At 31.2% G+C, this 136,799-nt stretch overlaps 2 protein-coding genes across 2 annotated transcripts; both read right to left on the reverse strand.

Annotated features, from left to right (window-relative positions):
* Positions 1 to 6,765: 6,765 nt before the first annotated feature.
* Positions 6,766 to 26,813, reverse strand: LOC145325412 (uncharacterized). Its single transcript, XM_080168401.1, has 11 exons — positions 26,662 to 26,813; positions 19,352 to 19,454; positions 10,620 to 10,687; positions 10,391 to 10,449; positions 9,940 to 10,006; positions 9,289 to 9,628; positions 9,027 to 9,095; positions 8,681 to 8,781; positions 8,174 to 8,408; positions 7,748 to 7,865; positions 6,766 to 7,336 (listed from the first exon to the last, which is right to left on the reverse strand). Exons 2-11 carry the CDS (start codon positions 19,445 to 19,447, stop codon positions 7,104 to 7,106), a joined length of 1,386 nt encoding a protein of 461 aa, XP_080024527.1. The 5' UTR covers positions 19,448 to 19,454; positions 26,662 to 26,813; the 3' UTR covers positions 6,766 to 7,103.
* A 23,210-nt stretch (positions 26,814 to 50,023) lies between these two features.
* On the reverse strand, positions 50,024 to 120,115 carry LOC145325996 (glutamate receptor ionotropic, kainate 2-like). The gene is made up of 38 exons (XM_080169057.1): positions 119,984 to 120,115; positions 118,817 to 118,874; positions 117,891 to 118,000; positions 112,761 to 112,830; positions 111,410 to 111,451; positions 110,878 to 110,950; positions 110,148 to 110,231; positions 109,010 to 109,083; positions 108,291 to 108,356; positions 107,403 to 107,478; positions 106,348 to 106,451; positions 103,900 to 103,960; positions 101,831 to 101,857; positions 101,052 to 101,123; positions 99,077 to 99,157; positions 98,519 to 98,623; positions 98,132 to 98,245; positions 87,483 to 87,547; positions 83,573 to 83,613; positions 82,821 to 82,921; positions 82,101 to 82,192; positions 81,363 to 81,494; positions 80,224 to 80,361; positions 76,926 to 77,044; positions 76,367 to 76,446; positions 71,484 to 71,555; positions 69,172 to 69,259; positions 62,284 to 62,355; positions 57,348 to 57,463; positions 56,713 to 56,788; positions 55,612 to 55,696; positions 55,142 to 55,241; positions 54,170 to 54,263; positions 53,661 to 53,762; positions 52,550 to 52,596; positions 51,827 to 51,901; positions 50,970 to 51,052; positions 50,024 to 50,500 (listed from the first exon to the last, which is right to left on the reverse strand). Exons 1-38 carry the CDS (start codon positions 120,060 to 120,062, stop codon positions 50,389 to 50,391), a joined length of 3,186 nt encoding a protein of 1,061 aa, XP_080025183.1. The 5' UTR covers positions 120,063 to 120,115; the 3' UTR covers positions 50,024 to 50,388.
* Between the last annotated feature and the right edge of the window lie 16,684 nt (positions 120,116 to 136,799).

A 136,799-nucleotide genomic window follows, 5' to 3' on the forward strand; every position in this document is an offset into this window, starting at 1 on the left:
TTCACATAACTTAATTTCTATTTATCTTATTTAATCTTGTTTTTTTTAGGCCAATATTTTCCCTAATAAATGTACCAATAAATGTATTTTTAGAATTGTAAAGCATGCTTTGAAGGTACCCCTATTAAATATTTCAATAAACTAAAATAAGAAGTATAAGTAATGTTAATCCTAGTCCTTTTACTCTTAGGAAGGTTGAACTAACGCTACCAAAAATTAATAACAACAAAATTTTGCTACTGACAAAAATACCCTTTCAAAATTTAACAGTTAGTCATCACTTCATTTTATTTTATTGTGAATTATAAAGAAAAATCACAAAACCTTTTTATTTTTATAAACGCAAGAGTAACAATATTGTAAGATTTTTTTCCAAAATGACTTTGAAACCGATTAATACCCGCTGGATTAGAACTTGTTCTCATCCAAACTAAAAAATCATGTATAGCATTGTATTATCATAAAATTGATACCAGTTTTGTTAGACCTAAGACAGCGCAAAATGGCACAAAAAATGACGTCACAAGGAAAAAATAACCAATGAGAGGCGAGTATAAATTTTACCATTGGTCAATTAAAATGTATACTGTCTTATCATTGGACAACATTATTTTATGACGTCATTTTTTTTGGTGTCATTTTGCACCGTCTTTATGAGGGGCCGAATCTCATATTTTTTCATTCTAATATCCGCGGAAAGCTGTTCAACATCTGTAAATAGATAATCCATAATATAATTTGTAATACTCAAATGTTTTGTAAATACACACTTTTAGTAAAAATATAATTACTTAAAGTACATGATTAAAGTTGAAAAAAAATAGTTTAAGATGTCAAGATTTCTAAGATAATTGTAAAGATAAAAAAAGGACAACAACATCCATAATTGCGAAGTTAGGATAAACAAACAAATAAGTGTCAGAATTAAAGCAGAATATTAATGTTTTACTCTAAATAAATTGTATTTAATTTTGATGTTAAATTGATTAATCAGGACATACTTACATTTTATGGCTTGATTATAACTATGTACCTTATTGTTCTATGAATCATTATTCCCAAAATAGATAGATTTTTATATATAAAAAGTTAACAAATGAACATGTTTGATCTATCTGTTAAACGTTCAGAGGTGCGAACAGACCAACGCTAATTTTAGAAATGCTTCACTTTTAAGAAGTAGGACTTAAAAGATTGCGTAATAACAACAAGTGAATGTGCCCCTTATGAATTTAAAGCTTATAAGTAGAAAAAAGAAAAAAAGCTCAAGAATATAACAGTAAAAAGTACCTATCCCTACACCCTATTTCGTCCTGCCACAGCTTAAAAGCAAAAAAAGAATTAATTTAACGGGAGATTGGAGGGGTTCAGATGCTCCAAAAGCGATTAGAGGTACACTGCTTTAAAGAATGTAATTATGAAAAATTGTTAAGTATGCAGTGCGCATAAATGGGCTAGTCTCTTATTTTTCCCATAGGGATAAATATCCTCAAAATATTTTTTTAATAACAATGTTTGGTAAAGAGTTTTGACCACTCATTCTGGATATCTGTGCAGCAGTTCGCGAGATCTTTAGAACATACAGACAAATACTGTTACTTTTATATTGTGAAGTATTGTCAATACCCCTGTTTTTATTATTCACGGAATTTTGTTTGTCTGTGTTGTCACTTTATTCTCAATGTTAGACTTACAGTGTGTTTCAATGGCATTTTTAAAATCTTAAATATGCATACCGTTAGACTTTTTTTAAAATATAAGTACTATTTTTGTGCTATTTGTAGTTTAGGAGCTACGCAGAAAAATGTGAGAAAAAGGTTGAAAAGTTTTAAGGTGGAACATTTTAACCACGTACCTCCTATACTATATGTAGCACAGGAATGGTTCTTATAGAGCTTACTACTATTCTAACGGTATGCATAACGTTTTTCTACTATTAACAAAAGCCGCGCAATTCGAATTTTAAAATGTGCTCATTTTTTTCACAACCTGTAAATCCAAAAATCGTCAAAATTAAGACCTTAGGTTGGATAGACAGGTTTTTAATGCATAATTTATTTTAAAAATCATTTTCAAATATTTAAATTTTCCAAATTTATAAATAATTTTATATTATTGTTATATTTTCTACTAGCGGCTACGCCCCTAGAGGCCTCAAGTGGCACTTGAGGAGGAGAGAGTCAAATTTTATAACCCAAATTTTATTTTAAATTTTTAAAGAAAAAGTAAAAAAAAATTTATTTTTTGAGGGGGGGATTTTTTATTTTTTGGGGGGGTTGAGGGTGTCCCACCCCCCAAAAAAAATAGTTATAAACCTTCCCGGGACCTATGAAAAGCTACCCTGTTAAGGAGAACCCGATCGGTTCAGTGGTTAGCGAGATCCTTCGGTACAGACACACAGATACACAGACACACAGACATCCTGTTACTCTAGCATAAGGATGCATAATTAGGATTTTTAAAAAGACATTTCTCTTGAAACACCCTGTAGTTTTTATTTATTTAGATTAGGCTTTTTACTATTATAGTTTATTTTATTAATTTTCTGTAAAGATTCTCTATAAACTAGAATATCTCTCCGCTTGTCTATCTATACAAAATGCTTTGGGTTGTAAGTAATCTTTAAACTTTTTTTCTGTAGGAATTCAAAGACAAGTTCGAACATGTTCGTCCGTCCATTGGCAAAGTAAATTGATAATTAATATTTAATATTCTTTACGAGTCTTTATTTTAGTTAAAGTTGATTATTGTTTTAAACTTAAAATTATTCCAAGTTTATATTTATTATGCTACAAATAAGTTAATAAATGTAGGTTTGACTTCAGGAAAGAGTTTGATAACTTGTGTTGTAGGTAAATCGCCCGTATAAAATAGGGACGAACCCCAAACTGTCCCACTATGAGAAAGACGATTCCAGTGACGTCATATACGTTTTGGGAAAGAAAAAGGGAAAGGGGGAAGAAAATCTCTTCAAAAGAGATGGGAGAAAATGTGAAGATATTTTCTTCCCCCCTTCCCTAAACGTATATGACGTCACTGGAATCGTCTTTTTCAAAGTGGGAAAGTTTGGGGTTCGTCGAAATAGGTATAAAGGATACGATATCAACAGGATTGCAATATCAGAGAGTGGTATTAGAAAAAAACTTTTGTTTAATCCTTCAAGTAAGAATAGGGATACTCACACTTTTCTCATACTTATGGGGTACCCAGGGTTTTATTCATCTTGATAAATAAAAACGGGTCCTAAAATATTCTATTTTGGGTTCCCGGACAAACGCAGGAGTCCCAAACGTCGGAGTGGACAAAAGCAGGAGTGTTAAAATATTAATTTAACTAAGTACTTAACTAAGAGATTAGGTTAGGTTAGGTATTAGTACAAATAAGCCCCCCGCAGGTGTTAGGCATTTAAAAAACCTTTAAGATGGGCTAAAATAGGTTAGGTTAGGTTAAGTGTTCATTCCAACTTTTGTCCACTCCGACGTTTGGAACTCCTGCGTTTGTCCTAGGACCCTTTTTCGATCTTTCAAATTCACTGGTTATTCTATAAACATTTATAAACTTCTATAAACCTCTAATTCATAAAGTTATAGTTTGGTAATGGGTATAGAGAAATCTTAAAAGTTATGCTTGGCAAAGACATCGATTTTATTATTGTAAATTGTACTTAATTAAGATACCTTTTTCTAATTCCATCATGAGCCATTCCTGAGGTATGTGGTATATTCAACCTTCATTCATACACTATAAAACTTTTCTTTTTCATAATAGATATAGTATACTAACATAGATTTTTCCAACAAATTACCTAAACTTTTAGAAAGACGTTCCCCCATTCGTTTATCAATATCAAATGTTTATTGGTTGGCACAAACTAACACTTTCTAAACCATACTACAAATGAATTTTATCTACAGGAGAGGTGATTTTGTTTATCACAATTTGGGATGTACATAAATATAATATCCCTGGGTTGTTTCGCAGATTCCAACTTTGTATTTTAGATAGGTGTAGAATCCAGGAATTGAGAATAATTTGTATTGGTTAAACATTTAGTCATAATAGCATAGAATCAAATCATCAAAATTAAATTCAATTAAAGTACCCAAATTTTTGAGCTAACGAATAAGATATCGTGGTTATAAAACTTTGGGTACCAGTGAAACTTACAGCCCAATGCTCCCTTCCTCTCTGGGTAGAATGATTTAGGATCTCAATATGTATATCAAATCTATTATGAATGTCCATTAAAACAGGACAGAGAAGTTTGAGTGATATTGTATTGAGGAGCCAGGAAATAGTTACAGCGTCTACACTAGCCTTTTTACATATAAACTATATGCGTTATAGAAACAAGGATGATAACATACACAACATATCAAGTGAGTAGACAAACAAATATAACGAAATAAAGCGTGTTCAAATATGAACAAAAATTCTGTATTTACATATCCCAAACATACTTAAAATACACAATGCCTCAAATGGACATATTTACATTTTATGAGTTAATAATGTTGGTGATTCCTTTATAATACAGCTAATGATTATTGGAATCAATATACCAAACATAATGTGAACGGGATGTTTAATGTTTATCCTTTTAATAAAGGGTGTCTATGTGTGTACAGAAGGATTTCTCTATCTGCTCATCTGATATGGTTCTCCTTTACATTAAAGCTTACTTTAGGTCCTTTCGGGGTTGTTGCCGCTAGTATCATATAAAATATTGTTTCTTTAGGAAAATCAAAATCATGATGTTTAAAATGGAATTACGGACTTTCTGGTAATGATTATAAAATTGTGTCACTTGTTAGAATATATCTAACTCTAACAGGAATTATCATTCGGAGTTTAAAATCGATTGGACAATTATAACTTGCCTAAAATATCTGTTAAAGCTATCCATTACAGAAGCACGGACGGACAGACCCTAGTTAAAGGAAAGCTTCGCTTTAAAAAGTATAATGAAAGAGAAGCATATATTCATAAATAAATACTGTATATTGCTATTACAATTCTAAAGTTAAAATCTAAATAAGTCAGGGAGGGTGGGGGGGGGGGGGATATTAAACTGTATTCATACTTTGTCAATACAAAGGCAACAGATCCAAACTTTTCCACCTATAATATTAATCTACATATAGGGTTATTTTGTCTATCATAAATGGGAGGGAGAAAATTAGTTATTGACCTTTTATCTTATCCCTTAAGCCCTAAAAGTATATTGAAAGAAAATTAAATTTTAAGAGATTTTAACTACCGTGTATAATAGAGAGCATAGAATTAAATGATGTTAAAATCAAGTATTCAATTTTAATACTAGCGAAGTCTGGCTGATATAGAGTCTTAAAATAATATCAAGGTTTATTAACAAAGATAATAAAATTATAGCATGTAGTTGAACCAATATGGGATTGTGAGAGAGTGGACATATGGACTATTTATTACACTGCTCCCAAAGTCTTATAACGTTTTCTTATTTGTTGGTTGGTTCATTTAGTTGAGTGTCCAAAATTTGCAACCGCTAATTGTAATCTACAGACTGGTTACTGTTGTGTATCATCATGGGGAATATATATGAATTTGTTCGTCATTGTCTAATCCCCCTTTAAATCCCTGTGATTGTGCCTGTTATGACAGTTATATGTGGATTAGGTTAGGTTAAGTTTTCTTGAAATCAAGTCAGTTTATTTAAATTGAAAAGCTGTGTAAAAAATTTCTAAGAACAGTTTAATATTGGATGAAAAATTCACAAAAAAGCTACCTGACTCTTTATCTAAAGTGTTCTCTGCTGTGAGTTGAAATGCGCAAATGAATTCATTTGTATCGTAAAGAATCAAATTTATTGCTCTGCCTTATACAAAGTTGATGTAAGCAAGTAGAAGTTTTTAGCTGAGTAGATAGATCTAAATTAGGATGCCTCTCAAACTAATGGATAAAGCATATACGTGGATATTATGACAGGGGAAGACTTGTCGTCAATTTGCTAACATGAAACTCATTTATTGGCCAGTTCATTCATCTATTAGGAGGTTAGGGTTATAGGGGTAGGGTGGGGAGTAACGTATTTAGCCCCCTGTAATTTTCACTTTATTTGAGAAAATAAAAATCTGGTGTAACAACCAAATAATGAAAAATCCATTCTTATAGTTCACAAGAAATTAAATTACAATAAGGATTAGGGCTGTGATGTAATATCCAAAATTGTTTTATCCACTTATTATCAGGACATGGAGCTCGTAGTTAAAACATTTCTAGTCTTCCTGTTGTCGTACTCCTTCCAGATTGTCACCCATCAGACTAATTTAAGGTGGTGTAGACTGTAGACCATACAAACCCTCATAGCAGAAACAGAACAAAAATGCTTTTGTACTGTTTTGTTTATAATAAATTTTAAGTCCCTAGCATTTAGTGACTCTATTGAAGGAATTTGGAAGGGTAGAAAAGTAGCCTAAAACACTACCCATTCCATACTTTTAAAAAAATAAAATAGCCTTAAACCTTCTTAGGACCTATAGGTATCTTTACTGTAAAGGCTCAGCGTTTAGTGAATTCCTTTGCTGCAAACAAAAAAAAGCTTACTACTTTTAGAATAGGATTTAACATATATGACAAAAATCTACATTTAACATTTACTTCGTTTTCATTGGATAAACTTTGCAATTTTAGAGCACAAATCGGTGATAATTGTAATATGCTTTTAGCAAATTCAAACTTTAACTTTAACACCAAATAAAGAATATTAAGGAGCAAAAAAACAACGAAAAAATGATAATTTTATTAGTATACTGTTTGGTATATATAAATAACTTGTAAGTTTACAATCAATAAAAAAAGAATTTAAGTTTTTTTTTATTTCAAAGCTTGGTAAAAAGAGATTTTATAAATTCATAAATTACAGATGGCCAGATATATAGTAAATATCAAAAGATCTGGAAAATGTATATTCTTCCTTAAAATTAAATTTTTTTAGAGTATTTTTATGCATTAAGAATTAAAATTTCAGTGGCCCATCCATATCCCTTCCTCTTCCTGTCCTTTAGTATTCAACTGATTCTAATATTCTATTTCTATACATAATTGAAAAAAATGGAATAATATGTTTATTGTGTGGTAACTCTACACCAAGGTGGCGGGTTCGATGACCAGGCCGTAGGGGAGGGTGACCTTACTCTACACCAGGGTGGGGGTGTGGCATAGAGACGGGCCCGGGAGGGGGAGCCATTCCTACACCAGGGCAGTGGGGATGATGAGGTTGTGGGGGTGGATTGCGGAGGTGCGGGAGAGATAGCTCCCCTACGCGGTGCCGATACAGTTTCGCCGTTGCTTCCATTTCCTAAAATAAAAAGATTTATAACTATTAATTATTAAACAGAAAGATTTTAATGCTGTCCATAGATCAAGGAGTAAAATTTCTTAAAATGAAGGAGAACTGGTTTTAATTCAGCGGATAATAATTTGATTCGAGGCCATGTTGGAGAAATACTTCTAAAAATTTCCTGGAAATATTTCCTTTAACTATTAACTATCTACCAATTAAGTGTTTCAAAACTTAAAAATGCTGTAATTTTTGGAAAGTAAAAAAATATTCGGATCATGGAAAGAAAACGAAGTGGCGGCTTTCGTCATATTTTCACAGTAGCTTTTCTCCTATTTCTAGCCCCTACTGAGGGGCTCTAACCCGACGAAACCCTCTACTTCGTTTTCTTTCCATGATTCAATTATTCCAGTTTCTTCATAGGTATACCTGTATTTTCCTGTTTTCTTGACCATGGAGGCAGGGATGATGATCTTGACTGTGCCTTGATTGTTATGCGTTTCATCATTCTTCTTCCGTTTCCATTCACTTGCACACCATTACCAACCTATTCAAAGATAATATTGTATATATATACTGCTGCATTGTCAGGCGAGTAATTTTAATACCAATCTAATTACCATACATAGAATGAGGACTAGTTGAAAATGGTTAAACAACAAATTTTTTGGTTCTTTGTAATGTAGAAAAACTAAGGGGTAATCTTTTTTAGGTAAAAAATTCCCTTACAAAAAGCAATGTCAAGCGGTGCCAATATTTTAACTTATAAATTCAATAATTTATGTAGTAAAAGAAACTTATTGACACCTTTACCTACAAGAAAGAAATAATAAGTACTAATTTATTACTCCTTACCTCCATATTATTATTGGCAGTAGAATTTGAGTATCCATTTGCAAATGGCGGATTATCCACAGATGTCGTCGTTACTAGTGGCGGTTTAGACCTAGATTTGTTAGACGGAGTCTCTATGAGGACAGGATAAGGTAGGGCAGCGTTGTGCTCCACTGTGGGGGTCATCTGACGACGACTTTGGCTTCTACTACGATCCTCAGATGCTTGGTGGTACCAGGAGTCACGAGATTGGTTCCTGAAACATTTTTTTATTTCTAATTTTGTATTTTGAATTAAACAGACATCAAAATCAAGAGAAATTACTATGTACTTAACAACTTGAACTGAATTATATTTTTGAAATTACCTAATATCAGCTATTTTTTTAAAATGGTTTGTGCGGATTATCACCTGGAATCAGCTGATTAATTTCTAAAAGATTACTAAAAAGTTTGGCGGGCTTTTTTACCTGGAATCATCTGATTTACTTTAAAAGTTGGCAAAGTTAGTGATGAAAACTTTTCTAACCTGGAATCAGCAGATTGGTTTCTAAGTACTGGCTGAACCGGTTTTGTTGGCTTTTGGTTATGACTGTGCTGTGTAGCTCGCTGTACTTGATTGTGATTTGTCTAAAATTAGAAATTACAACACAAATGAAATACATGATGTATATCGAACAAGATAAATTTGTTAATAAAAACATTACCAAACTATAAACTTTTAGTTCTCTAATATGATTTTTTTTTTCTTTTAAAATCTTACAACAAGTGTCTCTAGTCAAAATAAACCGAATGAGAAAAAGGCACGAAACTTGTATAAAAACTTTGATTAAACATCATATATATTCTAACAAAAATGCTGATATTTTTATTACCTTTTGGTTATGGTGTACGGAATGGCTTCTAGAAGTAGCAGCTTCTCTGTGACTCTCTTGAACCTTATGTCCTTACAACCAAGGATAAAGAATAAGCAAATAGCTCAAAACAAATAAGCCCTAACTTTTTTTCAGTTTGTAGTAATTGCAGGGACAGAATTCAACTATGCTTTATGAAACCTTCAAGTAACATGGAATTTATCTCATAACGAATATAACATAATTTTCTATTTAGAGCTGATTTACTAATTCCATAATCCTTTCCTTCAAATCCTCTATGCTGATGTTTACTATATCCATTGTGCTGCTGCAACGGTTTTGGCGGAAAATTGTTATTTTGCTGCATAGGTTTTGGCGGGAAATTATTATTTGGCGGCAAAGGTTTTGGCGGGAAATTGTTATTCTGCTGTAACGGTTTTGGCGGGAAGTTATTATTACTATTCAAATAATTCATTTTTGCTGTGTGACCGTTTATTTGCGGTTGGGCGTGTTGATGTATCACAGGTTGTTGTTGATGCTGTAGCCATGGCGGTGCAACATTTCCAGTTTCATCCAGTTGATAGTTGTGGCTGGGGTTTGAGTGCCCATTGGTTTGTGCAACTCTAAATTTATAGAATTTAACATTTTATACTGTTTTGTATTCTATCACCTTTACGTGTAATTTAAAGGGAAAACAACAATATGCTTTAAACCTATAAGACCAAACCATATTTACTGGCGTCCTGTGCATTTCAATTTCTAACTAGATAATAGAAAATGTATTTCTCATGTAAATTAGATTCAGAAGCTCTTTAAAGTGCTAATAAAAAGGGAAATAAAATTAAATACTTAATCCAAAAAATCCTGAAGAACGTCATTCGGGATACTTTACCTAAAAGTATAGGCACTATAAAGAGCTTTAGTCCAAAGATACCTTTGATTATTATCAGGTTGGGGAGGAGGAACACTTTGCTGTACACATTGATTCCAGTATCTCAAAGCTAGCAAAATCCATTATATTTAAAGTTTTCAAATACATCACATTTTTTTGACACTATAATGAGCTTCATTATTAAAAAATTAGATACGAACAATTGGAATTTAATCTAAGCACTGAACCAATTAGGTTGTTTTTCTTAGGGAATAAAACTACTTATCCTGTTGTGGTTTTAAGCTATATTTCAGAGGAGGTAGGGGCGGGGGGTGACTTACAGTGTAATATTGTACCTTGCCTTCTAAAGGAACTAAGTTAGTGATTTATTAATTATCCTTGATTTGAATCTTTCAATGTCTGTTCATATGTTTATCAAACTTTTTACGACCATCTGTTATCAAAGGAAGTAGGGAGAGGGATACTTTCTCAATTGTGTTATAAGGGATTTTGCCTATAGGGTTCGTTGCCTTCTTCACTGCTTCTAAGTCTACTTTGGTTGGAGACTTATCCCTAAAATGTAAAAAATATATAAATAAAAAATATATAAAATTAGGGTAAGTAGTTTTTTTTAAGCAAAATACTTATTTAAAATTGCTTTATGAAAGTAAATTAGTACAGGTACTTCATTTTTTCATGAATCCTTGAACACTCAAGCTGACGAAACAATAATGAATTATTACCTTTTAATAATAGTAATTTTTGGCTGTCTACTTCTTGACCGATCCTGTTGAAGAAAAGGACTGATTTCCTGAAGAAAAAAAATATTCTATTACTAGTATTTAGGAGCTATAAAAGAAGAAGATATGATGACAGAGTTTGGGTTTAACATACTTATTTGATAAGTCTAAAATGTGAGTGTGTGACTTTAGATGTACTCAGAGGTGTAATAAACTCGGTTGCTTAAATTACATTAATGTATGTTAATCGGAATACGGCTAGCAAAGTATGGAAATTCTTGGGATGTCCTAGCACATACTTTTACTCTATTTCATTTCCTCTTAATATTTAGTTTTAAATATAAGCCTCATGCTTGTTTATTTATGTCCTAAGTTTGGACCAAAAATTTTCATTTTATTTTTCTCCATGTTTATTATTTTTTAACTTTCAGTTTTAGGTTTGTTTTGCATAAAATTATAATTTCAAACAGCTTCGCTACTATGTTACATCAACACCCTTGTTTATAGAGTAGCTTTGTCCCCTAACAAAGAAGGAGTATCTACTTTCCAGTCTAAGATCTAAGTGTAAAAATAGTTTTCTAGCAATTTTTCATAGAATTTAAAATGTCAACGATGTGCAAAATGAAAATATGATAAGGACGGGTAATGTGTTTGAGTATTAGACTCCTAATTTTTCTTTAAAAGATAACAACAAGAAAGATTACATCCAAAAGAGATCCATAATTTATCATGTTAAAAAAAGTACGTTATTTTAGTGCTTTCTATTAAAGTACCAAACATGAACAGAATTCTCCCCCCCCCCCTTCCTCTTATTATGGAATAAATTGCCTTTTTCCCTTTTTCATGGATTACACCTTTAAGATGCCCTAGTCAAATAGGGCTACCACGAACACACAAAAATTTTACCTGACAAAAAAACAACAATAAAAGTAATTTTTAATTGTATATTGGATGGACTTAAGCCCTAATTTTAGAATAGTTGTGTTACAAAAAATCAAATAGGACATCTGAACTTCTCACGTATCATACCTACAGAATAAATGGATAAGAAAACGAAGCATATAAAAATTTATCTCAAAGTTTGGGGATGGTCCCTTCCTCATTTTTTCCTTTATTTTTTAAAATCCCTTTATTTAGCGTGGGGGTGGGGAGGTGGGGTATTGCACCCTCCCTTATTCCTTTATTTCATAGAAAGCAGATTCTTTGCAAACATTTTACAGGCCAAAACAATGTTTTTGCACATTTTTTACACAGGGGTACAATGGATAACAATATTTATTTAGCACTAAACTCTTTCAATAGCAGCTGTATAAAACAATAATCAATAATTTTTATACTTTAACAGGCTATAGCTTAACCTGATTCACCTATAGAGGACGTGGTACACACTACAAGAGCCTTTTTGATAGCACGACTTTTGTCTGGAAGTCCTTACTGCTTTTAGTAATGAATTACGCGTGTTTTTGGCGGAGGCATTCTCCCCAATCAAAATAAATTTTTGTCACGCACATGACATAGCAGCAGTAAGAACCATTTTCAACGTTTTTAATTATGACTCAGAGTTGGCATTGACAACAAAACAAAACATTTTAGTATAAGTCATCAGGGAGTAAGGGAGGGGACAATGGGCAGTTAATTCAATTTTATAGTTGTGACCCTTAAAGGTTGAAAACCCAGATATTTCCAGATAAAACAAGTATTTCCAATATAGCAACCTTTAGTAGAAACTTTTGACTTTTTGAATTGTTTTTAATTCGAAATGCACCATCCTTAAACTGATGCTTTACTACGAGTCTTTGATTCTAGAGATCAAAACCCTTGTTTACAAATCATTTCCATAATTGTTATTATTTAAACTTCGGAAAATTAAGGAAACATACCATTTTACTTTTACAACATCTTTTACCCAAATTTTTTTATTGTATTTATTAAAAAGCTCAGACATGAAAAAGCCTTTAAATAATTATATTACAAAACTTACTAAAACAATTACCTTCCTACAGAACTTTTAACTCAAGTTATTTCATTTAACGAAATAAAAATGAGATACCTTGCGTCAAAATTTCATACTACATAAATAAAATAGTTGAGAACATAAGTACATCTTAATTTTAAAGATCTTAAGGTTTAAGTAACATATCTTAGGATAACTGGTAGCTGCGCCTCTAGCATCCAGGACAGAAAAATGAAATAACACCATCTTGAGATTTTAATGATAAACAAACCTTGAACAACTCAGGACTTCGTGAATTTTCCCTAAAATTTTGAAATCGATCGGATCATTAATTACAGAAATATTAAGCTAAAGACAAAAAACTTTTGCCTTTACATTAAATCAATAAGAAACATCGGGTAACATGTCTAAAGTAACGAAAAGAGCTAACCGTTACAGACGTACAAATGTGCGGGACCTAATTATAGGAAGGCTTTGCTCATAATAACTAATAATCTTAATATAATTTCTTTCTACAACGCACTAATCGGAATGAATTAACATTAAACAAGAATTAGATATAAAAAATGTAATGATTCAATTTACAAAATAATTTTCAAAATCAAAATATTCTGTCTGCTTGTTATTGTTTATCTTTTTGTTGACGCGCTAGTTTGCCGCGAGATTATGCATGATTTTGCGTGACGTCCTTCATAATTGGTCCCCAAGATTGGTTAGAAACTGCTAAATTCTTGCATGTTCCCTTTAAGCCAGTCCCCAAAGTCTGAGACTCCTAAAAATTGAATATTCGATCCATTGTCCCCTCCCTTACTCCCTGATAAGTCATATCTTTCTTTTCGTGATTTTGCATTTGTAGTGAATATGCAATTTTATATCTTTTAGATTTCTAAATAAACTGTCTGTCCCTAGAGACAGGAAAACGAAATCTTAAAAATTATTAGTATAACACAGCAGACTAAAATTCCGTAGGGTTGATTATCTCATGGGTTTACTTTACTTTGACGTTTGGAAAGAAAGTAACTTTAGATAATCAAAATAGTTCCTACTGCTGCTTTGTCAGACGCCCCCAATAATAATAGTTGTCTGTATATGGTTAAATTAGATAGATAATATGTATTTTAACATGAGCATACAAAAAATAACATTATTACACATATTGAAATAATTTTATGCATAGTTTGGTACTCTCATAGCCTGATTGGCCGTTGCAAAAGCTTTACGATTAAGAGCCTATCTACACAGTCAGACATATTATTATTTATACTTTTTTGTCCGTGTAGATTCTGTTAAAATTTGTTAGCCTAATTTAATATGACCAGTATTAAGGAGAAATATGAAATTTAAATTGTTTTCCTTAGAAATAGTTGCAAGATGCGAAGCTTTTCTATGTGTACGGATTTTCCTTATGTACAATGTATAGCTTTAATCCTTAATTTTGACATAAAATAAGCAGTATTTATTTTAAGTTTTGCATTTAGATTCTTGAGAAAGAGATTTTGATGACTAATACCTCATTCCTAAAAGTTTAATGATACAGAAAAATATAAATAAATATAAATTTGTCATCTAATATAAGGAAACCCCAACATTTGAATTTAACTTGGAAATCTAAAAATGTAAATGATTTTTCATGACTCAAATTTTGCTTCCTAATTTGTGTGGGCTAATTTTAGAGAGTTTGACATTAGAACAGTGTTTGATGTTTATTTTCTAAACTTGGAAAAAAATGTAAGGTACATTATACTCTGGAGCGGCTGGAAAGGATTGTTCAGTAAGACCCCTAATTTTTTGTAGTAAAGCTACCTTCCCTAATTCTAGGGCGGTCTCATTTTTAATCCAGTTGCAAATAATTCCCAGTCATTGGAGGGTTCAAAATCGTACAACCTCTTAAAAGCGAATCTTAGAAAACTGGCACATAGACATGATTAAAAAAGCATTTTTATCCATGTATGTAAAATTTCCTTGACTAACAAAATGCTATGAAGTAGATGTTACTTGGTCAAGAAAAACTCTTATCTCCCGTAGTTTATAGAAGGACGAAACTTTAGAATTATAGTGTGGCTATGCTACAAAAAGTGTACAAAAACAAAAGTCTAATTATAAAAAAAATGCGTTTAAATCTAGAGCACTGACGTCTAATTGATCTGATCTTATTCTAAACAACAGACAAAAAGGCAAAACATTTCATTCTGAAAAGTTCAGATGTTTCATTACATTTATTTTTATTTCCTCATTTCTGCAGCAAAGCTATTATGTAAATAGTGTCCGACCGTACGTCACTCAGTCAGAAATTTACTACAACAGATTTTTTTTGTCAATCAAAATGGCTTTAAGGTTCATGGGGTATTTAACAATATTTCAGATTCAGTAATTTATTTACATTGGCTGATAAAAACATTTAATTTAATCTCTAGATTTGTTTATCTTAAATAAAAACATCTTCTTTCACTTTTGATAACTGTTTTTTGGTTCATGTAACCTTTTATGCTGTTCTAATTAGAAATATAATTTTTCTTGTCTCTGTGTATTTTATTGTCTTTTAAACTTTTTTTAAACTTTAGACTTTATTTACTAAGTATATTTGCGATTACTTTTATTTAATGAAATCTTCCAATTTTTAACATTTACAAAATGGCCTGCTTTATTGCATCAAGATCCATGACAGATCTATATAGGAAATAAACGTCTATAGACGAGCTCGAGTCTTCCAATGGTAAAGTGTTTAAAACTCATAGTGCTCCAATAATCCATTATAAACTCTCATTGACCAAAGCGATAAGACCTTTATTCTATTTGTTTATGGAATGAATTAAGTTTTTTACTTCATGTAGATGTTTGAATTACATTGAAGTATTTAATCCTTATTTCATAAATAAAAATATACGTTCATAATAGAGTAAATCTAAGAAAACTCTATTTTAAAAGAATTCGATTGTGGCGACACTTCCTTTGTGTTAAAATATTAAAACAAAAATTTTAATCATATTAACCCTTTGGTGATGGTAATGTGAAAAAAATATAATTGAAAAATCTTTTTAAAATCATTTAAATTAATAAATATTTACTTCTTTCTTTTAGATAGTAATGGCGGGGGAGGAAAATTGATTTATTGAGAAATAGATAAATAGATATGTACTTATAGAAAACTAGCCAATAGCGATATAGTTATATTGAGCCAACTCTAGTTTATAATATGATCATCAGTTTAGCGGTGAATCATCCTATAATGTAAAGTAATAAGGTTTTTTTGTCCTGCCCCACTTATTTGTTTTTGGGTTGTAGGGGGTGTTCCTCCTCCCAAGAAAATAGCTTAAACCCACTACAGGACCAATAGCTATATTTCCCTGAAGAGTAGAGCCCAATCGGTTTAGTGGTTACCGAGATTCAGACGGACAGACAATTCTAAATATTTCTTACCCTGGTAGTTGTATTTCCTCCCTGTATAACTATATATAGTATCCTACATATTTCTTACCCTGGTAGTTGTATTTCCTCCCTGTATAACTATATATAGTATCCTACATATTTCTTACCCTGGTAGTTGTATTTCCTCTCTGTATAACTATATATAGTATCCTACATATTTCTTACCCTGGTAGTTGTATTTCCTCTCTGTATAACTATATATAGTATCCTACATATTTCTTACCCTGGTAGTTGTATTTCCTCCCTGTATAACTATATATAGTATCCTACATATTTCTTACCCTAGTAGTTGTATTTCCTCTCTGTATAACTATATATAGTATCCTACATATTTCTTACCCTGGTAGTTGTATTTCCTCTCTGTATAACTATATATAGTATCCTACATATTTCTTACCCTGGTAGTTGTATTTCCTCTCTGTATAACTATATATAGTATCCTACATATTTCTTACCCTAGTAGTTGTATTTCCTCTCTGTATAACTATATATAGTATCCTACATATTTCTTACCCTGGTAGTTGTATTTCCTCCCTGTATAACTATATATAGTATCCTACATATTTCTTACCCTGGTAGTTGTATTTCCTCCCTGTATAACTATATATAGTATCCTACATATTTCTTACCCTGGTAGTTGTATTTCCTCCCTGTATAACTATATATAGTATCCTACATATTTCTTACCCTGGTAGTTGTATTTCCTCCCTGTATAACTATATATAGTATCCTACATATTTCTTACCCTGGTAGTTGTATTTCCTCTCTGTATAACTATATATAGTATCCTACATATTTCTTACCCTGGTAGTTGTATTTCCTCCCTGTATAACTATATATAGTATCCTACATATTTCTTACCCTAGTAGTTGTATTTCCTCTCTGTATAACTATATATAGTATCCTACATATATCTTACCCTGGTAGTTGTATTTCCTCCCTGTATAACTATATATAGTATCCTACATATTTCTTACCCTGGTAGTTGTATTTCCTCTCTGTATAACTATATATAGTATCCTACATATTTCTTACCCTGGTAGTTGTATTTCCTCCCTGTATAACTATATATAGTATCCTACATATTTCTTACCCTAGTAGTTGTATTTCCTCTCTGTATAACTATATATAGTATCCTACATATTTCTTACCCTAGTAGTTGTATTTCCTCTCTGTATAACTATATATAGTATCCTACATATTTCTTACCCTCGTAGTTGTATTTCCTCCCTGTATAACTATATATAGTATCCTACATATTTCTTACCCTAGTAGTTGTATTTCCTCTCTGTATAACTATATATAGTATCCTACATATTTCTTACCCTGGTAGTTGTATTTCCTCTCTGTATAACTATATATAGTATCCTACATATTTCTTACCCTGGTAGTTGTATTTCCTCCCTGTATAACTATATATAGTATCCTACATATTTCTTACCCTGGTAGTTGTATTTCCTCTCTGTATAACTATATATAGTATCCTACATATTTCTTACCCTAGTAGTTGTATTTCCTCCCTGTATAACTATATATAGTATCCTACATATTTCTTACCCTGGTAGTTGTATTTCCTCTCTGTATAACTATATATAGTATCCTACATATTTCTTACCCTGGTAGTTGTATTTCCTCTCTGTATAACTATATATAGTATCCTACATATTTCTTACCCTGGTAGTTGTATTTCCTCCCTGTATAACTATATATAGTATCCTACATATTTCTTACCCTGGTAGTTGTATTTCCTCTCTGTATAACTATATATAGTATCCTACATATTTCTTACCCTGGTAGTTGTATTTCCTCTCTGTATAACTATATATAGTATCCTACATATTTCTTACCCTGGTAGTTGTATTTCCTCCCTGTATAACTATATATAGTATCCTACATATTTCTTACCCTAGTAGTTGTATTTCCTCTCTGTATAACTATATATAGTATCCTACATATTTCTTACCCTGGTAGTTGTATTTCCTCTCTGTATAACTATATATAGTATCCTACATATTTCTTACCCTGGTAGTTGTATTTCCTCTCTGTATAACTATATATAGTATCCTACATATTTCTTACCCTAGTAGTTGTATTTCCTCTCTGTATAACTATATATAGTATCCTACATATTTCTTACCCTGGTAGTTGTATTTCCTCCCTGTATAACTATATATAGTATCCTACATATTTCTTACCCTGGTAGTTGTATTTCCTCCCTGTATAACTATATATAGTATCCTACATATTTCTTACCCTGGTAGTTGTATTTCCTCCCTGTATAACTATATGTAGTATCCTACATATTTCTTACCCTGGTAGTTGTATTTCCTCCCTGTATAACTATATATAGTATCCTACATATTTCTTACCCTGGTAGTTGTATTTCCTCTCTGTATAACTATATATAGTATCCTACATATTTCTTACCCTGGTAGTTGTATTTCCTCCCTGTATAACTATATATAGTATCCTACATATTTCTTACCCTAGTAGTTGTATTTCCTCTCTGTATAACTATATATAGTATCCTACATATATCTTACCCTGGTAGTTGTATTTCCTCCCTGTATAACTATATATAGTATCCTACATATTTCTTACCCTGGTAGTTGTATTTCCTCTCTGTATAACTATATATAGTATCCTACATATTTCTTACCCTGGTAGTTGTATTTCCTCCCTGTATAACTATATATAGTATCCTACATATTTCTTACCCTAGTAGTTGTATTTCCTCTCTGTATAACTATATATAGTATCCTACATATTTCTTACCCTAGTAGTTGTATTTCCTCTCTGTATAACTATATATAGTATCCTACATATTTCTTACCCTCGTAGTTGTATTTCCTCCCTGTATAACTATATATAGTATCCTACATATTTCTTACCCTAGTAGTTGTATTTCCTCTCTGTATAACTATATATAGTATCCTACATATTTCTTACCCTGGTAGTTGTATTTCCTCTCTGTATAACTATATATAGTATCCTACATATTTCTTACCCTGGTAGTTGTATTTCCTCCCTGTATAACTATATATAGTATCCTACATATTTCTTACCCTGGTAGTTGTATTTCCTCTCTGTATAACTATATATAGTATCCTACATATTTCTTACCCTAGTAGTTGTATTTCCTCCCTGTATAACTATATATAGTATCCTACATATTTCTTACCCTGGTAGTTGTATTTCCTCTCTGTATAACTATATATAGTATCCTACATATTTCTTACCCTAGTAGTTGTATTTCCTCCCTGTATAACTATATATAGTATCCTACATATTTCTTACCCTGGTAGTTGTATTTCCTCTCTGTATAACTATATATAGTATCCTACATATTTCTTACCCTGGTAGTTGTATTTCCTCCCTGTATAACGACTGTGTCCCTCCGTATTTGTTTGGCCATAATTAGCTCTTGTTTTCGTTCTTCGTCCAACTGCATCTTTCACCTATAATGGAAAATAAAAAATATTTAACTAGTTTTTGTAGCAAATAATGATATTTAATTTAAGATGCAATTTTCCTGTATGTAAAGACATTAGCAAGCAAGCCTTCTCTTATGATTTCACTTGCTTACTATTTAAAAGTTTAATTTTTCCAACCACAATATAATCTTTAATGCTTTGCAAGTTTTAACATAACTAAACTGTCCTTTTCAAAGCTAAGATTTTCTATAATTAGGGTCGACACGTCTGTGCGATCGACGATTTTGTATTATGTAATTTTCCTATTCATCTGCTTTTAGATACTGATTCCTTTAACAACAGGTACAATGTTATAAGCGAAGCATATCAAGTCCTAAAAAATGTAAGTATGTCGTTAAAAAGTATCCTGTAATTTAGAATTTTAGCAACAAATTTTTAACAATTTTGCTCAGACTCTGACTTATATTTTACATACATTTATATTACCGCTCATCCTAACGGTTCCTTCGCTTTAATGATTGCTGTCATCCTTGTTTATAAATAAAAGCTGTGTCTGAAAAATATTTTCATAGACATTGATGAAAGATTATTGTTGATTTAAAGTTAAAATATATATGGGATATGGGACATGTATAAAGTAAAGCAAGGACAATTATGAACAAAAGTAGTGCAGCAATATAACAATTTAAGACAGTATAACAAATATAAACAGAAAATCTAAAATATTATTTTAGTTAAGATAAGATAAATGTAAATATATTAGGACTGGTATATTGTAAATAAATTAGCGGCTACGCTGCTAGCATCTAGAGGCTTTGTATTCGAGGGAAAAAAACTTGAAACTATCCCAAGACTTAAATCTGAAAACAAAATAGCTTAAATCCATAACAGAACCTATGTAAATTAAAGAACCAAATCGGTTCAGTACTTATTAAGATCTTAGGCTTCAGACAGAAAAGCCATAATACTACTTAATGTGTTAGGATGAATTTAAAATCTATAAGTGAGCAAAAAGCGCATCCTAAATTTACTTGGGCGAAGTAACATACAGACAAACCCTGGTTATAGGGTAGCTTAGTGGTGATTCGAAATATTTTTCCATGCACAAAACACGCCTTGGACCTTTAAAGAATAAATAGCAATCCGTCACTTATGTTATGCATTTAAAGACATACAATTGACATATTATTATTTTTAAGGAACATAGCATCCCTACAATTTCAATGTTAAATAAACTCTTTAAATAATCTCACAAATTTACAATATTTTATTTATAACTTGCGGCTACGTCACAAGAAGCCTCTAGGGACTCTTATGGTAGGCTGGGGAAGTCATTTCAAGATTAAAAATTTTGGAGGGATTTTTTTCTTGGAGCGATTTATCATGGGACCGATACATATCGGTTCATTGGTTCACGAGATCCTTCACTACAGATAAAAAAGCTTACTACTCTATATATATAATACTTTGTATAGGATATTTTGTATCCTCCCCAAGAATGGGTAAGATGGAAATTATATCTATGAGGGAGGAGGGAAAGTTAAACCTTCCCTTTCAAATTAGCACTCAATCTGCTTAGGACCAAAAAAACACTTTCATGAAAAAATTTAAACAGATTAATCCAGCTATTATAGAGATCTTACAGTGAAAATGCACACAAAAACTTATCAGAATATTAATTTTTTTTAAGGTATTTATGCAACTTTTAATGTGTATGTCTTTTTTATGTATCTTGACCACACAATACAAAAAAAAATTTTATGCGTAGTTTAAATTCAAGATTTTTATAATCACTTGTATTACAATTTCTATGCACTTTAGTTAATGTTGAATTTTTTACATGAATATGATTTTAATTTTTAATGAACAAAGCAATTTACAATTTAACAGTTTCTTTAAATTGATTTTTTTTGCAAAGCACAAAATTCCTTGGTGGACAAACGGGCAAAGTGAGTTCTAGAGCAGATCCTCAGTTGTTCTTAATCAAAGAAATAAAGAGAAAACATTCGATGAATCAAAGAAAATCATGAAACCCTTATACAAATATAAGTTTCTATATCTGTTGAAGCCTCACTGACATACCAAGGAATAGATTATAGAATAACTACGATTTATAAGGAAAAAGTGAGACCTTTTCAAATCAAGATCAACAGACCAAATAATTTAGTATTTTCGTATAAGGGAATTTTTAAATGTTTAAAATAGTTATTTATCTCATCGTATTATAGACAATTTTCCGCGGATAGTAAAACGATAAATTATAAGATTAATTCCACTTTTGTTAGACCCGAGGGGCCAAAGGCCTAGACTAACAAAAATGGTATTAATATTATAATTTTTCTCATTTTACTATTTGTAGAAAATTGTCTATAATACAAGACAATACATGATTTTTCAGTATTGCTGAGAACCGGATCTAATCCAGCTGATATTAATCGGTTTTGAAGCCATACTGGAAAGATAGATTATTTTACATAAGATTCATCAATGTCCAAAATGATGTTGTATAATTTTCAAAAGACTTTTCCTTATCATATTCAGTTGGGAACGTAAAACTAAGTTTCATCACCAACAAACATAATTTTGTGTAACGGTTTCCTTTTTACAATTCTTTCTGCTTCGAGTAGTTTTCTGCATGGGTTACTGTAAATTCTGTTTTTTTAAAGCTTCCATGTAAGAGACTTGCTCATACAGTACAAACTGTCACACAGAGTTAAAGAAGAGACTTGGCTTAATTGACCAAACAATTACAACAGTAATATACCCAATTTAACTTTCCTATCTGTTTCTATAGTGCAATATTTCTGCCTCACATTTTAACTGTATGAGAGGTAAAACATTTTCTGACTCTTCCCTTATGGAACTTTAAATGAATTTTTTTTCTTCCAACAATACTGGCGGCCACAGGAACCCTTCAAAATCCTAGTAAATCCAGGCATATTTTTAAGGTGCCTAAAAAAACTAAATTACACATTTAATGCCCTATTTTAATCCAAACGCTTAGTAACAAAAAAATAAGGTCACTAGCCACTTTTGAACCTCAGAAAGGTATACCTATAACATAGCTCTTGGAGATACCTGTCTTGGTAGTTCCTATTTTGCCATAACTGTTCTAAACAGCTTCTGAAGTAAAACTTGGTCTCACTGTCCCAACTAGAACTGCTTGAAAAGATGTTTTTCAAAATTGTTTTCAGCTTACAGTGACATGACGATGATAAGCTATGACAATTTTTAGGAGCGACGCTACTTTACAAGTTATTGTAGTCGGCCTGTTGGTCACTAATTTTGTTTGTAATATACCTAAAAGCCATAAAATTTAATTTTATCTATCATTAATTTCCTTATTAAAACGCCTTCAATTTTTTTAGCCGTAAATAGACGAATTATTTTCTATTAACTAGTTATTTGTTCAAAAGGCTACGCTAATATTTGAAGTAGTTGTTCCTCTTTTTCGGGTCAAAAAAGTCGTTTCTCATGTCGTTCTAAACACAATTCTTTTTGATTTTTGACTTGTACTTTTATTTTAAAATATTTGCTAGAGTATCTTTCAATAAGTTTCTTTTAATAATATTAATATCGTACAAAAAAATACAATTTTGTCCACAGGTTGTGAAGATAGATATTATTAAGGTAGAAAACTCATTAAAGAACGAATTATAAAATTTGAAAAACTAAACAGTATCTTTCCATTGATGTGCATGATAGATGCGTCTATGCCCATAATAACATATAAGGGCAATATATTTGAAGGAACAGAGGGTGAAAGATAGCCTATTATATAACTATCCAAATAATTTCGCCTTAATCATCCCGGGACCTATGTAAAGCTATCATATAATCTAAAGCTTAATCGGTTTATTTGTGCGCGAGATCTTAAGGGAAAACAAAAAAAAACTATATTGAACAAAACTGTCTGTAATTAACGAGGCAGAAAAGAAAATTTATATTCTTTGTGTTGTTCAATTAAATATATCATCTTTTTTGTTAGCCATATTCTCATTCTCAAAGATATACATGCTTTGATTAAAGAATAGCTTCGCTTCTTAAATAATAGGCCAGAATGTTCCAACGAAACTTGTCTGAATTTAGATTTTAATCTTAATTGTCGAGATTTGCGCTAATAATGTCTAAATGAGCACATTATAAGGATAAGGTGTATAGCATTTTTTTTTATTTTCTCGCAGAATCTAAATCAGATGAATCTAACGGGATCTGAAGGGATATGTAAATGAACGATAAAATGATTGATACCATAAATTATGAAAGTAAAAATTACCCCTCATGGATATTATAAAATTTATTGTAAATAAAGAGTCCCAGATTTCTCGAGGTATTCAAAGAAGAAGGGGAGAATTAGAAAAATAGCCTTAAGCCCTTCCAAGACTTGAAGCACCAATTGCTTTAAACACACCCATGGCCTATGTGAGATTGTCTACATTGAGAACATATTTGCTTTAGTGGTAAGAGATATCATAAAAATCTAAAACCTTAAAATTTTATTTTAAAGTACAATATGAGAAGAAATTAGAAAAATATAATTTTTTGAAAAGGTCATTAATCTACCCAGAGCAACAGCATTGATAAAAACCGAAAAAAATCGCGTAAAGAAATTATACTCTAACACTGTTAAAAATATTTTTTTTTTTTAGCATCAGATGATACTCTATATTCTTCACATTAATGTATAGTATCAATCCGTACGTAGTAGGAAAAAAACCTCATTACGATACAAGGAAGTTTTCAATGCTGTATTAAGTATTAGGTAATGTTCTCTGAAGTAACACGTAGTACTAAATAATGTATTTGTCTGTATAGTATTGTCTAATACGCTCTTGGGAATATAATTCAATACGGTAGAAGTAATTTTTCATTGCCCTCCTTCGCAATTGTTGTTACCCTCTATCATAATTTTTGATACTTTGTAGGGAATGAAACTGTTTTACTTTGTATGAAAGATCAGTTTATAATATATGATTATTATATGTACATATACATTTTGTTATATCAACAAACATACCAAGCAGAGCCATAAAACATTAATTTAAATGTAAATTTAGTAAAAAAATTACTTTAAAGATGTTTAGGACTAAACATTATCCTTAAAAATAAAAACTATGGTCAGTCATAATTACAAAAAACAAAACTATAAATCTGAGCATAATTAGTAACATTTCATCTTTGTCTAAAACGACCAAGCATTGAAACACTTCCATGAGAGGTGTGCACGAATGGTGCCTGTTTCAATTATTCTTTACAGTACAGATTCGTACCCTTGAACGAATGAATAGTTACTATTTTAATAAACCATTCTCTTGCGTATTGTCTGATACGCTACAGCGTATGAAATAGTACTAAATCAAGAAACATTTCTACAGCGTATTTTCCGATACCCTACAACGTATAAAATATTACTATTTTTATAAACTTTTCTACAGCGTATTCTATAGTACCCTAGAGCGTAACAATCGATACTAAAAAAATGTATGGGTTCTGTATAGGAATAATTATTGTGTTATATAGTATTACATAGTGTTATATATTAATTATATAGTTGTAGGGTACTTACGGGTCCAATACTCTCCAGAGTATCAATTGATACTAAATAAAAAATTTATTTTTAACAGTGCACTTCAATTTGATCCCAGACTACCCAATATTTCTAATATCTTGTTTAGGTTTTGGAAAGTCATGATACAGAACCCACACATCAAAATAACCTTTCCAGAACCACCAACGATTTGCTGGACCAAACCAAAAAATCTATATCTTATTAGTTGTAGGAAAAACAGTGAATCCTGTGCAGTTAGGAGACCTCTGTATGTGGGCCAAACAAGTAGAATGATCTCCAGCCGTTTTAACGAGCACAGCCACACAGTCAAAACTGGATCAACTACAGTTGGAAGTCATTTCAAGGCCCAAGGACACAATCTACAGGATTTAGAATGCATCCCAATAGAGAAAATAGGAAGCACAGACCCCTGGATATGCTTAGCTAAGTAAAAACTTTTGATTAGGTCTTTTGATTCTGCTCTCAATAAAATTGTGTAATTTGCTTCACCCAACAAACATTTAATCATCAATTAAACAAAAAAACCTTTTTTAAACAAGACCCATCTTTTCAACAAATTTCTTTTTCAACACATAACATTTGTTTGCAGTTTCAAAGATCTACTAAAAAAACCTTATCATTTAGTTTGTAAAAAATATTTTATTACTGAACACTTCTTTAAACCCAAATTAACTGTGTGCATTTGCAAATTTTTATAAAAAAAAACCTTTTAAAACACAGTTAACATTTGAAAGGATTAAGCTTCTTTGATAATTAGGTTATCCTTAAACACAAATCAATTTTTTGCATCATCAAATTATACTTCCTAAAAACTCAAATGAGTCAACATTTTTCACCATGTAGTTTTCATTTCATGTTTCATCAAAAAAATGTACACATTTTTTCACTTTTTTGGTTATTTCAAAAGAACATCAAGTCTTCCTCCATCCTAAAACCCAAACAAAGCAGGAAGTCATAAAGATTAACATTTTTCCCATCTCAAGAATAACTCCACCCATTTTTTTAACAGATTTCAAAATCCAAATCTCCACCCAAGCACAACCAAGGATTTAACAACTAGATTTTAAGGTTAATATAATTAAAGCACTAAAACAGTTTAAATCAATGGTTAAGTGTCCAATCACATAGAAGAATAGATCCTTCTACATGAACAGTGACACAAAAACTAGCTTCTCTTAAACATACATTATCATTTGACAACTTGCTGAATCAGAAGTGTTCCCATATTTCCACAAAAACTATGCCCCGCCCCATAACTCAAACAAGGCCAAATATTATTCCCTACTCCTCCTTTTTAAAAAACTATGGTTTTAATCTTTTTTTTTCAAACTTTTTCAGTTATCATCTGTATTTTATGGTGATACCTAAGATTCAAAATAATTTGTGACATTGTTTTATATAAATGTATGTTTAATATCTTTGATCATATTTGCTGTTATCTAATGTCTCATACCTATATTTTTTTAGACAAAATGAATTGAAAATGATTGCTAAAATCGAAATATATCTTCATGTCTTAGAATAGTGTATTTTTTTAAAATAGGTTGAAAAACATACTAACTTTAAAATAAAAATATAATTAGTTTACTACAGCTGCGAATCCCAGTACATAAGAACATGATTATCCTTGTTTTTCTCTTAATTATGATAAACAAAACTTACCTTTTAATTTTTTTTTCTTTAATCACAAAATAACAAAATTCTTTATCTAACTGCTAAAATAATAATGTCCATATAATTTACTCTTTATTTCTCCATGTATTCTCAAACAGCTGTGTATGTGTATTTATGATTGTCCTGACCGCTTGGGTAGCTAGGTGGCAACTAATGGAAAAATAAGGCGGTCTATATAGCTTACAGGCAAGTGCGAGGACAGAGAATAATAATAATCATAAAAGAGAGTAAAATAGGACAGATTAAGATCTTATTTGTTGGGAAATAGGAATACATTTCACATACATTAAAAACACAAATCGATTAAAATTTTTTAGATTTAAAATTAAATGTTTTTAAATCAATCCGTTTCTTGGACTTAAGTTGACTTCTTTATATACTACAAAAAAATATTAGAGATATTATAATTAGAGGAGTAATTTCATATTTCATATTTCAGTAAATAATTTCTATGATATATTTATGAATAACGACTGCTTCTCATTTTTCTATGGCACATTTAAATTGGAGGGTATAAAGTCACTTCACTTCATTTTTTTTTTGGGGGGGGGGGGACCTAAGCTATCCTCCATAAAAAAGATCTGTATGAAACGTCTCTGGAAAAGAGAACAATTTCGGTCAATTGTTTAATGAGATCCTACGACATAAACAGACAGACGGCCGTACGGCTAAGTTTGAACATTCTAACCTAATTTTCCACCAACCTTCAACACTAAGTTTTGAAAAGGGATGCTATAGAATTTTTACGCGGTTTTCCAAAAAGCCTTCCAGAATTGGGTTTTATTTCATGAATAATGTTAATGATCTATATATAAATAACTCTAATAAGCTACAAATACAATACAATACAAAAAATTCAGCTTTTTGACACACTTTAAAAAGAATTTACAGTTTTTTAATTCTGGCAAACTTTGAAAATAAATCCAAAATAATATAATTAGAATGCAAAGCTAACAAGAACGACAACACCCACGAGAGCTTTATGTTCAACAATTCAGAAAAAAATTCAAATATAAAAAAATCAGTGCTGTAATTTGGTCATCCTTATAATAAAGTAATAAAAGGATGTTTGTCTGTGTGTCTGTAAAGAAGGATCTGGCTAACCACTGAAAAGATCGCGTTCTCCTGAACAGGGTAGCTTCTCATAGGTCCCGGCAAGGTTTATAACTATTTTGGGAAAGGGTACCACCACCCTCAAAAAGAAATCGCCCCTATAATTTTTTTTTTAAATCTTATATTATATAAAATGTGTTTTATTATTCAACTCACCCCTCCTCAAGTGCCCTTAGAGTCCTCTAGGGGCGTAGCCGCTAGTATTGAAATAAACAAATACAGCTGTGTCCATAGCATCTTTGGGGTAGGAAAGGAAAGAAAGATTAAAGTCTAAAACCATTCTGGAACCTATATTAAGCTTTCCTAAAAAAACTCCATCCGATAAGAATGTTAAGCTACAGACCATTATCCTTATAATAAAGTAACAGGATGTCTGTCTGTTTGTCTGTCTATATATGTGTGTCTGTACCGAAGGATCTCGCTAACTGCTGAACCGATCGGGTTCTCCTTTACAGGGTAGCTTCTCATAGGTCCTGGGAAGGTTTATAACTATTTTGGGGGAGGGTACCACCACCCTCCTAAGAGAAATCGCCCCTAGACAAAAATACCCCATCAAAAAAATTAATTTTATTTTTTAACTAAAAAATGAAAGGAGGGGGCGTTAGCCCCTATCTCCCCCCCCCCCAAAAAAAAAAAAAAATTCAAAATCAAGGGGCGTAGCCGCTAGTATTTATATAATGGACTATGTAAATTTGGCTAAAGATATATGGTACACTGTAGACGTGTATATAGACTTACGGATACTCCATGAATATAGAAAAGCTTTACAATTTAAAAATGTATGTAGAGGGATAATCTGATAATGTTTTATGTTTTACATCAAACAAAAAAGAGTAATATCTGTTTCATTACAAATTATAAATTCAATATTATAAAATTATTAGGACTTTCACACATAGTACCCTGTTGTGCACTGACACCCCTTGGCTATTAGTCTGACAGTCATGCTACAAAAACATATACATGTGCATGGATGATATGAAGTTGTGGAATGGGGTATTCCTATCCAGTTTTTTGAATAAATGATGAGCTATCGCTCCATCATTTATTCCCTCGGGCAAAAAATATTCATTCCTAAACAAAAAACTGGATAGGAATATCATTCTCATTTAAACAAAAACTCATTTTTATGCTAAAATGTAGTTTAATTTTGGTTTTTAATTTTCATTTATTTCTCCGAAGTATTAATTTTTTCTTGAGGTAATTATGCTTTCTTTTAGTAATTAATAAAAATTCTAAAATCTTCCAAAAAAAATTTAAAATTTTCAAAAATAAAATTCAACAAATCTTCTAAAAATATTTTCTCAGATTTTCATATAAATATGACTGTATAGACATGGGAACTTCAGTCATGCGAGGCTTGTGGTGCAGAACTGAGATTCTGTTCACCGGTTGCTATGCTCGGGGAAAAAAATGACCAACTCGGGGAAAAAAATGATACCAGGGAAAAAAATGATACCTCAGGGAAAAAAATGACTACCTTGGGGAAATAATTGACTACCTCAGGGAGAAAAAAAGAATATTTACATCCAATATTTAAAGGGTCGTTTATGTGAGAATGTTAATTTTATAACCAGTTACAATGCTTTCGGAATGCCATATTTAAAAGAATAAGCAAATTTGTATTTGTGCTTTTTAAATAATATTTTATATGTTTCATTTTTACGCAATATTTTGTACATTTATTAAACAAAGGATATGATTTTTTTTAAAATATCTAAATAGATTTTCCTGCCGACTATTTGACAATTTCAATTTTCAATAGATGACAAATAGCTTATGCATTTTTTATGAATTTTTGTCAACACTATAATATATTCACATATTTTTAAACGAAGAATGCATACGTGTTAGCTTTTAATTGTTGTTTGATTTATGCTTTTTGAAAAGTTTGGCAATTTTCCTAAAAAAGGACCTTGTCAAGCCCAGAAACCCCTTCCTCCCCTTTTAAAAAGAAAATAAGGGTGTGGGGGTTAGGTTTATGTTCATGTTAGGTTAGGTTATATTGGGTACTATGTAGCCCCGCAGGGTTAGGAAACTGCAGAAATAGGCCCTGTCGGGATAGCACCACCGCAGAAAAAAAATGGGCAGGGGTTCAGTGCTCGATAGGCATTTGGAGGGAAAGAATTAAAAAAATACTTTGAACATAGATCAAAACTAACCAACATGTTATTAAATTTAATGCATTTTGTATTTATTTCAAAAATTTAAACATCCGTTCACGAGGACTGTATGAAAATTTTACTGAACAGCTTGTAACGGGACATATTAATCATGGTCATAACGTAGTTTTGCTCAGGGAAATAAAAGGATAAGATAGTGACTGGTAAATTGAAGAACATCCCTAATGATGAAGCACTAAATTACTTCTTCTGTAGATTACAATTAGTGGTTGAAACGTTTGGATACTTAACTTAATGAAACAACCAATCAAATTCAATAAAAGTCTCCAAAATTGTAAAGCCAACTAATAAGAGAATTATATCATAAAATTTTGGGGACTAATGTAATAAACAGCCCAACATTCCCTTCCTCTCTGAGTTTAGCTTCTGAACTGCCTAGAAATCCATTAATAATTTACAAATATAGATTTAAGATGAACAAAAAGTGTTGGGCGAGTGTTAGTCTTAATAATTTGTTTCAAACATTTTTGAAAGCGAAGCTTTTCTATAATTAGGGTCGGTCCGTCCGGACGTCCGTACGTCCGTAACTGATAGCTTTTCTCGTTAATTTAGACATGTTAGAATTGTCCTATCGATTTCATGGTGATTCCTTTAGTAGTTAGGTACGATTTAGAAAGCGTAGCAACTCTATAATATTACCAAAATGTCCGTACATCCATTTTAAACATGTTGATTTTTTTACTTTTTTAAATAGCTTTTTTCGTTAATTTAGGCATGTTATAATTGTCCTATCGATTTCAAATTTTGCATGGTGATTCCTGTAATAGTTAGGTACGATTTAGAAAGCGTAGTAACTCTATAATCATTACCAAAATGTCCGTACGTCCATTTTAAACATGTTGATTTTTTTACTTTTTTAAATAGCTTTTTAAACATGTTATAATTGTCCTATCGATTTCAAATTTTGCATGGTGATTCCTGTAATAGTTAAGTACGAGTTAGAAAGCGTAGCAACTCTATAATCATTACCAGAATGTCCGTACGTCCATTTTAAACATGTTGATTTTTTTACATTTTTAACAACAAATTTTTATGTGACCTAATTATCCGATTGGTTTGATTTTTGGTATACTGATTCCTAGGACAACAAAGTACAATATTAAAAGCGAAGCAACTCTATAATCAAGTCCTAAAAATGTACAGGGTGGGGCAAATAAGACCGGACAAACTTTAAACGGCCATAGCGCCAAAACTACTTGACCAATCAGGACGTTTAACCACACTATAAAAAGCTTAGGTAATGACCTTTTAGCACCAAAAAATCTTAAGACGAAGATGGATGTGTACAACGAGCTGGCCGCGCATATGTTCAAAAAGGCAGATTCCAAATGCGCCGGTGCACATTGGGGCAAATCAACCAAAAAGGGGATTTAATTATTTAGTACCCTTAAAATTAATCTCACAAAAATTTTTTGTAGGTAATTTAACAACAAACAAATTTGCTTTTATGTTTTTTTCTGTCATTTGAAAGGAACATGGAGATAAGGTCTATCCATCTATCTATCCATTTATCTATCCATCTATCTATCCATCTATCTATCCATCTATCTATCCATCTATCTATCCATCTATCTATCCATCTATCTATCCATCTATCTATCCATCTATCTATCCATCTATCTATCCATCTATCTATCCATCTATCTATCCATCTATCTATCCATCTATCTATCCATCTATCTATCCATCTATCTATCCATCTATCTATCCATCTATCTATCCATCTATCTATCCATCTCTCTATCCATCTATATATCGATCCATCTATCTATCCATCAACTATTCATCTCTTTATCCATCAACTATCAATTTATCCATCCATCAATCTATCCCTCTATCTATCCATCCATCTATCCATCTGTCTATCCATTTACTTATCCATCTATCTATCCATATATCTAGTAATCTACCTATCCATCTATCTATCCATCTATCTATCCATCAACTATCTTGAATTTTGTGTTTAAAATGTCTAATTAGGGGTTTTGGTTATCAGAGCAATGTGAGAATTTTTTAGTAGCGCAGCTACCCTATCACTAGCTTTTTGGGCCCTTTAAAGTTTTTTTCTGTCATTTGAAAGGAACATGGAGATAAAGGTCATTTTATGAAGGTAGATAGAGAATTACCAGATTAACCCCTCCCGAAAATAGCCCCCCCCTTACCCTATCCATCTATCTATCCATCAATCTATCCATCTATCTATCCATCTATCTATCCATCTATCTATCCATCTATCTATCCATCTATCTATCCATCTATCTATCCATCTATCTATCTATCCATCTATCTATCCATCTGTCTATCCATCTATATATCGATCCATCTATCTATCCATCAACTATTCATCTCTTTATCCATCAACTATCAATTTATCCATCCATCAATCTATCCCTCTATCTACCCATCCATCTATCTATCTGTCTATCCATTTACTTATCCATCTATCTATCCATATATCTATTCATCTACCTATTATTATGAAGGTAGATAGAAAATTACCAGATTAACCCCTCCCGAAAATAGTCCCCCCTTACCCTATCCATCTATCTTTCCATCTATCTATCCATTTTTCTATTTATCAATCTATCCATCTATCTATCCATATATCTATCCATCTGTCTATCCATTTATCTATCCATCTATCTATCCATCTATCTATCCATCTATCTATCCATCTATCTATCCATCTATCTATCCATCTATCTATCCATCTATCTATCCATCTATCTATCCATCTATCTATCCATCTATCTATCCATCTATCTATCCATCTATCTATCCATCTATCTATCCATCTATCTATCCATCTATCTATCCATCTATCTATCCATCTATCTATCCATCTCTCTATCCATCTATATATCGATCCATCTATCTATCCATCAACTATTCATCTCTTTATCCATCAACTATCAATTTATCCATCCATCAATCTATCCCTCTATCTATCCATCCATCTATCCATCTGTCTATCCATTTACTTATCCATCTATCTATCCATATATCTAGTAATCTACCTATCCATCTATCTATCCATCTATCTATCCATCAACTATCTTGAATTTTGTGTTTAAAATGTCTAATTAGGGGTTTTGGTTATCAGAGCAATATGAGAATTTTTTAGTAGCGCAGCTACCCTATCACTAGCTTTTTGGGCCCTTTAAAGTGTAACTAGGTTAATTGTAGTCCGATTTTAGTGTTCAAAGTGTCAAATTTGGGGTCATGGAATTCATTTCAGTAGGAGGGGAGGGGATGGTGTAAATGGGGGTGGATGGGGATCCTTATTTTAGCAAGCTACAAGTTTCACTTTATTTTTATGTTTAATAAATCCATTATAAATGTGGGCATGATTAACATAAATTTTTTTAACTAATATCTATTTTTATAATGATATTATGATTCTTGTTTACTGTTTATATGTATACTAGCGGCTTCGCCCCTAGCCTCTAAGGGATTTGCCCCAAGAGGTAATTGAACAAGGATGACAACATCCATGAAAGAAGCGAAGCTCTGAAATGGAAGGACAAACGAACATTAACACTTGTGAAGGGTCAGAACTGAATATTAATGCATGTCTATACAAAATTGTAATTAAAACTGATTAAATACATGTTACTGTTTAAGTACATACTGACGTTTTTAGGACTTGATTATAGAGATGCTTCGCTTATAACAATAGACGTTATTGAAATAGGAATCAGTATTAAAAAAATCAGATGAATAGGATATTTTTAACATTCAAAACCATTATTTGTTGTCAAAAAAGTAAAAATCAGCTTGTTATAAATGGATGTACGGACTTTCTGGTAACGATTATAGAGTTGCTGTGCTTTCTAAGTCGTACCTAACTGTTGTAGAAATCAGCATGAAAAGTTTGAGATCGATAGGACAATTCTAGCCTGTTTAAGTTAAGTAAAAAAGCTAACTGTACCAGACGTACGGACGGACCGACCCTAATTATAGAAATATGAAAAAATTGAGGGGGATTTTTATTTTTGAAAAAGATCTTTAAACAACCACAGGACCAGTAGATATATTCCCTGAAGAGTAGAATTCAATCAGTTTAGTGGTTAGCGAGATCTTAAGGGATGGGCGGACAGACAAACAGACATCAAGCTACCTGTACCAGACGTACGGACGGACCGACCCTAATTATAGAAATATGAAAAAATTGAGGGGGATTTTTATTTTTGAAAAAGATCTTTAAACAACCACAGGACCAGTAGATATATTCCCTGAAGAGTAGAATTCAATCAGTTTAGTGGTTAGCGAGATCTTAAGGGATGGGCGGACAGACAAACAGACATCAAGCTACTTTGTATTATATATTAACACCTAGGGATCTAAGGAACAAAACAATAACCGATTAATATGTACACATCCCCAATATTGATACATATTTAATAAATACATATTTAATAAATTATATTACAAAATTATTTGTCTGTAGATGACAATTAGTGGTTGAAAAGTTTTGACACTCATCAACAACACTTAATGAGCCAACCAATAAAAAATCAATTAAATTTCCTGAAGTTCTTATGCTAACGAATATAAAAACGTTATTATAAAACTTTGAAGTTTGGGGACTAGTGTAATTAACAGTCCCCTCCCTTTCTAAATAAAACTGCTGACTTTAAACATGAATACCCTGTAACTACATAATTTAAAAACAAAGCATTACCAATAGACAGACAGATAGACTACTTGCTAATTCAAATTTAGAATGATTATAAGAACCTCACGTTATTTGCATATTAACTTTACCTTTTCGCAGTGAGGTAGGGAACATTGGGCTGTTTATAACACTAGTCCCCAAAGTTTTACAGTTGTGTGTTCAAACGTTTTAACTACTAACTTTAATCTACAAAAGGGGTAATTTTGTGTATTATCATTGGGGATGTACAACAATTTATTGACCTTTGTCCCCTTTAGATCCCTGATATTTGTAATAATCTATAGAAACGATTATTTAGTTACATTAAAACATCAAACATAAAGAGGTTTAGATTTAGGTTTAGCCCCCCCTCCCCTCTTCATCATTTAGTGCAATAGAACTTGAAAATATTTATTATTAACTTTAATTCTAAGTCAGAATAAATATTTCCCAATATGTCTATGTTTCTGTGTCTTTTATTTATTTGAATTATATCTTAAGTTTTGACTTTAAAAGCGCATTTAAACGCCTTTTCTTACAAGCTTTTCGTGCACCCACGTTCAGAAAACGGGCTAAAAACCCCTACGGGGGCGCGGGGGGGTAAATGAGACCAGTACAGGCGATTATGATATGTCTTTGGGTAATCAAATATCGTATTTTTAGTCGGTGGCAACCAGTGAAAACATGTTTCCTCATACTGTCTTCTTAAATGTTGATTAAAAAACAAACAAATAAAAACTAAAATCTTGACTTCAACTAGAATTATTTAAGACTAATTTCTTCAATTTGTGTTTTTTTCTTTTATACTGTCAAAATATATGTAATGCATGACTCATCAGAAGTTATTTTGTCTAATTACGTTAATTCTAAGAGATTTTATAATACTTTTAAAATAGTTGGTGAAACACAAAAAGTATGCCTTTTTCTGTAAGAAAATTTTTGCATTTCTTGACTTCCATGCATTAGAATGCTTACTTAAAAAGCGTATTTTTACGATTCCTTTGAAATCTGATGTACATTGGGTATGATAATACTCATAGAATGTTTAAAACTTGATTTGGGGGTGGTGAATTGTTGCCCCTTGTTGCCCCTATGTGCGGTGGTTTAAACTGGATTCTCGACTAGGGCCCACTAAATCTGACCTCAGTCCATCTGTAGGTGAGGTAGAGTTATGTAACTTGCTGGGGATACTGTTAGATGCATAAGTAAGACACTAGAAAAGACTAGAGCTCTCTATCTGAAATGGCTTGGCCGTAGCTTTCCAGCAAAGTGAAACGGGGCAGATTTTGAGATGTAAAAAACGTCAAAAACCGTGAAAATTCATGAAAATTTCTCGGTTCTTGACTTCAGGGACCCATATTGAACTTAAAAACTCATTTTAGACTATGGGTTGCGCTGACAACCCAAGCTGAAACTTCATGCCATTTCTTAAAAGGTAAAGAACGTTGTTATAGCTCAACTGTGATCCAAATAAGAGCCTCCGTGTATAAGGGTAGCTTGAAAGTTGGGCGAATTTGGATCCTGCGGTTACTCACGTTTCTAAGGAAATGTGGCCTCCCAGCAGCTCGATCTCAATTCAATGGACTTTTGGGCCTAGGGCTACTTTGAAGCATGCACCAATAGACGTGCCCATACCACAAAGACCTCCCTCATTGCCACTATCAAGGAGAACTACGCCAGCTTGGACAGGTACATTTTGACCTGGACCTGCCGGCGGTTGAGGAGACGGGTAGAGGCGGTGATTAAGGCTGGCAGCGATTTTATTGAATAATATAATAGTCATATACCTATTTTGCTTGCCAGTTTTTAAAATTCAATAAAATCTTTAAAATTGACGATTTTATGTTCATTTGTTTAGAAGTTAGAATTTGTCCGGTCTTATTTGCCCCACCCTGTAAGTATGTCCATAATCATTATCCTGTATCAAGCAGTTTTTCAACAAATTTACTTACAATTTTGCTTTGACTCTTATACATTCGCATTCTGATTATTCAGTTCTGACATTATACAAGTCTTAATGTCCGTTTGTCCTTCCATTTCAGAGCTTCGCTTTTATGGATGTTGTCATCCTTGTTAACACAAAAAAAATAAAGCTATTAATTGACTTGCTTTGTGCAGTGCAACATTTACTAGAATAAAGCGTAATATATGTAACAGTTAAAATAACTTACAAGTAACTATAGAAAAAAATGAAAAATTTAATTAGCAAAATGTTTACAATATTAAAGATTTATATTGTAAAGCAACCAGCAAAATTTTTACAATAAGAACTATTAAGGGTAAAAACCTACCTGATGAGAAATTTTACCCTGTGAGTACAAATTTGAAATCCAAATCTTCAGTGGAGTTCAAAGCAACACACACAGGAAATTTTTATGGGATCAAAAGGGGGGAAGGAGGCCTTGAAAATTTCAAATAAAAGGAGGGTACCAAACGCCAATTTCCCCTTTTAAAATAAAATATTGCACGTCCTTGTAGGGAAGCCACACTTTGTCAAACACATTTAGGTTTTGGCGTACCTAAAATAAAACATATTGCTTTCGATAAGTTAAATGATGATATATCTAAATTCTGAATAATCTCAGAGTAGGTCTAACTTCTCTAGGTTCTGAGTGTGTATTTGCATTTATCTTATAAATAAAGGTACACTATAATATTTTAGTTTGTATACAACAAAATATTATTAAGGACAATTTCTGTATAGCCGTCATTTTTATAGATCAACAGTTTTTTTCAATAAATTGATTGCTTCGACCAATTTGACACTATAAGATATGATTGATTTTATGGGCATTCTCTATTTAAATTAATTTCGAAATTAAAGAATGGGGGTTTCTGTTTTTGCAACCAACTGTTATTTTTTACATAATTTATTGCAGATAGTCTAAAAAAGCTGCCTACCGGCATGCTTTGGAAACTTTTGTTTTGATGTAAAAATGCTTTCATTTCACATCTATTTTGATTGAGAATAAAGTTAATTGGGCTTAATTGAACAAACAAGGTATAAAAGGTATAAAAAATCTTAACAAAATTTAAATAATTTTAAATATGAATAGTCTTGTTTCATATTTCATATTTTTCGCAAATCAAGAATAAATTATTCTTTTTATTTTCTCTTAAAAATCAAAAAGGTTTTTTATCATTGTTTTTATATTAATAATCAATAAAAGTGAAAGAGTTGGAGTGTCCCTTGTAGGCTTGCCCCCAAACAAAAGCACTTCCGGCAAAAACAAAATTTACGTCACACAGAAACATTTAAACAAAGTTTTCAAATATTTTAAGTTTGGAGTTAATCTAGAATGTAATTTGGATTTTAATATACTATGTTGAATTTGCCCCTTGCCTCTATTTCTTTGTTTTAGATTGGGGCTTGATAATTCACCGCTATCGCCATCATTTTATTTCTCAAAACTATCTTTTGGGGAGAGATTAACACCATATAACAAAGCCTAAAACCTACTCAGGGTCCATGTAAATAAGCAATTGTTAACCTGTTAGACCTCTGGTTTCTGAGATCTTAAAAGACATACACGTAAATACAACTACTGTCATTTTTATGAAGATTAGATTAAAGACAAAAAAAGATAAATTTTGAAATTTTTAAGTAAGATTGTCCTAAACTTAGCTACTTTAAGGGAATACCTTGATTATTTTTCAACTTTTACATGTTTTTTATCTGTTGCCATAATGAAAATGCTTTCCATTTGTGAGTATGAGTATCTCCGCCTTTGAGTCATTAAAAACAAGGCAGTGTCCATAATTTCAGAAGCAAGGCTGCTCTTCTTGTGTAGATTGTAGGTATGTTAGAAGGTATTGTACTTGTGTTGGTACAAACACAAAAGCATCTCTGTAAAATTTTGAGAAAGCCCAATCTGTCCCGATTTTGTATCACTTTTAAAGTGCGATTCCAGTTACGTCATATACGTTTCGGGAAAGAAAAAGGGAAAGGGGGGAAGAAAATCTCTTCAAAAGAGATGGGAGAAAAGGGAAGAGATTTTCTTCCCCCCTTCCCTTTTTATATGACGTCACAAGAATCGCACTTTTCAAAAGTGATACAAAATCGGGACAGATTGGGCTTTCTCTAAAATTTTCATTAAATCAAGAAAATCAAACATTAAAAATTAGTTGAATAAGATTGAGAAGAAAAATATTTATATGTGGGTAACTGTTCTGATAATAAAACAAACACCAATGAAATAACGTAGTGAACTATCTTTTATATATATGTGTATATGATATAAGCACAGCTACTGAAAGCGTGTTCGTGTTACTCTGTTAGAATGTGTTTAAATATAAAGAGAAAAGAAAAAAGTTTTATTCATTTTGTGATGGCTATTGTGATAGTGATTGAATAGCTGCGCACTAATAACTAATTATCTTAGTTCATATCCTATAAAATGTCATAAACACCTAGACGACCCTGGGAAATTAGATTATTAACCTATATTTGTATTTAACTGTCCTTGTTTCGAGTTTTGTTGTAGATAAATACTTGCTAATGATCCTTTACATTTTAATTAAAAACACTATATGTATAACAATATTAAGTATTTTTTTCAGCTGTTGTTAAAAAGGTTGGTTTCCTAAACTGACAATTTAAAATTCGACTGCTGCTGTTCGACATTGGGGGGTATTTTTTTAATTTTCGGAGTTAGGTCGCTGCGATTGGTGTCTTCAGTTGTTATAAAAATATTACAAGCTGATTGCTAAGGAAATCGCGCGTTATTTTTCTTTTTTACAATAATTTCTTTACTGGTTTTTTTCAATCAAAATTATCTTTCCAACTTTGCTCTTGCATTAAGAAAAGCAGAGCTTGGCAGCCGCCCATCATCCGCGTGTAAGCTTTAGCAAATCGTCTTTTTATTATTTCAAACAGCTGGTATCTAAACCTGTTCTTTATCAGACAATCTATAGACAATTAGACAACCATTTCGAGTTTGAGTTTAAGGCTTATGCGCGGCTGAGGCGTGGCTGCCGAGCATTGGAGAAAAGTATTATTTCCCTAATAACTGAACTGACCGGGCGGCTAAGTCAAGCATATTGCCCTCTCTCTTTACCCCTTTCACGTGAATTTGTATCTTTCCCCAAATAATCCCCATTTGACCCATCCCATCCACGCCTTTCTAATAAATAGGATTTTTAAAACTAGATGAGTTTTCTGACATGCATGTTAAGTTCAAATAATCAAAATTGATTAGAAGCACTGCTGTTTTTTAACTACAGTATGAACTTATGTTGTCTCCTACTATATAATAATCGTATATAATCTTGTAATTGTATTTAAATTTACAGTCCATTGCTCTCTTGGTTCCCTACCTTATTTATATGATCTAAAGTGTCTTTAACTTTTTAGTGCTGTCCTAGTTATGGACAGAATCATTGTAGTTAACTGTCTTTTCTCATTTTATATCTAACTGACATAAATTATTGTAATACATTATTATCAAACCATAATAAGATGTTTCATAATTCTCAGTTTTAATTCCTTATAATTTTACTTTATTAAAAACTAGCGGATACGCCCCTAGAGGCCTCTAGGGACACGTAAGATGGTTTCTTTTCAATTATTTTAAAATCAGCTATTTACAAAAAAAAAATATTATTTTTGTCGATAGATGGTATTAGTTATGATTTTAGCTAATTGCAAAAATGTCCGCAGGGCAGCGTTTTTTTTATTTAATTTATTGTTGTTGATTTCTCTGGGGAGGGTGGTGGTACCCTTCTACAAAATAGTTGTAACCCTTCCCGTATAAAGGAGAACCTGATCGATTCATCGGTTAGCGAGATCCTTCAGTACAAACAGACAAACATCCTGTTACTATATTATAAGGCTGAAATAAGACATTAAAATAACGTGGCAATTATTTAGTTTAGGTCTATGACATCACTGGCAGACAAACACATCGAAAGACAGTAAGACAATACGTGATGAGTAACTGTGTTACTAAAATTAGCCTTAAAAATTCTATGACACATAAAACTACAGGCATAAACAGAATTGCCCTAATTTTGACACCTAACGCTGTTCCTTCTAAATTATATTACAAATTATTACATAAGAATATCTACATACTTTAACCTACTGTTATGATGTTATATTACAGTTTCAGAGGCAGCTTTTTATACTTGTCTTTTTGTACAGAAAGTAATGTTTGTTTATATGCTAAATCTTTTTGCTTTAAAGTCACAAAAACAAATGACAAATACCTAGGCATTTCAATAACATAATGTTTATCGTAATGTGCAGTGAAAGAGGCCGGATGTAATTTGGTCTTTTAAGAACCGCCAGACCGATTGGGATCTCTATTTCAGAAAAGCCTTATATTGGTACAGTATTTTTTCCTCACCCCTTTTTAAAACTAAAATGGTATTTTTCTCCGAAGCACCTTTCTCACTTATATGTTTGACATAAAGCATTTTATATGACAAGTCTAATTTTTTATTCTACATTTACTGAATATGTCTGAAGATTTTCTGCAATATAAATGTTTAAAGTTTATTATTGTTGCTATGATCAGCCTGCTGTTGCTTCGCTTCTTATGGACAAAATTGATCTTTTTGGTAGCAAAGATACTCTATAATTTACTTTGTCTGTCCGTATACAGTATAGAGCATCCAGTGTACAACTTACTAGCAAGTAGCGAATCTACCCTATAATTCACTTTGTTCTACCGTATACAGTATACAACTTGCTTTGTCCGTCATTCTGTTGGTCATTCTACCATAGAAAATTGCATATTGATATATAAAGGTTTCGTATTAGTTGATATATTGTTCTATTACTCACTTTGTCAGTTTGTACATCATGAATTTTTTAGCTTCGCTACTTTTATATGTTGTCATCCTTGTTAATCTATAGACTAATAACACGCGTCGTTGAATTTAAATATCTTTCTTGGTATGTAATGTTCAGGATTAATGGATATTTTTCATTAAAGATCGAATTTTTTTTATCTTTAATAACATTTTTACTGATAACTTCTCCATATTTCGCTGACGCTTTTCAAGATGGATGGTTGAAATATTTTTGGGAGGATTCCGTATATAAATAAGCACGCAGTTTACAATTTACTTTGTCAGTCAGACTCTCAGCCATGCTACAGAAATATAAAAAATCCTATGAATACTATTTGTATTTTGATTAAATTCTATTTCTTTATAAAATCACTAGCGGCTTTGCCCCTAGAGGCCTCTAGGGGCACTTGCGGAGAGGAGAGTCGAATTTTATAACCCAATTTATTATTTTAGATTTTAAAAGAGAAATTAAAAAAAAAATTGGGGGGGGGGATTTTTTGTCTAGGGGCGATTTCTCTTGGGAGGGTGGTGGTGCCCTCCCCCAAAATAGTTTTAAACCTTCACGGGACCTATGAGAAGCTACCCTGTTAAGGAGAACCCGATCGGTTCAGCGGTTAGCGAGATCCTTCGGTACAAACACACAGACACACAAACAAACAAACATCCTGTTACTTTATTATAAGGATTACTGTCTACTTTAAGTCTTGTTTTCTTCTTAAACGGTTCAGTGGTTAGCGAGATCTTACCGGCCGAACTACTTTTTAGTAGTATTTACGTTTTCTTTTTGATATTATATTTATTGATTTTCACTTATCCCTGGTTTAATCAGACTAATCATCAGGTCATTTCAGGGATTTATGGACGGGACATTTCCCACAAAATATCTTACGTCGGAAATTCTACAATTGCACATTGTTGGCTGGTATATTTGATAAGTTTATCCAATTAAATTAGAATGGTACCTCTCTTTTTTTACTAGTAATTTTAACTCGATTTTAATATTAATGTTACGCCCGTGTCTTTTTTATAAGCCCAACTAACACTAGCGGCTGTGCCCTTAGCATCTAGGGGCTCTATATTCGAAATTACAAAGAAGGGTAGAAAAATAGCCTAAAACCACACCTAGACTTATAAACAAAAAATGAAATGGCCTATAACCATCCCGGGACCTATAGAAAGCTTTTCTGTAAAGTAGGACCACATCGGTTCAGCGGTTAGCGATATCCTTTGCGACGAAAAAAAAACTTACTTCTTTATATATAAGGATACACTAGCAAAACTTATGGACATAATAGTTCTTGTTTGTAATTAAGCTGTTCTATATTTGATGTGGAGAGTCGAATTTGATAATCCAATTTATTATTTTAGATTAAAGAAATTTTTTTTTTTTTTTTGGGGGGGGGAGTGGTGCTCCCCACTATTTTTAATTTTAGTTTAAAATTGTTTTTTTTTTAAATAAATTTTTTTTCTAGGAGCCATTTATCTTGGAAAGTGGTGGTACCCTCCCCCAAAATAGTTATAAACCTTCCCGGGACCTATGAGAAGCTACCCTGTTAAGGAGAACCCCGATCAGTTCAGCGGTTACCGAGATCCAAATAAACAGACACACAGACAAAGATCCTTTTACTTTATTATAAGGGTATCAGTACGTTCGTCCTTTAGTGTAATAAATAGTCAATGGGCTTTAACGAACAAAAAACTTCCTAAAGTCAAAGGTTCTACGTCTAAAGATAACGAAATTCTCACTAAATTACTATTACACTACTTGTGGACAATATTATCCTTGTTGTATGTATAATTAATGAAAGGATAAAAATCTGCAACTGAGCTTCATGTAATTTATTATGTATTTCATGTCTTTTTTCTCAGAGATAATAGGGAAAAGTATAGTATTAATTATGTATTTTATTATCTTTAGCAGGGATGTAAAAGGAAGAGGAATTTTAACCGAAATAAGAGTAATTTTGCATTTTATGTATTGAAAAAATTTGGGAGGAAAGTTTTTATTTTGTCTTCCCTCCCCAAAATAGATATATAATCTACCTAAGACTTTAAAACCTAAGCTTTAAAGAAAACTTTATCAGTATACAAATATTACAAGCCCCTCATTAATCTAAAGAGGATGATATTTGTTTAATTTTAATCATTTGGAACTAAAGCTGCAAAAAGTGCGAATAAATCCAAAAATTTAAAATGTACATAATTTTTTTTTAACAATTGCTATCATCTTCCTCCTTGATTATAATTCAATGGTTTCAAATTTTCAGTCTCCTAATTTAATTCTCGCCTCAGTAGCAGTCAGCTACTAACATAAAAATATTAAAGAGCCTCTGCTGACCCCTCATCTATTTATATCCGCAGAATTATAACCGGTTCTCAGCTATACTAACATCTTATTAAAGATAAATTTCGACGAATTTTTAAATAAAAATCACGAAATTAAAAACGAGTTTTGTTAGCCCTGGTTTCGGACTCTGGGGTCTAACTAAACTGGTTTAAATATTATTTAAATTTCAATATCGGCGGAAAGATGTCTGTAATACAATGTAATAAGTAACTTTCACATAGCCTAAACCTTTTTTCCTGTCATTATGTGTACAACAACAACAGGGCAAAAATGCAACATGATAAATTTTCACAACATTTTTTTCTTTAAATGGCTATCTACTCGTAATCAAGTAATTCATAGTAATCTTCTAGATAAAAAAAATCATATACTGTAAAAGTACGTCCAAGCATTTCTGGGGGGTAAAACGCCTACAACTCTACAGCTTAAACATCTATGATACTAAGGGTTTTTTAACTGACCAATGAAAAATTAAAAAATTTATTGGATAAGACAAAAATAAGTGATGCGCGCGAAAACACAGCTTTTAAAAAGCAATTCTCTTTAAAGTATCCTCCTTTTAGCTGACATGCTTTTAAAAATAAAAAAAATATGAACAATTACGGGTACATACCAACAATTATAAAGACAAACGAGCATATCCTAGTTATTGTATATCTTTACCTCTAAAAAGAACAAAACTTTCTTAAAGCTTATAGGTCAAAGTAAATTTCATTTATCCTGATAAATGAATCTTATGTTAACGCCGCGGGTGCTTTCGCACAAGATTGTTATATACGATCATGCTAACAAATTTAGTGAATCTAGAAATAGATTTATTCATTTCTATGGTTTTAATGGGTTATTTTGTCGTTATCAGGATGAAAGGTCAATTGATAAATTGAAATACTTTTAATTTGAGTACCAGTTCTACAATAAGGTACAAGAACAGTATATACAAATACATAATTTATCTAACAAAAATCACACAAACACACATACACACACAACCACTTGAACAAACCGACAAATGCACCCAGGGAGTATGGGAGACAATGGGCTGTCTATAACATTAGTTCACTAAGATTTATATTAACGTTTCTATTTTTTGCCATAAGAACTTTGGGGACCCTGAAATGCACCACATATTTCCTACACAAAATTCTTTGCTCTTTTTATAAGAGATCAGCGGATATAAAAGCTAATTTTGTATAAGATAAATGAAAATTATTTATCAAAATATTTGTAGCACAGCTACTTTATAACTAAAAAATGTCCCCATATTTTCCCACCAACTCATCTGTCCGTCTAATTCGTCCATTCATCTCGTCTGTCTAATATTTGTTTGTTCTTTGATAGATTTTGAAAATGTAGAAACATAAATATTAGAAGAACTCTCAAAATAAGTTAAGATATGGTAGGCATGTAAATAAATGTACAAGTATAGATATAAAACTCATAAAACTACCTGGCCCGAGTGGTGAGGACCCTTTTCGTCTGCTTTCTGCTCTTCTGTAGCGAATTGGCTGTTTTAATATTTCCGACGCTATTGGCTGATATTGATAGACCCAATTGAAAGTCAGTACAGGGTCCCCAACCCTCTCTCTTTTTTTACTTTAATTGTATATCATGGCTCCGCTATTAATAAAGTAATTTATCCTTGATTCCTCCTATTAATGTTTTCCTTGTTCCTGCAAAGTAACAAATTATGTTAAATTCCAGCGATAAACTCTTTATTTAACTTGCCCCCATTTCTTTAATTGTGCTATCAATTCCACATATTGTTAGTATATCTTTAAAGTGTTTTACATTTTTAAGACTGCAACCAAAACTAATGACGTTGAAATTTATACCTAATGCTGCTATGTCAAATGCTTGACATTAACAACAACAGAACAGATCTATAGTACATATAACTACCTCCCTTCCTTTTTCATTGACCTTTTTTGTGTGCTACCAAATGTTTCTCTGCTCCTTGGCTGTGTTAATATTAACGACACCTTTGGTTGGTTTTCAATGACCCAAATGAGAGTCGACACAAGGACAATGCGATGGGGAGATACAGTTATCTAACCCGGGCCCTTCCCCCTCTAGTGTTTTATTCTAATAGTAAGATTATGAAAAATATCCAAAGTCTAAAAAATACACACAACTCTTTTTCATGCTCAGTTAGTACTTCCATACAAAAGTCGGGCAATCAAACAGTTGATTTCAGCAATATTTATGATGTAATAAAGGTCTATTTCATATCCACCGTTGCTAGAGGCATTAATAATCATTCTATAATATAAATTAATTAGGAGTTTCATGTTTGATAGACGGTTGAATTTCTTAAGGGACACCCTCTACAACCTCATCTGCAATGAAGAGCGATTATGGTAATTTTGTACAACCTGTAAATCCTGTATAAATAACAGTTTATGTTGACTAAATTCAAGATATCTTATTTTGCAACATAGTTATATTTTTTGTCGTTTCGATCTATTACGGCAATGATAAAATACTTATAATATAACTGCACACACACAGACATTAAAATTACACCTTTTATCCAGAAAATACTTAAATACATGTTTTTTTACATTAAACATATAATTAAGAAGTAAGAAATGTTTATATGTGTGTGTTGTATGTCTACAAAGATCTCGAAACGAATGAACAAACTTCAGAAAATTCTCAAGAAAAACATCAAGGCCGGTTTTATGCTATTTTGCGGAGAGTTATGAGCAAATTAATATAAAGCATGGTCCCTTTCGTGGCAACGCACCTTAAGGGGCGATTCTTCTTATTTTTCACAGTAGCTTTTCTCCTATTTCTAGCCCCTGCAGGGGGCTCTAACCCTGCGGGGCCGATTGCCTAATCCTGTGGGGCAATCACCTAACCCAATGTAACCTAACCATTCCTAAAATAACCTATAAAAAGCCATTTTAAAAAACGACGAATTGCGTTGCCACGAAAGGGACTATTCCCAAAGCATGCTATTTAATTTATCAAAGATTATAAACATTCAGCCAATAATGTTTTCTTAATTCAAGACGTCACAGTTAAAGATTTATTTAAATGAATATTTACTTTTTTGTACAACAGAAATATGTAAAGTTATCCTTGTAATTATTTACTGTGTGTCAAGCGTTACTTTAATTTTTTGTTGAAATTATAACAAGGATCCGGAAAAAAATGAACTTTATTGCAGTTTCATAAAAAAATACTAAACTAAAAAATCACGAAACCTTGTACGATTTAGCAAATTAGCAAATCTTAATGAAACTTTGTGGGGATAAGTAAATTGTGAACTTATTTAATCCTTAAAAATATCTGCCGTCTATCTCAGATAGGAGTTAAGAAAATCATGAAAACCTAAAAATCTAGGAATCGAACTAACACCCCAACCAATAAGCAAATTTCGATAAAACTTAATAAAAGTATGCAGAATATGAAAGTATTTAATCCCTAAAAATTTCAGCCGTCTATGTTGAATAGGAGTTTAAAAAACCATGAAAACTTTAAAATGTAGGAATCGATCTAGCACCCCAACCAACTGATGAATCTTAATGTAACTTAGTGAAAATTTGAAGACTGTTGACATAATTAATCAGTGAAATTCCAGCTCTCTATCTTTCATAAGCCGAGAAAATCACGTTTCTCCATTTCTGTCTCAAACAGACAGACGGACGGATAGACATTTCGAATTATAGAGTAGCTTTGCTACTAAAAACAGCTTTACCCGTAGCCTCTAGTGTCTTTACTATTAAAGCTGGTACTTATCCCACCAAATTATTTTTGATTAAAAAAAATATGGGTGTGTTTTCCTTGGGGGACTGAAGTTATCGCACCCTTGCCCCCAAAACCAACTTGTTTAAATTATTCATGCAAGATATTTTTTATCACCAGGGGAGCCACTTGTAATTGTCTGGTAGTGTAACTTTATCATATAAGTCAGGGTTCATTCCCCTCCCCCCCCCCTCCCTCCGACGGTTAGGACAAGGGGGGGGGGGTAGAGTGTTAAGGGTTAATCGAAGGCACTATCTTGAATTTTAAAAAAAGTAAAATTATCGTGTAATCACACAGGGGCGTCCAAGCTTTTTATTTTGGGGGGGGTAAAAATTTTTTAGGGGGGGGGTAATTTGTGTTTGGGAATATAAATATTGAGATAGGATGAGGGGGTTATGTACACACACCCCACCCAAAGGCGTGTTAGGTTAGAAAAAAAAACCCGCAGAAATGGTTTACACAGGATGTACTGGGACCTCATGGTGGTTTCAGAACATGCTTTCCCTAAATTGAATTAGTAGCTTCCCATAGTAGAAAATTTTAAAATTACTTTTAGTGATCAAATTTTACTTTTATTTTTAGACTACCTTCACCTAACCTGCTCTATTGTCTTATTTTGTCTTTCATGTTTATCATGCAAATTCGCTCACATTACAGTTGAAATTACAGATATTGGAGATATAAAGGTCTCTAACATTTTTCTAGCTCTAATACTTTTTGAGATATCTTATTTCAAAGTTTTGCTGTAAAATCATCTTTTACACAGCAAAAAGTTGAAGTATAATATTAGTTATTTAGAGAAAATTACAAGTATCTTCATCTAAATCTCTCTAATATTGCTCCAAATTGACCAAATTGGACAGTTAAGGTGCCTAAAACTATCTACATTCAATGGAAAATCCAAATACATACTTTTTAAGACTATATAAGCCAATAGGAGCATACTGAAGTGATTTTTAAAAATGCTAACAGAAAAAATATTTCCTGTTTTTTTTAAATAAATTGAAATATAATCGACTTAGCAGGGATTTTAAGGTAAGTTATTGTGTATAAAGTTGGCACTTTGTAATTAGAAAGCCAATAAAACACAATCATCTGATATTTTGAACATATCTTAAGAAAAATAGAGATAATCATAGGAAATAAACCAAAAAATGGTTAGAATTTTAAGCATTTCCAAGCAGTTTACAAATGTAATCTACTAATTCTAGTAATTTTTTCTAAGAATTGTTTATTGGCCTTTTAAATTTTTTATAACCTTATGACACAAAATTAGTTTTTGCCACCTTAACTAAGAAAACATAGTAATCAAAAGACTTTCATAAATGATCTCACATATAATAAAAGATTCAATTTATTCTTAGGCCACATTTTTTTTTGTTAATATACACTATTAGGTACTTTAAACTAGTACTGTGATTTAAAAAAATAATAAATCATAATTAATTATGAGTTTCTTGTACCTTAAAACACCTTTTACATTATAAAAAATAACTTAAAACTGATTTTTAATTAAAATTAAATTACATTTGTTTCTTTGATATTACATTTTAGCGTTCTCTTGTTGACTTATAAAGTCTCAAAAAGTGTGGATTTGGATTGTCCATTGAATGTAGATAGTTTTAGGCACCTTAACTGTCCAATTTGGTCAATTTGGAGCAATATTAGAGAGATTTACATGGAGATACTTGTAATTTACTCTAAAATAACTAATTTTATATTTCAACTTTTTGCTGTGTAAAAGATGATTTTACAGCATTACTTTGAAATAAGATATCTCAAAAAGTATTAGAGCTAGAAAAATGTTAGAGACCTTTTTAGAAAGCTCCAATATCTGTCATTTCAACTGTAATGTGAGCGAATTTGCATGATAAAAATGAAAGGCAAAATAAGACAATAAAGCAGGTTAGGTGAAGGTAGTCTAAAAATAAAAGTAAAATTTGATCACCAAAAGTAATTTTAAAATTTTCTACTATGGGAAGCTACTAACTCAATTTAGGGAAAGCATGTTCTGAAACTACCATGAGGTCCCAGTACATCCTGTGTAAACCGTTTCTGCGGGGGGTTTTTTCTAACCTAACACTCCTTTGGGTGGGGTGTGTACAGAATCGGAAACTACAGAATTCAGCTGACCTCAGAAATGTCTGAAAACTATAAACATCCGGGATCTCAGGGATAAGACACTGGCCGACAAAATTACCCCTTCTATAGAATACAATTAGTGGTTAAAACGTTTGGACACTTAACTTATTGAAGCAACCAATAAAAATTCAATAAAATTACCCCAATTTGTCAAGCTAACGAATAAGAAACGCTATTATAAAACATTGGGGACAAGTGTAATAAACTATTAAACAGCTTAATGTCCGCTTTTTCCCTCATAAACACACACATTAAACTGTTTTAGCAAATAAGCTATGACTTTGATTTAAACTTTTTTTTATTTTCAATAAAAAAAACACCAAACCTTTCAAATAAAAATACTCCAAATTCGTAGTAGATAAATTTTATTCATAAATTTATTGTATATCTATTAGGTATAATGACTATAAATGGCAGCATTTTTTAACATACCAAACATTATTTTAAAATTACATAGGACCAATACAAATCGTCCGTGATACTACCGTGATCTCAGTATGTGGGATGATTAAAAATAAATTTTCTGTATTAAAATAATGCAAAGCAACAATAAATATAATTTTCAAATGATTGCAAAAAACTTAATATTTATAATAATCTTAGATATTTTTTTTAATAACATATTATAACATTTGAAGTTTTAGATCACTTAAAGATATAAATTTAAACCCACTGTATTTGATGATTTTAATCACTAAAAAGTGCTTTCTTTTTATATTTTATTATCATTAGAAACCATTATGTCCATAAGTGCCATGAAGGTCGCAGTACGACCTGGAGGTCAAAGGTTCGTGGCTCTCTGAGGTGTGCACCTTTCCCAGATCAAAGTGGCTGCTCACCCTAAAAAGGGGAAAAATTATAAAAATATTACAAAAGTTGAAGCTCTTTATAGTGTCTATTAAAAAGGGGATAATTTTTAAAACTTTTGGCGGAAGGATGTCATCATATTAGAATAGTACATTATTTTAATATGACGTCATACATAATTTTTCGGCCAAAAGTTTTTCATAGGTAAAATAAAGAGCTTCCAAAAGTTTTGAAAATTTCATGTTTGTATGGACAAATATAATTTACAGTCCAGTCTTTTCTTCCTTTTTCTTCTTTTTGATAAGTTGATAATAGTTATATATCGCATCGTATTATAGACAGCTTACCGCGGATAAAAAAATGCCGAAGGCACGGGATAACAAAACTGATTATGATTGATTATATTTGTAGAAAACTGGACATAATAAGATGGCTGAGAACCGGTTCTAATCCAGCGGATATCAATCTGTTTGGAAGCCATACAATTAAATTAAAATTGTACCTGTTGTGTTTTCTACAATTTGATTCTTTTGGTTCCCTCAATGAAGGTTTACTAAGTCTGTAGGAATCACTATCTGAACTGTCCTAAAAAATAAAATTTGGTTCAGAAAAACTAAAAACAGTTAATAATTTTAGGAAGATAAAGGTTTTGGAATTTTTGTTGGGGTTGGGGGAGGGGGCGGTCACCTAACCTCCACCTACTTAACCCTTCCTTTATAAACATTAATTATAAATAAAATATAACTTATAAATCCTTTTGTGTTTATAAAATATATTCTTTTTTATGACTTGTTTAGGTGTGAAAGTTATAAAACAATAAAAAAAGTACATTCATATAACAATATCGAAAACATTTCTATAGAATAGAAAAAAGTGTCAATTCCAATGAAAAAAGTACATCTTAAGTTATATAAAAGCATCAATACTTTGGTGACATAAACTTAAAACTCTTTTGTTTGTCTTCATTTCAGTAGCGCAGCTACTCTATACCCAGGGTATATCTGCCATATCGTAGAGCATACAAAAATAATAATGTGAAAAATTAAGTCAATTCAATAGATAAATTTAAAGCCTTCTCCAAAGCTTGAATACTAATTGCTATGCAATTTATATTTAATATATAAAAGTATTGCATTTGTTAAAAGATTTCATTCTATTCACCCAAAAAATGAAATAACTCGCCAAACAGAAAATAAACACATATATATTTTTTAATATTCCTAAAACGAGGGACAGCGAAAAGTGGAGAAGTGGGAAAGGAAACCCCTAAAAAAGAGATGGATAATAGACGTATATTTATGACGTCACACATGACATTTTGCGCTGTCCCCTATAACGAGAATGATGTAAAATACTTACATAATGAACATCTTGACAGGATTGATAATTTCTCAGATTTTTACCATTCATTGGTCCATATGGATCATCTTGTCCCTGTTAAATGTAAAAAAAAATTCACTGCAAGACAAATATAAATGCTGTCCATTTGTTAGTTAATATGCTTTTATGAGAACACGGCTTATTTTTTATTGGAGGAATAGTTACTGGCATTGTCATATTTTTTTTATAACTGCACTGATCATTGTAAAGTAATTAGTATATGTACAATTAACAAACTGCATTACTCTAAAACACAGAAAAGTAGCTCCTCACCGGAAATAAGTGAGAAAATACAAAATATAGTGGTATAATCTCAATAAGTGACGAGTGCACCACAACCCATCCCCCTCCACCAATTCCCTCTCCCTCCCATTTAACTTTTAAAGGTTCTTCTAAAAAACTTAACTTATCCTCTAATAAATATTTATCGTATTATAGACAGATTTCCAAGGATATTTATTCCATGATCTTATTTTAGTATTCGTGGAAAATTGTCTATAATACGATGCTATAAATGATTTTTTAGTATTGCTGAGAACCGGTTAACATTAATCGGTTTCGACGCCATACTGGAAAAGTATTAAAATACGTTTACAAAAAAAAATAAATGCCTATGGTCCGATTTAGTTGTTAGGAAATTGAGCACAATTCTACAATGAATAAACGTTGCAGACAACTTAATTAGGTTAATAATGTTTTTACCTGGATATTTTGATTTGTGTAGTCGGCTAATCGATCATTCCCAGACCCTGCAATCATTAAAAATAAACATGATTATCATTACTTGTAATATTAAGCAAGACTCGGCAATAGCTGGTTTTTTTTGGGGGGGGTGGTTAGAAGCTGCAACCTCTCTTTCAGTTTTGCTAATAAGCCGAAACTATATCTTTTTATTCAGCTTAATAAGCCGCCAAATTTAAATATGTTTTAACTAAAGACGGTAGAACTGTAAAATTTAAACCATAGGCTAGTAGAGCAAAGCTTTCTGTCTACATATATAATACATCCATTCTGATTAAGCTAATAATTACTGCTAGACTTATTGTAATCTGTTTTTCACGGAGAAAAACCAAAATTTCCGGCGGGTAGGGCGGGGGGGGGGTAAATACTGAATTGCCCATCTAGAAATATTTTCATACTTTACTACAGAACATCAAAGTTTAAAAACAGATTGCAGTAAGGAAAGAACATTTTTTATTTATAATGAAATATAATTTATAAATTATTACAGAAGATGATTAAAGTCTCTCAACAGATAATTACGCGCGTCATACGCTAAAATAACCAATGAGAGGACAGTAAAAATTTTACCATTGGTCAATTACAGTGTATACTGGCCTCGCATTGGCTATTCTATTGAATGACGTCATAATCTGTCAAAGGACTTTAATCAATTTCATTATTACAAATGGTAATCTATAATACAAAGTTGCTTGATGTCTGTCTGTCTGTCTGTCTGTCTGTCTGTCTGTCTGTCCGTCCGTCTGAAGCTTAAGATCTCGGTAACCACTGAACCAATTGGATTCTACTCTTTAGGGTATATACCTATCGGTCCTGTGGTGGTTTTAAGCTATTTTCTTGGGGGGTGGGACACCCCCAACCCCCCTAAAATTGAAAATTCTCCCCCTCCCATTTTTTTTGCAGAAGATTTCCTTGGTCCTTTTTTTGCAGAAGATTTCTTTGGTCCTTTTTTTCTTCTGAAGATTTCCCTGGTCCTTTTACGAATTTCACCTTAATTTTTTTATCACATCTTGGGGCAAAGCCCCTAGAGGCTAGGGGCGAAGCCGTTAGTAATATTATATGTATATCTTACCTATAGGACTTCTACGTTTAAGAACAGATTGTAGAACTGGAAGAACAGGTTTGCTCTCTGATAGATTATTTGATACTAGCTTCTTCCCAAACTTCTGTTGACCTATATACATTTATCATTAATTATTTTCGTTTATATGATAGAATTGTCTCATATAGGTTTAAATTTCTTATAATTCTCAATTAATTGAATAACTTTATACGAAAAAAAATGTATTCAGTTGTTAATACTTTGTTTATAATTAAGGATCATGGAAAGTAAACGAAGTAGCGGTTTTTTACGTATTTTCACAGTGCCTTTTGATAGGTTATTTTAGGTTAGGTTAGGTGATTGTTGATGATAGCCCTGTAGGGACTAGAAATAGGAGAAAAACTACTGTGAAAATACGACGAAATATGCGTCTTTGTTTTCTTCCAATGATCAAAAACATCTTTTTTTGTTGTTTCTGCACTAAATTGATTATAAGAATTTTTTTTAAATCCTAATAATTAAAAAAACAGAAAACTTACTTAGATTATCTAGTGCAGTTATTTGACTGGATACAGTTTGGACCTGGTGTTCTTTAGCTTTTCTGTCAGTCACTTCGGGCCAACCCTCGCTATTCTATAACAAAAATATTATCCTTAGGACCATTCAATTATAATCAAATAAACAAGGATGATGATATACTTAATAGCGAATTTCTAAAATCAGACTTTAGGACAAACAAACATCAACATTGTAAAGTGTAAGAACTTAAAAAGTATAATATAGATTTATAATTTTAAACATATATATATGTATAAAAATATGTTGCGAAATTGACAAAATACAGGATCAGTTATCATGCAAATATAAAGAACACTTGTATAAAGTCTAAATTAATATAAATAGATATCCGTTACGGATAGTCGGACACCCGGACAGACGGTAAGACGTACCGAGCCTATTTATAGAAAGCTTCGCTTTTAGAAATAAGATATCATAGAAAGATGTAGATAAAGAAAATAAATTCAATAGGAAGTACAATTAAATGGAATATTTTTTTTAAATTCTAAAACAGTGGTATTCAAAGAAAAAACATCCTTACATACGTATTATTTCTAGTTTACTTCAGTCAATTACTTATATTTTCTTAAACTTACAAATATTCTGTTTTTAAAAGCGAAACTTTTCTATAATTAGGGACGGTCCGTCCGTACGTCCGTCACAGAGAGTTAGCTCTTTTAGTTAATTTAAACAGGTAACAATTGTCCTATCGATTGTTATAAGCGAAGCATCTCTATAAACAAGTCCCAAAAATGTAAGTATGTCCTTAAACAGTATCATCTATTAATGCAGTTTTGCAACAACTTTTCTTAAAATATTGGTTGTACTGATGCATTAATATTCTGCTAATTCAGTTCTTTTAATCTACAAGTGTTAATGTTTGTTTGTCCTTCCATTTCAGAGCTTCGCTTTTATGGATGTTGTCATCCTTGTTTAGATAGATATCTAGATACCTCGTGATTGCAGGATCCATTAGAGTTAGCCTCTGGCCTGATACCGGTTATCTTGAACATGTTTGAGTTTGTGTGGGACAGGGCATGGTACACTAGTGAACTAACAACAAATTTTATTTTTAAAACAATTTTTAATTTCTAATCTTAAGCTGTTATCAAATCAACATAATCATTGTCATAAAGCAATTATTAGAAGCTGAGGCTACTCTATAAATAGGGTTGGTCCGTCTGACTGACCAAGAAAGTTAACAAAAATTGGATTTACTCAGGGGCTATTAAAGGTAGAGATCTAATTGTTCTTATGTAATTCTCATTTACTATAAAGAATGTTTGATCATTTTATAACATTAGAATCCCGTCTGCTGCTCGACTGCTTTTTAGCTCTTTTAATTTTTTCGCTTTTAACATTTTTTAACTGGTTTTGATATTGGTCAGGGGAATCTTAACAATGCGTTAAAAAAGTAAAATTCCTGTGTTTGACATTGACTTTTGACTCCAATCGTCCAGACTTCCAGCAAAATTCCAGAACAGATATAAAACAGGCAATACCCATACCTAAACATCAAATATTTTTGTATATTTCCATAACAATGATAAAAAAAAGCCTATCTATAGGTTTCTTTTATAGTTTGAAGAAGGTTACCTCCACCCTCCAAAGAGAAATCGCCCCAGAAAAATATTTAAGGTAATGGGTCAACTCTTACCCCCCCCCCCCAAAGACACACACACACACACCGCTGGATATTAATTCCGCTTGAACAATGAAAAAATTAAATTTATTAAAATAGCAGAGCATCTGTCTCTATCTAAGTATCGGAATGCAATAAAAGAAAGAAAAATTTGGCCAATTTGAGACAAATTTTAATATTACTAACATCAAACAAAACGTTCAACATTTTCTTCAAATGAAAAACCAAATCTATTGAAGACAGATTTAGATTTAAAAAAAAAAGAAAAATGAATAAATTCCAAATATGAGCGTGCGGAAGGTGAGTGTAAAGGGATGGCAACACCCCAATGAAAACTGAAATTGTAAAGACTTCCTTACAGTCTTTTTTACTCATACAAATATTGCACCCCCCAAAAAAACCTGTGCACGCCACTGATTCTAACCAGTTTGTACAGAGGAAACATCTATTTCGAAGCGATTTTAAAAATATTTATGTCTTGCATCAAATTGAACCGTTGAAAAGTAGATGTATGCTATCAAACACTATACTTTAGTCAAACTGCTCGTAATTAAAAGAAAATTTATTTAACTTTTTAAACACTAATTAAAAAATTACGAAACTTAAATTGAAGGTTAAACTTTATTTCATTTAAAGGTCATTTCATTATCCTAAAGTATGTATGAAAGATACTTTTCATAGGAACCAGGACAGTTTTATGCTATTTTTCTGCAATTTAACAATTTAAATACAGAGCCTCTTTATGCTAGGGACGCAACTGCTAGTCATTACTAATTCTGATATAACAAATAGCGTATCTGTTAAATTATAGTACAAAACTTATTTTTTTATATGAAATTTTTTATTTGAATAAAGAAAAATCCGTAGATTTAATGATAATACCTGCTATTAAAACAACAAAAACTCCGCCCACACTGTCCAAACTTAACTCGTTGGCAGAGGCTTTCTTGTTCTTTATCTAAAATTATAAAAGTATTTTTAAGTTTATAAAAAAATGTTATATAGTAATTTTGAACCAACAAATTGTTTTGATTGACTGGCGAAATTACACTATTATTTTTAGCTTCTTATAATTGTAAAATATAATTATTGACTAATCAGTAATCGCAGAACAAGTAAAGAATTTAATCCGGCGCTTTCACACAATGTAACTTTTTAAGCTCTGATACCTCACAATCCTTATTTTTTAAATAGGTTGAAAATCTAGGAGGGATGTGTAGTTTTTCGTTTGTTTGTTTAAAAATTTAGGTTAGGTTAAGTTAGATTTTATTGGGTACTGGGTAAAAACGCAGGGTTAGGACCCCCCCCCCCCCTGCAGGGATTAGCCATGGACGAAAAATTATGGAAAGGGGGGGTTATAAGTGCTTAACAGGCATTCTTTGTGACAGTTATTCTTAAACCAACCAACCAATGAGAACAAGAGTAATAATGTACCAACCAATAAACTGACAAAACTATATACATAATGAAGGTTAAACACACAGACACGATAGCGTAGCTACTAAAAAAATACTCACGTCACACTTTCCGCCGCCCCTTCTTTGCTTCCACCATCTATTCTTTAGAATGTGTAGCCGTCCCGCCTCTTGTAATTGTAATATAGCACTTGAGATGGGCACTCGGTATGGCGACCCTAAAAAAATAAATCTTTATATTTCAAGGCATTAAGATAAATCAGACATGCTAGAATCGTCTTTTCGATTTAAAACCTATGGTGAGCTTGCAACTATATGGAAGCTCTTATAAGCGTAGCAGGCCTATAATTAGTATTAGACATTTACATCCTTTTAAAACATTTTTAAATCAATTTAAAAAATTTGATTGATTTAAAAAGTAGCTTTCTCTAAAGTTCCCTAGCAAAATTAGGATAGCTTTCGATGCCTTTGGCCTACCTACTCTATTGACATCAGGAAATACCCTAAACCCCATCTCTTTTCTTCGTGTTTCTTTCCCCCTTCCCTTTCTCTTTCCCTCTGCTATGACGTCAATAGAATATGTAGGCTAAAAGCGGTGACATCTATCCCCATTTTCCTAGTGCACTAAACACAGCTACATTTAAAAATATTGATTCCTTGGACAACATCTTAAATATTGTTCAAATATGTAAGTATATATAATGTCCAATGATGTCTCCTTTTTTATTTTTATGAGTTTTATACAAACCTAAAGACATCGGAATCTAAAAACAATAACAAAAAGATTTAAAATTAATTATTGAAAGCTTTATTTAATATTATCATAACTAAAACATTTGGTTTTGGTTTTTATTTACCAAAATGGTAAGTGTAACGTTTTTGTAAAACCGCGCGCATAGACGCTATAAGGATTTATTTTTCTGAAATAAACAAGGATGATAAGATCCATGTTTGCTACGCTCTAGATAATCTAAAAATCAGACGACTTTTGATTTTCATTATTAAAGATTTGAAAATCATTATAATTCAAATAAAAAAAGATTTTTTGCTGTTTAATAAAATGTTAGAAATACATTGGATTAAAATATTTGTAATTGTTCTAATGTAATAAGAATTTTGTGTTCTGTTCCTTAGGGTATTATATCCAGAAATTGCCTTTTTAACACCTCGCAATTAATATACTATGGGATAAAATATTTGTAGTTTAAACACGTTAAAATAAGAGTATGTCCATATACCCATATGGTTATTGAAAAGGTTCTTTAAATTATGGAATTTTTGCATTTTTTATTTTTATCATCTTGTAACTTAATATAAAAGAATCTTTTTTTATTACAGTTATGATCATTGATAATCATTAATCATTGTTAAAATTGTAACGAAATTTATGGCTAAACAACCTTGATGGGAAGGAGGTGTCTTTAAAACCACCTTCTCCCCTGATCAGTGTTAAAACAAAACCTAATTTACATAAAATTAATCTTTACTGTAATAAAGAACCATATCAGTTTGGCGGTTTGCGAGAGCTTAAGCTATAGATTGACAAACAACCATCCTATTTCTTTTACAAAATAATTTTGCTGTAGTGCAACTTTAATCCAATGTAAGTACGGCAGCGCCTTGTGATTTTGCCACCTGCTTTCCTAAACTGATCTATCTCAATCAGAAAGAACAAGAAAACTGGCGGTTTCCCTCGTCATTTTTGTTTGTGTATATTGTCAACCACACTGGATTGCACCCACATTGAAGACCTTTTAAACAGGTAATTAAGCGAAATTTAGGTAACAATTGTATTGTAATTTAATAAATGAAACTTATATGAGTCTGGAGTTCTTTTATTTTTAACTATTTACTATTTTTAACACCTTTAAGTATGACACAGACTCATCATCTCCATATCACAAATTGGTTTTGTGGGGTTTAATGAAAAGAGCATGCTAATGTTATTTTATATCAATTACTTTGTTATAGAAACCATCTTATATCTTTTGACCAATATGTGTCTATACAAAAAAAGGATGTTTTTTAGCATTTTAATATTCACTAATTTTATTATTGTTATTAATTGTGCAAGGTACCTATTTTTTTTTTATAAAATTAAGCTTCCACATTCTTGTTTTCCTGTTTACCTAACCCCTGCGGGGAGCCCTAACCCTGCGGGCCTAAAATTTGAAATATAGCACTAATAATTAAATAGGTACAAAATCTATACTTTTATAACTTTTCTATGAACATATTGAATTTGGCGGTAAATACACTAAAAAAAGTTGTGTTGTGTAAGATATTTGGTTGAATTATTAGGTTCAATTAGATTTAATTGCAGAGGATTAGCGCTTATGACATCCCCATATATTGTTTTATGTAGTTTTTTCACGGGGATAAAGGGATCAGTAAAATAGATGTTTTCCTATAAAACCACCCCATAACTTTTTTTGTCTGTAACTTTGAGTATTTTCAAATTTTCCTATCCCTTTGAATATAGTGACCCTAGAAGCTAGTGGTGCACCCACTAATATATTCTATAACAATTATGTTTTTCGACTTATTTACAAATCTCTTTAACTAAATATTATTGCAGTATAATTTGTTTAATTTCCTGATATTTGTGTGCAAAACAAATGTTTTGTTTGTTAAAATTGTTTAATAAAAGGATGTTAATGGTTTTATGGCATCAAGATGTTTAGTTGCTTGACATCTCTATAAGTATCCTCTTCCCTCACTGACTAACTGACTTACTCGACGATCGTTTTTTCCCTTAGAATCAACGCTATAAGAATACTTTTTTACATGAGTATAGAAATAGTGTCTTTATTAAACTGTATAACATTTTACTATTTTTTAATATCAAAACCTTTGTAATCGTAATGTAGGGTCATTTTTTAGACTTGTCATTTCTACAGTTTTGGCACAACCCTACAAATACTCAACAATCGCAATTTGTGTATTTTGATGGATAACTTGCCTCGGGAAGATAAAACTCAGGAGTTAAAGGTAATGTCTGATTTATATAAAATCACATTGAAGTTTTTCCCTTTTTCTATCCGATTTCCTTTAACTTTTTTGACAGCCAAGAAAATATGTAAAAATGAGGTAACAGTTATTTATCGCATCGTTTTATGGACAGCTTTTCATGGACATTGAAATAATACATTATAAGATTTAAACACAACTGGTATAATTTTTTTTAAAGCGGGAGGACATTATCTTCATATAGAGATGCTGCGTTATGCTTATAGGAAAAGTCATACTTTATTTATATTTTTCTTAATCAATTATATCAAAGAGCAAATATATATTTTAAAATCCTCGCTCTAGACATTGTGGATAATTTGTTAAAAATTCCTTTCACATTTATATATTTTGTTTGTTTGTTTTTACCCTAGTTCTCAAAGACAAACTATTAATACTTTCTCTTATTCTTTAGCTTAAAAAGTTTAATACTTTTATTAGACCTTAATTGGTTTGTTGAAACCAGCAGTTTCTAACTTTTAACTACAGAAGTTGTAATTTTGTTTATCATCATTACAGATGTATGTACATCTCTATATAATCCATTGTCTTATCCCTCATGATCCCTGGTCTAACAGTTGTTAAATCTTTATTCTAAACTATCGGATATGCCCCCTATAGAGCCTCTAGGGGCAATTAAAGAGGAAGGATTGAATTCGATAACAGCATATTTTATTTTAGATTTAAAAAGAAAAAAAAGGTTTTGGTCAGGGTTATTTTTTTCTAGGGGCTATTTTCTTGGATGGGTTGTGGTACCCTCCCCCAAAATAGTTATAAACCCATCCAGGATCTATTAATAGATTAACTGTACAGAAGAACCATATCGGTTCAGCCAGGGATAAGGGATGGGAAACCTGACCGAAAATTAGGTCTCAGCCTCCTTTTAAAAGTGATGGGGCAACTTTTCTTTTTTGCCTATAAAATCAACTCATTTTCGCCAGTTCATTATTGGCTGTAGGCCAATATCCAATAGCCTGAAACTTGCTTTTAGCATTAACCAATTATTAATAACAAACGCGTCCCCCAGTTTATTATTGGCTAAATTAATTCAAGCAAACATAAATTTCTGCTATTAGAAAGACAACAATGGAAAGTTTCTGCTATCAGAAGGACAACAATATATATGACGTTCAATCACATCAACTTATTATTAAATCTACACATTAATAAATGTCCATATAGCAAAACATAAATTGAGAGATCGTTTTTTGAAGACTGAGTAGGATTCAACATTTTATACTTTAGAACAATGTGAAAAACTCATTGTCTTTAGACAATTTAAAAGTTACATTTCATGTGGAATTGATAACCCACCTAAATGATTACAAATACAAAACTAGTTCAATGTGTAAATAAAAGTGTACTGTGTTTTGTTAAAAAAAATTTTTCATTAATTTTGGTAAAAATTATTGCACACTTAATTGAACTTTTCTGTTAATATTTAACGTAAAATAAATTTTTTTTAAAATTCTTTATTTATATGTATGCTATGGAACAATTAGTTGATAGAATGTTACCCATGTACTTATTCAAATCTACTTAATTTATTTATTAAAGCTGGGGGGCTAAAGCGGTGTATATTTCTAAATACAAATTTTGGGGTGAAGTAGATCCCCCCTTAAAATGTTTGAAAATAAATCAGATTTAACCATCTCAAAAAAACTTTTTTTTTAAATGGGGGGGGGGGTTGGCGAAGTAATAACGGGATTCTACTTAAAGCCACTAACATATTGGTTCTTTGGAAAGTTTTTATTATATTTTATGATTGGTGAAATCAACTACCTGAATTCTATTCTATACTTTTTTTCTTTGCATTCATATAATAGCTATTTCATCATTGTTCATAGTTTTCAAATCTAACTACTGCGTCATCCCGAAACTAGTTTTTTAGGCCTAGTTGGAAAATAGGCCTGGAATAATATTTTCTTACGTTTCCCATCCCTTATCCCTGGGTTCAGCGGTTAGCGAGATCCTTCGGTACAGACAGACAAACATCCTGTTATTATATATTATAAGGATATATTACTACCTGGTGTGAAAGCGATGCCATAACCTTTAGAATCCAGGAGTCCACCAACTTGAATTAGATCGCAGTTTCTTTCTGATTAGTTTCACAGATATTAACAAATCGTTCTAAAGCTTTATAACTTTTTATTCGTCAGTACTCTGAATCAAATTTGTTTCAAATTTGCTTTTGAACCTTATTAACTTAGTCCCCTTGGGGATAACGAAACTGGTGTGAATCTAATTTTTCTCTTATTTTAAAGCTATAATACTATGCGATGAATAACTATTCCGTCATTGATCCCTCACTTCCTAGAAAAACTCAATGACATATCAACCATGTACCATTTGTTTCAAACAAGTTTGAGTATTTATACATTTCAGGAAAGTTTTTTTTATAAGAGTATGAACATAGGGGGGGGGGGGGTTGTATTTAAAACGGTGCATTTACTTTCTATGCATATTAAATTGCAAAGCAATAAATTGAGCAAGTCAACCATATAAGACCTTGTGTACCCTCAAGGTTAAACAGCATTTTAAAACCTTCTCTGAAAACATTCAGCCTAGCAATTACAAAAAAAGTGATGCATATTATTATTATAGATTTGTATTAAAATTACAAAATCGAGTGCAATTTATTTCATTTCCTTTAAAAACTAAGCTTGTTCTAAGAAACTTAAAGTTTTGAACTAAAAGGTTGATCGTATTTTGTGAATTTTAAAGCTTAAACTTTACAAAATTGATAAAAGACTTTTTTGCGGATTTTTCAAAACATCCGAAAATTATTATGATTGATAGTGTCTACAAAATTTGTCCAAATACAATACCAAGAACAAAACCTATTCCTATAAAAAATATACATAAGGTTTCAAATAAATTGATTTTCTTATTTTTGAAGTAATTTAAGTTTTTTTTAAATAATTAAGTCGGTTGTAAGGTACTAAAACGCAACAAAATAAAAGAAGAAAATTGCCAGTATGAACAAATAGTAAGATCTTTAATTTGACACCTTACTTTTTAAATTCTGTTGAGCAGTTATTGAAAAAATCTATTAAAAGCGAAGCTTTTCTATAATTAGGGTCGGTCCGTCCGTACGTCCGTCCGTCCGTCCGTCCGTCACGGATAGCTTTTTTCGTTAATTTAGACATGTTAGAATTGTCCTATCGATTTCAAATTTTGCATGGTGATTCCTTTAGTAGTTAGGTACGATTTAGAAAGCGTAGCAACTCTATAATCATTACCAAAACGTCCGTATGTCCATTTTAAACATGTTGATTTTTTTTTACTTTTTTGAATAGTTTTTTTCGTTAATTTAGGCATGTTAGAATTGTCCTATCGATTTCAAATTTTGCATGGCGATTCCTGTAATAGATAGGTACGAGTTAGAAAGCGTAGAAACTCTATAATCATTACCAGAATGTCCGTAGGTCCATTTTAAACATGTTGATTTTTTTTACATTTTTAAAAACAAATTTGTATGTGACCTAATTATCCGATTGGTCTGATTTTTGGTATACTGATTCCTGGGACAACAAAGTACAATATTATAAGCGAAGCAACTCTATAATCAAGTCCTAAAAATGTAAGTATGTCCATAATCATTATCCTGTATCAAGTAGTTTTTCAACAAATTTACTTACGATTTTGCTTTGACTCTTATACTTTCGCATTCTGATTATTCAGTTATGACATAATACAAGTGTTAATGTCCGTTTGTCCTACCGTTTCAGAGCTTCGCTTTTATGGATGTTGTCATCCTTGTTTTTTAACCTCGTTTTAATCAAAACTTTAAACCTAAATATTTTCTTTCACAGGCATAAAAAATATGTGTTTATATATATGACTTTAGAATGAGAAAAATATTACGAATCCATTCTAAGCAAAATTGAAAAAGTTTTATAAAATTATTTTAAAAAATATAGGTTTATTTTAAGAATCATAATTTTCGGCTTTAAACTGACTTAAAAAGTAAGGTGTCAAATTAAAGATCTTACTATTTTTGTTCATACTGGCAATTTTCTTCTTTTATTTTGTTGGGTTTTAGTACCTTACAACCGACTTAATTATTTTTTTTAAAAAAATTAAATTACTTCAAACATAAGAGGTCTACAAAAAAAAAAGATTGCATATCTGAATTCTATGAAAAATTTTACATTTACTACGTACTAAAAGCACCGGCTAGCTATTCTAAATAAAAAGCAAAACAGTAAAGACACCTTCTTTCAAGATTATGTTGCATTTAACCCCTAAAAAAAGTACTAGTAACTAGAAAAAAACATAAAAGGGAGAAAATATTGGGTAGTAGCCAACCTTATTTAAATTGTCACAAATGTAAGATGAGTGAGGGGTTTTATTGCTTAACATGAACTTTGAGTGAAAGCACATGAAAAGGATCAGTGCTAGGTTTTCCAAAACTATGGAATGATCAGACTCGCCGTTCACGAGATCTTACTATACACACACTAGCATACATCCAGATACTTTAGTTGTAGAATTGCAGTCTCAACAAACAAAGAAAAATAATTTTGAAAGGCACTTAAATGTCTCATCGATGTCTGACTTTTTCTTTTTACTCTAGGATTTACAACCATTTACCAGTAATGTCTTTCTATTGAACTTAGGTAAAAAAGGACAAACGGAAATTTTGGAACATTTTACATCCTAGATTTGATTCAGTTGTGTTGCTTATTTTCTCAGCTAGATTAACTAAAATGTATACAAATTGTGAAAAAAATATAAAAATAAAACCTTCAAGTGTAAAATAGAAATAATCTAGCTAAAATTTCAAAATGTTTAATATCCTAGATTAGTAATATGGAATCTAAAGAACAATAATCTAGGATTTATATTTGAAAATTTCTATGTGAAATAAGTTATAAATAGATGAGTTTACGTACAATATATCAACAATCTCTTTTCTCTCTCTTTAGTTGCGATGCTACTACATAACTTAATATGAATTTCTTGGCTGCTATTAGCAATAGACTGCTATGTTTGGCATTACAAAAATGCCATGGAAACATGGAGAGTAAATTGGAGGTTGAAATTTCTTAGGAAGACCAGCTAAAATTATTTACTCGATAACTTAATTAGATGTCTGTCCATCGGTTTTGGTGTTGATGATATTTTTAAAGATTTTCTTATTGGTATAGGGAAGGTTTTAAACTATTTTTGATTCTCAACCCTCCCAATAAAATATGAACCCCACAATTTTACTTTTTCTTTTTAAAACTTAATCAAATGGGGGGGGGTCGACGTCCCCCCCTAATCCTAAGTGCCTCCAGAGTCTTATATGGGGCGTAGCGCTAGTTTACTTATATTCTGATACATATGGATGTTGTCATTCTTGTTAGTTGTATGTATTACCATGTATTATACAATCTTTATTTCTATTTTTTTTTAAAAGAACTGTTGTATTTTTGTCTCGGCATAACAAAGATGTTAAAAATAGTAGTTTTGTGATCAATCTGATTTTAACCAAGATAAAAAATCTTGTAATCAAAGGGTTAGGTCTTTAGTTATCATTGATATTCTATAATTTTCTCTGGCCTATAGTTTGTAAACTAATAAATTAATACATTGCAATAATAACAGCTCTATTCTAACTTTACTTAACCAAACTTTAATTTAATGAGTACATTATTAGAAGCAAAACTTCAATATAAATCATCCAAAGTAGAGCAGTCTATCTGTGCCTTCCATATTTAAGAAAAAAAGACAAAGTACATTGTTAAGCACTGGTAACCCTTGCCCTCATATTCTAAAAATAAATTTAAAATAAGGGGTAGAAGGGCGGGGGTAGTACAACTTTAGGTCAGATTAGGTTAGGTTATGTTGAGTACTAGGTAGTCCCACAGGGTCATAGCACCGCATGGTATAAGATAAACTAGCCCTTACTTTATTTTTAATTTATTTCACAAATAATGGCAGGATTTTAGTGCTTAACAAGCACTTTTTGTGAAAACACCAAAAATCCTAATCAACCAGTTCTACTTTTTCAATGGGAAGCATCATATTGGTTTTTAAATGTAGTGGTTGAATTCTCAAAAGTCTAGGAGCGCAGCTATTCAAAAAATTTATGTAAAAACCCTTATTTACATAAAATATAGTTCTTACTTTAGATAGATATATATATTTTCATACTAGCAGCTACGTTCCTAGCCTCTAGGGACTCTCCAATCTAATATGTTTTCCTTAAAAGTACAAATCATCCCATTTAACCAATTTAAAGATATATTATTCTTTAAAACCCTTACAACTTTGTATTAAAGGATAATAGATATTATAATTATGGATATACTTATTCTTGTATATAAATCAAGTGCTAACTTTAGATACATTATTTCAAAGGATTAAACTAAGCAAATACAAGTAAATTATTGGTTTGATTTCCTAACATCCAGTGGTGCTTTCAATCATAACTTTTTTGATTATAGAAACCTAATTTTAATTTTTTTTAAAGAAAACAACATATTTCTTGCCATAGACGGCAAGAGGGGTGTCCCTCCTCTCCCCCCCCCCCCCCCCCCCTCAAACTGTATAACCCTCATTTTACCCCCTCAAACCTTTGAAACCTCTCATTTTAACCCCCTAAAAAACGCCAGTTTCTTGCCTATTAATACTAGATACCGTCCATGCGGGGATAATATAATCTAGAAACTATCACCCAAACCTAACCTAAAACAAGCTTATTTTTTTACTAAATACGTTGTAGCTTTCTAGGGTAAACATATTTTAGGCCAAATTAAAGTCGTTAGAAGTATTCCATCTGATATATTTTTTATTGATTCCTAGTAAGATTAGGTAAAGTTTATAGTCGCAAAGTTACAAGAATAATTTACTTGTATCAAACTGGCAAAAAATGCCGAAACGTAGTAATTTTGCTCTTCATATAATTGAGGAAATTAAACATTGAATATATTTGGTGTATCCAAACTTTATTCCCGGTGATAGATTCTCAGCATAAATATACAATGATCCATAATGATTTGTAAAGGTCAATATACAAAACCAATTTTTTACGTGTGAGGTCTTTTTCAGCTTGTTTAAATAGTGTGCGAACAGCTCTAATTCTTATATTACTATAGTATTCACGCAACCTCCTCCTAATTGCAAAAGAAGTAAGATTTTTCGGTAGTTTGGATGCTTTCAAGTGTATAATACCTACACATCCTTTAATCCCAGGCTCCTCTGAGGAGAATTTGTTATTATGGTGTCTTATTCTGGGACACCTGCCATACTCAGAGAGCGTTTTAAGTCATAATATACTTGAACGCGGAGATGACCTGGCTCTAATCAGGGAAAAGGGAATGTGATTCTGAATTCAAACAATTAGTAAAAATTTCTCCACCTTCTTACCCATTACCCTTTAGATACATCAAAAAAAAGTTTTACGCCAAATCTACAGCAAAATATTTAATTTTTGGCAATTTCTAATAGAATCAATTGGCTTCATGGCAGCCCCTGGATATAATAGCTAGAAAAAAAGTGTCTCTTACTACTCTTAGGCCAAACTATATGGATAATCAAACAATCCAAATTATTTCACTTATTTTGTCCATGTTAAGTGCATAGTGTATTATAAAGTAGCATGAGTAAAATTAAGATTATGCATTCTTGGTAAATAATTAACATTTTAAACAAAACTGCAATCCAACAATAGATAAAATATTGTTAGAAGGCTAATAGAAGCCGTTTCTATTTCCATTTTATAAAAGATATATTAATTCTATTTTTGAGTGTTCCTAAAACTACTCTATAGTTATATCATGTCTAATGGTCTACTTATTGAACCACTTGTTTTGTTCAACCTAGCTATATTATTGTAGTAAAAAGATGTCTGTTCATTAAGATCCCACTCACCACTGGACCTATTGAATTTGGTTTTTGAGATACTAGCGGCTTCGTCCCTAGCCTCTAGGTGCTTTGCCCCAAGAGGTTTGATCAAACTAATTTTTCGTATTTTAGATTTAAAAGAAAACTTGTTTTTTTAATTTTTTAGTGGAGAAGAAATATTTTTTTTTGGGGGGGGGGGGGTTAGTCGACCCCACAATTTTCATTTTAGTTTTAAAAAGAACAAAAAATTTGAGGGGGTGGGATAATTCTCATTTTTTGAGGGGGGTTGGGGGTGTCCCACCCCCCAAGAAAATAGTTATAAACCTTCCCGGGACCTATGAGAAGCTATCCTGTAAAGGAGAACCCGATCGGTTCAGCTGTTATTGAGATCCTTCGCTACAAACAAACAAACAGACAGACATCGCTCTACTTTGTATTATAGATATCCTATATGATATACTAGCGGCTTCGGTCTAGCCTCTAGGGGCTTGGCCCGAAGAGATGATAAAAAAAAGTTAAGGTGAAATTCATAAAAAAAAATAAGAAGGACCAAGGAAATCTCCTGCAAAAAAACAAAAAAAACAAGGATATCTCCTACAAAAAAAAATGGGGGGGGGTGGTTTTTTTAGTTTTTGGGGGGGTTGTGGGTGTCACAACCCCCAGAAAAATAGCTTAAACCCATCACAGGACCAGTAGGTATAATCCCTGAAAAGTAGAGCCCAATCGGTTTAGCGGTTACTGAGATCTTAAGCTTCAGACGGACAGACAGACGGACAGACAGACGGACAGACAGACGAACAGACAGACGAACAGACAGACATCGTTCTACTTTGTATTATAGACAAGGTCTTCAGCCATGTTCCTGATTCACACACTTCCGAAGGCTCAAAGATGTTTTGTGAACCTATTTAAAATGTGGTTATTTCTGTTGGGAGGGTGGTACCCTCGCCTAAAATACTTAGAAACCCCAAGACCTATAAGAAGCTACATTGTATCGGTTCAATACAAAACGACAGACAGAGATCCTGTTACTTTTATATAAGGATTTCGTTATGATACAATGAAAATATCTGTGTTCCTATTTCGTATTGCATAGAATTGGACTCCATGAGGAAGGCATAGTTACCATCCGACTTGATAACCCTCTGCACACCTTCATTGTTACTCTGATAACATTATTCATATCTTATTTATGTCTTTTAGATTCTTAATTATGTTAATACTTGATGATGATATGGGATTTATCAAACTAGTCCCCAAAGTTTTATGATAACTTTTTATTATTCGTTGGCTTAACTTTGGGTATTTATTATTGAATTTTGATTGGTTGGTTCAGGTGTCCAAACATTTCAACCTCTAATTGTAAACTACAAAAGTGGTATTTGTGTGTATCATCAATAGGGATGTACATCATTTTATCGGCCATTGTCTTATCCCTTTAAATACCTTGGTTTATCCAAGGATCTTAAGGAATAAGACAATGGCCGATACATTGATAGATATCACCAGTAATAATAAACAAAATAATCCCTTCTACAGTTTAAAACTTATGGTAGAACCAACCAATTGAAACTCGATAAAAGTCCCTAACGATTTAGATAAAGTTGACATTTAAATTGACAAATATACGGATATACACATTATAGATAATTATAGAGTAGCTTCGCTACTTATAAAAATATACTAAGAATACTAAACTGCACTTATAAGGAAAAGATAAATCTGTACCAAGTTGGCAAAACTTTTCATTAATCCCAAATTAGCCTAACAGTAAATAAAACTATTCTCAAAGAGAAAAAATAAAAGCGTTTTTTAAAAGGAATAATTGTTTTTAAATATCTTCATGACAATAGATTTTCTGGAACGTTTTGGCTTTGAAAAATGTAATATAAAGTGTTATTTGATAAAAATCTAACTGCATTATTTGAAGAAAAAAAAAGGAAGTGTTTTTATAGTGCCTAAAAATGACGTCATACTGGCCTACCATTGCATTGGTCCAATAAAATGCATACTGGCCTGCACGTGGTAATTTAGTCTGTGTATTGGCCTAACATTGGTCATTTCTATAGTATAACGTCATTTCTTATGGGTATTATAAAGAGCTTCTAAAAAAAGTTATGTTATCTCATTACTGTTTCGCTACTTATATAAAATGAACAAAATTGTTCTTGTTGGTTTGAAAACTAAAGATCAAATATAATCTCTGTATGACTTTGTAAATAGTGAACTAGATAGAATAATATTAACTAAAGAAATGATATTTTCCTCTCAAAGTGTGTATTAGACCCCCTTTAACAAGGTTAATAAAACAATGAAAATTAGGGTGGAGGGGGGAGTGGAAATGAAGGAAACAATTAGATTTTTTTAACCTTCTTCACATTTTAGAAAAGGCATAGAAATGAAAATTTTATAATCCTTACCCCTGTATGCTATCCTCTAACAATCTTAGACTAACTTCTCATATAACCCCCTCCCCCATCTTTTGAAAAATCTTAGGGAAGGGAGGGTATGCATGCCCCACATGGTGCTTGAAGGGATATTGCCAAAGAAACAATATCAAATATGTTTAGAATTGCAAAACAAAACAAGGCAGAAAACATTCAAAACTTCTTGTTCTTGGAATATCAAGAATACAAAATTACAACAATTGAAATAATTTTAAAATATATTTGTTCGTTAAATAGTTCAAGGATAATAAAAAGCGCCTCTTTTAAACTGGTACCCAAAGTCTAATAAAAATTCACATTCGTCATCTAAAAAACTTTGAGAATTTTTATTAAAACTTCATTAGTTGTTACAAAATAGCAGTATTCAAACTTTTCAACCACTAACTTTAATCTACAAAGGGGTAATTTGTTTATCATAATTTGGAATTTTTAGTACATCAATTTATCGTCCATTAGAATCAGAAAAATTTATCTGTTGACATACAGACATAATCTTATAGTATAGCAGCTGCAAATATTTAAGTATGAAGAGTGGGGGAAACTTACACTTATAGATATAATAATTCTAAAAGCACAATTCAGCATTTGATAAGGAAAAGATATAAAAAAAAATATTCTAAATCAAATATGACAACTTCCATAACATCGAAATTTAAAAATATCATAGAAGTTTCATAACCAAAAATAACAATTTTTATTTTTCAAAATTTGCTTGTGGTAACTAGTATACATTGGAGGGGAGAAATGGGTTGTGTATAAATTTAACCTCTATTGTCCTCTCCCTTTCAGATTGTAAGCCAGTAGAAAGTTTAATTCTCTACCATATTTCTGTATTTGGACTTGCAAATAAATCGGAGGAAAGGAAGGATTGTGTGTTAAATCAACTGCCATTGTTCTCTCCCTCCCTTTGATGTAAGACAATAGAATTGATATGAATAGTTTCCTTTGTAAAAACCAGAGACTTCTGGGACTCCATGAATGCTGTCATCCGGGCATACGTTGGAATCTTGGAGTCCTAGATAGTTAGATAGATAGATAGATAGATAGATAGATAGATAGATAGATAGATAGATAAGTAGATATATATAATTAGTATGTAAAGAATACTTCAAATATAAATTTTAAAAACTAAAATTTTCATTTAGCAAATTAAGTTAATTTATAATTGAATAATTTTGGACCATATACTGCTGCAATTAAAATATTTGGTGTGTTCTCATATCTGCAAGTTTTTAGAGCATAAATGATAGAGGAGGGGCATAACCCCCCCCCCCCCCATTAATATTTTTATTTTTATAATAGTTGCTTGACAGGAATAATAATAATGTTTTAAATGACGAAAACTAATTAAGATTCATAATAATAAAAAAAATTCACAAAAAAAATGATAATAGTAATATTCTTATATTAGCAGATTTTTGCCAATTTAATTTGCACATGGAAAAGCACACCAGTAAATGCATTAACAATATTTCTAAAGTTATTGTCACATCAGAGGAATTAACATAGTAGCAGAATAATTTTACTGTTATTTAACTGTGATGCTAGAGTCTTTGTTAACCTATGAAATCTAAATTTATCTTTGCACATTTTCAAAGGATAATTGATAGTTAAAATAGCTGACAAAACATAAAAATTCCAATTTGATAGACAAACAATTAATCTACCCCTTAGAATCTTTATAGCAGGAATAGCAAATGTGCCTCTAAAGGCTCCTATGGAAACTTCACTGTTAAGGAGAACTATATCAGTTAGAGAGAGCTACAGACACACAGACTGACACACATCCTATTACTTTTATATAAAGATTTTGTTTTACATAATTAACTGTTCCTTTATCTTAAAACACTCTTTTAATAAAAATTGTTTTATAATCTACAGCTTAATCTAGAGGAATTAAATAAGTAGGTGTGTCATCACTAACACAAACAAAAATAAAAAAGATATCTCTTTGAAAATAACACACTTGCATTTGTTAAAAGTTATTACAATCTCAAAACTCACAATGACTAATGATTTCATACACGTAAATATTATAATTATATCTGATTAGCCAACAATCATAATATCGCAAAAGAAATTCATAATATTCAAATAATATGGTAATATATTGAAATTTAGCTATTTTGAAATTGAAATTTAGCTATTTTGAAATGATTGATTAACATGTTTATCTATTTTTTATAAACAAAAAAAAGCATTTTGACAATATAATCAGTTCTAATGAATGATGATTTTTCTCGTTTTAGCAGCTACATAAAATTAAGATCTTAACATAAAGGTGGAAATTATAGAACACCTTAGATAATTATTATGCAATATAAATATTAAACTGCACCAAAATATATTTTTTACAAAAGAGGCTTCTATGCAAGTCCAAGGGTTGGTCGGTTTACACGATTGGTTCGAAAATATTCTATTTTATAATTGAGTAAGGTAGCGAAGGATCTTGCTAACCACTTGACCGATATTATTCTACTTTATAATGTAGCTTCTAATAGGTCTAGTGTAAGTTGCTTACTAACTTTTTTTCGGGGGGGGGGGGGGAGTACTACCATTTTTCAAAGAAAAATCGCGATTTTAAAATGACCCCTCAAAAATATTTTTTTGTCGCATTTTCTTTTTCAAACTTAAATTGAAAATAACTGGTGTTAAAACCACCTCCCCACTTTACCCCAATTGCCCCTAGAGTTTTTAATATGAAATCTTCTTTTTTTATCTTGTGTCTTATGGACATTATTGGAGATGTATATCAAATTATTAATCATCGTCCATTGTCTTATCCCTTAAGAATCAAGATGGAAGACGAAAAAATTTCCTCAAAAAATCAGCATGTTACGTTATAAAAACGAGGGATTGTCCATCTCTTTTTTAAGGGGTTTTCTTTCCCTCTCCTCATCCCTCATTTTTATGACGTCTTTGAGGGACTTTCTTCGTCTTCATCAAGATGACATATCCAATAATTAAAAAACTCTTTTTTCATTGTTTTACACTTTTTCCAATTTAGGTTGTATAAAACTATGGCAATAAAAGTTAATGAAATCTTGAACAAAACACAATTTGAATCAAAATTTTCCAATAAAAAGTGTAATATATTTCAAATATTAAACTTATGCTATAATTTAAACTTTATTGTGGCAATTTTTAAACAAGAAAGTTCGCGTATATTTCTGCAAAACAATTGTATTTTTTGTGTCTGTCCATCAGTCCGTCCGTAACGTTATGGGGGAAATGCAATTTTCTCGGGCGCTATTAAAGATAGATGGCTGAATTTTTTGGTGAAGATTCCCTGTAGCAATGAGCATTAAGTGTATAATTTACTTTGTCCATAAGTCTGTCGGTCAGGCATACAAAAAACATTGACAATATTTTTATTGTTATGGCCAGGGATCGGAAGCCTCACGTAAGCCGCGCATAAGCCTCAGTTTTAAACCTGCTTGTAAGCAGAAAAAAAAATTTAAGAAAGAAGGATTGTCTGCTAAAGAGCCTTTTTATACATCCAGCTGAATTTTATAGTGATAAAATCACGATTTCACTGAGGCTTACACGCGGCTTACGTGAGGCTTCCGATCCCTGGTTATGGCCATAGGTGACATTTTGTCTACATGCTTGGATGCAAGTTTTATTTGAATACGCTAGCTTAATTTTTAGAAGGGCTTATAATAATCTCTGTGATAGTTAGTTTAGGTGGGACAATTTAAAAACAAGGATGACAACATCCATAAAAGCGAAGCACTGAAACGGTAGGACAAACGGACCTTAACACTTGTATAGTATCTGAACTGAAAAATCGGAACATAAATGTAAATATGTCGAATCAAAATTGTAGGTAAATTTGTTGAAAAACTACTTAAAAACAGGATAATGTTTATGGACATACTTACATTTTTGGACTTGCCCAGCCGACAAATTTGCGAAATTTTCGCCAACTTTCGCAAATAAATTGCGAAAAAATGGCGAAATCGCGAATAAACATGCAAAAAAAAATTAGCGAAAATGTGCGAAAACGCTTTTTTTTGGCGAATTTTTTTGGGTTGCTAAAATATACAAAATCGCAAAAAAAAGCTGAGATAAAAGTTGCAAATTCGAAATAAATCTTAAAATGTGCTAAAACTTGCTAATTCACTTAAAATGAAAACTTGCAAATTACCTATCTTGCTAATAATTGCTAATGATTGCAATTTAGCACTAATTAGATTTTTTCCCAATCTTGCTAATTAGCAAGTTTTAGAAAATTTTGAGATATAGTGCGATTTTGCAACTTTTATCATAGCTTTATAAGTGCGATTTTGCATATTTTCGCAAGTTTTTTAAAATTTTCAATCTTGCTAATTAGCAAGTTTAGTAAATGAGATTTAGTGCGATTTTGCATATTTTCGCCAAATTTTTAAAAATTTTCAATCTTCCTAATTAGCAAGTTTAGAATATGAGATTTAGTGCGATTTTGCATATTGTTGCAAATTTTTTAAAATTTTCAATCTTGCTAATTAGCAAGTTTAGCATATGAGATTTAGTGCGATTTTGCATATTTTTGCCAATTTTTGAAAATTTTCAATCTTGCTAATTAGCAAGTTTAGCATATGAGATTTAGTGCGATTTTGCATATTTTTGCCAATTTTTTAAAATTTTCAATCTTGCTAATTAGCAAGTTTAGTAAATGAGATCTAGTGCGATTTTGCATATGTTCGCCAAATTTTTAAAATTTTCAATCTTCCTAATTATCAAGTTTAGCATATGAGATTTAGTGCGACTTTGCATATTTTTGCAAATTTTTCAAACTTTTCAATCTTGCTAATTAGCAAGTTTAGCATATGAGATTTAGTGCAATTTTGCATATTTTTGCCAATTTTCTTAAATTTTCAATCTTGCTAATTAGCAAGTTTAGCAAATGAGATTTAGTGCAATTTTGCCTATTTTCGCCAATTTTTAAAAATTTTCAATCTTGCTAATTAGCAAGTTTAGCATATGAGATTTAGTGCGATTTTGCATATTTTTTTTAAATTTACAATTTTGCTAAATAAAAGTTTAACATATGAGATTTAGTGCGATTTTGCATATTTTCGCCAATTTTAAATTTTTTTTTTAAATTTTCAATCTTGCTAATTAGCAAGTTTAGCAAATGAGATTTAGTGCAATTTTGCATATTTTCTCAATTATTTTTCGCTAAAAATTAGCGAATTTGCATATTTTCGTTCTCTCAAAAATCTAATTAACACAGTCGCAATTATTAGCAACTTTTAACTTGCTAATTCGCAATTTTTAGCAACTTTTAGCTTGCTAATTCGCAATTTTTAGCCTATACATTTCGCAAAATTTTCGCGATTTCGAAATTTTTCGCAAAAAATACAAAAACTGCTAATTCGCATTTAATCCCTTGCTAAAGTTCGCGATTTCGCCTGGCGAAATCGCTAAATTGTCCGCTGGGTGATTATAGAGTTGCTTTGCTTATAATATTGTTCTTTGTTGTCCCAGGAATCAATATACCAAAAATCAGATCAAACGGATAATTAAAACACTTGAAAATTTGTTGTTAAAAAAGTAGAAAAATCAACATGTTTAAAATGGACGTACGGACATTCTGGTAATGATTATAGAGTTGCTACGCTTTCTAAATCGTACCCAACTACTACAGGAATCATCATGCAAAGTTTGAAATCGATAGGACAATTCAAACATGCCTAAATTAACGAATAAAAGCTATCTATCTCGGACGGACGTACGGACGGACCGACCCTAATTATAGAAAAGCTTCGCTTTTAAAAAAACATCAGTCATCCATACGGACCCGCACTAGTTTTAGATTAGTTGCACTATTAAATAACTAACCCTGAAAAACGCCCGTGTAGAACCGCTCTCCAAGGCACCGTACTTGATCTTTGTCTGCTTGGCAAGGTCTTCAGCTGACTCTGTTTATAAGACACACGTACAATACACAATTAAAGAGAAGATACTATTCTGTAATGATTCAAGGTAAAACTTTTTATAGTGCCTATAAAAAATGACCTCATACTGGCCTACCATTGGTAAATTAAAATGTATACTGGCCTGCCATTGGTAATTTAGTCTGTGTATTGGCCTACAATTGCTCATTTGTATTGTATTGCGTTATCTTTTATAGGCACTATAAACAGCTTTAATTACGTTGAAAGACTAAAATCTATGTAGCTTTCATTGACCATCGATAGATTGATGATCATAGTGCCTTTTAATAACCCAACATTTGTCAGAAAGTTCCTAAAATTTGTGCCTGTTAAGGAATCAAGACATTATCCACACTTTCTCAATGCCTGGCATATCAGAAGTAAGACCTTACTTTACTTTATAAGTTTTATTTTAGATTCGAATTTTAGTAACATTTCTGAATTGTACATGTGTGTGTATGTACCTATGGGTGACTCCATCCGCTCCACCGTGAGAAAGGCCGCCAGGTTCGCCGTGTAGGAGCTAATCATTATGAGGGTGAAGAACCACCACATGCCAGCAACCATCCGCGTGGAGACCGACCTATATAAACATAAATATTTAGATGTATAGGAATAATATAAAACCAAAAAGAATTTTATTTTGTAAGAGCTCAATGTCCTAGCATTTCAGCGTCGTTAATGAGACACTAATTAAATTCCAAACAGGACCCCAATATTATAAACCTTACCCTGGCTAAAAAAATGTCAGGTGTCTTACTTTAAACCTTCCTTATCAATTGAATCTTATGAGTAAGTCATAAGAAGAATTTAAATCATAGATTGAAATCTTTAATAACTTTAATGATCTGTAATGTTTATAGAAAATAAGATAAATAAACAGATAGTAAAATAGATATACAGATATAGAGTTAAATAGATAAATAGAAAATAAGAAGGACGATTTATTATCTACTTTAAACGTTATTCTTATTTTCTCCAAAAAAACTTACAACAAGACTCATTCATCCTTTGTTGTAAGTAAAGCAACTTTTGCTAAAAGAAAATATCACTATAGAAACATTATATAGTAAGCGACAAACTATTATATTCTGTAATATATATCATCTATATCAAAGTTAGGTAAATAAAGTAGTACGGATAAACTAGACCAACTAATTTGATATTCTTAGAGTCTTATAACTATTTTCATATCACTAATTCGCAACCTATTACTCTAATATTTCACCAGCCTCCAAAGTTTATATTAAAGTTTTCTTATTTGTTGGCTTATATTTGGGACTTTTATTGGATTTTGATTGATTGGTTCATTAAGTTGAGCGTCCAAAAGTTTCAACCAGTAATTGTAATCTACAGAAGGGGTAATTGCGTGTCTCTTCATTGAGGATGTTTCTCACTTATCGGCCATTGTCTTATCCCTTTAGACATAGACGTCCAAGGGGGGGGGGGGGCAATGGGGTGATTAACCCCCAAATGAATTTGGGGGTGCCCCAAAAACTTTGGATTTTCAATTTTTAACCCCCCCAAATAAAAAAAATGTCTTTATGAAATAAAGATTACCCCCCCAAAAATGAAAATTTTTATTTTCAAAATTTTACACCCCCCAAATAAAAAAAGCTTGGACGCCTCTGCCTTTAGATCCCTGATTTTTTATCTCCTTTTTTTTTCTGTAACAATCAGGTTTTCTATTTTTAATACTCACCCTTCTTTGTAATGTGTATTTAACAGAATTTAAGGAGCCAAATAAATAAAATAAAAGGCCTGGATAGCCAACGGCGCCATAAAAGTATCAGCACCTCTGTAAATGTGTGCTAAACAGGATTTGAGGAGCTAAATACAGTTGCCGAACAACCATGCACTAATTTTTCTATTTCTCTTATTATTGTTATATCATCTTTTTATTTTTCTATTTTGTCTTTCTATAACTCTCTCATTTATTTATTTTGCTTATAATTTCAAGCAGCTTCCCTAATATTAGGTGTGATCGTTCTATTTTGCTCTCTAAATGTCGATATTTGTTAATTCTGTGCAATATAGGACACATTTGTCCTTGCATTTTCTCTATGCAACAAAATATAATTATTTTCGTTCTGTATATACGAATTGGATGTTATATACCTAACTATAGCAAGCAATAACTAATGATATAATGTATCAATCTGTCAATCTGACAAAGGATTTATTATGTATGGCCTATTGTGTTTTTATTATCAACATATATATATATGGTCATAACACGAAGATTTTATTGATATCTACCATCAGGAGTTTTGGCGCCTATAACATCTGATTTGGTATTAAAATAGTTGCTTAATTTAAGCAATTTGCAACTATACATTCGTTACTTAACAAGGATGACAATATCCATAAAAGCGAAGGACAAACGAACATAAACACTTGAAGAGTGTCAGAGTTGAATAATTAGAATATAAATGTATAAAAGTCTAAGCAAAATTGTAAGTAAGTTTGTTGAAAACTGCTTACATTCAGGATAATGTTTAAGGACATAATTACATTTTTAGGACTTGATTATAAAGATAAATCGGATAATTATATCTTATAAAAAATTTATTGTTAAAAAAAATATAAAAAAAACAACATGTTCAAATAAACGTACAGACATTCTAGTAACGATTATAGAGTTGTTACGCTTTCTAAATAGTACCTAACTATTTCTGAAATAACCATGCAAAGTTTGAAATCCATCAGACAATTCCGACATATTTAGATTAACGAAAAGACATAACCGTTACGGACGGACCAATCGATCTTAACCATAGAAAAGCTACGTTTTTGAAAATATTTAGAAAATACTTACACATATTGTGGACATAATTGTATAAATGTATTTGCTATTGTATACATTTGGATCTAACATGTTTATTTTGTAAAATATAAATTCTTGTTTGAATTAAATAAGTGTTAAATTGTGTATTTTGCATATTTATGCAGACATAAACACATTGCTCCAAGGTTAAGCCAATATGAAAGAAAAAAAACAATTTTCTTCCTTCTTCCAATATTAAATATCGATATTACTTCTCTGCTTTTTAACATAATTATTTTTCATATTTATCATACATTCTTTTATTGAACTACCTTTGTCTGTAAGTCCTACTGTGCATTGTAGCAAGTTGCGCGATAGTTTATTGGTTAAGGTATTCAATTGGGAGTGTCACTCACCCAGGCAGGAAAAAACTTTGGGTGTTTTCCTTAAATCTTAATTGGTTGGTTCAAACTAGCAGTTTTCCAACATTTCCAAAAATAATCTACAGAAAGTCAAACTTTGTGTGAATCAATATATCGTCCTTACATCCTTACATACATATAATAAAATAACATGATGTCTGTCGGTTTGTCTGTATGTTTGTCTGTCGGTTTGTCTGTCTGTTTGTCTGTTAGTTTATCTATTAGTTTGTCTGTCTGTCTGTCTGTTTGTGTGTATCAAAGGATCTCGCTAAACGCTGAACCGAGCAGGTTCTCCTTAACAGGGTAGCTTCTCATAGGTCCATGGAAGGTTTATAAATATTTGGTGGGAGGGTACCATACCCTCCCAAGAGAAATCACAAAAAAAATCGAGAGAAAAAAATTCGCCAAGAGACTTCAACACAACATAAATATGTATCGTAGAGACTTGAACCAAAGAAAAACCTTTAAAGTGCCACTAGAGGCCTCTAGGGGCGTAGCCGCTAATATACATATATAGTAGTATTAGGTAAGATTGTTTTATTTTATAAATTGTCAGATTTTAAAAATACTTACTTAGGACTGATATCACTGCCCTGTTGCATGAGAGAGCCAATGGTGAACCACATGGAGTTGCACAGGCTGAACTCGTTCACCAGCACCTCTGGCTCCTCGGCGCAGGGGTGCGGGTTGTCCCACTCATACGGGCTAAACCTAAACAGGGAAAAATTTTGATCATTAGCATTAACTAAGCTCTTTTAGTATCAATAGTTATTAGTATGTTTGTCTTTTCTTATTGTTGAAGCTAAAAAAATACACTGCGTAGAGAAAGCACAATAATTTCGTTTTTTTAATTACATACGAGTATATTTGAATTATGTTATTAAATCTGTAAAACCCCCAGAAGATTGAATACGCTCACTAAATCGTGCTAGAAAGGTGCATGATTGCGCGACCAAATGCTTTACAGATAGATACCCAACTCTTTGTTTGTATGACCTTTGTCTATGCAGGGTAACTTTGCGCCTGTTTTCGGCCAATAAATTCCCATCATTTATTAATTTATGTTCATTTTAAACGTCTAATAGTTATGTGGCGGTATTTGGCCGAGAATGAGTCTCGAACCTAGCACCTGACAAACGATGAAACTATGATAAATTTCTGCCAACGCAATAATTATCACGTTACAAAATTAGCAAAATAAGAATTCCAATGCTTTCTTCATTTAATTGAGAATATGAGAATTGTTCTATTATCATCAGAGCTCTAAATGGTTAACACATATTGGCCGATGAATTGAATAAAAAAAACAATAATGATAAATGAAATTACCCCTTCTGTAGATTATATAAGTGGTTGAAAGTGTTAAGGAAACGTTATTTAAAAATATTGGGTATTTTTTGTTATACCTTGCTAGAATAAATAGTAGAACAGAAACACCCAGATAAGCAAAGATCATATAAATCCAAACATCAACAGAGAGGGGCTGCATGACGGAAAATAATTCATACCTTGCTAGAATGAATAGTAGAACAGAAACACCCAGGTATGCAAAGATCATATAAATCCAAACATCAACAGAGAGGGACTGCATGACGGAAAATAATTCATACCTTGCTAGAATAAATAGTAGAACAGAAACACCCAGGTATGCAAAGATCATATAAATCCAAACATCAACAGAGAGGGACTGCATGACGGAAAATAATTCATACCTTGCTAGAATGAATAGTAGAACAGAAACACCCAGATAAGCAAAGATCATATAAATCCAAACATCAACAGAGAGGGGCTGCATGAAGGAGAATAATTCTGGTGGTTGTTTCTGCGGCTTCTTGTAAAGGATACTACAAAAAAAACATTTAAAAATATTGTATTCTAATTTAGAAACTAAAGTTTCAAAAAGCTAATCTACTCCATATGTTCTTCTGTTTTGTTCTGTCTATCGGTAACACAAAATTTTATCTTTCTCTGAAACTGATGATAGTGCCTAAGAAAATGACGTCATACAATTCAAATGACCAATGATATGCATTATATATTTAATAAAATCAATTTTGGTTTCTTGTTTAACATATAAAATATAAACAATAAACATTAATCAATTTAAATTATTTCTTTAAATTATCCATTATAGTAACAAAACTTTTAAAATCAAAATTAGCAATTATTTAGAAGTCTGAACAAAAATATGGTCATTGTTATTTCTGAGGCAAATTTATAGAAATGCTATGCTTATAATAATATTCCCAGCCGTCCAGGAAAATTATTTGAACAAATCTAAACTATATACAATGTTAGCATAAAAATTGCTTTGCTTTGCCCAATGAAAGCTTGATTTCCATAGGAAAATTCTATAAAACCATAATTTGCTTTTCAGTTATCCGTCATATACACGACGCAAGGACACAATCTACTCGTAGAAAATCTTCGAATTCTTCTTGAATTTTTACCTTATGCCCAGATTCATGAAAGGCATGCTAAAATCCACGGCTTGCTCACGTTCATATGTGATTGTCAAGTCTGCTATCGCCAGGTCAGCTTTCTAAAAGATAAAAATTGGGTTTCACGTGAATTCATTATTTTTACATGGAGAACTAGAAAGATTATATTTAACATGGATATTTCATTGAATTTTTTAAAAGTGTTTTTCAGTTTGAAGATTTTTCTCCCTCAATGTTTTTTTTAAAACATTGAAAATCGATCAAACTTTCTAGTGCTTTTAAAAATATTATTGTTTCCACTACTAACAAAAACATTGATAATGTTAAACCCAAGGGGAAAAAATGTTTTTTGCTAATAGTGGAAACATTAACTCAATTCCAATATTATTAATGCACGTATTTTAAAAGTAAGATGTAAAGAAGACTGACGAAAAAAGTGCGTGATAAAAATAGATGCCTATTAGTAAGAGGAATGTGTACAACTAGGAATAAAGGTTTAGCCAACAATTGAAATAAATTTAAAATAATAATTGAGGGACAAATAAAAAAAAGGTCGTCATTCTACCAAGTGTTGCCCCCCAACGAAAAAAATCAAGTATAGGTTTCGTGATTTTTTCGAATTCATTAAAATTTAGTCGATAATCTTGAAGTGATAAAATAACATTAACTTATACGGACAGACGGACAAAGTGAGATATAACAAACATGTTTATGCCAATAAAACTGAACCTGTGATAGAAGTTCTCCCATAAGGCCATTCCATTCCCCGGTCTCCTTGTTCTTATACCCATAAGCACCATCGTCCACCCACTTGAAACTGTAGTTGAATTCTAAAATAAGTAATTCGATAAATTAGACATTGAAAGTATTGGTTAACGCGAGAATTAAATGTCTAGAATAGATTCCTGTTTTGTTGGCCCTGATAGACAATACATACATTTTCAGAGTGACTTAGAACTGTTTTGATCTTGCAAAAAATAATTGGATTTGAAACAACGCTGGTTCATCATATTCCTCTGAAAAGATTTGTTTGGCCAAAATAATAAACCAATTTTGATTATCCCATAATATATAACATACTTGAAAATTTCTGCATTAGATATATTTTTTTTATATTCACAATAATTCTTATATACTAGTAATAGGATGTCTCTCTGTCTGTGTTTCTGTACCCTTTTATCTTGCAAATCACTAGACAGATATGGTTCTCCTTTACACTTCTTATTTGTCCAGGGACGGTTTATAACTATTCTGGGGAAGAATACTTCCGCCAGCCCAAGATCAATCGCACCAGGAGTAAATCCCACCACACCATCCAAAAAAATTCTTTCTTTTTAAAACTAAAATGGAAAATGGAGGGTCGACTCAGTAGAGCTCCATTAGGGACTCTAGGGGCGTATTTGCCAGAGTTTTATAATGTGTGACGCAGACTTTAAATTGTTGTAAAGTAGCTTCAGTTACAAAATTAAATTTCTACTTACTTAAAATCTGAGCTATCTCTGAAACTAAATCAATGGCATAACCTAGGTAAATAATCAACTTTTATTTGTATTTTTAACATTAATATTTTAGTTCATACCAAATAAATCATTTTAACTATGTATACGAAAAGAAAATTTAAATTTTATTCAGAAAATAACAAAACATTCTTAATAAATCAAGGAAAAGGTAAAAGTAAATGATAAAAATATGCTTTAAAAACATTCAATAGAATTTTAAAATTTGGAATATTAAAATATTAAAATATTGAAGCAAAAGAGACAACCAACATTTGATTGCACGTCATTTGTCTCACCCAGTTTGAGTTAGTTGCGCCTGTGTAAAGGTCGCCATTTACCTTACTTTAAGTCTTGAAGTCACCTAACAAATCTATCTGCATTTAAAAAGAATCGAACCCGATAACTAGCCAACATTGAATTCGTGGTTTAGTTATACTTAATCCTTGCTGAAAATTGTAAAGTTTACTTTCAGAGGCTTGCATAGGTTTCTTGAAAGGGGTCCCCAATCCGAATTTTGAAAATTGCTTACCTACCCATTGACAATTAAAATATAAGTGTAGCAGGGGTTACCAAGGTTAATGTTAGGGAAGGTAAAATTAAATTAATGACAATCTCTTGTTTCGTTTTTATAACAGTGAAACCCAATATCATTGAGTAACGCTTGTCGATAAATTTGACTGAAATGATGTTGGATCAAGGTGTAAAACTCACCCCCACGGAAATTTTTGCAAGGAGGATGTTTACACACTTTTATACCCCCATTCAACACGCCTCTGTTTACTTGTAAATAAAATATATTGCAGGTTTATTCAAATATAAAGTGAAATTCATGATAAATGAAGTGAAACGAGTGAAAAATGGAGCGTCAAAATATTTCAAAAGACTTTTGTGTGTGCGTGGGTGTGTGTGAGTTGAGTTTGTGTGTGTGTGTGTGTGTGTGTTTACGTGGCTTTGTTGAGTAATAAACATCTCTATACTTTTATAGTGTGTACTAAAAAATGTAAAATAGACATAGTAATTTTACAGTATATATTTTTAGTAACATCTCTTAGAAAATGAAATTTTATAGAGTTATTATTTAATCAAAAATACTATTTTTAAAAGTAGAATTAATGTTAGTTTGACTAAAACAAAATGTTTAATATAAGTTTGCATTTCAAATAAGTATTGATAATAATTTAGAGAATGCTCTCTTTATCGATTCTTGAAAATTATTTTGTTCCTGTTTATTTCTTTTTTTAATTTTTTTTCTATTTTCATTTACATATAAGAATGATTTATATACTTATAGAAATTTCCAATACTTGTAGATGAATCTCTTTTAATCTTTAAAGCAAAAATTTTGTTAAATAATGTTAAATGTATTCAAAAGCAAATCAAGAGCTTGAAGTAAAAGTTTAAGTATATATAAGTAACTAGCTTTGTATATTTAATATCATAGCTTTAGTGTATTTTTCAGAAAAGACATTAAAAAGTTAGATAATTAGATAGATAGGAAGAATAATATCAAGAAATGAGTTAGATAGATAGCTATATATACAGATAAAAAGATAGTGAACGTATTAACAAGAAATGAGATAAATAGGTGGATAGGTAGATAGTTAAAAAGATAGTGTAAGTAATATAAAGAAATCAAGATAGTGAGATAATTAGATGGATAGAAAGATAGATGAAAAGATAGTGAGAGTAATATAAAGAAATGAGGTCAAAACTAGAAAATCTGCTCTCATAATTTAACTCTTTATGTAACTGGATATTCACTTAAAACATCCAATTTTCTTTAAAATATTTTTACCTTTTTTGTCAATGGTGAAATAGATATTTCTTCTGTAAATATACTTATGCATATTACTACTTAAGGAATAAGATAATTTGACATGCAAATTGTTGCACATCCTAATTGATGATACACAAAATTGCCCCTTCTGTAGATTACAAATAGTGGTTGAAACCTTTGGAAACTAAACTTAATGAAAATTCAAAAAGTCCCAAAAGTTGTAAAGCCAACAAATAAGAAAACGTTCTTATAAAACTTTGGGGACTAGTGTAATAACCAGTTCAATGTTCCTCCATCCATGTCAGCAAAAAAAACATTCCTCCTATCCTAATTAGTTAAAGCCAACAAATAAGAAAACGTTCTTATAAAACTTTGGGGACTAGTGTAATAACCAGTTCAATGTTCCTCCATCCATGTCAGCAAAAAAAACATTCCTCCTATCCTAATTAGTTAAGGCCGCAATTACTATAATTTCCAATATTTGTATTTTCCGTGGTATTGTTGAAACGTAGTATTAATGCCTAGCTCCATTGGAACACTTGGAACACTGTAACACACACCAGGATAACTTATGCCGGGGATTTCCGTTTTTAAATAGCTCTACACTATTCTAAATAGCCATACAAATCCGCAAAACTTTGCTTTTAGCTAACAAATGACTAGTGTGTGTTTGAAGGTAAAAACGCAAATCCTTGCAAGGAAAGAAAATCTTTCTTATTTATTGGCGTATTTTATATATTTCGACTAATAATTTGGGTTATCTCTAAATGCTTTAAAATTGTATTTTACACAAATGGTAAGGGTAACCTATTAACAAACAAACAAACTCGTAGTAAAAAGTTGTACTGTCAAAGTTTTAAATCATTGGATATTTCATAGAATTAAAACCTACAAAAGCCAATTTTCTTAGACTGTTATTATGTAGACCTCATAATTTACAAAATTAATTTTTATTCTGTGTGGTTTTGAAAGAACACTGCTCTAGTATCCATATTTTAAATCTGTGTGGTTTTGAAAGAACACTGCTCTAGTATCCATATTTTAAATCTGTGTGGTTTTGAAAGAACACTGCTCTAGTATCCATATTTTAAATCTGTGTGGTTTTGAAAGAACACTGCTCTAGTATCCATATTTTAAATCGCCTTCAACATTACCGAGGGGCCATGGGGCATTTCAAACAAATAGACAAAACATGAGAAAGACCTTCAATATACATTTTTTTTAATCATCAATTCTTTTTTTTTAAAGGTATTTTATTTAAAAATATTTTCTACTGGCATAAAAGTTATAAGCAGAAAACGTATTGTTAAGATAAATTAATTCAAAATGATTTTAATGTTTGATCATTTTGGGATGTAAATTGCCGAAGAAAAACCTATGGATTTACTCTTGTTTTCTTGTTGAAATTTATGATAAAGATATTGAAATAAATTGAAAGAAACGTGAAAATTTCATCAAAACTTGGCAGTCGAGTTTTTTCCCTCATTTCTTAATGTCAAATTATCCAGCTTCTACCAACTATGAAATTAATTCGAAAAAGAATCACGAAACCTATAAGTGATTTTCAGCTGTCGTTGGGGGTCAACACATAGTAGAATGGGCGACCTTTACATCTACCCCCAAAATATTATTTTAGACTTATAACGCTTGTAACTTATTCCTGCAAATCATCTTCTTTGTTTTAGCTTATCACTTTTGACATAACGCAGTTCATTTTATTATTGAAATTAAAAGAAAAGTAGTTATTTTTTTATTAATAAAACGTTGCGACTTTTGTTCTTTACATAACTAATTCCTTTCAACGTTCAATTTGGTATTTAGATAATTGTTAAAGAAAAGAATGAAAAAGTCAAATTAATAGACACTATTTCTAGGTTCTTTTTTATCTTTATGACGTAAAAAAATCCATTTTTTTTTAGGGGTTTCCTTTCCCACCTCCCCTCTCATCCTTCGATTTTTGTTACGTCACTAAGATAAAAAGTTAGACACTATTACTAGGTTCAAAAAAATGTAAATTTAACATCAGTAAATAATAGAAATATTCTTTTATATTTTATATTGTAACGTGATATTATTTGATATTGATTCAAAATTAATTTATTAAAAAGTTGATTTCCTTCGAAAGCATCATTTCCGACCAGTCTCTCTGAGGACTCCTTGTACATACTGTATGGTGGGGACTGAAAAAATAAATAGTTATTTACAGCATCGTATTAAAGACAGCTTTCCTCAGATATTAAAATAAAAAATATTAAGATTAAAACAGTTTTGTTAGCCTCGATCACCAAAGTCCTGGGCTAACAAAACTGCTCTTATCTTTTCTGATTTTTAAAAGTATTTGTGAAAAATTGGTTGTAATACAATGCTATACATGATTTTTCAGTATGGCTTAGATCCAGTTCTAATTCAGCGAATATTAGTTGGTTTCGTAGCCGTACTGGAAAAGAAATGATAGATATATTAGAGTATATACATGCATTTATTATGAAACAAAGATGACAACATCCATAATTATTATAATAGCAAACTCTTAAATATATGGAAGAATAGAAACAAGTACATGGAAGGAAAAATTGAGTTACACAGACAGACAGACGAACACAAATAGTAGATACTTTGTAGCCATTTTATTTGGGGACAAAGCGATTTACAGAGTAGATGTGCATTTGTCAACAAAAATTTCACCAAAAACCAGCCTCTTTCATTAATATACATAAGAATATATAAAAACACATTTGCAGCATTAAAAAACGGACAGAATGAGTTAGAGAGTAGATTCTCCTCAGGGTAAATCATCACAAAAAAAGACATTATTCTGCTATGATTAAATTAAATATTGTTGTACTTCCTTACTTTTTATTCAAGATGAAATTCATTTATGTACACAACCTCTGGTGTATAAGGTTAGTTTAATTTTGCATTATGTTTGACTTTCAAATTACTTTGTGCTTGTTTTATTAAATGCATATCATATGAGTACAACACAACTTTCAATTAATTACATTGAACCTTAAAAAAAATATTAAATTAGTTTGAAGTTCTAAAGTGAAATAAATTTAGTTTTAAAGGATTTTTTGCCCAGCCTAACTTAACTTTGGTTTATTGGTTATTTTAAATTCATTATGAAAAGGTTGAGCCAAAACAAATTGTTTACAGCAATTGTCAATAAATCTATGGATACTACTTTTACTTAAACTAGCTTTTGCGGCTCTAGCATTTTGGACTATTAATTCGAAGAGACATTATTTAAATCCCAAGTCATATTTATACCCTAAAATTTATAACCAATCGAGATACTAACAGTCAGGCAAAATTGTCTTTCTACTATACAAAATCTATTATGAATAAAATTAAAGTCTTTTAACTTAAACTTCTTCGACGGACTGACAAAGCGACTTTTTCTAGTTATAAATTAGTTTTGATTTTTTTAGCATTGAACAGTTTGCTTATTGTTATTTTTTACTCTGTAAGACATTTTGTCCTAAAAGTCCATTTTTTACAACATCATTCTATCAAGTTTTTTTTGGCTGTTTCCTCTCAGGTTTTCCAATCAATTTATCTCCCAGAAAGAAACCTAAATATGCTTTTTTATTACCTTTATTTTACCATTATCGTTCCCAGCCTTACTTTTCCTTTTTTTAGTTTTTAAAGCACAATTCCACGGAAAACAGTTTTGAAAATAGTTTAAAAACTGGGGGTTCTTAAGAGATAAGACAATGGATGATAAACTGATGTGCAACCCAAATTATGGTAAACAAAAATACCCGTTCTGCAGATTAGAAGTAATGGTGTAAAAGCTGCTAGTTCGTACAAATCAACCAACCAAGATTTATGTCCCCTTAGTTTAAAACCAACAAACGAGAGAACGTGTTTATAGGGCTTTAAGAACTGTATAATTTACAGTCCTATGAAAGTAACAAATTCTCCAAAGGTTTTTCCAGAGTTTTGAAACTCATGCTGCAGAGAGAAGTGAGTATGGAGGAAATGATACTTTTTCCTCTTCATTGATCTCCTTTTCTCTGTTACTTTTTTCTAGCTTTTGTACTTTTTTTCATATTATATACATTATGTGTATGTGCCATTTTATCTATAAACTTTCCCTTATTATACGTTTTTCCTTTAGTATGCTTAAAATGTTTAGATTATTTTTTTCGGCTGCTATAGGAGGATAGGAAAACAAGGACGTCATTATTTAAGGGTGGGTAAAGGGATATAAATAAAAAGATTAAACTTAGCTATGTAGTCCACACACATGATAAAATGATTACCTAGTAGTTTGATAAATAAGGTTCTATTAACAGTGGTTCAAAAAACCTAATGTTTCATTATTTCGATTAATTATAAAATTGATTTCATATATTAAGATTAAATTCTATTATTCTCATTTTTTCAATTGTTATATCAAATAGAAATTTTCTTTATTCTGAATCTTTTATTGTGTGAACTTTAATACTTCTCAATTACCTCAATTTGGACATGGCTGTTGTCCATGACGACGCTATAACGTCAAGTCAAACAAGTCAAGGATAACTAAGGGGAGCCAATCTTTCCATTTCATTCCAAAAACTCTAATTATTAGGTTATGTATCAACCAAATCTTTGTTTGCACAACCTTTTCTAAAAGTCCTAACTGGGCATATTGATGAGTTGCGCCTGTTTTGGGCCAAAACATTCACCCTACTCTAACTAGTATTGTTTTATATCTGATAAAGCTGCAATATGAACCACTTTAACGTCTTTGGTTGTGACGCAGTGTTGAGCCGAGATTCGAACCCATGTTAAGCCACGATCTCTGGTAGTGCTCAACCTTTGACAAAATCCTTGGAAATAAAACTGACAAGAATTGAATGAATTCCAATAGAAGTAAAATGGGTGTGTCATCACTGCTGCACATAATCATAATCGCAAGAGCACAATTGGTAGTAAATTGTAAGGGATTTTGCTGATAAAATTATTCAGAACGGAATGTAGTAATAGATATTTCTCGCATAGTATTATAAACAGCTTTCCGCGGGAATAAAATTTATAATTATAAGATTAAAACCAGTTTTTTTGCCCCGAGATGCCGAAAGCACGGGCTAAAAACTGGTTTTCGTCTTATGTTTGTGTATTTTTATATTCTTAAAAAACTGGATATAATACAATGCTAGATATAGTTGATGTTAATCAGTTTCGAATAAATACGAGAAATTGTGTTATTCATAATTTGAAAATGGAACACTTCTGGCGGAAGTTATGACACACTGTAAAGTGAACTCTTATTGAAAACTATCAATATAACATCTAAAGTCAGGAATAAAAAAAGGATGGATAAATGAAAGATGATTTATTATTACTTCGAGTCAAATACAAACTATAAAAGGGAGATCTAAGTTGTTTGTTAAAAAATTGAAGCATAGTTTATTTTCAACGCTATTAAAAGAATTACTGTTTGATTTTAAGTGAACATGTAAATAACCAAAAGTATGATAGAAGGGTTGTTAAGGTCACTCCCACAAAGTTTCTTTGGTTTAATATTTCTATTGTAGGTGGGTATCTATACCCCCCACCCTCCTTTTTTTAAATGTATATATAGAAAAACTGCCTAGAGCCAGTCTGATAGTCAAAAATAGCTCAGAGGACAGAAAAATTAAAAATGTTAAATATCACGAAGAGAAAAATATTTGTTTTAAAATATATTTTCAGTTAATATATCCCTGCATTAATTCTTTGTTGTCTTAGGCAAATATAATAAATATCTTGGAATGTAACCAAACTTATATTGGCAAGCATTAAGACTTACTACATGTAACATTAGCTGTGCAAGTTTTTCTAACAAAATCTACAGAATAACCTGTCTTTGAAAGCAAAGCTTGTCAATATTAAGGGTCCGTCCGTATATACGGATAGCTCAGTACGTTTATTTAGGCATGTAAGAATTGTCCTATCGATTTTAACTTTGCATGCTGATTCCTGTAACAGTCAGGTATGATTTGAAAAGAAATGCTACTCTATAATAACAAGTGTTATTGTTCGTTTCTCCTGCTGTCTTATTTTAGAGCTTTAAAAATAAAATATAATTCTAACTTTTTGAAGCAGTATTTTTAGATACTTCTACTTTATAAATGTTTGTATAATCTCGGTCTACTCATTGTCTGTAATCCTGTTCTGATATGATAGCTATTTATGTGTATGTGTTCTTAATATAGATAGGGAATAGTGTCACATTACTTCCACATATATTAGCAAAAATCTAAGATCTTAAGTGATAAGACAATGGACGATAAATTAATGTACATTCCCAATTTCCCCTATTGTAGATTAAAATTGTAGATAAAATTACAAAATTACTGTTTAAGAATCAAAGTACCCAAAGTTTTGAGCTAACAATTAATAAAACGCTGCTATGAAACTTTGGATACCAGTGTAATTTTTCTCTGATGAAAATAAACAATTATTAAGTAAATTAAAGACAATGTTTAATTATTAAGTAAAAATGTGCTGTTCTGATGATTTAATTATGTGATATTGCGATTGTGATGGAACACAATAGGGAATATTAATATCATTGTTATTATTAAGATTATGCTTATTATTTTGTAGTAACTGTAGCGTATTTACTCTATAATTAGGATTGTACGTAAATAAGTATATTACAGATAACGAAAGTTTTAAAAGTACGAAATAACTAACCACTAAAAATAGCACTTTAAATATCAGATTAAAAATTTCAATAAATAATAATTTTCAGAAATATTAGTAAAACTCAATAAAAGTACATACAAACAAATAACGAAAATACTAATGTACAAAATGGTACCATGTTTATCCCTCTAGGCTAACAGACAACGAACTCTTTGATTGCAAAATATTTGTCTTCAAGTCCTTAATGGTTAATGTACATGGTAATAAGTAGCGCCTTTTTATATGTCTAATTGTTATACTAACAATTGATGTCAAGTGCCAGACATAGCAGCAATAGGTACACTTTATTACTACTTTCCCTACATATGAAAATCTTTGTCCTAGTGAATTGCATGAATAAACACCAGTGTTTGTATATCTGCAAAGATGATTATATTCAATAGTAGCATAGCGAGAATAAGTATTTGAGAAGAAATTTATCCAGGCAAAACCAAAATATGTAAACAAAAGCCTACACAGGAATAGTATCAAAATAAAGGTTATAAAACTCACTGAATAATAAAGAAATAATAAAATTAAATTATTAAACTTTAATTTTATCAAACCAGACTTATTGAGTAACTTTGCTTCTTACATAATATAAATCATAAGCTTTATTCCAACTTACTTTATATACGTTATTTTTATAAAAAAAAAAACCTTTTCTTAAAGAATAATACATTTCATATTAAAAATATGTTTAGTTTTTTTTAAATCTTGCAAGCAGCATGGTCGATAATTACACTGTTTTATTCTGACTCTGAAGCAGCTCATATTACCTAATAAAAATGACGTCATACTATACAAATGACAATGATAGACCAGTATATTTTAGAATTAACCAAAATTGTATCGTATGACGTCATTTTTTATTGGGCACTAAAAGTTGCTTCTATTTTGTGATGTGATGCTTAAATAAATGCATTTGTTTTGTTATGCAACACTCCCTCCATGCTAATAACTAGATCAGTAACCCCCTTCCTATCATCCAGAAACAAATCAGTATTACATAAAGAAATATATCTGTATTATAAATAAAGATCTGATACTAAATTCTATCCCGATATAACATTGTAAGGACATGACATAATTCAATATATTTACTAATGTAGTAAGGTACAAATTTTTTAAACTTATCCTTTCCACTCTTTATTTTAAATGAAGAAATAAGAAATAAGAATTTTTATCTTCAGTTAGGTTAAATTAAGTTAAAAGACATTTATAAGTATAGATGTATAATCCAGACAACTACCTGCCCCTATTTCTTAACTGATTTCTTAAACTATTAGCTGATTCCAAAGACCCAATACAAAATTAGAACAGGGTCACTGCCCTGAGGAGAGAGTTACATATTGCTTATGTATGTACCCTCTATTCTTTTACTTAAAGTTTAAATAAAGTTCAAAAAGTCCAAAAGTTTTAATAAGTACATAAATAAATTTCATTGAGTATTTTATAGTGTTTGATCTTTCAAAGACATGTTGCTATAAAAACATATTTCAAACCGTATCAGAGTGGCATAATTCTCCCTATAGGGATGTAAATATTACTATATATAGAGATAAAAAGATTATTATATATTCATGATTATATAATACTAATAACCAAAGAATTGGCATAATACATAATACAACAACAAGAATTATCTTGTTCAAAAGAAGCGCAACTTTAGCAATCCTAAAATATAAAGTAGTACGTCTTTTTTTACTGAACCTTAAGATTTTGATGACTTCTAAACCGATTAAGTTCACATAGTTCCAAGAATGATTTCAGGCTATTTTATTATTTAAGTCTTGGGATGATTTTAGGCTCTTTTTCCATCTTGGAATACATATTCGCCCCTAGATTCTAGGAACGCAGCCACTAGTATATCAAATAATATATCAAAGTTTACAGAATATAGTGAAAATAAAGTAAATCTTGTGACATATTCAGTAAATGATTAATGAAAATGAATAAATAATAAGATGTCATTTAAGAGTTTTCCTCTCCAAAAAAATCTTTTTTTGTTAATAAAATCATGTTTTCATGACAAAATATAACAAGCTGAGACACTTTAGCTCCTTTACAAGCTACATTCTTGCAGGCGGTCGGACTTACGGACAAACCTTAATGATAGAGTAGCTACGCTTTTTACAAAAATATTCTCACACACACACTGACATACCCCCCCCCCTCCCCCCCGCCCAACTCACACACACATAAACACGCTTACACACAAGAACATTGTTGTTAGATCATTGGTCAATTTCCTGAAAGATAATTGATTTACGACTAGCTATACCAGTTTCTTATACACATATTAGAGATACACTTAGACATAGTATGCATTTTTTTAACTTTAAAGAAAAAACGCAACAACAAAAAAATTCATTGTTTTAGCTATCTAAAATCTAAAATTTAAAATACCTCTCAAAGACTTTAAAGAGCAAAGTTTTTAAAATATCATTTTAATTAAATAAAATTATGATAACAAAAAAAACATTTCAAAAGGGTATGATTTTCTTTGGTTTAATTTGATTAAAAGAATATAATTGAGAAATATATTCATTAGATTTAATCTATTACTAATTTTTAGTTATAAAATGTTCATTATTTTATATTTAATATATACTGTGTATTTCTGAATATTTTAAAAGGTTTTATCAAAGATGAATAAAGTCCCCCAACAGATTTTGACGTCATACGATAGAATAGCCAATGAGAGGCCGGTATACACTGTAATTGACCAATGGTAAAACTTATGCTGGCCTCTCATTGGTTATTTTATCGTATGACGTCATAATCTGTTGAGGGACTTTAATCATCTTCGTTTTATCACTATTTGTTACAAAAATGATAATTTTGTCCCAATCTAATTCACATGTATGCTAGGTTTTTTTTGCTATATATAGATGCCAGAATATCATTTTAGAAGCATAGATTCTCTAAATTACATAATATTGTCACTTACAGGCGGATAGCTTTCATTAAAAAATGCATTTAATAATATATATTTTGGATGAAAATCTGCCTATATGTGTTTATATTAGAAAAAAAAATATTTTAATATTATGTCATTTAGACTAAAGAGAGTGCCTTGTTCACTGAAAAATATTTCATTGAATAACTAAGAAGTATGAAAGACTCAGTGAATTTATCAAATATTATAAGATCAAATCTTTAATACGCTACGTAAATTTTTTTTAGTCTGGTTCAAATCCGATTTTTTTCAGCGGAATTGAATTCGGGTTCATACCGAATATTTCTTATCTATCCGCGGTTAATAGTTTTTATTAAGGAACTGTTATTCAGCCAATTAATTGCATTTGAATTTTTGAATTTGCCGAAACTTAAATATCTTGTTGGAGTAAAGTTGGAGTAAAACTTGTAACTGAAAAGGAAGTAGGTAAGAATTCGAGAAAAAAGGGAAGGTTGTTGAGGAGAAATTTTCATTTAGAATTGTTAGTCTGAATAACATTCCCTTTTCCTTGGTCTTTATAACACTCAGATTAACTTGTATCAAACACTATTCTAAGATCAAACTGACTATAATTATGGATTCTTTAATATGAAATATTCAAGAACAAATCTAGACACGATACTCTAAACTCTACAGCCGCATATTTATACGCCTTTGTCAACAAACTAAAGTACAACTTTTAATTATTGGGGATTTCCCTCAACAGCACAAAAAAAACTCTCTTTCTCTCTCTTGCTTTTTAAACGAACCCGGTATTAGTGTCGGACTGATTATGACGTAACAAAAAAAATTAGCCAATGAGAGGACATTATTGACCAATGGTAAAATTCATAGTAGCCTCTCATTGGCTAATTTTTTTTGTTACGTCATAATCAGTCCGACACTAATACCGGGTTCTTTTTAAACTAATAAAAATAAGGGTAAAGGGAGTGTTTTTCTTATGTCTAAACCCTGTGGGGCTACCATGTACCCACTATAAGCTAACCTAGCTTAAGGTATAAACTTACGAAAAACTTCCCCCCTTATTTCGAATTTATTTAAAAATAAGTAGGAGGTCCAGGGATTTCTGTGCCCAACTAGTAACTTTGTGGTAAACAACCTAATTATGTAAGTACATATGTTTTTCACCTAAAGAAATGTAAGTTTACTAAATAATAATATGATTAACATGTTTATTTGTATGATAACAAGGACAATTATGCTCATAAGTAGAACAAAAATAATAAGCTTAAAATATAAAAAAGAACAGTCAACTGTAATTTAGTCAATTCTAACAGCAAATTCAGCTAGTGTAATGTCTAAATTTAAATGACAATGAGTCAAGCATTAAAACATAACTTAGATCATTTAGATTAGCGTTTTTTCGTGTGTTTTTAGGAAATTTAGTATAAGAACCTGTGTTGAGACCCTAGTCTTATTTTTTCTAATGGCAGATAGTTATACAATAAACAGTTGGGCATTAGGACGGGGAACATAGAAACATCAAAATCTATTGAATAGCTGTTTTTAAAAAAGGTTGAAGTACAACTTAAGAAAGCGTTGATTATGAGTCGTTTTGACATTCTATACTACTATTGTAAAGACAATTGTATAGGTATCTATCCCATTAAAAAAAGAATTAGTTATCTTTTAAACTAATTGAGTTCTTCATTTTAGGCACACTTCACATAGGTCCTAGAATGGTTAAAAGCTATATTATTTTCATATTCCTGTCCCAGGCTATTTTTCTACCCATCTCTTCCCCCTGTGAATTCAGAGCCCCTAGATGCTAGAGGCGAAGTAATACACTATATATTTACTAGCGGCTTCGCCCCTAGCCTCTAGGGGCTTTGCCCCAAGAGGTTTGATCAAACCAATTTTTCGTATTTTAGATTTAAAAGAAAACTTTTTTTAAAAAATTTTTGAGGGGAAATTTTTTTTTTTGGGGGGGGAGGTATTTTTATTTTGGGGGGGTTGGGGTGCCCCACCTCCCAAGAAAATAGTTATAAACCTTCCCGGGACCTATGAAAAGCTACCCTGTAAAGGAGAACCCGATCGGTTCAGCGGTTAGCGAGATCCTTCGCTACAAACAAACAGACAAACAAACAGACAGACAGACAGACATCGTTCTACTTTTTATTATAGATTAATATTTTTCCAGGAAAAATAAGAATGATAAACAAGAGAGGATTTATGTAAAATAAACGGGTTACGAAGTACTAAAAAATAACACAGAACCTACATAAAAATAATAAAAAAAAAACATAAAAACAGACTTAAGAAAAACATATAGTTTTGTCTTTTAAGGTATATTTTTTTACGTTCCATGATGTCCGTTTAGATTTCTTATATATCGTCTATAGAATTTTTAAATTTTTTGAATGAAATCGTCTTCATAAGGCCTATAATTGCCATAAGTAGTACAGTCAAACAATTCACCAACATAAAATGAAATTGTTATGGGAAGTCAATAAAATAAAGCTTATTAAATACTTTCACCTACATACAGGCGTATGTACTAATAATAAATAATTCGAATTTAGAAAATTATTCAATCGGACTCCGTACTCTGATATTATAAGACAATTATAAAAAATTAAATACTTATTAACAAGAATATACAAATAAGATTCATTAAGTAAATATAAATGAAAAAAAATATTTTTAGAAAGTCGATAATCTTATAAAAAGGGGTATCAAGAGGCGAACAGAAAATTTTGGAAATCTGAATAAAAATTCTGAAGTAATCTCTCCCATAATTTCTTAAATACAAGATGTGGATATGGACACACTAAAAGACTGGATTTTAGAGATTCGTCGCTTATAACATTATAGTTTTATAACTAATGGTACTATAAAATAATATTCTAAAAATCAATAGAAAAGAATGATTATGTCATATAAAATATTTATTTTTAAAAAGTAAAAAATCATCATGTTTAATTTAGACATAGGGACAATTTTAGAGTTGCTTTCTAAACTGTAACTAAAATTTATAGGAATGTTAAGTTTAAATACGATAGATCAATTTAAACATGCTAAATTATCCATAAGTACTATCCTTTATGGACGTACAGACAGACCAATACTCATTATAGGAAGCTTCGCTTTTAAAAAGAAATAAAACAAAAGATCAAATATAAAAATTGCGCACACTCACCCTTATTGTTGTGACAATCAAAGTTTTATTTTGAAGGCTCTCAACAATTTCTGAATAAGTTTCTGTGTAATTCCTCTCAAATTTGACTCCGTAGATATCGTGCCAGGAACCAACCTGACAAAAGAAAATCTTTAGATAATAGCGCAGCTACTCTTTAATCAGGGTTTGTCCAAACGTCCGTCAGTTTCTACATCACTAATTACGTAAAAATGTTTCACGATCAATGTGTACCCAGCTCTCACAAGGACACACAAAAATATGTACATGACCCACATATAAATTAACCAGAAGCATTACTATTGTTTCTTTGATATTCTATAAAAATCTGTATTGTTTAACCTGGTGCAACTTTATCTATTACAATTTATAGAAGTTTTGCCTTATTACCTTTTGCAGTCCATCTTTCTTTAGCTCAACAATTTCCAGTTGAAAATCAGTTCTCAGCCCTTGCGAGTCAAACTTTATCTTTCCTGTTAATCCGTCCATTTCAACCTAACAAATTTAAATCCGATGACACAACATTGAATTTTTCTAATTTAAATTTTGCCATTGAAATTAACCAATGACATGAATCCTTGTCACAATACAAACTTATTATAAGACACATTATTGGTTCATTTTAGTGGCAAAATAAAAATTTGGAATTTTAAGTTTCATTTTGCCTAAATAATAAAATGATAATACAGACCTTTTAAGTTTCGTAGTGGGGCACTCTATAAAGATGGATTTTTAGGAACAGTAAATCGATCATCTTCGTCAAAATCAATCAATAACAATAGTGCCGCGTAGAGATGATCCAGTAATAATGTCGTCGTTTGATTAAGATGTCTAACTGCTTCATATTGAATAATACGCATAATGCCACTTTCATAATATTTTATTCTTTTGAAATTCCATCAAATACAAAAAGAAATTATCTGTTATAAAAGTAAACCACAAGCTTACCAGTTTCATATAGTTGACTAAGGAATTTCCGTGGATCCAAGTTTCATGCCCAGAACAGCTCAATGGTTTGGTTGTGATCAGCTAATTTTAAAAATATTTCAATGCCAAATATAAAAGTTATTAAAATATTGAGTAGATATTTGAAGAATGATATATTTTTTTCTCAAAGATTATAAATTTTTAAAAGTATTAGGCTTGATAGTGTTTTTTAGATGAAAAAGTTACACAAAAAAAGTTTTAATATAATTGAAAGAGAAATAATTTTTCAATAAAGAAGGACAGTTTTATAAAAGCTTTGCTACGTAAAAAAATAAGACTTGTAGCTATAAAGTCTATGTACAAAATTTTAGATAGATATCATTAGAGAGAGAAAATATTGTAACTCATTAAGAAAAACAAATGTACAAACTTTTAGAAAAACTTTTTGCTTCATTAATCAATCTTGTATTCATTTTTAAAAGCGAAGCTTTTCTATAATTAGGGTCGGTCCGTCCGTCCGTCCGTACCTCTGTAACGGATAGCTTTTTTCATTAATTTAGGCATGTTGTATTGTTCTATCGATTTCACTTTGCATGGTGATTTCTGTAGTAGTTAGATACGATTTAAAAAGCGTAGCAACTGTATAATCATTACCTGAATGCCCGTACGTCCATTTTAAACATGTTGATTTTTAAAACTTTTTTAACAACAAATTTTTATGTGATCTAATTATCCAATTGATCTGATTTTTCGTATACTGATTCCTGGGACAACAAAGTACAATATTATACGCGAAGCAACTCTACAATCCTAAAAATGTAAGTATGCCCATAAACATTAACCTGTATCAAGCAGTTTTTCAACAAATTTAATTATAATTTGTTTTGACTCTTATACATTTATATTCTGCTTATTCAGATCTGACAAAATATAATAATATAATACAAGTGATAATGTCCGTTTGTCTAACCGTTTCAGTGCTTCGCTTTTATGGATGTTGTCATCCTTGTTACTTTTTATTCAAGTAAGAATGACATCATCCATGGAGATATGGAATCTTTAATTTAAACATTAAGTGAGTTATTGATAAGATTACCATTGTTATAAGGCAAATCTTGGATCTACTGCAGTTCACAGTAAAATATTGCTGGTAACGAATATTGCCAAAAATAAAAAAAACAGATCATGCCCGCACACTGTTTTAAGCGGCATAAGAAGGCCTACAAATAATCTGGAATAGCCATAAATCAATAACGAATAATTATCTCGCAGTGCAGAGAAATGTGCATAAAAAAGGCCTATTTTACGCGTTTTTTCTTCAGTGAAGCTTTCCCTGTGCATCATTGGATCTTGGCTATTCCAGATTATTTTAGGTCTTCTTATACCGCTTAAAATGGTGTGCATGTATGATCAGTACGTTCAGCCGTTTGGCAGCTAGCAGCCTTTAAAATTCGTAGATTTTTGGCAATATTCGTTACCAGCAATATTTCACTGTGAACTGCAGTAGATCCCAAAACAAATTCCCTTCTTAAAAATTTTAAACTTAAAATCCCATTAGTCAAATAAACTCTCATTTACTAGGAAATTCAGAAGAACTTTCAAAAATTTCATAAGCCTATAAACTCATTTAACTATACAAAATTCAAGTCAAATACACATGATATAATAATAGGAGGAATCACTATTAATTACATAGTTTCATAGTACATACATAGTTACAAATGAAGTGCTTTATAGAACACGCTATGTGTGTAGTAGGTATTTATTGCATCGTATTATAAACAGCTTTCCGCGGTTATAAAAATGAACGATTTTAAGATTAAAACCAGTTTTGTTAGACCCGAGATGCCGAATGCTAACAAAACTTGTTTACGATTTTTATTTTAATACTGGATATAATACGACATTATGCATGATTTTTCAGTATGGCTTGGAACCGGTTCTAACCCGGCTGAAATTAATCGGTTTCGAAGGAATACTAGAAAAAAATAATAACCTGAGATTTATCTAATTGATCAAGAGCTTTGGCGAATAAATGAACAGCATCGTAGATTAGAGCAGTTTCAGTCTAAACAAAATTATATCATATTCTGGCAGGTGTCGGGTTCCAGTCTTTCAAACAAACTAGATAGTTCGGATCTTGGAAAGAAAACGAAGTACCAGGTTTCGTCGTTTTTTCACAGAAGCTTTTGATAGGTTATTAGATTAGGTAAATGTTAATGATTGTTCCGTGGGGTAAGGAAATTGGGATGAAGCCCATTTTGTTCCGAATTTGTATCACTTTTGAAAAGTGCGACTCCAGTTACGTCATATTTTTCTTTCCCGAAAAAGGGAAGGGGGAAAGAAAAAAAAAGGGAAGGGGGAAAGAAAAAAGAAATGAGAGAAAAGGGGGTTTTTCCCATCTCTTTTGAAGAGATTTTCTTCCCCCCTTCCCTTCGTTTTCTTTCCATGATTCGAAATTTTGTTGTGTAATGTACTCACGTTTATGATAAGAATAATAAATAGAGAAGAAAGACTTTTGTTATTAATGGTGGAAAAGGCTTGTAATCGTTAACAAAAGACTACCAAACTCTTTAATAAAACAGCACTTTTAGAATACATTTTAAAAAGACAATTAATCGTAGATGTGTAAGTGAGAAATTATAAAATGAATTCCTGTTTTGTTGGCTAATAGTACCTGGCCAACCAAAAAGCGATTAATCCTATAATTTTTATTTAACAATTTCTTTAAGAGCTTCTTGGAGCTGTTTGGAGAAAAAGAAATTAAAAACTTACCTTCATACTAAGCTTGGATGGATCAGTCTAAAAAATAAAAACAATAATAAATAAATAATAATAAATTAGTATTCAAAATTAAAATATACATCTTATTCTCAATTAAATGTTTTCCTAAATTACTGAAAACAATTTCTATCTTATTTAAATCAATTGCGCTTTGTATGAAATAAAATTATTAGAATTTAATGATTAGTAGTACAGCTACTCTATATTTAGAGCATTAAGTTAATTGTTGAGGCTCAACTAAAAATTTTTCCTTTTTATTCAAACTTTTTTACTATCCCTTTCTAATCTCTCCTTTTTATAATTCTTAGCTATAGCTAACATGAAACATTTAGCATTAAAATAAAATCAGTTTTTATGATTTTACCTATAATTTTAAGTTTATTTAAATGCTACTTCGTTGTGAATGATTTCAATTTTCAGTTATTTCATAAAAATGTTATTAAAAATTAATTTTACTTTTGAGTAACTCTCCAAATTTTAATTATTAGTAGTAGCGGAGCTACTTTATAAGCATAACTTATCTGATATCTAACAAATTATTAACATTAATCAGGGAAAAGACAATGACCGATAAATTGATGTACATCTCCAATGATAATACACGAAATTATTTTTTCTGTAGTTTACAAATAGCGATTGAAACGTTTGGACACTCAATTTACCCCAAAGTTGTTGAGCCAACGAATAAGAAACCGTTATTTAAAAACTTTGGGGACTAGTGTAATAAACAGACCAATGTCCCATCTCTCTTGAGTGTTAACCTTTTTATTCTCTTCCCCCCCAACCAAAAAAAAAATTTTGGTCACATGGACACACCCAAAAAATACCCAAACAACAAAAAAAGCCAGTATATTTTATTCTGCTTTTCTGTTCTTCACTTGGGTAGTTAAAAATTTTCTCACATTCCCTAACATCTTGACTAACAATTTTCTTTCCAAAAAACAAATAATTATTGTTTTATTTTGTAGTTGAATATTGATGTGCTAAATAGTAGCAAATTTGTACTTGTTTATTAAATAGACAGTGGTTCTTTGATGGTTTAATTTTCTTTTTAAAATTGATATTAGTTTTTAGTAGCAAAAATATTCTTTAATTGACAGTCTCAGTTTAACTATATGTTAGTCATTATATAGTAAGTTCAATCACAACATCCCCCCCTCAAAAAAAATCAATCAGCTACCAAAGGCAGACACTTATATCTATCTCCATGATGCTACCCCAAAGTCCTTTGGACCAGTAGGTCGATTGAATTAATAGTGAAATGAGAGAGAAAATAGAATTGCTAAAAACTACCAGCAGTTTTTGTATATTTCATTTCACTTTATTTTTGTAAAAATTCTTGTTTTTCTAACGGACGTTGTGGTCCTCGTTTTTTTTAAATACAGTAAATTAGATTTTAAACTGCATCCAACGACATAAAATTAAAATTTTAATAGCTTAAATTATTTAATTAAAATTATTTGGATGATTTTAATAACACTCTTTTTTCCCTATTTCTCTCTCTCTCTCTTTTTTCCCTATTTCTATCTCTCTCTCTCTCTCTCTCTCTCTCTCTCTCTCTCTCTCTCTCTCTCTCTCTCTCTCTCTCTCTCTCTCTCTCTTTCTCTCTACTTCTCTCTCTCTTCTTGCTGTTAAAAAAAGATACTTTTATAACAGTAACAGTATAATTGACAATGATAAATCTGATAAAAGGGATAAAATAGTATTTTAGTGAATGAAGGATGTAAGACTTTTCGAGATCTTGCTGAACATATACACAAACAGCAACTTAAGAAAATTTAACAAAATTCTATATACCTAGTTAGAACATTTAGGAAGGGAGGAGGAATAGTACTGTAAATTATAAAAGTTAAACATAAACACATTATCTTTAGGTACTTCAAACTACCAGTATCCAAAATTTTCAACCAATGATTTCAACAAAAGGGGTAATTATTATCATCAAGGTACATCACTTTATTGTCGATTGTCTTATCCATTAAAATTTCTGGAAAAAATCGCCCTTGGTCTTTTGATAACCTGACCCTTTCCCCTGGGTTAATGTGTGTAAATGTTATTACCGTTGATTGGTCCGGAAAAGAATTTCTCGAGTGGATTCTGTTTTCACTGTGGACCCAGGTTCTGAAATAATTATCTGAAATAATGATGGGACTAGGTCGCTCAGAAAATCAGCATGTGACGTCATAAAAATGAGGAATTATCCATCTCTTTTTTAGGGGTTTCCTTTCCCACTCCTCCTCTCCTCATCTCTCATGTTAATGACGACATTTTTGAGTGACTTTGTCCCCTCACATTTATATTTACAAAGTAGGACGATGTCCGTCTGTTCGTTCGTCTATTCGTCTTTCTGTCTGAAGCTTAAGATCTCGGTAACCACTGAACCGAAAAAATGTATACACTTTTTGGTTTATTTAAAATTGTAGAAATACAGAGAATATCTCACTTACAAAGAAATAAATTTTAAAAGTTTAGTTTTAATGAGCCTATTTGCTCAACATAAAGTGCTATTATTTTCACATATTTATGTACATCCAAGGATTATTTTGGTCTCTTTACATGTTTCACTTACAGATTCATTTTATAGTTTGTTGAAAGAAATTTTTTAATTGATCGATTGACTGATTTTTTTCAAAACCCCATATCTGTACTTCAGATTAATCGCAGCATTAATGCGACAACTTAAAAATATAACTTATATTTGACTAACTTTGAGTGGAATCAGGGAGAGAGGAGACATTGGCCTGTTTATTTCCCTAGTCCCCAAAGTTTTAGAATGACAAATTTCTTAATCGTTGGCTCAATAACTTTAATTAATTTTAATTGGTTGGTTAATTAAGTTGAGTGTCCAAACGTTTCAACTGTTAATTGTAATCTACAGAAGGGGTTATTTTATGTATCATCATTAGGGGTGTACATCAATTTTACAACCATTGTCTCATCCCTTTGGATCCCTGGGAATATATATGGTAAACATAACTTTATATTTATAATCTCTGTATTCGACAGTTCAAGAGACAGTTTTCTTAGAATTTTAAATCTAAATTAGAATTTAAGAAGAACTACTCTTAATATTATAAAACTAGGACGATTTTACTCATTAGTAAGCAAGCTATTAAAAACAACATTTAAAAATTTTGGACAAGCGGTATAAATGAAAATGTCTATTTGCACCAATAACAAAATTTGTAGTTAATGTTCTAAATAAAAAAAATATTTTTTTTATTTTTTGCATGTATTTTATTGCAAAGTAAGAGTAAAATTAGTTATTACATTTGTAAGACGGAGTAATGAACCTAACCATAGAAGGAAAAAAATGAAAGAAAAATATGGTATGTAGACACCAATAACTTGTAGAGTAGCTTCGCTAACAAAGAGGGAAGTAATAGTAGTTCTTAGAAAAGAATAGTAAAGCAAAATTATCTACTTAAAATTAATTAATTATGCTTTTAATATTTATTTTCTACATCGTAATTTTTTTAGATATTTAATTCAACTTTTGACAAAAAAAATTTTCAATATATCAAAAGTATTAAATATCAATATAATTTATTATAAAGAACAGCACATCAATGTAATTCTTAAATAAATAAGGATGCCAAAATCCTCGAAAGCGAAAAATATTATCTGAAGCCTTTGATAATTTGTCATAAAATTGCTTAAGAAGCTAAATATGAGCACAATTTAGATACATTTTAGAAATTATACAGATGCTACGATCAGAACAATAATATCGTTCTAGGTAATCGCCATTATAAGACAAGTTATATAATTCCATTGTGTAAATAAGTTCTAAAATTTTTTTTTTAAATAGACGGTCGTAATCCAAAGTTCGAATTGGCAATGGTAATGTCACAGGAATATAATTTCTCGTATTCATTCGAATCCGGTGGATAGGAACCGGTTCTCATCCATACGAAAAAACTATGTCTAGCATCGTATTATATCCAGTTTTCTACGAATATAGAAATGTACAATCATACTTTAGATACATTTTAGGAATTATAAAGATGCTACGATCAGAACAATAATATCGTTCAAGAAATCACCATTTCATAAGACAAGTTGATAATATAATTCTATCATGTAAATCATTATTTTTTAATGGACGGTCGTACTTAGAATTAGAATTAGATTTAGATTAGATGTCACAGGCATACAATGTAAAGTTTATCATCGATAGGACGCCTCTAACATGCCTATTTTTTATATCTGAGCTATCCGTTGCGGACTAACGTAAATGCTTGATTATAGAAAAGTTTAAATGTACATATATTTTGTAAAAATATATCAAAGAATTTTTTTAAATGTGACTAGTAGTAAATACTTTGATGTAGAAGGATTAAATTTCTTAAACGCTCACAGTAAAAAACCAATCAAAGTTTATTAAAAGTCTCCAAAGCCAATAAATAAGGTAACATTATTATAAAAACCTCGGGGTCTAGTGTAATAAACAGCCCAATGCATCGAACTCCTTCAATTATAGTTAGCCATTGTGATTAAAATCTTACTTGATGACACTTTTAACAATATGATTTTCAGGATCAAGAAGTCTAAAGGAAGTGATGTTAGTACCGACATACTTGAAATCCTCCAGATTCGCCAAATGCAGATCCTGACAAAAAAAAAACAATTTTAGCCAGTATTACGTTTTATGGATGTACACCTCCAATAATAATGCACAAAATTACCCATTCTGTAGATTATAATTAGTAGTAGAAACTTTTAGAGGCTCTACTGAATGAACCAAATAATTAAAATTCAGTAAAAAACTTCTCCAAAGTTGTTAAGCCAAACAAAAAGAATACGTCATTTAAAAAGTTGGGGACCAATAAATAACCCAGTGTCCCCCTTCTCGCTGCAAATAATATCAGAGCTTTTAAAACAAGTTCAACAAATTGTTCACATAGAAAAAATAACATTTTTAAATATATGTAGGCCCGTAGGGTGCAATACAAAAATTAAAATATCATTTAAAAATCTAAACAACAATTCTCTGTGCCCAACTTTAAAGCCATTATCAGTCACGTTTAAAAGGCTACAACAATTTTTAACAAGGATGACAACATCCATAAAAGCGGTAGGACAAACGGACATTAACACTTGTATAGTGTCAGAATTGAATAATCATAATATAATAAAACTGCTTGATTCAGGATAATTTTTATGGACATACTTACATTTTTAGGACTTGAATATAGAGTTGCTTCGCTTATTACATTATACTTTGTTGTCCCAGGAATCAATACACCAAAAATCAGATCAATCGGATGATTAGATCACATAAAAATTTGTTGTTAAAAAAGTAAAAAAATCAACATGTTTAAAATGAACGTACGGACATTTTGGTGATGATTATAGAGTTGCTATGCTTTCTAAATCGTACCTAACTACTAAAGAAATCACCATGCAAAATTTGAAATCGATAGGACAATTCTAACATGCCTAAATTAAAGAAAAAAGCTATCCGTTATGGACGGACAAACCGACCCTAATTATAGAAAAGCTTCGCTTTTATCAATTATCAATAAAGGACAGACGGACCAAATATGAAGAAAATACTTACTAAATTTGTTATGAGATAGTTATGATAAGCGGTCATCATACCAACAGCTTGCGCTTCTTTTAACACAGCATTTACCCTAAAATTAATAATATAAAACCCATTGAAATTAAAATTGGTAAGGCCTGTCTTTCCTTTTTCACTCCCAATTGGTTTCACATCCAATAAATCGGACACACAGAAAACTGTCCCGAATTTGTATTAATTTTGAGGAACAAGACTCCAGTTACGTCATATTTTTCTTTCCCGAAAAAGGGAAGGGGGAAAGAAAAAAAAGGGAAGGGGGGAAGAAAAGAGAGATGGGAGAAAAGGGGGTTTTCCCCATCTCTTTTGAAGAGATTTTCTTCCCCCCTTCCCTTTTTCGGGACAGAAAAATATGACGTCACTGGAGTCTTGTTCCTCAAAATTAATACAAATGCGGGACAGTTTTCTGTGTGTCAATAAATCGCTGTGCACGCCACTGTTTATGACATTATGGCATGATATGACATACGATTATTCAGAATTTTTTTTATACTATTAGAGTATTACTGAACAAATTGACATAGTTTAAATACTATGAAATATTTGACAATCTAATTAATTTACAGATTAGCAATCCTAGTCAAAATAATGTTATGTTAACAGGGTAGGTGTGTGTGTGTGTGCCTGTCTGTCTTTGTAAGTATACCGAATGATCTCGCTGAAGGCTGATATATGGTTCTCCTTTACAATAGGTCCTGAGAAGGTTTATAACTATTTTTAGGAGGGATACCTCCACCCTCCTAAGAGAAATCGCCAAAAAAAACTACAAATCTAGCGCCGCCTAACGGCAGTTTAGATATTTTTTGTTAAACATTTTACATTCCGTTAGAAGCCACTAAAGGCCTCTAGATGCTATGCCGCTAGTACCTGTTAACAGAGCAGTCCAGAATAATATGGATTTCTCCACTCTGCTTTACTTCTCTCATCACCTCCCTATATTAGATTCATTTTACTGGCAGAAAAAAATGAGGCAAAATATTCAAGGTATATTCATGGATCTTAGGGGAAAGTACAATGGAGATAAATAAATTATTGGTGGAAAAGGTTTAACATTATAGGTTTGTACAATGTACTATCCAATCAAAATTTAATAACAGAACCCAAACTTTAATCCAGCGAATGCGAGCATGTGATTAAAACTTTTGATACCAGTAAATTTATTTAGACTAATGTTCCCTTCCTTCTGGATATTTTGTGTAAATTTTTTTAGTACTTGTCGTTCCTTGAGCCCTGATTTCCCCAATTTTATGTGTAATCTCATGGCAAAACTCCAGACAACACCTGTCAGACAACCAGCATATGAGTTGGTATCTAAACTACATTACAATAGGGACAGCTCATTCTTTAGATTTAAGTTTCTTTCATAATTGCGGCTGGTCCACTGCATTCTGTATTCGAAGTGCTAGGGAAGGGAAAAAATAGTCTAAAACCTTTCTGAGTTGTTGAATTTAATCGGTTAAAAAGTTATCGAAATCTTAAGCTACAGATAAAACTTTACTTCTTTTGTATAAGAGGATATTTATGTTTATGTTTTTTTTTTCATGGCGGTTCAGAGTTTTTTTGATTTTGGTGGAAAAAATACTAACTTGTTTTCTTCGCTGCTTTTTAGTTGTTTAACAGTTATTTTTATATCAGACTCTGTGGGCGATTTTAACAGCTCCTAAAAAACATAAAGATATTCTCAAACTATATGGTAAAAGATTAAAATGTTTCTAAACAAACAAAAACGTGAAAGAGAAATAAAACATAACTTGTTTTTTATAAAACTTGGTTTCCCATACTTTACAGAGTTAGCTATAATATGTTTTTGTAAATTGACGTTAAAGGTTCGGAATTATCAAGTTTGAAATCTATCATACAAATTAGAGTGATGTGTACATACATAAACTAAAAGTCTGTGCAAAATGACTTATATGTATTTAGCTCTGATTCTCTGAAGTTAAAATTCGGATGCACACGAAGCTTTGAACTTGAAAGTGAAAATTTTGTGGCCAATCTTAAATTGGTAAGTATCGCACACAGCAGATTATAATTTACAAGCCGACCCACAATCATCGTAGAAGCTCCTTAATTATTACATTATTACTAGCAGAGAGTTTTGGCGGGTGTTACATATTTAGCCGCCCTGATTAATAGCACACACATGTGAATGAGAAGCTTAATCAATGTGTAGAATAAAACAAGGATGACAACATCCATAAAATCGAAGCTCTGAAACGATATGACAGACGAACATTAACTTTTGTTGAGTGTCAGAACTGAATATACAAAATATGAAAATATAAGGTTTGACAAAATTATACGTAAATTTGTTGCAAAACTTCTTAAATACAGAATTCTGTTTAAGGACATACTGACATTTTCAATACTTGATTATAGGGATGCTTGTCTTAATATTGTACCTTATTGTAATAGGAATCAGTAATAAAAAAATCTGATCAATCGGATGTTTTTATCCCATAAAAAAATTGTTATTAAAAAAGTAAAAAATCAACATGTTTAAAATGGACGTACGGACATTCTGGTAACGATTATAGAGTTGCTACGCTTTCTAAATCGTACCTAACTACTACAGGAATCACCATGCAAAGTTTGAAATCGATAGGACAATTCTAACATGCCTAAATTAACGAATAAAAGCTAACTATCTCGGACGGACGTACGGACGGACATACGGACCGACCCTAATTAAAGAAAAAGCTTCGCTTTTAAAAATGAGCTCACCTGTAGTCTCATAAGACCTTCGCTATCCTCGTACAAAATTGTAAAACTTTTCCAACCAAAAGCTTTAATCACAGATAAATACGCCTAAACATAAGATAGATCTATTTACCTATACTTAATATCTTTATGTGTAAGTTAAGATCACTAAAACCATTGCATATTACAATTTTTTAAGTATGTTTTTTTGGATTGAATCCATAAATGCTAAATATACAACGTTCGATTGTCTTACAATTAGAATTGGATCATATTTTTCAGAAATGCTTATTCTTGGTATTTTAAAGATTGAAACATATTAAGTCAAACCTCTCTGGCCCCACTGGTAAAGGCCACAAAATATTTTTTTTTCTCTTAAAAACTGAAATTAAATATGCTCATAATCCTTACCCCCTTCTTGCATTTAAAATGATTTATGAGATTTGAAATAATATTCTTAATTGCATTACATTTTTAAAATTTCCCTCGATACTTATCATTCCTGCTTTACTATTTACTAGCGGATGCGCCCCTAGCATCTAGGGGCTTGGCATTCAAAGGGGTAGGAAGGGGAAAGAAAAAATAACCTAAAACCATTCCATGGATTTAATGAAAAATTAAAATAGCCTAAAGACCATTACTAGATCTATGTGAAGATACACTATAAAGAAACCAATCTGTTCAGTAGTTATTGAAATCTTAAGCTTCAGACAGAAAAAAAACCTTAGTACTTTATATGCTTAGATAATCGTACCTGGCTTATTTGTCTTGGCGTGGGGTGGAGATTTACTGAATACATATTTCTCTTCTCTATGTAATCCCATCTTTAAAGATACATCAAATCATAAAATTTAATGATCCTCTTAGTTTTAGTGGTTAAATTAACAGTTGTCCGCGGATACTTAATAAATATTTTATATTTAAATCCATTTCAAACCAAAGATGAGATCATTTTTCAAGCCTGTCATTGGTCCAGTTTGATTTCGATTTTACTAAATAACAACTTAATTCTTTGTAGATAATAATTATTACACACAATTTAAATGGATAAATTTTTATCAATACTAAGGTATTATGTTGAATTTCTTACTGGTTGGTTCAAAACTAGAAGTGTCAAAACTTTTCAACCAATAATTTTCCTATACAGTAGGGGACATTTTGTTAACATCATTGGGGATGTATATCAATTTATCGTCAGTTGTCTCATTCCTTAACTCCTAAATTTCTTGGCTAACATAATATTTTTTTTATTTTTTCATGATCTTAATTTTATGATTTTGTCCCTGGTCTCAATGTGAGGTATCTCCATAGCGTCACAAATACTCTGGTAATATAAACAATAAATAAACTTATAAGTTATAGAGAAATAATTATGTTCGAAATTAATGACAGCAGCCAATACATATATTAGAAATAGATTTTTAGTTACATCTCAAATGAACAATAACAGCCAATACACAAAAATGTACATTTCTAATCAAGTCCACAACTATTTATTAGTAAATCTTTGCCCATTAATTATTCTTTTTTATCCTAAAACCTTCAAACATAAGTATAGATTTGAAAACTTCTTATAAAGGAGAATATCTCTCCCCCTCTCCTCACTTTTATCATGAAATTGTATCTTATCTCTTAAATACAAGTTTTAACCCTAAACAAACTTACACATTATTGATCATTTTTTTCTTTATTTGAAACAAATCTCAAATTAGCAATTTTAAGTTTAAAGAACTGATTTTACAATTCTATTAATCTTTGAAACAATAAAACAAAAAATGAATCAAAAATACTTATTCCCAAACTTGAAGTTTTTCATATAGATATTCTTTACTCTTGACAAATATATTCCTTTCAAACTTTTTCATCTCAAACTATATCTGCAGAATATCTCTTTCAATATTTCACATTTACTTCAATCCAAAATTTCTTTTATGTGGTGGATTTAAATCATTTTAAATTTTGATTAAATTTATTTGCAATATTTTCTAGTAAATAAAAGATCTTCATATTTTACACTTTAAAGGCTTATTTGAACAAATTATAAAAATATTATTTTCTAATTATAAAATCTCTAAGAAAATTTTTAATTACTTTTAGATAACACAATTCTTTGAATTATAATTGATTGATTATCAAACTAAAAAGATTCTAATCATCTTTATTAATGATATATTCAATAACTTTTTATTTCGGAAAACTTTCTACTTAATTTTTACTCATTATCAACATTTAATGTATGATATAAAATGAAATATATATTTTACAAGAATAAAAGATCTTACATTTCAAATAAAAATAATATTAGTTTTTGCAATTTGCCCAAATATTTTAAAGAAATGCAAACAAAATTGTATGTTCAAAACCTATCGTTTAAAAAGCAAACTTACTTTTATCATAACTTTCAGGATATTGGCTGTCAATTATAAAAAGTTTGGCCAACATCTAAATTTTACTCTCATACCCAAGAACATGAAAAACAAATACTATTAAAATCCAATCTTGTATTGTTTAGTTTAATAAATGTAATTACTCATAAAAATTCAAAAGTCTAAATGTAAAAGTAGAAGGTATACAATTTTAAAATAAATAAATCTTTTTTGGGGATTTGACCCCAGTAGGTATTGTATATATTCCTGAACATGGCTGGATGTAGAACCTGATTCTGGACCAAATAATCCGGCTATTCCTGACTTTAACAGGTGACAAACTGAAAAAAAAGATAAGTGTTAATTCTTTTATTTGCTTTGAAAAATCAAATATGGCCTTGCATTATCTTTGTTAAATCCATGAATTGTTTATAACTTTGTCTTTATAAATTTGCAAATTACATGAATCTTTACTTGATGTTGGTTTGTGCATATAATGTTTCCTATTTTACATTTGAACATGTTCTTTGACCCTTTTTCATCATCTTTTTGTTACCTATATTGTTACTCCATATTGTTTGCTTGCTCACTTTACTCATACCAATGTTTCAAAATAACACAGAGTATTAGTAGCTATCTCTTTTAAAGCATACCTTTATTGTAAACCAAAATATAAAAAAAACTTATTTGATGCAAGCTATCTTTACTTGTAACTCTATTATCAACAACATTGCAACAAAATTAATATTGCTTGCTCTCTAAACTCATAACTCTTTTAGGGCACATATCATTTTTGGAAAGTAAATACTTTCTTGAAGCCAATCTTAACGAGGAAGGTATTTTTGGAAAGGGGAAAATGTGCAGAAAACACATATGTAAATTAGAAAATCTGCAGAAACCATTTTCAAAAGTTATTTGCAAACATTTGCAATGTTAATTTGCAAAATTAATTTCATGCCTTAAATGACATATTTTGAAATAAATGTTCTTATAAAAGTTTTTATCTATGAGTTTAGGACATGTTCAAGACATACATTTTATTTTCAGTGTTAGTTTTTTCGCCCTATGTGTGAAAAAAGGAATTTCTCACATTTTATTATAGAAAATTGCATATAAACACAAAAATAATTTTTTTCTGCAGTAAACATAATAATTGGTATAAAATCTATCATTTTAAATGCAAAAGTCAGATACTGAATCCTTTTTAGAGCGAATATATTGCAAAAAGTTACCAGGGCATTTTAGCAAAGTATGAATACTTAAAGAAATAAATACTTTTTATTCTTAATATACATATTATATAAATGAATAAAAAGAGAGAGAAAAAAAACTATAAAACAAGGTATATGTTTTTTTCACTCTATCATTGAATAAAATGCACTTTTAGGTTTAATTATAAGCAACGCATCACATAAAAACTCATTTTTTACAGTTATTAAACAAAATCAATGCAATTCTACAATCAAGGTAGTTTAATAAAGCAGTAATCCTTTTTGTAGCTATATTTTTTGCCAAATTTATTCTTTATTTTTATAAATAAACTTAATTAAAATCTAATGATTTGAGATTTCGTAATAAAGAACTTCATATTTTTACTGTTTAGACATATAAATTTCAAAGAAAAAGATTAAATCCTTTAAGTTTGAATAAAACTTTATTCATTTACATAATAAAAACGTTAAAATCATTAAAGAATCTAAAAAAAGAAAAAAATAAGTAATTTTTATAAATGTTTTTGTGTCGTCTTTATAAACTCTTTCCGCTTTTATTATTAGACTGATTGAATTTAAAATTATAAATAACACTTGTTGGGCCTATCCTATTATATAAACTTAGTAAGATATTTTGTCAGTATCTTAAGGTTTGATACTGCTAAACTGATTGAGTTCTCCATTTTAGGGAAACTTTACATTGGTCCCGGTATGGGTTTAAGCTATTTTACGTTCCCCTCTTAACCCTTCAGAAAACAGAGCCCCTAGAGATAAATAAATTGAAATTATTTTAACCTAAACAGTCGGACCCCTTCCAAAGCTTAACCCTTAACAGTTGGGCCTCTTGCCGCACCTTTATCGGCCAGAGGGAGGGGGGGGGGGCGTTCAATGCCTCCCCCCCCCCCTATTATCTCACTTCCTATTAGAGCTAAAAGGCTTAAAATTTTTGTGCATGCCCTCTGTTTGATAATGAATTTCCGACTATAAGTGAGTGAAAGTCAATTTTCGCTTCCTTCACCCTTTTATTTAATAACCTTTGTTTGTAGGTCCTTTTTTACTAAAAAATTGAAAACAGCTGTCATTTTCTTATTTTATCTTTTTCATACAATGTTTATTTTTATGTAAATTTTATAATAGAAATCTTGTTTTTATTAGGTGGAACTATATTGTATTTAGAGCCATGATCATGGACATCAAAGCTTTTTTATTTGGGTGGGGGAGATAAAAAGACGAAATTCTTTAAAATCCTATTTTATTTAGGGAAGGGTGGGTAAATACTTCCACCAAAATGGTTGTTGGTAAATTTTTTGGTTGGGGGGGGGGGATGAGTAAAATAACATTTTTTTCTTCTTAAATATACATGGTGCCTGTGACATCCCCAAAAGCGTTTTGGGTGTGTGTATGTGGGGAGGGGGGCAAACAATAAACACACCCTTGGACATACCTGACAAAACAAAGTATTTTCATTTTTAACCTTTTTAGGGTGTCCCAAAGTGAAAAAAAATTATGCCTAAATAAGACACAGTTTTAATCAGTAATTAAAGGCCTGTTTTATGTCACTTGGAAACAAAGTAATCAAAAATTAAAAATTCTCAGTACAGAAAAAAAGTTTATCTAACAAGATTTAATACCACGAAGAAGAATTGGAGAGAGCTAATAAACATACAGACATAGTATACAGTATTGGAGCCATTACAAATAAGCTGCTGAAAAAAATTAAAGGCATTTAATTTTCATAACAATGCTTCGCTACTAAATGAATGACTGTCCCACAAAAAAAAACATATTTAATTATTTGGGAATCGTCCCTTTCGTAACATGGCCCCATAAGGGGTGATTCGTCGCATTTTTAAAATGGCTTTTTATAGGTTATTTTAGGTTAGGTTAGGTTATATTTGGTTAGGTGATTTCCCCACAGGGTTAGGTAATTGGCTCCGCAGGGTTAGAGCCCCCCCGCAAGGACTAGCAATAGGAGATAAGCTACTGTTTTAAATACAAAGAATCGCCCTATAAGGTGCAATGTTACGAAAAGGACTACACCCGATTATTTTTATATTACTATGTCACCTCACTTTTTAATAATTCACTATATTTTTCAAAAACCTTTTTCACCCTTATAATTAAAAATTTCTTTTGCCCACAGGGAGAAAATATTCTTTTTTTTCTATCTAGGTATTTCAAATGGCTGGATTTTTTAATCATTACGACATGCATGTTTAAATATAAAATAGAGACAATGCGGGTTTTTTTAATGTACAAAAGTAATTTTATTACAAGAAAAAAAGAGTATCTTTCATTAGAACTAAAAGTAGCTTTTTGTTCATGTTAAAAATCCTTTTTATGTTTTTCAGAAAAGAATATTATAAAATACATGCATGTCTGAAAATTAGTTTAAAAAATTTGTATTAAACAGGAAAAAGAAACTAAGTCGTCGTTATATTTATTGTTTGTTCTTTTTGGTGTAAGGTTTTTTTTAATGAAACTTTTTTGGAACTCGTTAATTCGATTTCTGCGGATTTTCTGGTTGCCAGAAATGAAATCTACGCATCTTTTTTAGCTAGATGGCATTTGTCTGGTTAAGATTGGATAAAAAATTCCTAGGTTGGTTAAATTTAATAAGTGTGAGGGTCTAGCCTCTATAGTCATAACTCTATTTTACACCAACATTTCAACATGCATATTGGTGAGAACTTTTTCAACTGATTTGCATTTTACATTTTTGTTTGTATGCATCAAGTTTGTATCAATGTCTTAGATGGAGGTTGACATTATAGAATTTGTATTTGAGCCATTTACCAGGTCAACTTCATGAATTAGAATTAGTACTCAAAGCTGTAGGTAGCTGAAGTCCCAAATGTTTATTGTAGTGAGTTGTGTCTTTTTATGTGTAAAGACATTTCCCCTACTCACGCACGCTTGACCAACCATTTTTATTGTCTTTTACTTGATGTAGAGTGATCCGGACTCGAACCTGATAGAAAAACCGAGCTTACTATCATTTTTTAAGATTGTGGAGAATAAAATAAAAAATCAACCCTGGGTTTCAACATAATAGAGAAATTACTATTAATTTCATATTAGGTAGTTTAAAATTACAAATTTAAGCTCAAGTTAATAAACCTTTCAATTGGTGTAATTACTTGACTATTCAGCATGTTTATTCTTAAATGCAATTCTAGGAATTAATTTAACTACTTTAATCTCATACCTTGATTTTTAAAAAAGCAAGTATTCAAGCACCACATGCACTTTTTCAAGTTTAGGGCTCTGGGAGCATAACAAAGTTTTATCTGTGGTCAATTCAAGTCCCAAGTCACATCCTGCTGAATTTTTAAGCATAAAGCTACTCTAAATTTACTTTTTTTAATCTTCTCAGTAATTAAATTAATTTAAAATTAGGCTGTTATTTAAACTTGTTCATAAGTCCCTAAGAACAATCCATTGCACCCCACCACCACACACACAACTGGTACCAAATTTACTATTTTGAAGCTAGTAAAAGTAGCTGACTCAGATTATGACGTATAAAATTAACCAATAAGAGGCCACTATAAATTTTACCATTGGTCAATTACAGTGTATACTGGCCTCTCATTGGTTAATTTTTTTTGACGTCTTAATCTAAGTCAGCCACTTTTACTAGTTTCCAATTTTTTAAAGTTTAAAAGCTGACAAATTATGGTATGAATATTTAAAAGAGTATTTAATACTGAATAGAAATAGAAATCAGTTTTACAACCTAAATCTTATTGCAATCAACCTGATTCTTTTAAAGTTTTCTTCTTCGGGAAGAGAATTAGAAATTGCCGTAAGGGAACAATTTAAGAAGATTAGTTTGAATATCATTACACATTTTAGTAAAGTTTAGTATTTAGATAGGAGAGCAAAATCACCCCTCCCCCCCCCCCTCCAGCTATTTTTGTATTTGTATAATACATAGCCCAAGCAAGAAGCTTTAACCTAACCTAATCTTTGTCCATTTAAATAGTGGGATTTTATATATGTTCTGTAAAAAAAATAATAAATTTTGCCAAGATTATTTTTGCATGCATAGAAATTAACTTTTAACAAGAATGGCTATATGCAAGGTTAGAAATCACTATACTATATATCATTTTTCTGTACAGAACCGGTTCTTATTCAGCGGATATTAACCGATTTGGAAACCATACTGAAAAAAACATTATCACCTCTTTTAGAAGCATGGAAGGAATCTCTGGGCGCAATTTTTTCAATTTGTGCGGACAGTCTGGAGGGCTTCAACAAGTTTGGGTCCTGATTCACTCGTTCCACAGCATATCTACACAATTTTAAATATTATAGCCCAGATCCAGTGTTGGAAACCTTTTTTTGGCTGCTAGCAAATTGCTTTCTGCCCTTTTGTAGTAACTTGGCTGTGTTAATATTCCCGACGCTAATTGGCTGATATTCAAAAGCCCAATTGAAACTCGGCACAGGTTCCGTGGGGTGGGGACATACAGTTGTTTACCCCTTCCCCCTTTATTGTTCTACAGCATAGCTATACAACTATATATATTGTTAAACATATGAACTCTATTTTTGCAGGTATAAACACTAAAAATCGTTTGTCTTTGATTAGAAACGTGTTTGAGGGGTTAAAGGTTTGAGACAATAACGAGTCATACTAGCATGTGACATAATACCATACACAGTTTGTACTGTTAGGCATAGGTCGTGCAATAAAAAGGATTGGTTGTCTGTTGTGTGGTAGCCTACACAATACTCTGTGTGTCTAGACAGGATAGGAGATGTTGCCTCCCTTAGTTATGATGCAATAAAGCAGGCCGTTTTGTAAATGTTAAAAGTTGGAAGATTTCATTAAAAGAAAGTTGTCGTAAATATAGGTATTAAATAACTAGTTGTTGGGCCTAAAGTTACAGGTTCATTAACTGCATCCTCGCCCTTACTACGTAATTGATTCTTAATAAGCTAATGACTATGGTTTTAGTTTTGGAGCTTTTCGCTTCAGGATGTTTATATCCTTGTTTATGTAAGTAATTTTATAGCATCCAAGAAAACTCACACTTTCAAAAAAAAAAGCTTTAGACATAAATTTGGTGTCATAGAAATGCTATGATGAAAATTAAAAGATCACCTGAAAGCTGTTTCTAATTTTCCATCTCTGCCGTGATCAGTGATATCAAATAGACCACCTGAACAAAAAATTATCTGTTACCACAATATATTGGTATTTCTGTACTAAGCATATAGGTGCTGAAGGGGATAAATAGGGGTGTCAACACACCCAGTAAAAAATGGTAAGGCCTGCCTTCCCTTTTTTCAATATCAATAAATACACAACCCTGGCAAAACCATGTGCCCGCCACTGGTTCCAAGGATTTAAATCATTGAGGCATAGAAGCATAATAAAGATTCGCAGATAAACTAACATAAAATTAGTATAGAAGTATAACCCAGACAACTACATGGCCCTAATCTTGAGAACCTTTTTCGTCTGCTAGCAAATTTCTTTCTGCTCTTTTGTAGCAACTTGGCTACGTTAATATTTACGTTGCTATTGGACGATATCCAAAAAAAATAGTGGTTACAAATATCAATTTTTTTAAATAAAAAAAGAGAAGTTAAGAAGTCTTTGAAATAAATAATTATTTAAAATTAGAAAAATAGTAATTGAGATGAAACGGGGTAGGAGTGAATGAGAAATAACAAAAAGAAATGGAGTAAAATAGAAAAGAACAAGGATGACAACATCCATAAAAGCGAAGCACTGAAATGGTAGGACAAACGGACATTAACACTTGTATAGTGTCTAAACTGAATAATCATCAGAATATAAAAGTATAAGAGTTGAAGCAAAATTGTAAGTAAATTTGTTGAAAAACTGCTTGATACAGGATAATGTTTATGGACATACTTACATTTTTAGGACTTGATTATAGAGTTGCTTCGCTTATAATATTGTTCTTTGTTGTCCCAGGAATCAATATACCAAAAATCAGATCAATCGGATAATTAGATCTCATAAAAATTTGTTGTTAAAAAAGTAGAAAAATCAACATGTTTAAAATGGACATACGGACATTATGGTAATGATTATAGAGTTGCTGCGCTTTCTAAAGCGTACCTAACTACTACAGGAATCATCATGCAAAGTTTAAATCGATAGGACTATTATAACATGCCTAAATTAACAAATAAAAGCTATCTATCTCGGACGGACGGACGTACGGACGGACGTTCGGACGTACGAACGGACCTACCCTAATTATAGAAAAGCTTCGCTTTAAAAATAAATAATTACCTATTTTTATTATATCTGGTAAGGCACTGATTGTGTTTAATATTTCTAGACAGTAAAATAATATCAACAAAATATTCATCTTTTTAAATTTCTAAACTTCACGGGTATTAATTAATATCAAACATAACACTTCAGTCTGAAAACAAGAATAATGGGTCATAGATCCATTGATTTATATATATTTTAAATGTTTTAACATAGAATAAATAACATAATTCAATTCAAATAGAGAAAGATAGATTTGTTTTAAAGGGGTAGTTGCACGAAGTGCATTTAAACTTGAATTTAGTGAACTGCATATTTTTTGGTTCAATAGTTTAAGCCACATCTATAGGACATAAATTTGACAGAATTTCGATTTTCTATCAGGGGTTTTTAAAAATATCAATACTTAAAAATCATATATTATTGTTTTTGGATATATACAACATAAATGGCTGCATCATTGCGCGCATTTACGTTCATTATTTGACCCCCCACTTTACATTTTATTTTTTGATGTGATTATATCTTCTAAGGGACGATATCACTGTAGGGGAGAATCAAATCGGTCCAGCGATTAGCTAGGTCCTTTTATATATAGATTATAAAAGTTGTAATTTTTTTGGGGGAAATTGAGCATAAATCACAAAAGTACTCTTTACCTTTTTATTAGAAAAAGATATCGTAAAAATTGTTTGCTTTCATTTAAAAAAGCATTCTTTAAAAAAAATATTTCAAAGAATATCAACGAAAGCTCAAATAAATGCTAAATCAAAAATTGGTAGAAAAAAAGAATACCAAATATCAATTTTAGAATCTAAATACAGGGATAAGACAATGGACCATAAAATGATGTACACCCTCAATTATAACACACAAAAATACCCCTTTTCTTGATTAAATTTATTGGTAGAAAATTTGACACTGATGGACCTGGTTCGTACTACCCAATCAAGATTCATAGAAGTCACTGAAGCAAATAATGGCTAGCATTCCAGAATTGGCTATTTGGCACTTTATCTATTTTTATTGATTATAACCCATCGTCGTACTGATTTTACTTACTACTAACGAAAGAAGATAAGTTTGATTATTTTTTTGCTAGGCTTATTACTTTGAAATAGCTGTGAACAGGCTTGAACAATCAAAAATAAAAATGAATTCCTAATCAGTGTTAATTTTAGTAGATCTTAATTAAAAGACAAACAATCACACATCAAGTTATTTTAGCATATAGTTGAATTTCATTTCAAATGCTATCTATTGAAGAAAAAATATGAGTTGCTCTCCCATGTACGTTAAAACGTCTACGGGACGACTAACCAAATTTTCTATTTGTTATTTTCTGTTTCACATCTCTATACATGTATGTATATAAATATTACATGTATACATAGTTGGGTCGGACCATTTATGTGTAGCCCGCAAATTCTCTGAGTTTTCTAACGGCCGGATGCATCGTCACCAGAGGGTCATCTTTAAGAGATTTTATCGGAGTCTATACATTGGGTATCTGGGTTCCAAAAATCCGGTAAGTTTTCTCTCGGAGATTTCATTTTTGTATTGTTTTGATTTGTCTGTTCATCTTGAATTAGATTTATCCTATAATATGTAATAGGAGGCGTTAAGGTTTGTTTGTTTATCCGATAAGATCTTGGTAATTAATAAACTGATTGATTTCTCAATTTTAGGGAAGCCTAGCAAAGGTTATAGGCTATTTCAAAACCTTCATTCTATTATATGCTTCGCCCCTAGCCTCTAGAGGCTTTGCCCCAAGAGGAAATGAAAGAAAAAAAATAACTACCTCTGGAGCTATGCCCCCACAAATTTTAAATAATTTTTAAAAAAGGAGGGGGGATTTTTTCATTTTTGGGGGGTTGGGGGTGTCCCACCCCCCAAGAAAATAGCCTAAAACCACCACAGGACCAGTAGGTATATGCCCTGAAGAGTAGAATCCGATCGGTTCAGTGGTTACCGAGATCTTAAGGGACGGAGAGACGGACAGACAGACAGACAGACGGACAGACAGACAGACAGACGGACGGACAGACATCATTCTACTTTGTATAATAGATAGCCGCGCTTACAGAAGAACGATACAGATAATGGCAGCAATTTAAAAATAATAAAAATACTGTTTTATGTTGAACGGATGAAGGACGAGGGGGAGTGAGAGTTTTTAAAGGTTTGGGGGGGGGGTCACCATCCCTTCACGCCCCCCCCCCCCCCTCTCTTGTACATATATGAATCTAAGTTATTTAAAACTAACCAAGACTAACCCCTAATAAGATTAAGTTTGCCCATAATGCCCCAAACAACTTAGGCACCTAGAATTTATTTTTTTCATGTTACCCTTTGGATACTTTGAGAGATACGTATAGCCAATATTGCTGCAACAGTTATAATTTTGTCAAAAAACTATTCTCTCTCAGAAATATGAAATCAATACATGATATTTTATTTTCTCCTTTCAATAACAACATTGTTAACTTCCCGGAAAGCGAGATATTCTCCTAAAATTAAGGTTGGCTTCCTTTTAAAAAGTCACACCCCCTCCCCCATGGCAAAAGTACGTGTACGCGAATGGTTCCTACAATTAAAACTAATGGGAAATCGCAAAAGTTATTCACAAGTGATATTCTCAAAATGGACGTACAAACTCTTGAGTTTTAATAATAACCATGATGACTAAATTTACAAAGTTTAATGATTTTGGCTTATTAGAGCATTCAAAACGACGCGTTTGAATAATGATGAAAGCTACAGGGATCTAAGGGGATAAGACTAGTGCCTGATACGTTAATGTACATCCCCAATGATGATACAGATATTAACCCTTCCATAGATTAAAATAGTGGTTGAAACGTTTGTACACTCAACTTTAGGAATTAACCAATAAAAATCGATAAAAAGTCCCAAAGTTGTAGGCCAACGTTATTATAAAACTTTGGGGACAAGTGTAATAAACAGCCCAATGTCCCCTTCCTCCCTGTGAAAGCTACCCGTTGTTGACTGACATCAAATATTATAGACAGAAAATAATTGCATTTAATAATACCTTTTGTTATATTAGGAAATAGAAATTTATACAAAAAGGAATTGTCATTTCCTATTTATACTAAAAATATAAATATAACTGATAAAATATAAGACTGATAGCATCCATAAATAGCGTAGCACAGAATAGTTATTTCTCGCATCGTATTATAAACGACTCTCTGCGGATATAGAAAGTACAATTATGAGATTAAAACTAGTTTTTTTTTTAGCCCCGAGGTGCTGAAGGCACCGGCTAAAAAAACTGGTTTTAATCTTATGATTGTACATTTCTATATTCGTAGAAAACTGAATATAATACGATGCTAGACATAGTTTTTTCGTATGGATGAGAACCGGTTCCTATCCACCGGATTCGAATGAATACCAGAAATCAAATTATTTATTTAGTCAAATAGGCTGATGGATAAAGTAATTTAGAAAGTAGAGCCTTAAATGGAATATCTTCACTTTAAAATTATGTCATCTATCTTTTATAATAGCCCAGTAAATTCACACATAATCAATTATAACAGCTGAATAAATCACATTTTCTCAGTAACAAAATCAGTCGAACAAATTGACATATAGAGAAGCTTCACCAATAACATATATGTCAACACGCCTTGAATTTGATTTATGAAAGTTAAGAATTGAATGTATGTTCAATGATTTTAAAGGAAGGATTTTAAAGAATTTAATTTTTTAAAATAATTTTGTGAATGGCAAAACAAATTACAGTATCAGTATAGGCATGTTTTGCCTTTTACCTTAATAAAGTAGCTTTTTTCAAGAATTAAGCCCACACCATTTTCTCGACTAAAAAATGTCAAATTCCATCACATCTTGGCAGACTCGTAGTCTAAGCTAGTCAAAACATTTATCATTTTTTCAGACTGAACAACAACGAAAACTTTCATAAAACACAAAAAGAGTAAAGTTCTAGACTTTTCCATAGCATAAGAGCAAAATAGAGAGAAAGCTATGTATATTTCAGCTCATACCAATAACGAAATTAATTCGGAAGAAAATCACGAAACCTATTCGTGTTTTTCAGCTGTCGTTGGGGGGCAACACATCGTAAAATTGACGACCTCTCCATTTGCCCCCCAAATATTATTTTAGATTTATTTTGCTTGTTGGTTATACCTTATTCCTGTGTATATTTAGGTATTGAATATGTATTGCAAATTGAGAGTTCAGTTATAAACTACTAACTTAGTACTTGTGAAGGGACAAAACCTTATTATGGAGTAACTGTGCTACTAAATAACTGGTTCTGGTATATCCTGATGGCAAAATTAGCCCAGTAAAATAAAGGTAAATAAAAATATATTTCTTTGACTGTAACATGGCATTTGCTAGGTATAACTAACATCAGAAGTGTTAGGAACCTGGAATTACACTAGTTTAAAATATAATACTAAAAATAAGGATTAAATCTAAAATGACTGTTATATGACAGTAAAATAAAAAAATAGAAATACTGTAAAAAATTACCTCAATAATTAGAAAAAATCTTTTCATTTTAGAGAAAATTGCAGGTTCTAAAATGTCAGGATATTTATAGAAATGCTTCTCATGCAACAACAAAAAAGCGGGCAAAGAATAGGCATTTATCCATCATTAGTTGGTTTTATACATAATCATCTTTTTTGTGTTAGTGCAGGTGGGGAGGGGGGGTCCTCGACCAATACAAGTTTATATGCCTTGTTAGATAAGGTAATTCAGTCCAGACAAAATATGCAGGGAGGGTGGGGACATTCGGCTCTTTATTACACTAGTGCCTAAAGTTTTATTATACATTTTTTTTAACCCCCCCAAAAAATTTTTACCCCGGGGGTAAAATTTGCTTGGGGGGGTGTAATTTCCCCCCCCCCTAAAATCTGTTGGCAGGGGTAAATTTTGTTTACTGCCCCCAAAATTTACCCCCGGGGTAAAATTTTTTGGGGGGGTAATTTAAATTTATTAAATATTTAGTGTTAAAAATGCGCTCGAAGCACGCAAAAAAAATTTTTGTTAGGAATTTTTAATTTTGGGGGGGTTGCCTACAGCACCCCCAGGGTAGGGGTAAATTTTAAATGGGGGGGGGGGGTAAGAAAAAAAGTCGTTTGGGGGGGGGGTAATCCCCACTTTAGCCCCCCACCCTTGGACGTCTATATTGCCATCGTTGCATAGACATTTGTCTGAGGAAACGAAAATTTGAATAACAATATGACTAAGATTCAAAAGAGTGTTTCAATATTAAACTTTTTAAAAATAATGATTCCTAAGACAATAAGGTACAATATTATAGGCGAGGCATCTCAAATTCTAAAAATGAAAGTATGTACTTTTTCTATTTCCTGTATTTAAGCAATTTTCCAATAAATTTATGTAAAAATGTAGACTTACAAATTAATGTTCTGCTTAATAAGTTCTGACACTTTTATTGATTTTTTCATCCTTGTTTAAAATATTTATATGTAGCAGTGGTTTTATAGTGTGAAGGGGGATAAACAGAAAGTGATGGGAAATTTAAGGGATATGAAGTTAGGGGATATTGAAGCAAAGTGATCAGAAGATCAGACAGGCAACACTTACAATTATAGAGTAGCCTCCTTACTTTAGTCCAGCTATAATACTTGAATGAAAATCTACACAAATTTTAACAAAAAGTTAATTTATTAATCGATGAACTAATGGTCGAACTTCAATGGTTTACGAGAAGCTATACAGACAACCGATACATTTATGTCATCTTATAATGGAAAGTAATAATGGGTTGAGAGACAGAAATATTATTACTTGTTTTTATCCATTATTGCCTAACATAAAACAGAATATAAACGCAGAAACAAAACAAAATCTATACCAGATTTTATATTATGTGTAGGCGTGTGTGTGAGCTTAATAGAGATAGAAAGAGTCGAGGGTTACTTAAGAAAAAATGTAGAAGATTATCTAAATTTACATTAAGTATGCGTCCATTAAAACTTTAAAAACAAGGATGACAACATCCATTGAAACGAAGCTTTATGTAGGACAAAAACTCATCATAACTTGTAGAGTGTCAAAATTTAAATTTATTTATATAAACAAAATTTATAAATCTTCTTGCAAATTGAGTAAATACAGGACTTGAGATGCTTAGCTTCTTTGTAATTAATTGTTGTCAGTCAAAAGGGTTTTTTAAAAAAATAACATTTTTTTATAGTTAATAGGTAATTTTATAAAGTTCTTACAGTTTCTAAAACATATGTAACAAACTGATAGGAATCATTGTGCTCAGTTTAAAAACAATGGGATAATTTTAAAAGACTAAATTAATGACAAATAGTATGTTATCAAGCTAGTTTGACTAATGTTCAAATAATATTTTTTACAAGGAATTTAATCCCAAACAAGAATGACAACATGTAATCATAAGCAAATAAAATTGAAAAGACTTGTAAAATCGTTTAATGATTATACACTATATAATATTTTATTTTAATAATGCTACAAACAATATTTCAAAGTATTGATATTAACTCTTTCTTATTCTTCTATTTTCCTTTTTCTCTCCTAAACATAATATCATATGTACATTACATACAATATCTATGTATAATGTATATAAACACAAATATTCCCCCAGTGTTTCTTCCACTAAATTGTTGTCTTTCTTTATTTGTTTTGTATGTTAATATAAGATAATATCTGGGCAACAAGGCCATAGGCGTCCAAGGGGGGGGGTAATAGGCCATTTGGCACCCCCAAACGATTTTGGGGGTGCCGTAGGCACCCCCAAAATTTTTTGAACAATACCCCCCCCAAAAAAAAATTACCCCTACCTTGGGGGTGCCGTAGGCACCCCCAACGATTTTGGGGGGGGTATTTACCCCCCCGAACCATTTTGGGGGGGGTATTTACCCCCCCGAACCATTTTGGGGGGGGGGTAATTACCCCCCCCAAAATAAATGTTCTTAAAAAAAATTTTTTGGGGGGGGTATTTACCCCCCCAAATTGAATGTTCTTAAAAAAGAAATTTTACAAAAAAAATTTTTTTTGGGGGGGGAGGGAGTAATCCCCGCCCCCCCCCCCTAAACCATCCCGGGGATCTATGATGTAATTGTAAAGCACTGAAGATTCCATAAAATAGATACCTAACTAAATTAAATATTTCATTAAATAATGAAAAAGAATTTCTATAGGCGATTTCTTTTGGGAGGATGTCAGGGTGTCTCAAAACTAGTTATAAAACTTACCAGGACCTATAAGACGCTTCACTTTAAAGTATAATCATATTGGTTCATTGGTTAGTGAGTTAATTATTGTATTTTTATGTTCTAAAGAATGAGATACTACTATATATTTGAATAGTAGTGGCCCCCTTAGCATCTAAGAACTCGTGTTTTCTAAAGGGTAAAAAGGGAGGAGAAAAATAGCCTAAAACCACTCAAAGGATTGACCTATAATAGTGTGGAACCATCATGGGATCTATGTGAAGCTTTCCTAAAAAGGAGAACTCAGTATTAAAAGTAATGAAATCTGAAGCTATAGTCAAATAAACCTTACTTACTACTTTATGTTATAGGATAGTACTTATTAACTTAATAGATTAGGTAGGTGCTTTTTTTACATAATTTAATTACCCCCCCCAAAAATTTTACCCCCGGGGTAAATTAGTTTGGGGGGGGGGGGTAATTACCCCCCCAACAGATTTGGGGGGAGTATTTACCCCCCCCAACAGACTTTAGGGGGGGTAATTACCCCCCCCAATCAAATTTTACCCCCGGGGTAAAAATTTTGGGGGGGGTAAAAAAAAATTTCGGCGCGCTTCGCGCGCCATTTTACCCCCCCCCAAACACGAATTACCCCCCCCCCTAAAATTTTTTACCCCCCCCAAATAAAAAAGCTTGGACGCCCCTGAACAAGGCTACATTATTATATGTACATATAGCACAAAAGATGCATGACATTTGATATATATTTTATGTTTTGATGACATAAATCCTTGTAATTTTATATTTTTAGAAAAAAAAGATTCAGGAATGGTAGCCAATATATTTTGGTGATAAAAATCCTGACTTTGATGGTGACCTTTACGGTGACCTTCATGTTCATGGCATGGTTGCGACCATTCTATGGCCTTCATGTCCATTCTGGTTACCATCCTGAAATTTTGGTGACCTTCATGTTCAGGGTGAAAACCTTCATGACAAACAAATGACATATATATTTGCTTGGCTTCTTTTAGAACAAGGCTGATGAAAATAATTTTATAGAAAAAGGGCAAAGGATAATAATAACTATTTTTTCTTAACCTAGTTAATCTTATTTCCAACAAAAGATAAAACCAATTCATAGATTAGATTCTTCAATAAAACATTCCGAAGCCTACCTCATATACCAGCATAGTAAATTTATCAGTATATATCACAGATAGATAATAAAGCTTCATTAGAGTAATAATATATTGAATTGGAAGATCGTCACAAGAATCATCAGAAGTTCATCTCAAACACAGACAAGTAACCATTAATAACCTTAAAAAAATACAAATAGATAGAATGGATAACAAAGTTAGTTTAAAAGTAGGTATTACTTAATTTTTATATTGCTATTAACAACATAGATGTAAATTAAATTCAACATTATTCATTAATATATTTTAAAAATCTATTAAATAAATATCTTTTCATTTCATATTAATAAACAATTGGTCCTGAAATAATAATTACTCCTATTTTACTATCTCTATTACTGTTACATATAAATATGGAATTGGTCCTGTAATAATATTATGGCTCTATTTTACTATATCTATTACTATTACATATGAATATAGAATTGGTCATATAATAATTATGACTTCATTTTTATATCTCTATTAGTGTTAAATATGAATATAGAATTGGTCTTGAAATAATAATTATGCCTCTATTTTTTATGTCTCTATTACTATTACATATGAATATAGAATTGGTCCTGAAATAATAATTATGCCTCTATTTTTTAATATCTCTGTTACTGTTACATATGAATATAGAATTAGTCCAGAAATATTGATTATGACTCTATTTTACTATAGCTCTATTACTGTTCCATATGAATATAGAATTGGTCTTGAAATAATAATTATGCCTCTATTTTTTATATCTCTATTACTGTTACATATGAATATAGAATTGGTCTTGAAATAATAATTATGCCTCTATTTTTTTATCTCTATTACTGTTACATATGAATATAGAATTGGTCCGAAGAATTACAGTTTTTCACATTATAAAACGGGAACACAAGACAATATTTTAGAAATGTTAAAATTAATAAGCGCGAGGGTTTCCAAAATTAACGAAGTTTATTAATGCAAATTACAAATAAATAATCAAAATTTATTTTTAACTTTAGCCAATAATTGAAGGTTTGGCTGTATTTTCATTTTAGAAATGCAACTACTCTACAAATTTAAGACAAATTATATACACATGTATCAATGTTGATGAGAACATATGTTATAAAGCTTTCCTGGCGTTTCATAAGCCTAAACCTTCATTACATTTACTTAATATATTCAAGATATTTACAAGAATATATCTGTATAAAGTTTAGTGCACTTTTTAAACCAGAAATTGTGTTAGCTTGTGATTGTTGAACTTATAAGGGCTTTGAAAGTCAATTCTATCATAAAGACTTTTATTATAAAGTATTAAGCTTTTTTGTCTGTAGCAGATGATCTTTCTAACTGCTGAACCGAACTGGTTCTTTTACAGTGATTCTTCTTATAGGTCCAGGGAAGGTTTATAACTATTTTAGGAGAAAGTGTCTCCACTCTATAATACCTCTAGAACAAAATTACTTCTCCCCCCACAAATTTTATTTTACTTTTTCTTTATAGATTTTAAGTTTAAATTGGCTGATGGGGTTCGACTTCTCCCCCCCCCCCACATTAAATTTCCTAGAAGCTTCTAGGGGCGTAGCCGCTAGTATTTTATGAAGCAAATTACAATTGAGAAAACTGATTTTAAATGTACAACTTTATTTTAACTACAACTATTAAACTTTTTTCCAACCATCAAACTACATTTTCAGAGTATTTATGACATTTTATATGTATATTTCTTTTGGTGTGCCAACGATTCCAAACAGCAAAGTCTTACATAAACGGAAAATGATAAACATTTAATTTTCATAATGGCACTGACACTATCATAATGAGTAAGAAAAGCTAAAAATCATACAATCGCAAAATATTAATGCTTTAAAAAAAATTCTAAATTGACAAATATTTGGTATTTGGTATTTAGTTGGATATGTTTATAAGACAGTTGGTGTTTTTTTATGAACTAGTGCAAGCGCCCTTAGCTTCTAAGGGCTCTGGTTTTAGTGGGGTAGGTAAGAGTTGTGCAGATAAATAGCTTAAAACCACCCGACCACTTTGAAAAAAAAAATAAAAATATGATAGCCTAAAACAATCCCGGGTCCAATATGTGTACGTCCATAATAAGTAAAATTCAATCAGTTTATAGTTATTGAAATATTTAGCTTTAGACAAAAAAAAACACACTACTATACTATATGTAATAGGATATGATTTATTTGCTTGTTCCACCTTTGACAGTATGCTTATCGTTGTAATATCGATTACCGCTGTTCATATTCAAACGGATATGATGAATTACCATTTCTTTTCTTTTAACTGGAAATTTGGTTTGAAATATTGTAAATCTCTGTTATATTCATTTTTCACTTCTATCTTATAATGTTTCGTTCTTTTAATTCTAAAGGTGTAGGATGTCTGTTTGTCTGTCTGTACAAAAAAATCTCTTCTTAACATATTTCCAGTCAGATCAACCCTCCTCCCCAATGAATTGTCCCCAAGGCGATGTCACAAGAATTTATGTAACTCTGGTTATTAGCCACCCGTTTGCGAAGCTGCATATAAATTATTATAATTCAAAGTAAACTACAAACTATTTTTATATAGCCAAAATATCAATAAAATATTCACAATTTACCTTATTGACGTGTTTATAGATGCAAAAAGCTTCTGTATATGAGAAGTTCATTTAATTGCAAAAAGGAACTATAGTTTACTTTGGCTGAATGAAGTTCATAGGAGTTGAAAAGTTCCTAGGCTGCTTTTTGACTTCTTTCATTTTTACAACTAATAAAGATATCAAGATTGTGATTTAGATTGTTCATATTATAACTATTAAAACCAGAGCTAGGCAGCCGCGCGTAAGCCGCGACTAAGCCTTCAAAACTGTTTGAAAAAAAAATTCTAAACTGAGAAATTGCCATATTTGGTTAGATTTGGACTTAAATTTGATTTTAAAATTGTTAACGGTTGATTTTCCTAAGGCACACAGGCGGCTGAAGCGCGGCTGCCGAGCCTTGATTAAAGCATTTTTTTCATTTTTGTTAAACAAGCATTATCATTCATGTTTCATGTTATAAGAAAATAAAAATGTTAGACTTTTCTCTGGGTATTTTGTTGGTTCATTAAACACCACAAATTAGCATCTTAAAGAAAAATGATCTAAAAAACTTGGGCATAGACAAAATCATTATTCATACAAGGTTGACAACATCCATAAAAGCAAAGCTCTGAACTCTTAAAGAAGGACTAACGAAGAATACTCTTGTAGAGTGGTAGAACTTAATATACAGATACAGCACAGAATACAGTAAAAGGACATATTTTCAATTTTAGGACCTGATTATAGAGATGCTTTGCTTATATTAGTGTGCATTGTTGTTCTGGGAATCATTATTTCAAAAGTCAGAATAGAATAATTATATCATACAAAAAGTTGATGTCAAAAAGTTAAAAATCATCATGTTTTAGAACTTTTTTGTAACAATTATAGAGTTTCCTAAATCGTACCTAACTGTTATTGGAATCATCAAGGACAATTTTAACATGTCAAAGTTAATAAAAAAAGCCATACATTATGGACGGACTATCCCTAATTATAGAAAAGCTTCGCTTTTAACAAGGATGATCAAATCCATATAAAATGGGCAGCAATAACAAATAAGCAAAGAAAATATAACTAAAGTTATAATTTATGCTTTTACTGTTTCTTTCGTGGAGGGAGGGGACATTGGGCTATTCATTACATTAATCCCCAAAATTTTATGATAACATTTTCTTATTCGTTAGGTTAGCAACTTTGGGGACTTTTAAGTGGTTGGTTCATTAAGTTGAGTGTCCAAACGGTTAAACCACTAATTGTTATATACATAAGGGGTATTTTTTGTGTATCCTCATTTGAGATAAACATAAATTTATAGGTAATTGTCTCACCCCTTTAGATCCCTGAGTTTTTTTAATGTATTTTTAAAAATATAAACGTAGTGTTATCCAAGAAGACTGTAGTAAAAATGTCAAACCTATATCAGCAATGAACTCATTTAGTTGACTAGAAATGGTTGCAAAATAATTTAATGTATTCATGTGCACGCCCTAATTGACTGAGCAATGATAATGCATATTTTGAGGAGGGTAAACAACAATTTTCCAAACACACACACAAACAACTAAAATCTTTTAAAATTTAAAAGTTTATAACGTACATTCTTCCAGTGGATATGTTATTACTTGGATCTTACACCAGATTTTCATGTTTACTAATAATGTGAAACACACAGCGAGCTAAAATAACGATTTCCCCTTCCACCTTCTTTACCCCATCTCCTTCCCACTTACTGGATGAACGAATTGAACAATGAAAAAGTTCCATATTAACAAGCTTAACTGACGATAATTTTTCCCCTGTCATACTATCCATGTATATTTTGCATCCATTATTCTTCACGAACATAATAAATTAGCATTAAACAAGAATTACATCATCAAAAAGTGGCGAAGCAAGGGAAAAACAACAAAATATAGTAAACAATAGTTATTGTTTAACAAAGATGTCAACATCTATTAAAACTATCACAATATATTGAAGCTCTTTATAGTTCCTATAATAAAGGGAATAAATTTAAAAATAAAATTTTAAAAGGACCACCCTCAACGTCACAAAAAACGGTTTTTGATATTATAGCTCCCATAGGGCCTATATGAAAAATTAAAGACCATTTTTCCATACAATTTGGGGTCGGAGATTCCGAATCTGCCGTCCATTTTTATGTAGCTGACCTCCTTAATGCCGAAAAATGGCGCCAAAGTTGACTACCCTTCGAAAAATCCGCGAATGACAATTTTAGCAAAATAAAAATCTACCAAATTATTTTGATCATAAGATAGATAGATAGTTAGTTTTAAATGAATATAATTAATTTTTTTCTTTCTTAAACGTTGAGAGAAAGAGAGAGTGAGGAAAGGAGATAGAAAAAAAGACAAAAGGAGATAATTATAAAGGGAGAGAAAGAAAAGTTTTTTTTGGATAAGACAGAGAGAGAAAAGGGGAAAGAAAGAATAAGAGAGGGAGAGAGAAAAGGAGAAAGAAAGACAAAGAGAGAGAGAGAAAGAAAATGAGAAAGAGGGAGAGAGAGAGAAAAGGAGAAAGAAAGACAGAGAGAAGGAGAGACAGAGAGAAGAAGAGAGAGAGTGAAAAGGAGAAAGAAAGAGAAAGAGTAAGAGAGAAAAGGGGAAAGAAAAAGGGAGAGAGAGAGAAAAGGAGAAGGAAAGAAAGAGATAGAGAGAGAGTGAAAAGGAGAAAGAAAGAGAGAGAGAAAAAAGGATAAAGAAAGACAGAGAGACAGAGAAAAGGAGAGAGAGAGAGACAGAGAGAAGAAGAGAGAGAGAGAGAGAGTAAAGGAGAGAGAAAAAGAAAGAGTAAGAGAGAAAGGGGAAAGAAAAAGGGAGAGAGAGAGGGAGAGAGAGAAAAGGAGAAGGAAAGAAAGAGATAGAGAGAGAAAAGAAGAAAGAAAGACAGAGAGAAAGAGAGAGAGAAAAAAGGATAAAGAAAGACAGAGAGAGAGAGACAGAGAAAAGGAGAGAGAGAGATAGCGAGAAGGAGAGACAGAGAAAAGGAGAGAGAGAGAAGAGAGAGAGAAAGCGAGAGAGAGAGAGATAAGAAGAAAGAGAGAGAGAGAGAAAAAAGGATAAAGAAAGACAGAGAGAGAGAGACAGAGAGAGAGAGAAGGAGATACAGAGACAGAGAGAAGGAGAGACAGAGAGAAGGAGAGAGAGAGAAGAGAGAGAGAAGATAGAGAGAAGAGAGAGAGAAAGCGAGAGAGAGAGAAAAGAAGAAAGAGAGAGAGAGGGAGAGGGAGAGAGAGACCAAGAGAGAATTAGAGAAAGAAAGAAAGAGAGAGAGAGAAGCAGAGAGAAAGAGTGAGAAGGAGAGAGAGAGAGAGAGAGAAAGAGAGAGAGAAAGAGTGAGATAGAGAGAGAAGAGAGAGAAATAGAGAGTGAGATAGATAAAAAGTGAGAAATGTGTTAGATAGATAAAAAGAGAAAGAGGGAGAAAAGGAGATAGAAAGAAAGAAAGAAAGAGGGGGATAATTATAAAGTGAGAGAAAGAAAAGATATTTTTTGATAGAATAGAAGACCTTACGTGTAATCTCCTTATAATAAAGTTTGTCTTGTTTGTCTAAATGTTTGTCTGTTTTTTTGTCTGTCTGTTTTTCTGTTTTTTTGTCTATCTGTTTGTCTGTTTGTTTGTCTGTTTGTTTGTCTGTTTGTCTGTATGTTTGTCTGTATGTTTGTCTGTCTGTTTGTCTGTCTGTACCGAAGGATCTCGCTAAACGCTGAACCGTTATGTTTCTTCTTTACAGAGTATCTTCTCATAAGTTCTGGGAATTAAAATATATTTAGAATCAACTCAGGTAAAATATTTAATAAACAAGGATGATAACATCCATAAATGCTTAACAAAATGTGGGGCATTGTAAAGTGACAGCTAGGAAGGGAGGAGACATACGGCTGAAAATTTACTGGTACCAAAAGTTCTTTTAAATAATTATCTTTTTCGTTGGCACAAAAGCTTTAGGTACTGTTATAAATTATGATTGATTAAAACCAAACTATTACTGTCCAAACTTTTAAATCAAATAAATTTTAATCTACCGACAGGGAAATTATATGTTTAGTAATTGGGGGGGGGGAGGGGGGGTATACTTATTTATGACCTAATGTCTTATCCCTTAAGATCCCCAAAGTTTGAGAGTCACTCACTCGTAGGTTTAAACACTATTGTGACTTTCTGCATACATAGATACGTTGTACATCAATATACTCCATTGTCTTATCCCTTCTGCCTATCTGCTGATATAAAATACGTGTCTATTGTGACAGAGGAATTTTGTCGTTAATTTAGGTTGCTAATATATAGTCCTCAGAAATAAGTGAATACCTGGTGATGTAAAGGGATGAGGTAAAGTCATAAGAGGTGATTTGGATTATAGTATACTAGCCAGCGGAGAGAAACATTTTATTCCCGTATTTTATATCAAACTGTATCCATAACTACAGGAATCCTTTAAAAGGTTTAAATAAATAAGTTGATATTATAATTACTACTAATTACTACTTCTAGTTGCTTCGACCCCAGCCTCTGGTAGAAGGACAGGAAAATAGCCTAAAACTACCCAAAGATATTTGTAAAGCTTCCCTGTAAAGTACAATCCATACAGACCAGTAATTTTAAAGTTAATTGACTTCAGACAAAGTAAAAAATATAATTTTTCGGGGGGGTATCATTTTTCCTAGAAACTATTTCTCTTGGGAGGGTGTATATAATCACCCAAAAATGGTTATAAACACTCCTTGGACATATAAGAAGCATCACTGTAAAGAAGAACCATATAGGTTCAGCGTTTAGCGAGATCCTTCGCTACAGACAAATAACCTTAATACTTATGAAATAGAAAATACTAGCGACTACGCCCCTATGCATCTTGGGGCACTTGAGGTGGATGGAGGATTGAAGTCGATCACCCCCTGTTATAAATTAAGTTTTTAATAGAATAATTTTAAAAAATCAGGAGGGGGGGGGGAAGTCATTTATTTTAGTGGCAATTTCTCTTCTGAGGGTGATGTTCCCTCCCCCAAAATAGTTAAAAACCTTTCCAATAGTTATGAAAAGCTACAATGTAAAGTAGAACAATATCGGTTAAGATGTGTTTACTGGGTGTTTTTTTAATAGGACAAAAATATTGCTTAATTTAACCTACTTACTATTGACATATATTAATGAACTATATCCTATTTTTTTCATTGGGTTGGAAGTTTCGTATAAGAAAAAAATATCTAGCGATCTGGTGATTACAAGTAATAATATATCCAGGTTCAGGATCTACTTAGTAACAAGGATGAAAACATTCATAAGTAGCAAAGCACAAACAAAATCTTGAAAAGCCGAGAAAATCACTTCATGTCGGATGGACAGACAGACGGACGGACAGACATTTGGAATTGTAGAGTAGCTTCGCTCCAAAAAAAATTGTGTTATCTTGTAAACATAAATATGTAGTTTTAATGTTATAAATAACAATATTATGTCAGCCACAACTGTTTTTATTTAAGTAAATATAAACTCTTGAAATTGCATATATATAGAATGTCAACAAGTATGGCTGGGTATATCGATCCCGGTTTTTAAACTTTTTCTGTCTGTCTGTCCGTCATTCCTTAACGTCATGGGAAATAAAATTTTCTCGGCTGCTATTGAAGATAGACATCTAAAATTTTAAGTGAAGATTTTAATGGCATATGCACATCTAATCAATACATTGTTTTGTCCGTCGGTCATGCTTCAAAGCAAACATTATTTTTAAGATTTCGTGATTTACTTTTATTTTTTAATTTTTAAAGAACTAAACAACTGCACCATAACTCACTTTGTCTATTTGACAATTCAGTGATATTTTT

The sequence above is a fragment of the Acartia tonsa genome, chromosome 8 (genome assembly GCF_053477335.1).
Source record: "Acartia tonsa isolate MP-2025a chromosome 8, ASM5347733v1, whole genome shotgun sequence".
In the NCBI taxonomy this organism is placed as follows: Eukaryota; Metazoa; Arthropoda; class Copepoda; order Calanoida; family Acartiidae; genus Acartia; species Acartia tonsa.

Excerpts from the sequence above, each read along its gene's own strand:
- LOC145325996 (XM_080169057.1), bottom strand. The coding sequence starts at position 120,062 with ATGAATATTTTGTTGATATTATTTTACTGTCTAGAAATATTAAACACA. Across the intron at positions 53,763-54,169 it reads AACTGCACTAGATAATCTAA|GTCAACAGAAGTTTGGGAAG; the intron begins GTAAGTTTTCTG and ends AAATGTATATAG. Across the intron at positions 52,597-53,660 it reads TAAACGTAGAAGTCCTATAG|GGTCTGGGAATGATCGATTA; the intron begins GTAAGATATACA and ends TAATGATTGCAG.
- LOC145325412 (XM_080168401.1), bottom strand. The coding sequence starts at position 19,447 with ATGCAGTTGGACGAAGAACGAAAACAAGAGCTAATTATGGCCAAACAA. Across the intron at positions 8,782-9,026 it reads CCGTACACCATAACCAAAAG|ACAAATCACAATCAAGTACA; the intron begins GTAATAAAAATA and ends TTCTAATTTTAG. Across the intron at positions 8,409-8,680 it reads AACCAATCTGCTGATTCCAG|GAACCAATCTCGTGACTCCT; the intron begins GTTAGAAAAGTT and ends AAAATGTTTCAG.